This window comes from Callithrix jacchus, chromosome 11 (assembly GCF_049354715.1).
Source record: "Callithrix jacchus isolate 240 chromosome 11, calJac240_pri, whole genome shotgun sequence".
NCBI lineage: Eukaryota > Metazoa > Chordata > Mammalia > Primates > Cebidae > Callithrix > Callithrix jacchus.
Window position 1 is genome coordinate 6409623 of NC_133512.1, and position 132806 is coordinate 6542428.

The 132806-nt window shown below is 39.6% G+C and overlaps 3 protein-coding genes across 9 annotated transcripts; 2 read left to right on the forward strand and 1 right to left on the reverse strand.

The window, feature by feature from the left end:
* Positions 1-16100: 16100 nt before the first annotated feature.
* On the forward strand, positions 16101-68964 carry NME8 (NME/NM23 family member 8). 6 transcript variants are annotated; one of them, XM_054237002.2, is made up of 17 exons: positions 16101-16120; positions 17558-17597; positions 17675-17732; positions 17931-18037; positions 22976-23047; positions 27347-27463; positions 32386-32452; positions 33354-33427; positions 34562-34654; positions 37078-37274; positions 45308-45483; positions 52786-52930; positions 53474-53581; positions 53886-54037; positions 60731-60875; positions 63078-63330; positions 68802-68964. In XM_054237002.2, exons 2-16 carry the CDS (start codon positions 17565-17567, stop codon positions 63313-63315), a joined length of 1782 nt encoding a protein of 593 aa, XP_054092977.1. In that variant the 5' UTR covers positions 16101-16120; positions 17558-17564; the 3' UTR covers positions 63316-63330; positions 68802-68964. The 6 variants fall into 6 exon arrangements, with proteins under 6 accessions (XP_054092977.1, XP_035109081.2, XP_035109085.2 ...); XM_035253190.3 differs by lacking the exon at positions 16101-16120 and adding an exon at positions 16371-16498; XM_035253194.3 differs by lacking the exon at positions 16101-16120 and adding an exon at positions 16371-16498 and having other exon boundaries at positions 63078-63208.
* Positions 68965-77165: 8201 nt separating this feature from the next.
* On the reverse strand, positions 77166-87363 carry SFRP4 (secreted frizzled related protein 4). Its single transcript, XM_002751348.7, has 6 exons — positions 86639-87363; positions 85236-85316; positions 85077-85142; positions 82762-82960; positions 79954-80017; positions 77166-78018 (listed from the first exon to the last, which is right to left on the reverse strand). Exons 1-6 carry the CDS (start codon positions 87081-87083, stop codon positions 77833-77835), a joined length of 1041 nt encoding a protein of 346 aa, XP_002751394.3. The 5' UTR covers positions 87084-87363; the 3' UTR covers positions 77166-77832.
* Positions 87364-91705: 4342 nt separating this feature from the next.
* On the forward strand, positions 91706-121082 carry EPDR1 (ependymin related 1). Of its 2 annotated transcripts, XM_009002062.4 has the most exons (3): positions 91706-91994; positions 118025-118233; positions 119348-121082. In XM_009002062.4, the coding sequence occupies exons 1-3, from the start codon at positions 91726-91728 to the stop codon at positions 119542-119544; spliced, it is 675 nt and encodes a 224-aa protein (XP_009000310.1). In that variant the 5' UTR covers positions 91706-91725; the 3' UTR covers positions 119545-121082. The 2 variants fall into 2 exon arrangements, with proteins under 2 accessions (XP_009000310.1, XP_035109087.3); XM_035253196.3 differs by lacking the exons at positions 118025-118233; positions 119348-121082 and adding an exon at positions 101217-106391.
* The last annotated feature ends 11724 nt before the right edge of the window (positions 121083-132806 follow it).

The following is a 132806-nucleotide window of genomic DNA, read 5'->3' on the forward strand; positions in this document are numbered from 1 at the left end:
GTGGAGGCTCATGTAGACTCTTTACAATTTGCCTCAGGTGAGGAAGGGTTAATGTGGGTGCTCAAATGTGCGGGTGAGTAAAGGAAAGAGGAATATTTTCAGACTTCGCACCAAATGTGAAAGCCACTTGTTTCTTTTTTGCCTTTTAATCCTAAATCTGAGGAAAAGCAATGCTCCTCTTTAATTTTCAAATGTCTTCAACATTGAAGTCTGTTCATCAGGCTATTTTCTTATCAGCTCTGGATCCCAATTTCTACATCTGTAAGAAGAGAAGTTCCTTCCAGTTCTAAGAGTAGTGACTGTGGGAGGCTTCAGGAATGATAATTACACATTCCAAAATGCATCCTGGATTAATTTCTTAATTCATCTCTACCAGAGATATCAGTACCTGATGCTTAGATAAAGAACTGTGATTCCATGACTAACAAGAAGGGATTCGCAGAGCCCAAGGAGCGATCTAATCTAATTGCCTGTAAGTGTTCTTCAGTAGGGGTAACTTTGGCTATTTTAATGAAATGTGCATTTTTAGACATTATGGACAACAAAATGAATATGTGTTCAGCAATTCCTGTCTACAGGAGTTCACACTCTACTTAAGGAGGGCAAGGCACATGCAGTTGAAACAACTAGAGAAAAAAAATTCTAAATAAACTAGTGTTGTATACCAATACAATTAGGTGCTAAAGCGTGCAGTTTAATTAGATAATATAAGAATTAGAAAATAAGGTGAAAAAGTATTCCCCTAGACAAAATGGGCTCCCTGTGGCCAACTGAGGAACTCAAAACAGAACTAGGTGTCCATAGCTGAGTGACAGAATGATCACATGTTCTGTGCTCTCCGAAGGGTGTTAGAAAAGTACGGAAGGACCTCCTTTGTACAATCAAGCCGAACCAGCTCCTGTTCTGTTGTTGAGCTACAAGATAAACCGCTGCTAAAAGCACAGCACCTCTTCACACCCCCCAACGCTGCAAGCCCCAGGCCTCACTGGCCATTTGAAAGAAACATCTGATAGGAACTTCTGCTCTGGGGCTTGGAAAGCAGCAAGAGATCACCTGCCCCAGCCAATTAAGGCTCAGCTGTATAGACCAATCAGATCTCAGCTGTGTCAGTCAGTCAGAACCAAACAAGACTCAACCCTTTGTTTGCATAAATGGACCTGTTTGGGAACCTGGCGGTGGCAGGGGGGGGGCGGGGGGGGGGTGTCGACGACTTCTTCTATAAAACCCCAGGCATGCCATCCCTTCATTATCTGGAATGGACCTTCATTTTACACAGAAGCCTGCATGAATCCCTGATTTGCAAACAGTTCACTGGAATAAAGTCTTTTTGCTCCAGATTCTTTTTTAGAGAAGTTTTGTTCACAAAGGGGACAAAAAGATTAAGTTAAGATGAAAATCAGAAAAAAAATAGAATCACTATAATAATAAGGCTCACTATTTCCAAGATTCTTATGTGTCCTCGTCTAAGTATGTCTGTTCTTAAAGCATGGAAACTGAAAATAATGGGAGCTGGTATTATGGGTTTTGATCCTTTTAAAATACTAGTATTAATTACCAAGTTTTCTAGTGAAGTTAAATGGATGTCTGCATGTAATTCTTTTACAAAACCCCAGTTGAGAAAGCTGCAATGATTAAGAGTGATTTGAAAATATAGCAGAGTAAGAAAAAAAATTGCAACATTAGATGCTTAAAAAAAACCAAGCTCAGTAGGATATCATATTAAAGATTTATATATTAAAGATTAAGAATTTAGAAATTATTTCTGTGTATGGGACACTGCCTACTGCTTCTTATCATTTTTCACACTGTAGAATTGTCACCATTACTCTCTGTGAAGAACAGTGTGTTTAATATTCTCGGGAACATAGTATAAATATTCTTCTATGTCATATTAAATTCACAACAAATAGAATATTTCCTGAGTCACATGGGAAAAAAATTTACTAATTTTTTGTAAAATTGCTGAGCCTCCCCAGATAGATTCTGCCACCAGGACAGCTCGTTTTCCCAGATGCAGGTGCCTCCCTTCCTTGGCAGAATGTCTGGTGGACTCAGCAACTCCCTTCTCAGCCCTTATCACAGCTAAGGCTCCCTAGGGAGTAAGGTCCTCCTCTTCCACCCACTGTGGGCCTGGGTGCCACATTTACCCTATGGCTTCTCCTGGTAGCTTTGATGCTGCCTCTGCAGTGATCCTGGCATCATCCGGCCCCTGGATGTACTTGCTTGACACTGCCATCATCATCACCTGCACCTCTGCCCCAAGACAAGGGTAAGGATATTTTTCCCAGACCCATTTCCTCTGTTGGGGACGTTTATGCGAGGTCTAGGTGCCATTCTAGAATCAGGAATATAATCAAATCAGAGATCTTTACTTGAAGAGAGCTTAATGTTGATGGCCATGAACCAGCAATTTTTTCCTCCTTTCCCTCATCCTCCTACCCCTTTTAGGGCTGCACTGCTGGCCTCATTTCCCCATTCTGGATGGCAGATCCATCTCCTAGAAATAACGTTCAAGACGGAACCGTAATCCAGGTCTTTGGCTATAATCCAGGGCTTCTGGGGGTTCCATTTTGGGATCCAGACTTATATCAAATCCTACATTCGCTTGTGAGGAAAGCTAAAATTTTGATATACAAGAGAATTAAAAAAAGACACTATGCCATCGGACATAAAAATGCTATTGGAAAGTAATTCAGGAGAGAAGAAAAATTGATTACGCTAATGAAGATAACATCAAATTTGGCTGAAAATGCAAAAAAAAAAAAAAAAAAGTCTAAATCTTCAGGGGCCGTCGTAGAGAGAGGGGCAGAATTAATGAGGGAAGAGGTGGGGGGGCCCCTGCTTTGTGCAGACTCTAGTCTTGAGGGGCTATTCTTGCTGCTCATGGTTGATACGTGACCACACCTTCACACCCGCGTTGGAATCCTAGGAGTTTCTGGGAATCGCCCCCCACTTCTAAGACAGGGACTCTGTATGTAGGAGCTTTTGGGGTTCTGCTGAGAAAGGGAGAGGCCGAGTAGCAAGAACTGTCACGATTGATTGAATGTCACCAGACATTCTCACAAAAGGGAGAGGGTGGGGGGCGGCTCACGTGGCACGTATTTATCACCTTGCCCCATCACATGCTTTCTGGCTGTGTTGTCAGGCTGCTGGGAAGTCCCTTCCACTGGGAACTGCGACCTAAAGCTGGACACCTCGGCTGCAGGGCCACGTGGGCAGGTGTGAATTCCAGAGAATGGTCTAGGGCAGGGGCGCGTCAGAGCCTCGGCAGCGGGACGCGGCCGCGTAGACGCTTCTGTGGTTTTTCTGGTGCGCTGCTGCTCAGCCGCCACCACGAAAGGGCGCGCTGCCACCTTATGGACGTCTTGAGAAGTCACACGCAAACGTTATTAATTATATTACATAAAACTCAAATGCAGTAGACAAAGAATGTTACGGTTAGTTTTTATAAATATTCACAAGGAAAATTCGCAAGAGGACTTGAGACGATATATTCAAATGAAGAGTTGATTTCGATTTCACTGAAGAAATTTAAAAACAGGAGCAAGATACCATTTTCAGCTACGTTAGCAGTTTAGGATTTTTCTGCTACCGAGTTGTAGGAGTTCCTTATGTGTTTTGGCTTATCATAAATATGGTTGACAAATATTTTATCCGATTTTATAGGGTTTTTTTTCACGCTGCTGATTATTTCCTTTGTTGTATAGAAACATTTTAATTTTATGTAGTCTCACTTCTCTGTTTTTACTTTTGTTGCCTGTGCTTTTGGTATTGTATTCAAGAAATCACTGCCAAGATCATTGTCATGAAGCTTCCTCCCTACGATTTCTTCCAGAGGGTTTATAGTTGGGGTATCACATTTATTTATTATTTATTTTAAAACGAGGTATTATTCTGTCACTCAGCTGTAGTGCAATGGCACGATCAAGGCTCACTGCAGCCTCGACTTCCTGGGTTCAAGTGATCCTCCCATCTCAGCCTCCCAAGTAACTGCTACAAGTGTGCACTACCACACCAGCCTGGGCGACACAGTGAGACTCTGTCTCAAAAAAAAGAAAAAAAATGTGACATCTTTAGCAACGAGTCTTCTAATTTATGAATATGATACTTTTTTGATTTCTTTAATTTTTTCAGCAATATTTTGTTTTCAGTAAGATATATTTCTCTTTTTAAATTTATTAAATATTTTGTCTTATTGATGGTATTGTAAATCTTTAAGTTAATTTTGTTTTCCAAACCTTCAATGCTTGTTTATGATATACTATTTTTTTATATTTACCTTGTATTTTGCAACTTTGATTAATTATCTATTAGTTCTAGTAGGTTCATTTTTCCTTAAGTTTCCTTAGGATACAGAATTGTGCCTTTGCATATTTATATATGTGTGTATATATGTATATATGTATGAATATATGTATATATACTTTGTTCAATCTTTATGCCTATTATTTATATTCCCCTTGTATTGTACTAGCTAGCACTTCAATCTAACATTTAGTAGAAGTCGGGGAGGCAGACATTCTTGACTTGTTCATGGTCTTATGGGAAAGTGTTTAATAATTGACCATTACATATAATGTTAGCTGAAGATGTTTTAGAGATATCCTATATCAAATTGGAGAAGTTTGCTAAGAGATTGTGTGTGTGTTTATCATGAATGAATATCAAAATTATGACATTTTCTTCATTTATGTAGATCATGATATAGTTTTTCTCTTGTATTATGTTAATATGGTGGATAACTGCTTAATGTTCAAGCTTGCATTGATGGATAAACCTTATTTGGTCATGACACATGTTTTTTTTCATATATTATGAGAATTGATCTGTTAATATGTTATGTATATTTACATCTGTGTTCATGAGGTATATTGATTGACAATTTTTTTTGCAACACTGCTGTCAGATTTTAGAATCAGGGTTATGCTGGTCTGGAAGCAGACACATGTCAGGATATATTCCTCTTTCTCTATTTTATAAAGTGGTTTATACAGTATTAATTTTTTTTCTTATTTGGGTGTAAAATTTCCTTTACAAAACTATTTTAATTACAAACTCAATTTAAGTAACAGATACATGGTAATTCAGTTTCTTGTGTCCCTTTGCTAAATTGTATTTTTCAAGTAACTTTTATTTTCTAAGTTTTAACAGCTTATGGCATAGTTATAATATTCCATCATTGTAACTTCATTGCTATGAGGTCTTTAGTGACACACCCTCTTTCATTCACAATACTGGTAATTTGAATGTAACCTATTTTTTCTTATCTAGTCTAGCTTGGGGTTTGTCTTTTACTATCTTTACAAAAAAAAAAACTTGTATTTTCGTCAGCTTCCATTTTTTCTGTTTTCTATTTAATTAATTTTTGTTGTAACCTTCACTCATTTCTTCTCTCAATTTACTTTGAAAAATAAGTCATTTATTTCAGCTCATAAGTTGTAATTTAGGTACTTATTTTAAATCTGTTGTATCTTCTAATATAAGCATTTATAATTTCCCGCTAAGAACTGTATTAGCAACATCCAACGAACTTTGATATGGTGTGTTTTCATCATCATTCAATTTAAAATATTTTCTGGGCTGGGCTTGGTGGTTCATTGTAATTCTGGCACTTTGGGAGGCCAAGGTGAGTGGATCACTTTGAGCTCAGGAGTCTGAGACCAGCCTGGGCACCATGGCAAAATCCTGTCTCTACAAAACACAAAACAAAAGTTAGCTGGGTATAGTGGCTCACGCCTGTAATTCCAGCTACATGGTAAGCTGAGGCACAAGAATAGCTTGAGCCTGAGAGGCAGAGGTTGCCGTGAGCAGAGATCGCACCACTGATCTCCAGCCTAGGCAACAGAATGAGACCCTGTCTCAAAAATAAATAAATAAATAAATATATATATATAAATAAAATATGTTCTAATTTCCCTTTTGAGTTCTTAACTCGTGGACTATTTAGTAGTATATTGTTAACTTTCAGGTATTTCAGACTTTACCATTATTGTACTATTCTTAATTTCTAACATTTCTATTGTGATCAGAGACAATATAGTGAAAGTTGCAAATATTTGAAGTTTCATGTGATTTTATTCTCTGGCTTATGATTCATTAAAGTAAATAATGTGCATTTCAAAAGAAAGTATATTCTGCAGTTATTCAGTAAGTGCCAATTAGGTCAAGATGATTGACAGAGTTGTCCAGATCTTCAATAGTTTTATTGATTTTATATATTTGTATCAATTATTGAGATGTAATGAGTTATCTATTTTTTCACTTAATTCAGGAAATTTTTGTTTCACATTTAAAATACTTACTTCTCCCTAATGAACTCTTTCATCGTCAGGAAATGTTGATTATCTGTGGAAGCACTCCTTATCCTGAAGTCCACTTCGTCTAATATTAACATGATCCTGTCTGCATTCTTACTTTTTACATTATATTTTCCATTTTTGACTTTCAACTCATATATGTCTTTAATTGAAAAAGGATGTCCTTTTACCAGGTCCTATATATCATGGGTATTCTAATTTTGCATTTTGACTATAGAAAAGTATGTTAATTGCCTACTAGAATTATAAAATAGAAATATTTAAAAAAACACAACAGAACTCAAAATTGTTACAAGGCTGACTTTATTATCTACAATGTCCAGTTTTATTACTAAAATTTACTAGATATGTAAAGAGATGGAAAAGTATGACCTATGCTCAAAAAGGGGCAGTCAACAGAAATTGATGTTCCCCTCCATGTGTCCATGTGTTCTCATTGTTCAAAACCCACTTGGGAGTGAGAACATGCAGTGTTTGGTTTTCCGTTCTTGCGTCAGTTTGCTGAGAATGATGGTTTCCAGCTTCATCCATGTCCCTGAAAAAAACATGAACTCATCCTTTTTTATGGCTGCATTGTGTTCCATCGTGTATGTGTGCCACATTTTCTTTATCCAATCTATCATTGATGGGCATTTGGATTGGTTCCAAGTCCTTGCTATTGTGAACAGTGCCTCAATAGACATACTTGTGCATGTTTATAATAGAATGATTTATAATCCTTTGGGTATATACCCAGTAATGGAATTGCTGGGCCAAATGGTATTTCGATTCCTGGATGCTTGAGGAATTGCCACACTGTCTTCCACAATGGTTGAACTAACTTACCCTTCCACCAACATTGTAAAAGCATTCCTATTTCTCTGCATCCTCTCCAGCATCTGTTGTCGCCAGATGTTTTAGTGATTGTCATTCTAACCGGCATGAGATGGTATTCAATGTGGTTTTGATTTGCAGTTCTGTAATGTACAGTGATGATGGGCTTTTTTTCATATGTTTGTTAGCTGCATAAATGGCTTCTTTGAAAAGTGTCTCTTCACATTCTTTGCCCACTTTTTGTTGGGGTTGTTTGTTTTTCTCTTGTATATTTGTTTAGGTTCTTTGTAGATTCTGGATATTAGCACTTTATCAGATAGGTAGATTGCAAAAAATTTTCCCATTCTGTTGGTTGCCAGTTCACTCTAATAATAGTTTCTTTTGCTGTACAGAAGTTGTTAAGTTTAATTAGATCTCATTTGTCTATTTTGGCTTTTGTTGCCAATGCTTTTGGTGTTTTAGTCATGAAGTCCTTGCCAATGCCTGTGTCCTGAATGGTATTGCCTAGATTTTCTTCTAGAGTTTTTATGGCATTAGGTCTTATGTTTAAATCTTTAATCCATCTGGATTAAATCCATTTTGTTAAGGTGTAAGGAAGGGATCCAGTTTCAGCTTTCTGCATATGGCTAGCCAGTTTTCTCAACATCATGTATTAAATAGGAAATCCTTTCCCCATTGCTTGCTTTTGTCAGGTTTGTCGAAGATCAGATGGTTGTAGATGTGTGGCATTATTTCTGAGGCCTCTGTTCTGTTCCTTTGATCTATATCTCTGTTTTGATACCAGCACCATGCTGCTTTGATTACTATAGCCTTGTAGTATAGTTTGAAGTCAGGTAGTGTGATGCCTCCAGCTTTCCCCCCCCCCCTTAGGATTGTCTTGGCTATAGGGGCTCTTTTTAGGTTCCACATGAAGTTTAAGGTGGTTTTTTTCCAATTCTGTGAAGAAAGTCAATGGTAGCTTAATGCAGATAGCATTGAATCTATAAATTACTTTTGACAGTATGCCATTTTCTCAATATTGATTATTCCTAACCATAAGCATGGAATGTTTCTCCATCTGTTTGTGTCCTCTCTTATTTCGTTGAGCAGTGGTTTGTAGTTCTTCTTGAAGAGGTCCTTCACATCCCTTGTTAGTTGTATTCCTAGGTATTTTACTCTTTTTGTAGCAATTGTGAAAAGGAGTTCACTCATGATTTGGCTCTCTATCCATTATTGGTGTATAGGAATGCTTTTGATTTTTGCAAAATGTAAATTCTATATGTGGAAAGTACAATAACTGAAATAAAAAAGATTCACTAGATGAGCTCAACAAATAACAAAAAGTATAAACTTGAAAATAAATCAGCATATGTTATCTGCATCCAAAGAATGAATTAAAAGAATAAAACTGAACAGAGCTACAGAGACCTGTGAGGCAACATCACACACTCTCACATATATGTAACTGGAATACAAGGTTGAGAATAGAGAAAGAAGACAAGAAAATATTAGAAGAAATATGATCTAAAACTCTCGAAATTCGGTGGAAAATAGTAACTTAGGAATCTGAGAAACTCACAAAACACATGCAGAATAAATGCAAAGAATACCACTACTAGGCATATCATAGTTGTTTTGTTGAAAGCCACGTTAAGGAGAAAATCCTGATAGCAGGCAGAGAAAAATGACATATTGCATAATGATAATGTTAAAGACTAATGTCTCATCAGAAACTATGGAAGCCACCATACTTTAGAAAGATATATTCAAAGTGCTGAAGAGGGGAAATAAAAAACATGTCAAGCAAGAATTCTGCATCCATAGAACTTATTCAAAATTGAAGGCAAAATAAAAATACTTTTGAATAAACAGAACTAAGAGCATTTGTCACTAGAAGACTTGCATTACAAGTAATCCTGTAGTGTTCTCCAGGCTGAAGAGCGATGGCACGAGATGGCATTTCTGATGCACAGAAGAAGAGAACCAAAAATGATGGTAAATATGTGAGTTAGTAAATTAATATAAGAACTCTTTTCCCTCGCTCTCTCTCCCCTCACCACATATGCGTGTATATGTATTTTCTAAAAAACATGATATTTTAAAACAAAAATTACAGCACCTTGTTGATGAGTTTACAAGATGTACAAATATAATGTAAAGATGATAATAACATTAAGGATGGGGAAGAGATGAATAGAAATATACTGTTGCAAGTTTTTAATATTTTACCTTACAAAAATCAATATTAATTTGAAGTAGTTAGGGATAAGTTATAGGTGCATATTTTATATTCTAAAGCAATGAGTTTAAAATTATTTTGAAACATATAGTTAGAAAACAAAAAAGCATTAAAGTGGAATGCTTAAAAATATTCAATTAAAATAAGGCATCTAAGGAACAAATGACAAAAACAGTTAAGACAAATAGAAAAATGGAAGACCTCAGTGCAACCATTGTGCTGGGACATTGTGCTGGGAGTCATTACATTAAACATATATGGACCAGATACTCCAATAAAAAGGCAGTAGTCAAGATTTTTCAGACTATATAAAAAAGTAAGAACCAACAATATGCTGTCCACAAAATAATGCAATTTAAATATGAAAACACAGATAAATTAAAAGGATGGAAAACAGTAAACATTATAAAGTGGAATAACTATACTAATATCAGCCAGTGTGAAAATTAAGACAAGATTCTTACTAGAGACAGAACCACATTTGTAATGATAAAGAGACAATTCAAAAGCAGACATAACAACTGGAAACACATGAGCCTAATACATTAATTTCAAAATATATACAGTAAATTGACAGAACTAAAGGAGGTAATGCACTTTAGTAAACCACAGTCATGGTTGGAGAGTCTAGTAGACTCTTTAAGTAGTTGTTAGAACAACTACACACACACACACACACGCACACACACACGCACACGCCCACACACACGCACACACACACACGCACACGCACACACACACACACACGAAGTCCCTAAGAATCTGAACAACAGTCAGTTACTTTAACTCAGGTGAGATTTGTAGCACACTGCATCCAATGACTCTATAATAAATATTATTTTCAAGTGCATCTCTAAGGCTTACAAGGATAGACTATATGCAGAGCAATTAAAAAAATCTTAGTAGATTTCAAGACTGAAATCTTATAGAATATGTCCTCTGACCACAACAGAATTAAATTGGAAATTAGCAATAATAAAACACCTAGAAAAGTCCTAACTATCTGGAAATCAGACAACTCATATGTAAATAACCAACCCATGGGTAAAAGAAAAAAAAAAGCCACACAAAGTAAATTAGAAAACATTTATAAATGAATGGTGATTTTAAAAACACAATGTGTCAAAATTTATAGGATGCAGTTAATAAGGCAGTTCTTCGAACTTTATAGCTTAAACATTTTATATTAGTAAAGAAAAACTTTTATTTTGAAGATTATGTTAACTGATTTTCATGACTTTTTTCATAAGCTCCATGTTGTTTTTGTTGTTGTTGCTGTTATTAACTTTTTCATTCAAGTATCTATCTTCACTCATATAGTATCTGTCATATGCCTAATAACAAGGGGCCAGTTTTTCTTTGCTTTACTCACCTGCACGTAGCTGTTGATTGAATGCACTTTGAAAGCTAGATCTAATGAAATGGCAGACATCTGGTGCTGCTCTTCTTGTCAGAAGTCAGACTATCTCCTCTTCCCATTGTTTGCTTCTCTAATATTCTGAATGCACTCATCCTACATTTTTACTCCTGCTTTTCCTATCTCTGTCCCTGTGTAAGACATCATTTAAAATTATTATTGGCCGGGCGCAGTGGCTTACGCCTGTAATCCCAGCACTTTGGGAAGCCAAGGCAAGCGGATCATGAGGTTAGGAGTTCGAGACCATCCTGGCCAACATGACGAAACCACGAAACGCTGTCTCTACTAAAAATACAAAAATTAGCTGGTTGTGGTGTTGTGCACCTGTAATCACAGCTACTCAGGAGGCTGAGGCAGGAGAATTGCTTTAATGCAGGAGGTGGTGGTTGCAGTGAGCTGAGATCACGCCATTGCACTCCAGTCTGGGCAACACAGCAAGGCTCTGTTTCAAAAAAAATATAATTATCCAGTGGGATCTTGGAACCAGCTTATACTAATGAGAATGAATTACTAGGTTCCAGGAATTATGTGAGGTGATTGTTAATCACAGCTGTTATGAAAATTATATAAAGTAACAAATTATTTATATTTAAAATGTAAGTAATAAATTTCTCAAACTTATCTTTATCACATTTTACTATTTTCTATGCTCTTAAAATTACTTACATATATTGTATCTCTAGGTAAAAATACCAACCATATAATGAAGTACTAGTGCATATCTTTAGAGTCCCATGACATTGTGCTGGGACTTGAAACTGAACACGGTGGGAATATTTACAACATGGAAATCTGCAAATGCTACAAATTAACACTTTATTGATTTGTTGATTGTTATTGCAGATTAAAAGTATGTTGCTTCTGAAAAAAAAGGGAAAAAAGTATGTTGCTTCTGTAGTTGTTACATTCTAAATAGCATCCAATATTTGAGAAATAATCTTCCAGTATTTGCAAACTATTACCATGTTCAGCAAGAAGTCATTTATGTCACTGATGAATGGGTGAAATTCTAACTTACATCTTTATTGTTTCGCTTCGTCAAACTCATTAATGTATATTAAAATGTTGACCAACATTCTTACTGGAACTACACACATTCATTGATGACATGAGTAATTTCTTTGCTGAACCAGTTAGCAAACAAGCATTTATTCATCTTCTGAATAAATTGCAACCATAAATTGGCTATGGAAATAAGAGTTTGGCAAAAATTAAAGAAAACGTTTCTGTAAAAATCAGTTGACTATATGGAATTTGCAACAAAGAATACTGTATATTTCATAGTATATATTAAAAATATAAAACATTATTTTAATAATTAAATTTATGATACTTTCTCATATACATTTTTTTCAAGAGAGCTGGTTATTAACATTTACCAGCGTATCACTGATTATGACTCTTGGGATGCCACGAGTTAATTCTTCCATTTTCTCACACTTGCCTTTCTTATTTAGAAAGAATTGTGATCTTCCATAAATACAGCAAAAAAAAAAAAGATAGTAAAAGGTAGAAAATAGTACATAAATTGCATTACGAATCAGTGCCTGAACGGCAGAGGGATGGCTACTGCTTTGGTTGATTGCAACTCTCTGAGTCTCTCACACAGAAGGCAGACAGGGAGGTCCAAAGCCTCTTCCTGATTAGTTTCAGGCCAGCAGATTTGCTCAGATATAGAAACTGCACAAAATTTTATCTCAATCCATATCCATCAATCTTGCCGTTCCCAATAGGTTGCAGTAGTAACAGGTTAACTCATTGTGTTTTATTATTATGAGTTTTCATTATTCTCTGTGTCTTAATTTCATATACAATGGGAAAAGAGAATATCTACTTAAGTAGTAGTATGCAGGCGACTTTTAAAATTGGAATTCAGAATCTGCCATTTTGGTCTAGTGGAGATAGGATAAATTTTTTAAAAAGTTATATTAAATTCTCTTGGATAGATGACTAACTTACTTCTATCTCTAGCAGAAGTGATAAAGTAAGTCCCTCATACCATTTATTTTCTTTATAGTCTATTTAATTACCTGGACCATATTTCTTTTTCTAAGCATTCTGTCTTCATTTTATTAAACTTTTTTAAAAATTCAACTTTCATGTTAGAAATGAGGGGTACATTTGTAGATTTATTGCACAATGTTGAGGTTTGGGGTATAAATCCCATCACTCAGATAATGAGCATAGAACCTGATAAGTAGTTTTTCAACCCATGTCTCCCTCCTTGTCTCTCACTAATAGTAATCTGCAGTGTCTATTTGTCCAATATTGATATCCATGTGTGCTCAGTGTTTAGCTTCCACTTACAAGTGAGAACATGCAGTATGTGGTTTTCTGTTCCCACATTAATTCATTTAGGATTATAGCCTCTAATTGCATCCTTGTTGCTGCAAAGGACATGATTTCATTCTTTTTAATGGCTGTGCAGTATTCCACTGTGTTTATGTTTACATACACGTTTTCTTTATTCAGTCTATCATTGATAAGCACCTGGATTGAGTCCACGTCTTTGCTATTGTAAATAGCTCAGTGATGAACATATGACAGCATTGTCTTTTTGGCAGAATAATTTATTTTCCTTTGGGTGTATACCCAATAAGATTGCTGGCTCAAATTGTAGCTCTGTTTTTAGTTCTTTGAGAAACCACCAGACAGACTTCCTGGATTCAAAAATTCAGGAATTGTTTATGCTCATTAAAGAGTTCACAAATGTGTCAAGAATATCTCCTATTTCCAAATGCACTAGCTTGCTACCTAATTTTAAAGTGTTTATGTACAAATGGTGATGCTAGATGCCAGAGAGGATTTTAAGAGGAAGAGAGAAAAGTGAAAACAATTCTGCAATCCAATTCTTCTCTTCTGGGTCTTTATATATATTCAAAAGTCATGAGTTTTAAATATATATAAAACACAAATGAAATAATTAGGCACTAATAAACTTGCACCTCAAGGAAAGCAAACTGAGCACTATACATAGTGCTGTGTGAGGGTAAGAAAAGGCAGGGTGATGTCGGAGAGTACATTTAATGAATATTGAAAGATAAACTCAAATATACGCAAGGAGCAAAACAAACAAAGTCTCTTCAAGAATAACATCTCTTATAGGCTTTTTGGCATTTATAGCTTAAACTCTTCTATAATAAAATATAAATACATTCTCTTATAACCGACATGTTCAGAGCATTTGCCCTCAAAGTCAATTCTGGGCAGACCCAAGTCAAAGGCTCTTCAGGTTTATGCTTCAAAGCCTCAACATTCAAAGCTCTTGCAATAAGTAGTAATGATGTAAAAACAAACAAACAAACATAATTAAACCTTCCTTTCATGTACGGGCCACTGGGAAATGTTTGTTCTAATTTTAGAATACATTGAAACTTCTTGTATCAAAGTGTTATATAAAGAATTTGCCTGAAATGTGTGCATGAATATGTCTTCATGTGAACTATTGTTCACAAAGAAGAATCAAAAGTCAATTTACTAACAATCTGACTCTGGTGATATAGCAATTATAGGAAACACATAACACTTCTTTGAAAATAACAGATGGTTCTGATCCTTGAGGAATCACCACACTGTCTTCCACAATGGAGGCACAATTAATTTACACTCCCACTGACTGTGTAAAAGTGTTCCCATTTCTCCACAGCCTCTCCATCATCTGTTGTCTCCTGATTTTTTAATGATCGCCATTCTAACTGGCGTGAGATGGTATCTCAATGTGGTTTCAATTTTCATTTCTTTAATGACCAGTGGATGATGAGTTTTTTATTAGTATACTTTAAGTTCTGGGGTACATGTGCAGAACTTGCAGGTTTGTTACATAGGCATACACGTGCCATAATGGTTTGCTGTATCCATCACCCTGTCATCTACATTAGGATGAGCTTTCTTTTCATGTTTGTGGTCCTCGTAAATGTCTTCTTTGAGAAGCGTCTGTTCATACTCTTTGCCCACTTTCTGATGGGGTTGCTTATTTTTTTCTTGTAAATTTGTTTAAATTCCTTGTAGATTCTAGACATTAGCCCTTTGTCAGATGAATAGATTGCAAAAATGTTCTCCCATTCTGTAGGTTGCCTGTTCACTCTGATGATAGTTTCTTTTGCTGTGCAGAAGCTCTTTAGTTAAATTAGATCCCATTTGTCAATTTTGGTTTTTGTTACCATTTGACCCAGCAATCCCGTTACTGGGTATATGCCCAAAGGAATATAGATCATTCTACTATAAAGACACATGCACATGTGTGTTTATTGCAGCACTATGTACAACAGCAAAGCCTTGGAACCAACCCAAATGCCCAGGAATGATAGACTGGATAAAGAAAATGTGGCACATACACACCATGGAATACTATGCAGCCATAAAAAACGATGAGTTCATGTTCTTTGCAGGGACATGAATGACGCTGGAAACCATCGTTCCCAGCAAACTAACAGAGGAACAGAAACTGAAACACCGCATGTTCTCACTCATAAGTGGGTATCGAACAATGAGAACACATGGACACAGGGAGTGGGACATCACACATTGGGGCCTGTTGGGGGTTGGGGGTTAAGGAAGGGATAGCATTAAGAGAAATACCCAATGTAGATGATGGGTTAATGGGTGCAGCAAACCACCATGGCACGTGTATACCTATGTAACAATCCTGCATGTTCTGGACGTGTATCCCAGCACTTAAAGTATGAGAAAAAGGAGAAAATCGCAGATGGTGAAGTGGAGGCGTACTTCCTGTCCTGTCTTGACAGGATATGGTCCTGGTCAAAAATTCTTCTGTAGGTAATCCTGCCCGTTAATTTGGTCTACCCCAGAGATGAGGATCCCTACAAAGATTCATTGTGTCCCTTGACTCTACAATTGCTTTCTGCATCTCAGCCTGTGGATTAATCAGAAACCATTGTTAAAAATTATTTTCAGATGCTATACATGGGAGGGAGAAAGGAAAGTAAAGAGAAAGAAAGGGATGGACAAAGAAAGAGAAAGAAAGAAGGAGGAGGAGGAGGAGAGAGGAGGGGAAAGGAGGAGGAGTGGAGAGGAGGAGGAGTGAAGGGGGAAGGAGGAGGAGAAAAAGGAGGAGGAGGAGCAGGAAGAGGAAGGAGGAAGAGGAGGAGAGGGAGAGGAAGAGAAAGGGGGAGAAGGAGAAGGAGGAGGAAGAAGAAAAAGAGGAAGGAGGAGGAGGGGGAATGAACCAGGTAGACGAAGACAAAGTTGAAGAGAGAGAGAAGGCTGGGCTGGCAGAGAGCCTTCTGCCCCGGTGTGAGGAGTATGCATTGTGTGCTGTAAAGCGCGGCCAATCACGGGAGGATTCAAAGCCAAGGAGAGATACGATCAAATCTGCACTTGGGAAATCCCACCCTGGTGCGCACCTGGGGGACAGGCTGATGGGGGGATGGGAGGATGGAAGATGGGAGTTTGCGGATGAGGCAGCTGGAAAAGAGGGAGAGCCTTGTGACGGTGGAACCGGGACTTCCTTGTTCCTTCATTGTGGGGCAGAAGAGGTGGAGGATTTTAGGCGCCGCCTTGTCTGGTCCCCGCTGCCCGGTGTAGCTGCTGGCCGGGGCAGGGGCCTCGAGACGCCGCTCGAGCCTCGCGGGTGGATGAGTCGGACAAACCGTTGCTCCCTTCTTCTCCCCAGACAGGCAGGTAATCCCTCTTCTTCCTTTCGCTGAATCAGCTGGAGAAGAAAGCCCAGCAGGGGCTGGCCAGCCTCAGCCAGGGGACCTACCGAGGCCCCAGGTACTGGAATGGGACCTCACCGAGGTCGCCGCGCAAACGGCCACAGCGAAGAGCGGATTTACATCCTCCGGGCCTGTTCCTCACTGTTCTTTGAACGTCCCAGCCTAGCTTAGAGGAGGACCTGTTTTGTGCAAGGCTTGCCGGAGCAAGCAGCACGTTTTCTGGGATACAGTCTTGCTAGTGGCCTTCCCTTCGTTGAACGCTCGTATCCACTATCGCCCACACGCCGACGGACCCCTGCCCTACACCGCCCCCGATTCCACTGAATAGGGAGTCTGGGAAGTTCATATTGTGCCCCAGAAAACACTAGTGACCTTATTCTCAAAATTAAATACACTTAGAGCAGTCAGATCTGAAGAGGGACCTCAGAAAGATCCGTGGGCATGTTGATAGACAGTATGTTTGCAATTGATAACATAGGAAATACTTTCTAATATTTCAGGAAAACAAAACTTAAAAAAAAAAAAAAAGGAAAAAACCAGACGATGTGTAACTCCTAACATTCTTGCCTTGCTTCAGGACTGTTGGGAGAGTAAGACAGCCTGGTAGCTATAAGAATTTAACATAGGGCATAGCATACGTTAGTCCTTCCAAGACGTTAGCTCCTCCCTCCCCAACAAAGGTGAGGCTGCATAATCCAATATTTAGTGGGGAAAATTTTCACTGGTACATTAAGATGTTATTTGCAGTTAGAAAGAATGAATAAGACCTAATAGTTGCTAGCACAACAGGGTGACTCCAGTCAAAAAAACTCCTAAATTATAATATAACTAAAAGACTATAATTGGATTGTTTGTAACACAAAGCATAAATGCTTGAGGTGATGGACACCTCATTTACCCTGATGTGGTTACCGTGCATTGCATGCCCATTCAAAATATCTCCGAGATTTAAATACACAAACGTTTGAGCATATAAATACAGAGATACATAAGTATATACACCTACTATGTACCCACAAAAACTTAAAATTGTTTTAAAAGATGTTATTTGCATGCATAAAGAAGATATTATTTAAATTTCCTACTTAAAAAGTTTTCTTTCTTTTTCCTATGATAGTAGATAAATGGCAAGCAAAAAACGAGAAGCCCAGTTACAGGTGGGTCTGACATATCAACGATTCTTCACCGGCTGCACCGGTGCCTGATACCTTTTACAGCGCCTTCCTCTTCGCAGGCTGTCGTCGACAGTCAAAGCCTGTGGGATGAGATGCTGCAGAACAAAGGCTTAACAGGTATGAGGTTCCGGGTCGTCTGGCCACCTGGGGTTTGGCCTAGGGTACCTCCCAGCACCCTGTCCCTCTAGAGTGCCACTCCCCACTTTGACCAAGAAATCCTGCAGTGCCTTTGCCCTGGCCCTGGATCCAGATTGGGATAAGTTGCTATCCTAGATTGGTAGACTCAGTTATTTCATAAATATCATCATGTTCTAGTGATTGATGTTTACCAAGCCTGGTGTGGACCTTGCAAAGCAATGCAACCCTTATTCAGAAAATTGAAAAATGAACTGAACGAAGATGAAATTCTGCATTTTGCTATCGTAAGGATTTTGTTTTCATTAAACTGTTGTTTTCACGTCATATTGAGTGTTTAAGTATCCTCTAATACTTTAAGTATTGTCTGAATTTAAACAACCTGTCAGTTCTTCAAAATAGATAGTCTTTACCTGGTGGTTTTACTATATATTTAATTCTACTAGATCCGAGAATGAACATGATTTTTATCCTGTTCTTTATAATGTCAAGGCTGTTTACCGTGACCGTGAAAGTTAGAGAAGTGTAATAATGGACGCATCTATTGCTCTTTTTCCTTTCACCTAACCACGTGTTCAGTGTGTGTCCCTTAGAATAGGGTTGCAAAAGCTGTTTACTGGGTGCTGGGCAGTGCCCTGGCATTAACCAAGTTACCATATTTTCCAGTGGCAATGATTTTTTCCCTCATTTATTTGCTACCTAGTTGTGACAAAGGATTAAAACCTTATAGCTAAACACATTTTACTTAATTGTACTGTTTATTCAATCTAGTCACATGAAATGATCAACTAATTAGAATTTTGTTGTCCAACATGGTAGCTACTAGGCATAAGTGACTAAGGAGTTCTTGAAATGTAGCTAGTCCAACTCAGGAACTGAATTTTTTATTTTAATGAATTTAAAACTGAATTTTAAAACTGATACTCAATTGGGTTATTGTAAAACTTTTAAAATCTGTAACAAGTTGAGTATGTGAATCTGTGATTTAACTGTAAATTTTATTAAAGTTAATTAAAGATTAATTTCTGTTAACATTTTGCATACAATTAAGATGTACTCTTAAGTGTAAGAGACACCACATGTTAAATTTTAAAGATTTAATATGGAAAAAGAAAGTGAAATATGCCATTAATGATTTTATACATTGATTACATGTTGAAATGAGAATATTTTGGCTATATCGGGATAAGTAAAATTTATTAACACATTATTTTCACCTTCTTTTGTTTCTAAATGTGATTACTGGAGAATTTATATGTATGGCTTTCACAATGTATTTATACTATACAGAAAAACACCCAAACCCACTAGACTTAAGATACAGGAGCAGATAACAGATGAACATATCTTTACCCCTTATCCCTGACACACATAGTCCCTAAAGCAGACCTGCAGCCACGAGCCACTCATGCTCTCCCAGTCACTGGGCTTTCACGGCTCCTTTCAACCCAAACATTGGAATGAGTTTGCCTACTGACCTTGTATTTCACTATCCATCCCCTTCTTTAGACACATTTTCTGTCGGACTTATTTTCCTTAGTTCAAGATAATGAATAAGTAGTCTAAAGCCTACACACTCACCTCTTATGATTTTTCTATTCAAGAGGGTAAGCAGCTGTCTACAGCAGTTAAACCCCGTTGTCCTGAGTGAAGGAATTTACTTATATCTTCTGAAATAAGGACTTTATAGGGTTTTCATTCCTTTAACTTTTTTTTAAAGTCTTTACATAGATGTTATTTTTAGAGCACTTTTAGGTTTGAAGCCAAATTTAGCAGAAAGTACGAGTTCTTATATATCCCCTGTCCCCACACTTTCATAGCCGTTTCCACTACCAAAATCCCAAATCGGAGTGGTACGTTGTTACAACAGATGAGCATACACTGGCATATCATTATTTACCAAAATGCACAGTTTACATTAAGGTTCATTATCGGTCTTGTACATTTTGGAGACCTTAACAAATGTATAACGAGATGTAAGCATTACATTATGGCATCATATAGTATTGACTCACGCCTTGCAACATCCTCTGTAATCCGTTCATCTCTCCCTGCCCCACAACCCCCGGCAACCACTGATCTTTTGACTATCTCCATAGTTTTGCCTTTTCCAGAACGTCATAAAGTTAGAATCACATATTGCAAAGGCTTTTCAGATGGGCTTCTTTTACTTAGGGACATGCTTTATGTCTTGTAACGATTTGATAGCTCATTCTGTTTTAGTGTCAAATAATACTCCATTATCCGGATGTACCGTGGTTTACGTATGCATTCCCTCAGTGCATGAGAACATCTTGGTTGCTTCCAACATTTAGCAGTTAGGAACAAGGCTGCTATACACATCCATGCGTAGGTTTTTGTATGAACATACATTTTCAACTCATGTGGGTGAATACAAAGGAGCATGATTGCTGGATCATGTGGTAAGGATATGTCTTATTTTGTAAGAAACCAAGTCATCTTGTTCAGTGGCTGTACCGTCTTGCATTCTCACCAACAGGGAATGAGAGTTTCCACTGCTCCACATCCTCACCAGCATCAGTCGCCTGGATTTGGGTCATCCTTGTAGGCGTGCAGTGGCATCACATTGCAGTTTTAATTTGTGTTTCCTGAGATGATGTGACGTGGCCACCTTTGTTATCCTTATTTGCCATCTGTATCTTCTTTGAGGAGAACCTTCTGCTGAGTTTTTTGGCATTTTTTTAAACTGGGTTGTTTGTTTTTCTTATTGTTGAGTTTTAAGCATTCTGCGTATTTTGGATAGCAGTGCTTTACGAGGGATTGCTTTCGCAGACGCTTTATCCCAGGCTGTGTCTTGTTTTCTCTCATTATCCCGACATTGTAGTTTTTTCTTAAAAGACAAGATTCTGTAACAACCTGTTTCACTCTGAAGAGTCAGAACCACCAGAAAGGAACTAGGAGGTTATTCCAGACTTGAGTATTTGCCGGGAAGAAAAATCAAGTTTGAAGAGCAGAGAATAGGGCCTAAAGAAGATTGGCACATGCGGTTAAAAGTAAAAAGATAGTATCACAGGCGTCTAATGGCTGACAGACAGATCACAGGGAATTGAAGATCAGGAAATTCTTGTGAATCCTGGCAGTTGGCATTAGGAAAATCTGTTCAAAAGTGGAAGGTGGAGATGTTCACATAGACTCGGGGTTCTGGATTCTGGTTACCTGCCCATAAAGGGGAAGGAAAATTATTATCTCCAAACCTGCACTGTGAACAGTACTGGAGGAGTGCCCTCTGCTGGACACATTGTTTTCTGCTGTTAATCAAGACAGACACTCAGAACTTGAACGTGTAGGTCCAAAATTAAAAGATATGAGTTTGATTACCTATTAAAATTACCCTGAGCTGATGGTCAGTATAAAACTCTTTTTCTGCTATGTGCCTTTTAAAAAGATAAACATTAAATCACACACACACGTGTGTGTGTATATATAGGCATGATATATATACATATAAACATTTAGTAAATGGTATTTATTATAGTTACTATAATACTATTTCTGAATACAGTTGACCCTTGAACAATGCTGGAGGTAAGGACACTAACCACCTTATGCAGTAAAAAAATTATTTGTGACTTTTGACTCCAATTACTAATAACCTACTGTTGACTGGAAACCTTAAGGATACATAAATAGTCGATTAACATATTCTATATATTATGCATGTTATATTCTGTATTCTTGAAATAAAGTAAGCTAGAGAAAATAAAATAGTGTTAAGAAAATCATAAGGAAAACAAAATTTATTTACTATGCATGAAGTGGGAAGGGATGACTATAAAAGTCTTCATCCTCGTCATCTTAACATTGAGTAGGTTGAGGAGGAGAGGAAGAGGAGTCAGTCTTGACATCTCAGGGGCTGTAGAAGCAGAAAAGGTGGAGGAAGTGGAAGGGGAGGCAGAAAAAGCAAGCATAGTGGATGTAATTTTATGAAAATACATGGTAATTTCTGTCTGAATTTTTTGCTCTTTCATTTCTCTAAAAATGTTTCTGTATGGTGCCAATCCTTCTTCCACCATTTGCTTTAGTTTCAGTGCCCATATCACAGAAGGGTGCATGTCGTAAATGAAGCCAAAAGCAGTCTTGGATAACTGGAACCCTTCTGCCAGATGTTCTAATGTCAGTTTGTTTCCTGGCACTGCTCTTCTCCATCTGCTCCCTCACTGGCGGGCACTGGTTCCGATGCACGCATCTCTGTCGATTTGTCTTCTGTTAATTCCTCTGGTGTGGTGTCTGTCAGCTCTTAGATTTCTTCAACATCCATGTCTTGAAACCTTTCACACCCTACTTTTTTGCCATGTATAAAATCTCTTCTATGACTTCTTTAACTGGCTCTGTCGTAAATCCCATGAAGTCATGCACAACATCTGGACAGAGTTTTCTCCAGCAGGAATTGACTAATTTGTGCTTGATAGATTTTGCAGCTTTTTCTATAAGAAGGATGGCATCTTCCATCTTCGATGGTGTAATTCTTCCAGACTTTAATGTCCTTCTATCAGGGTTCTCTTCTATAGCACTGACATCCTTTCCATAGAGTACCATGTGTAATGAGCCTTCCAGGTCCTTATAACCCCCTGACCTAGAAGCTGAATTATAGATGTTTTTTTCTGGGGACAAGTAGATCCCTTTGACAGCATTGGTGTTGACCTCATAGGATTCTCAGTGGCCAGGGGCATTGTCCAGTATCAAAGAATTTTAAGGACAGTCTCTTACTGGCAAGGTACTTCTGACACCAGGGACAACGCATTGGTGGAACCAATCCAGAAAAAAAGGTTCTGACTGTCCAGGATTGCTACACACATGTGCCTGGAGTAGAATATTGAAAGGGACATAGGTGCCCTGGGAGATGGACAGCAACGTGTTGTGCTGAACCAGAGGTGATTTACAGCAAAAAGAAGTGAGACGGAGGTGGAGGAAGGATAGTTGAACTGGGACAATAAAGGAAGGGCAGGACCAGGCTCTGGGGGAGGAAAAGATGAGTAAATAAGTTTGGCAAAGGTTGGGTATTGTAAAGGGAAACAGTGGGGAGAGGTTGAGGCCAAATGATGTAGGACTCCAGTCGCCAGTATGTGCAGCTTGATCCCTAAACCACTGGCATACCCAGACAATGTAGCAGTAAACGTATTTCTGCATTGCTGCAACATGACATTGTATCAAATGACTTGAATATAGTTTTATTTATCATTATATGAAATGTTTACTTTTTCCAGGCAGAAGCTGACAACATTGTGACTTTGCAGCCCCTTAGAGATAAATGTGAACCCGTTTTTCTCTTTAGCGTTGTAAGTATAATATTTACTTTCTCAATTGTATTATCATATTCCAATTTGCAGTTAAGAACAAGTAACATTGTAAAATTACCATGGAATTGTTTGCCGATGACAGTAATTATACAATGTTTGCCTTATCTTTTCTTGGCTATCTATAGATTTTATAATTTGACCTCTAGGAGCTTATAATGGATTGAAGGGATTAGATCATCACACACTGGGTTGATTGTGGACAGAAAAAGTAAGATGGTGTTTACCTTTACTAAGGAAATGATCACAGATTTACACAATAAATTATTCACAGGAGTAAAAACTTGGAAATTTCTTAGATACCTAGCAAGAGAGAATTGGTCATAAACATTCCTGCTTACCCATATCAGGAAGCATCTGTATGATCAGTCTTTTGTAATACATATTATTCTTATCTCTGTATTTACAAATGCACAGAAATAAGACAGGAAGTGGATTCACCAAAATGTTACAGTAGTTTTCTATATGTGAGAAACAGATGACTGATTTACGTTTTATTGTTCATATTATTCTGTACTTTCCACAGGTTCTGTGATGAACACACAACTTTATTAATCAGACAGAGGCCAGGGACGGTGGCTCATGCCTGTAATCCCAGCACTTTGGGAGGCTGAGGTGGGAGGATTGCTTGAGGCCAGAAATTCAAGATAAACTTGGCCAACATAGTGAGAGACCACATCTCTGTTTTCAAAAAAGTAGTAATAAAATAAGTATAAAACATAAATGAATAATTGGAAAGACATAAAAAGTGCTATTTTCTAAAAGCAGAGTGCATAGTTAGTGCTAAATGAGGAGGCTCTAGCTGCAGGTGGCAGGTAGGAGCGTGGGACTGAGGAGAAAAGACTGGGCAAGTGGGTCACATTGTAGAATCTGGAGCTCTGGGATAGTTGATAATACAGTTTGAATATTTGTTTCCTCCAACTCTCATGCACACGTGTGACCTCCAATGTTGGAGGTGTGGCCTAGTGGAAGGTGTTTGGGTCGTTGGGTCATTCATCCCACATGAATGGCTTGGTGCCCTCCCTACAGTAATGAGTGAGTTCTCCCTCTATTAGTTCATGCAAGCTGGTTTTTTAAAGAGCTTGGCACTTCCGCGCCTTTCTCTCGCTCCCTCTCTCCATGTAACATGCCGTCTCCCTTTCCCTTCCTCCATGAGAACAAGCTTCTTGAGGCCTTGCCAGAAGCAGATGCTGGTGCCATGTTTGTAGAGTCTGCAAAATTTTGAGCCAAATAAACTTCTTTTTTTTTTAAATTGCATTTTAGGTTTTGGGGTACATGTGAAGAACATGCAAGATAGTTGCATAGGTACACACGTGGCAGTGTGATTTATAAACTTCTTTTCTTTATAAAGTTCCCAGCCTCATGTGCTCTTTGATAACAATACAAAAAAAAAAAAAAGACTAATAGAGCCATCACCTTGACGACTAGTCCAGTCAGACCAGTAGACCCATGCCCACTCTCCTTAAGTGGACCATGCAGTCCATGTTCTCTAATCCCTGGAATCAGTGCTCAGAGTTTAAGTCCACCCTTCCCCATAGCCATGATTCATCCATCCTTCTAATGCTTACTCCTGGTGAGACCCAGCTCTGCAATTCTCCTGCCTCCCAAACCTTTCCACTCCATGACATCTGGAATTAAAATGACTTCCCAAGATTTTTGACCATGGCTCTGAGCTTTTGCCTCACTTCCTTGACTTACCTTAATTTTAGCGTCTTCCTTTGGCCACTCTCTCCGCAGCCCAGAGGTGATAACTGTTTATTTCAGAATGTGGAATAGTGTTGGTGTTTTTTTTACTTCTCAGTTCTTCAATAACTTTCTTTTCTCTGCTCTAGAGGTCTGTTTCACATGGCTAAATTTCCTGTTCCTCCATTTCACTTGTGTCATTTGCTGACCTTCAAATCAGGCCTGTTGATAACTGAAAGCTTTGGCATGTGGTTCAAAGTCTTACTCTCAAATCTGAATCCTGCCATTGCCTTGAGGACTTTAGTATCTACATTGGCGACTCACCCAATATCCTGACCTTTCAATTATTGACCTCCTTGCTGCTAATAAACTTTTCTTGCAATAAATTTCATGCAATCACCCCTGTAATCATGCCTCAGACTTTACTGCCCATGGCTCCATATCCATAATCATTGATTTAAGAATAGAATTCTGTGATCACAAAACACCACCAAGCCCATTGCGCGTTCATTCAGATATCCCTCAATGTCTCTTTGTATGGGTCAGCATTTTTAGCTGACAGCACATTCGTTTGAGATAGTCTCAGCAGGAAGCCTTCCTCAAGCATTATTAGATAGCTCACGGAATTGTTGAAAGATACTTTTTTTTGTGGGAAATCGTGATTAGAGTTTCAGGTTTCATTTAAACATGACTCAACTGCATCCTTCTCATTGGCTTTTGAATATGATTGAGTCTTTTCAAATTAAAAAATACATAATACTTATTCTGATACCATATCTCTCTCTAGTCACCCATGTCTCATCTTCACCCCATAGCTAAATTGGTCAAAAGAGTTTCCATATTTAATTTTACTTCTTTTCTTTCCATCCCATTAGCTCCTCAGTCCATTCAATCTGATTTCTGTCTGATTATTCCACCACAATTGCTGTTGATAATGTATCCAAGTATCAGCTTGTGCTAAGTATACCAGACATTTTTTAGGTATTCATCATTGGTTCCTCTTAAATGGATTGAATATGGTAATCATGGCCTCCTTTTTAAGACATTTGCTTCTTTTGGCTTATGTGACTTGGTTTTCCTTTCACCTTCCTGGATGCCACTTCTCTCTGTCCTTTTTGCAAATTCACCCTTCTTTATTCAATGATTAAATATTGACTTTACCAGGCTATACACTCTCCTTAGAACATTTTCTCTACACACAGTTTCAGTCCTCACCACCTGTATATCAATAAATCACGTTTACATCTTCGACTGAATTCTACGCTTCCCGCTCGCATTTCCAGCTGGTGTCTTGGCACCTCCTCTTGGCTTTCTCAAAAGCATCTCACAGCAAACTCATTAACATCAGATCTTCCTCCCCACAAAACACAGTCCACTTCTATTGTCTCTGAATTTGGGGTATAACATAATAATTTATCCAGTTTTCAAGTGAGAAACAGCGTCGCCTCGGTGACATCTCTTTACATCACACTATTGAAATCATACCTTGGACATGTCAGTGTTACTGACCAAGTCTCTGTCACACTCATCTCCCTCTTTCCACCCTCCACCCTTTCCATCTCCACCACCACTGCCACAGACTGAGTGCCCATCATCTCTCCACCTCCACCTCTAGCGTAGCTCCTAACTTGTCCGGAAATATTTTATTTTGCTTCCCCTAGCCTTTTCTCCACAAGGTAAGTGAAATAATTTTGACAAATGATTTTAATCATGATCATAGCCTCTGTCTAAACCCTCTGACTGCACTTAGGATGAAGGCTGCATCCCTGGCCCATCAGGCTGTGCACAGTATGGCTTCCCCTGGGTGTTGGGTTTCAACTCACACCAGGCTCCTCCTCACTTTGTCACCTGGCCTCCTCCCTTGCCATCTTCGCTTCCAGCTTTAGAACTCTTCTGTTACTCCTTTTGCCTAGAATGCTCTTCCTTCTCCTTTTTGCCCAATTACCTCTGACCAATCCTTCATATTTTACACCAAGAGTCACCTCCTGACATTGAGAAGTACCTTCCCTGATCTCCTTGACCAAAACCCATTCTTGTAGGTGTTCCAAAGGCTTTGCACTGTTTTTGGTGGAACCTATTATGGTTGACGTGTCACGTGTTCATGTTTACGTAGGTCTTTTTTTTAATGTAAATAGATCAGGTCCCAGATCTATTATTTTATACCATCATGACCAGTACGGTACCAGTAAACAGATGCTTAGTTGACGGGTGTTGAAAGATGAGCAAAAGGGGCATGGTGTTAGAAATAGCTAGGGAGGATGTTGTTGGGAGGTCTATCCAGAATCTTTCGACTTAAAAACTGGGATGCCTCAGGAGAGATTGCGTCAGGTGACAGCTTCTGCAGGAAGGCGACTTTGTTTCAAGGAGCTGGAGGATATGCAAATTGGAGGTAGAACTCAGAGCTGAGCTCACCAAGTCAAGAAGAACTTTCATATTATTAATACTTCACTGTGAAATCATTAATTTCCATCACTAAAAGAGGATTGCTGAGCATGAGGGTAGGGTAGAAGGGAGGGATGACTTAGTCCAGTTTTAAGTGTTATTTCTTGACATATTCTGCAAATGAAAGTTCCCCTCCCGTTTTCATTTCCCTTATAGAATGGCAAAATTATCGCAAAGATTCAGGGTGCAAATGCACCGCTTGTTAGTAAAAAAGTTGTTAACTTGATTCATGAGGAGAGGAAAATTGCAGCAGGTGAAATGGCTCGACCTCAGGTAATACTTTGGATTAGCAACTATTTTAATTTTTAAAAAGTATGTTACCTTTAACATTTTTCTAAGTTACTTAACCTAATTTTATAACTATCTAGGTGTATAAATGGTGCAACCTTTCTGGGAAGCATTTTGGCAATGCGTGTGCATATATATTTATATACATAAAAATGAAACCTTTCGGATAGTTCCCAGAATCACAGAAGCATATTCATGGCTTCCCTGAAAATTAGGAACCTTTGTCCTTCTGGTATTTTGCTCTTTAATGGGATATTGATTATTGGTTTGAGAAAGATTTTTTTTTTAAGTTAACAAAATATCTTTTTGTTCCAAATTTACTGAGAGTACTGGTCAAGAATAGATCTTCACACTTATCAAATGTCCTTTTGATCATTAACATGATAAGTACATGTTTATGACTTTCTTATTTATAAATTTCTGCTTTGTTCATATTCTCTCATGCTTTTATTAAATTTTAAGGTTTGGCTGGGCATAGTAGCTCTCACCTGTAATCCCAGCACTTTGGGAGGTTGAGGCAGGACAACATGGTAAAATGCTGTCTCTACTAAAAATATAAAATTCAAGAAAGGGATGGAGGAAGACTTACCAAGCAAATGAAGAGCAAAAAAAAAAAAAAAAAAAAAAGCAGGAGTTGCAATTCTTGTCTCCGATAAAATAGACTTTAAAGCAATAAAGATCAAAAGAGACAAAGAAGGACATTACATAATGGTAAGAGGATCGATACAACAAGAAGAGCTAACGATCCGAAATATATATGGACCCAATACAGGAGCACCCAGATATATAAGGCAAGTTCTTAATGACTTACAAAGAGACTTAGACTCCCACACAATAATAGTGGGAGACTTTAACACTCCACTGTCAATAATAGACAGATCAACCAGACAGAAAATTAACAAGGATATCCAGGGCTTGAACTCAGACCTGGAACAAGCAAACCTGATAGACATCTACAGAACTCTCCACCCCAAATCCACAGAATATACGTTCTTCTCAGCACCACATCACACCTACTCCAAAATTGACCACATAATTGGAAGTAAAGCACTCCTCAGCAAATGCAAAGGAACAGAAATCATAACAAACAGCCTCTCAGACCACAGTGCAATCAAGTTAGAACTCAGAATTCAGAAACTAACTCAGAGCCGCACAGCTTCATGGAAACTGAACAACTGGCTTTTGAATGTTGATTGGATAAACAATGAAATGAAGGCAGAAATAAAGAAGTTCTTCGAAACCAACAAGAATGAAGACACAACATACCAGAATCTCTGGGACACATTTAAAGCAGTCTCTAGAGGAAAATATATAGCAATAAGTGCCCACATGAGAAGAGTGGAGAGATCCAAAATTGACACCCTATCATCAAAATTGAAAGAGCTAGAGGAGCAAGATCAAAAAACTCAAAACCTAGCAGAAGACAAGAAATAATGAAGATCAGAGCAGAACTGAAGGAGATAGAGACATGAAAAACCCTTCAAAAAATCAATAAATCCAAGAGCTGGTTTTTTGAAAAGATCAACAAAATAGACAGACCACTAGGCAGACTGATAAAAAAGAAAAGAGAGAACAACCAAATAGATGCAATAAAAAACAATAAAGGGGAAATCACCACAGATTCCACAGAAATTCGAACCATCATCAGAGAATACTACAAACAACTCTATGCACATAAACTAGTAAACCTGGAAGAAATGGATAAATTTCTGGACACCTGTGTCCTCCCAAGCCTAAACCAGGAGGAAGCCGAAACTATGAATAGACCAATAACAAGGTCTGAAGTCAAGGCAGCAATTAAGAGCCTACCACACACAAAGAAAAACCCAGGTCTAGATGGGTTCACAGCCGAATTCTACCAGACACCCAAAGAAGAGCTGGTACCATTTCTTCTGAAACTATTCCAAATAATCCAAAAACAGGGAATCCTTCCCAAATCATTTTATGAGACCAACATCATCCTGATACCAAAACCTGGCAGAAACTCAACAAGAAAAGAAAACTTCAGGCCAATATCCATGATGAACATAGATGCAAAAATCTTCAATAAAATATTGGCAAGCCAATTGCAACAGCAAATCAAAAAACTTATTCATCATGATCAAGTAGGATTCATCCCAGGGATGCAAGGCTGGTTCAACATACGCAAGTCTATCAACGTAATTCACCACATAAACAGAACCAAAAACAAAAACCACATGATTATCTCAATTGATGCAGAGAAGGAATTTGACAAAATTCAATAGCCCTTTATGCTAAAAACCCTCAATAAACTCGGTATTGATGGAAGGTATCTCAAAGTAATAAGAGCTATTTACGACAAACCAACAGCCAATATCATACTGAATGGGCAAAAACTGGAAGCATTCCCTTTGAAATCTGGCACTAGACAAGGATGTCCTCTCTCACCACTCCTATTCAATATAGTACTGGAAGTTCTAGCCAGAGCAATCAGGCAAAAAAAAGAAATAAAGAGTATTCAAATAGGAAAGGTGGAAGCCAAATTGTCTCTATTTGCAGACGACATGATAGTATACCTAGAAGACCCCATCATCTCAGCCCAAAATCTCCTGAAACTGATAAGCAACTTCAGCAAAGTCTCAGGATATAAAATCAATGTGCAAAAAACACAAGCATTCCTATACACCAATAACAGACTTAAAGAAAGCCAAATCAAGAGCGAACTGCCATTCACAATTGCTACAAAAGGAATAAAATACCTTGGAATACAACTCACAAGGAACGTAAGGGACCTCTTCAAGGAGAACTACAAACCACTGCTCAACGAAATAAGAGAGGACACAGACAGATGGAGAAACATTCCATGTTCATGGTTAGGAAGAATCAATATCATGAAAATGGCCATACTGCCCAAAGTAATTTACAGACTCAATGCTATCTCCATCAAGCTATCAATGACCTTCTTCACAGAACTGGAAAAAACCACCATGAACTTCATATGGAACCAAAAGAGAGCCTGCATAGCCAAGTCAATTCTAAGCAAAAAGAACACAGCGGGAGGCATCACACTACTGGACTTCAAACTATACTACAAGGCTACAGTAATCAAAACAGCCTGGTACTGGTACTAAAACAGAGATATAGACCAATGGAACAGAACAGAGGCATCAGAGGCAACACAGCGTATCTACAACCATACAATCTTTGATAAACCTGACAAAAACAAGCAATGGGGAAAGGATTCCCTGTTTAATAAATGGTGTTGGGAAAACTGGCTAGCCATGTGCAGAAAGCAGAAACTGGACCCCTTCCTGACACCTTACACCAAAATTAACTCCAGATGGATTAAAGATTTAAACATAAGACCTGGCACTATAAAAACCCTAGAAGAAAATCTAGGCAAAACCATCCAGGACATAGGAGTAGGCAAGGACTTCATGACCAAAACACCAAAAGCATTGGCAACAAAAGCCAAAATAGACAAATGGGACCTAATGAAACTCCACAGCTTCTGCACGGCAAAAGAAACAGTCACTAGAGTGAATTGGCAACCAACAGAATGGGAAAAAATTTTTGCAGTTTACCCATCTGACAAAGGGTTAATATCCAGAATTTACAAAGAACTCAAACAGATTTACAGGAAAAAAACAAGCCCATTCAAAAGTGGGCAAAGGATATGAACAGACACTTTACAAAAGAAGACATACATGAGGCCAACAAACATATGAACAAATGCTCATCATCACTGGTCATTAGAGAAATGCAAATCAAAACCACACTGAGATACCATCTCACACCAGTTAGAATGGCGATCATTAAAAAATCTGCAGACAACAGATGCTGGAGAGGATGTGGAGAAATAGGAACAGTTTTATACTGTTGGTGGGAGTGCAAATTAGTTCAACCATTGTGGAAGACAGTGTGGCGATTCCTCAGGGCCTTAGAAATAGAAATTCCATTTGACCCAGCAATCCCATTACAGGGTATATATCCAAAGGACTATAAATCAGTCTGCTATAAGGACACATGCACACGAATGTTCATTGCAGCACTGTTTACAATAGCAAAGACCTGGAACCAACCCAAATGCCCATCGATGATAGACTGGACTGGGAAAATGTGACACATATACACCATGGAATATTATTCAGCAATCAAAAATGATGAGTTCGTGTCCTTTGTAGGGACATGGATGAATCTGGAGAACATCATTCTCAGCAAACTGACACATGAACAGAAAATGAAATACCACGTATTCTCACTCATAGGCGGGCGAGGAAAAATGAGAACACATGGACATGGGGAAGGGAGGGAAGGGAGTACTACACACTGGGGTCTATTGGGGGAATAGGGGAGGGACAGTGGGGCGGGGAGGTAGAGAGGGATAGCCTGGGGAGAAATGCCAAATGTGGGTGAAGGGGAGGAAGGCAGCAAAACACACTGCCGTGTGTGTACCTATGCAACTATCTTGCACATTCTGCACATGTACCCCAAAACCTAAAATGCAATAAAAATAAATAAATAAATAAATAAATAAAAATTCGCTGGGCGTGGTGGCAAATGCCTGTAATCCCAGCTACTCAGGAGGCTGAGGCAGAAAAATCACTTGAACCTAGGAGCTGGAGATTGTAGTGAGCCAAGGTAGCACTACTGCACTCTAGCTGGACAAGAGAGCAAGACTACTACATGAAAAAAAGAATTAAAGTTTATTACCCTTTTTATACTGCACATATGCATTACTCCTGCCCCCTGCGTTTTAAAACATCCCTTATTTTATGTTAGTGGAAAGCTGGAGATAGTCCTGTCATGTTAGATAAGTTCAGGCTCTCTTTCACTTTCCTTTCTATTTCTTAGGTTATTTACTAAACATAAAATTTCTAAGACCCCACTCAGTATCATATTAAAACGTAATTCTGTTTGCCTTGCATTGCGTTTCCTTTTTATAGTATCCTGAAATTCCGCTGGTAGACTCAGATTCAGAAGCTGATGAGGAAGCACTGCATGAAAGTGATCGTAAGTAAATTCACTTCAAAGCAATCCAAGGGTTTTCTGTACATAGGTGATCCTCAGAGCATCATTTGTTACAGCAAAACACTGGTAACAAAATCCATGTTTATTAAGAAGGAGTTGTTCAGATAACTGATGATTTGTGCCTTGCAAGACTCAGCTATTAACAAGCACACTCTTTTCCTCACTTGTCTTACCTTTGGTTCTGGGCCTGGAGCCTTTCCGAGGTTACCCAGGACAATGGACTCCTGTCTCCTGTGACTAATCAGGACTGCAGCTTCCTATTTCATCCTTTATCATCTTCCAAAAATTGGTGAAGATAATATCTTCCTTGCTGACCCCATACTCTTTATTTACATTGCAGTTGACAATTTCACACCTTCACTAGATTACCTGTGTTGGGGTGGTGGGGTGTATGTGTTCATACTCTGGAGGGGGCGGAGGCAAACAGCCACACCCAAACGAGTTATCTTATACTAAAAGTTCGTTATAAGGATGCCGATACATTCATAGATGGCGAATCTGTTGGTAATGTTTACTCACATGACTCACTGCACGTAAACATTAAAACTGTACTCACTGGTGATACTGTCCTGGATGGACCCTGTGTGTGATTCTCATGCATGGCAATTGCATTCAAACCATCATGGCCTACCTACTCAATTTTTGTTGCCTCTTGATTAAAAACTCTTGTGAATGTTTCCCCTCCATTGCAAATATCGGAACTGCCATTTGATTGTAAGTAGAAACTCTTTGGTAGTTGAAATGCCGTAATAAGATGCACAGCTACCGATGGGCAGCAATGCACTGATCGTTAGGAATTTACATTGTTAATTGCCAGATCCTTCGTTATCCAGATTTTGTGCCAAGAAAATGAAATTCTGTCTTTTTCTAATTTTTTTTCTAGAGGAATCATATAGTATTGCTATAATCAAACCTGATGCTGTGATTAGTAGAAAAGGTGTAGAAATTAAAAGAAAAGTAAGTAATATTTTCCAACTGTGGTTAAATTAATTGCAAAATAACAATCTCTTAATCGTCAGTTTGAAGACAAGCTTATCATTTAGAGTGAAATAGAACAAAATATGCTGCTGATGCTAGGTAGCTCTAAAGCCTTTGAGTACCTCTAAAGGCTAGGTACTTCTAAAGGCTTTTACATCTTTACAAAGGCTCAATCTATTCATTCATTCTTATGAAAATAATCCTACTCTACCAGCATCTATGTAAATTTAAAAAAATTATAGTTCTTATACTACATTGTATATTAGTCTGTTTTTATGCTGCTGATAAAGACATACCTGACATTAGGCAATTTACAAAAGAAAGAGGTTTATTGGACTTACAGTTCCATGTGGCTGAGGAGGCCTCACAATCATGGTGGAAGGCAAGGAGTAACGAGTCACATCTTACGTGGATGGCAATGGCAAAGAGAACTTGCGCAAGAAATCTTCTGTTTTTAAAACCATCAGACCTCATGAGACTCATTCACTATCACAAGAACAGTGCAGGAAAGACCCGCCCCCATCATTCAATAACCCCCCCACCACCACCAGGTTCCTCCCATAACACATGGAAATTGTGGGAGTTAAGATTCAAGATGAGATTTGGGTGGGGACACAGACAAACCATATCATTCTGCTCCTGGCCCCTCTCAAATGTTATGTCCTCACATTTTGAAACAAATCATGCCTTCCTAATGGTCCCCCAAAATCTTAACCCATTTCAGCATTAACGCAAAAGTTCATAGTCCAGGTCTCATCTGAGATAAGGCAAATTCCCTCTGTCTGTAAGTCAGTTAAATCAAAAGCAAGTTAATTACTTCCTAGAAACAATAAAGGTAAAGGTATTGGGTAAATACAGCCATTCCAAATGGGAGAAATTGACCAAAATGAAGGAGTTACAGGCCCCATGCAAGTCTGAAATCCAACAGAGAAGTCAAATTTTAAAGTCTGTATATTTTTGAGCCACTTCAAACCTAGCACCCCATAGATTTTGCAGAGGTTCTTATTGAAAATGCATTGAAAGCTGGTGACTTGTTAAGCCCAGAAAACAAATTTTATTTGTTTTACATGTGATTCCATGACACCTGGATTTGACCTTACTCTCTAACTGAAGATTACCAAAGCAGGATTTTTCATAGAAGCAGAAGATAAGATAGTGCTCACTGAAGAACAAGTTGTCAACTTCTATAGCAGAATAGTGGACCAGGTATGAAAGTTAAAAATAAAAAAGCCACTGTGTGTTTAAAAACAGTGGCCTTCTAGAGTCTTTACATCTTTATTACAGAAAAGCAAATGAGTAAGTCTGACAAACTGAACGGCTCCTGGTGTCCCTGTTGGTGTCCATATCATGGAGATGCCAATGACAGTGGCTCTGAAGAAATCTTCAGTAGAAATGGTGGCTGCCAAGTAAAACTGGATGGTCTGACTGTGTTACGTTGGCATGAAGACCCCTTTATGTCATGTCCTCCAAGAGCCCCTGCCTCAGTCCTCTGGAAGTGAATATCCAGTTCCTTCCTATAGATTTCTACTCTGGGTTGAAGGCTCTGTCAGCAGCTTCACAAGAATGCTTTAATACTTTCTTTCTCTAAGGGCCTTTCTCTCAGGCTGCCCCCGCCCTACCTGCCCCAGCCCTGCCACCTCCCTGCCCTACCAACTCTCTTTTGTCTGGGGGAATGTAATAAAGGCAGTGCTGTGTATTAGAAAGTATACTGGCTTGGGAGTCAGGAGACTTCACTTCTAGAAATGCACTGTCCAATATGGTAGCTACTAGATACATGTGACCATTTGAATTGAAATTCATTAAGATTAAATTACATTGAAAATGTGAATTCTCAGTTGCATTAGCCACATTTTAAGTGTTCAATACCCACCTGTGGCTACCATGTTGGAAAGGGCAGAAGAGCACGTACATCATCACAGACTGTTCTACTGCACATCACTTTGTGGGACTGGCTGCACCACGCACACCATCTCTGTTGGCCCCAGCTTCCACATGTGTAGAAGGAAATGATCATGGCAACTGCATTCCCATATCTGTAAACTTTTGAGAAGATCCAATTCCTGAGCCCCATCCCAGACTTACTAAATCAGAAACTCTAGGATTGGGCTCCAGAAATATATGTTTTTTGTTTGTTTGTTTGTTTTTTGAGATGGAATTTCACTGTTGTTACCCAGGAGTGCAATGGCGCGATCTCAGCTCACTGCAATCTCTGCCTTCTGGGTTCAAGCAATTCTCCTGCCTCAGACTCCTGAGTAGCTGGGACTACAGGCACACACCACCATGCCCAGCTAATGTTTGTATTTTTAGTAGAGATGGGGTTTCACCTTATTGACCAGGATGGTCTCGATCTCTTGACCTCGTGATCCACCTGCCTTGGCCTCCAAAATGCTGGGATTATAAGTGTGAGCCACCGCACCCAGCCCCAGAAATATGTTTTAACAAGCCCTTTAGGTGACCTGGAAACATCCTAAAATTTGGGAATGTTGTTAGGTTATCATCAAGATCAATTCCTGCTAGCTTTGAACTTCTACCACTCAAAAATGTAGGAGACTAGAAACTCTAAAGGGATAGAGAGAGATTTGTTAAAGGTGTGAACCAAAAGTATCTGATACAGGTTGTAATCAATTTAGAAAGTTTATTTTGCCAAGGTTAAGGACACACCCATGACACAGCCTCAAGAGGTCCTGATGGCATGTGCCCAACGTGGTTGGGGCACAGCTTGGTTTTATACATTTTAGGGATATATGAGACATCAGTCAATGTGTGTAATATGTACACTGGTTTTTCCTGGAGAGGTGGGACAACTTGGAGCAGGGTTGGGGGGTGCGGTGCTTCCAGGTCATAGGTAAAAAAGAAACAAACAGTTGCATTCTTTTGAGCCTCTGATTAGCCTGTCACTGAATACACGATTTACATGTGAGATGCCATAGAGGAATAGTCACTTATGCCTTAGTCTGTCTTGGTGAATTTGTATCAATTATATAAATTTTATAAATTTGTATAAACACCTGGGCAGAAGAAACCATCAGGTTTGGATTTGTCTCAGGTGAGCAGAGGAATGACTTTTGGTTCTGTCTGTCCTCTGTCCCTCACCTGTGAAGATAAGCTATCAATGATCAATTTACATTGCCAAGATGACATCCAACCAAACTGTTTTAGGGTAAAGATCGGGAAGCCCACAAGGAATTTCCTTGTGGACAAGTTACATGGGAGGTATATAGCTTTTTAATCTTTGTGGCAATCCTGTTTAGGAATAAAATGAGAGGGAGGTTTGCCCCAATGGAGTTCCCAGCTTGACTTTTTCCTTTGTCTCAGTGATTCTGCCGTCCAAGAGATTTATTTTTCTAAGGATACAAAATTACCCTGCTCTGGTTATTATACATTTTCTTTATTGAGACATCACTATGTCCCCCCATGAATATATACAATTACTTTCCAATAAAAAAACATAAATAAACCCCTCCCCCCCAAAAAAATAAACATATTGTTAACAGGAGATTTTTTAAAGTGACATTCCCTGGCCCAGGGATCATGGAGGGGAAGATTTCATTTCACTTGGGTAGTGACCACCATTTTAGTCCAGCCGTTTCAGAAGCCTGAAGGAAACAGTTTATCATTTTATTTTGCAGCCTGACTTTGAAGAGTTTGTCTCTTTTATGACAAGTGGCCTGAGCTATGTTCTAGTTCTATCTCAAAGAAGTAAACACCATCCTCCCTCTGAAGAAACTGAACCACAGCCTGACACTGAACCTCACAAACCATCTGAGGATCAGCCTGAGGTCAAAGCCAAGGTCACAACTGGAGTGACGAAGAAGAAACGAGACAGGTATAGCTGAAGACCAGGAATTTTGTCACTTGCAATGTGCTATTGGATAATGAAGTGTAATATAGGTACCCCAATACCTAAGGCCAAATGTTTTTATGTTAAAGGCATAAATATTTCTTCCAGCTAACCTAACACACTGTAGATTCAGAAGAGCTGTGTGCTGGGTGAAGTGTCAGATACCTGGCATTGGAAACAGCAGTTAGCTCATGAGCTGTAGGGTAGTAAGAAGTGATACATGACAGTGTAGGTTTGAAAGGAAAGTTTTATTGGATAGCAAGAACACTGCAGAAGAATACAGAGGGGCTCCTCAGTAAGAGAGGACTGAGCTTGCCATGGTGGATTTTTCCTTAAGGATATTTATGGACCTTAAAGCTGGTGCTTAATGATAATTTGGACCTTCTTAGCCACATAGGTCATGATAAATAATTACATTTGTAGACATTTTGGTGTCTTGATGTCAGCAGGGATTGCGCAATAAGTGTGGACATGCATGCTTTCCAGAGATGTATAGAAATTTTAGTTACTTATAATGTTTTTTAAAGCCTGGTACCAGAAGTCAAGTTTAAATAATAGGGAAGTCTAGTTACTTGTATATTCCTCAGATGAGGAGTTTTGCCTCTGGATGGTTGGCTTGATGGCCCTCAGGTGATCTTTGCTCCCTTCACTGTGACTGCCCTGCAAGTTTATGTCAAGAGCACTAGAAGGGGAAGCCTTTTCCCCCTGTGTCTTCCTAAAGCTGGGGACACCAGAGTGGCCACATGGGCTGGGGCTTGAAGGGTGTATTGGAACCATGCACAATCCCTCCCAATTCAGTCTCCTCTCCTATCTCTCCACCTTCTCCTTCCACCTTCTCAGTGCCTTAAAAAAACAGGAAACACATACTAGTACTTTAGGCAGTTTGTAGTTATAAATTGCTGAGAACAAAATGGTTATATATTTTTATTGATGTATTTTAAAATATTCAAAAATGGGGCCGGGTCACACCTGTAATCCCAGCACTTTGAGAGGCCGAGGAGGGTAGATCATGAGGTCAAGAGATCGAGACCATCCTGGTCAACATGGTGAAACCCCGTCTCCACTAAAAATACAAAAAAAAAAATAACTGGGCATGGTGGCGCATGCCTGTAATCCCAGCTACTCGGGAGGCTGAGGCAGGAGAATTGCCTAAACCCAGGAGGCAGAGGTTGCGGTGAGCCGAGATCGCGCCATTGCACTCCAGCCTGGGTAACAACAGTGAAACTCCGTCTCAAAAACAAAACAAAACAAAAGAAATGTGTACACCTTGCTCTGACACAGTCTGCAGTACTATCTTTCTAAATGTAGAGTCCCCATTTATCTTTGCTTATCCCAAACTGGCCGGAGCAGACAGCATGGGACAATGTGGAGCATGCTTATTTGGTGTGTTGGGGCTCAGAAACTGATATCCAAAATACAGCACTTTGACATGCTGGACTGAAAAAGCCTCAAGATCTCTCTGACTTGCCCAGCACTCCCGGCCAGCTGTCTCTCTCAAAGCACACCATAAGGCTGAAGTTCTTTTATCTGTCTAATAGCCACAGATCCACCAAGGAGAACAACTGTTTTTCTTCCCCTCCCTATAAGACCAAGAATGTAACCACACCTGAAAAGAGATAGTGAACAAGGTCGTTTCTGTGACCTGGTCCATTCATTCTCTCAAGTCATCCTTTACTGCCCCTCAACAAAATTCTTTTCCTGGCTCTGTTACTTGTTTTGCCAGATGGTCTATAATGGGGTGTCCAATCTTTTGGCTTCCCTGGGCCACACTGAAAGAAGAAGAATTGTCTTGGGCCACACATAACGATAGATGATGAACTTAAAAAAAAAATCTCATGTTTTTGAAAGTTTACTAATTTGTGTTGGGCCACATTCAAAGACTTCCTGGGCCTCATGCAGCCAGCAGGCTGTGGTTTGGGCAAGCTTGGTCTATAAGCTTCTGAACCTCCTTGCGGGGGCGGGTACTAACTCTATGGTTCTCCCCGTGTACATGTTAATCAAATTAGTCTGCTTTTTCTCTAACGAATCTACTTTTTGTCTATTGATGTCTGTTGATTTTTCAGTGAAACTTGAGAGGGCAGAGGGGAAGCTCTCCCCTAGCTTCTATAGTGCTTGTTCTTGTTTTCACAGATCTAGCTCTGGAGGGAGGGCCTGAAAGGCCCTGTCACTTCCATCTGACGTCTTTCAAGTAGGTCCAGAATGTAAAGAAATAAGGACAGAAAAACTCACATGAGTAATTATTCAGTTGTTCACGTTCACTCTTTATTGCCCCCTCTCCCCTATCTCCCAGGCTGCTCCCCCAACTCTTTAAGTGGTGGGGATGAAGAGGGTGAGACAGGAGAGAAGTTAAAAGCAGAGAATTTGAACTAGGAGTGATTGGTGATCCCTTCCACGAACATGACCTCTCTGTGTACAGAGCAGCGGAGCCCCAGGGCTGTGTTGGGCTGGTTAATCCTGCAGAGGCAAACACTCCCAGCTTATGAAGCCACAGGGTGTGGGAAAACTTTCTCCATGCCACCCATGACCTCCTTGCTCCAGTGGCTGCAGAAGGAAGGGGAGTCAGGGAAACAAGGCAGAGGTACCATGTTTGTCATTCACATTCCAGTTTCCTTCACGATAGCGTTTTATCACTTGATTTACATGTCTGTCGTTTAATCAGCCTGTTTTAAGAAATCAAAGGATGGTGGCATTTAGCTTTGTTTTCCAGTCTTTCTACAGATCAGGAAGGTTTGGTTCCGTTAACTGCAATGCCCAGAGTCGCACAAATAGTAACTGGCAGTCTTCTCATTCTTTCACTTATTCTGTTGTGTGTTGATTCATTCATCTGATATTTATTAAAGTCCTACTATATGCCAAATCCTGGAGATACAAAGATGGGGAAGAATTAGATGACAACCTCTGAGGTCGCTTTCAGTTTTAAGTCTTTATGACAGAGTGAAGGTGACATTTCCAACCTCCTCTCCTATATTGTATTCCTCTGTCCATAGAAATATTTATTCTTTTTTCGGTTACCTCTCTATTTGTCTTTATAAATGCCATAGCTATAGGGGGCCTAATTTTTTCTTTTATGATATTCTCATTTAAATTAACCATAATAGATACAATTCCTAAAATAATCCTTAGAGGTATTTCTGAGGTCAGAGCAGTCTGAATTCTATACCCTGACTCTATTCCCATCTGCAAAGCTTTCTTACCTCTCTGGAGTCAAAGGGAAGCTGTACTGATAAGCAGCTGGCTATTGGTGAGGTCTGGAGCTCTGTTCAGGTCTACATGCAGGAGAAGGTGAAGGTGGTGTGGTGTTTTCTCCACTGAGAGTTTGGGGAGCTCCTGAGCTCCCTGGAAGGCAAGGACCTGGAGCCATTACAGACCTTGAGAACAACAGACTTGTGGACTTCACTGAGTTTTTCTGATTCCTAAAGGGCCAAGATGGAACTGAGTAGAATTATTGAATTCCTTGCCCTAGCTAGCTCTCTGGAGGCTTTTCCTGATTGCCCCTGCAGAAGAATAATGACCCACTATCTTGTACACTGCAAGCTTTTAACCTGGAGGTCATCTTGCCTTCAAACTACAGGGTTTCCAACACTTATATCAAAAACCAGAGCTAAGCCCCAGTGAGCCGACAAGGAAAAATGACTACCTGCCTAAGGGAGACTGGTGGACAGAGAAAGGAAGACCTATACAAAACTCACAGCACGAGTCTGGTGAAAAAGAACTGCGAGGAGACAGAAAAATCTTTAAATAAAATAACAATAAAAATAAGGCTTGAGATTCAAGTGCTACGTATGCATTTAAAAAGCCTTTCAAATTTGAATTATACAAATTTTGATTTGAATTATAAGTTCGGGGGAGAATTAGTGAGTACGATCATCCTTTGAGATTCAAATTAATGACATGGAAAGTCAGGTGCAAGAAATGGCTGAAAGTACACACACACGCAAATTAGACAGACATTGTGAGAGCCGAAGTCAGCAACTTGGATAATACTGATGGGACCCGTGTGCTTGCTAAAGAGAAGCTCCACAGAGGAGAAAGAACAGATGGACAAGCCATAATTCAACAAGTAATGGGGAAATTTTTTCCCAGAATAAACACATTTGTCTGCTAACTGCAAGGGCTTACAATGGCCCACCTTCAACTGATGCCACTTCACCCAACTCCACACACAAATATAGGAGCATCCCGGGAAGAAACACTGCACACTCTTTCCAGACAGACAGAATAAGCAGTTGTGTACCTAATGTGTTTGAACCCAGAGCAGGACATCTTCTTAACATCCTCTACCTCTGTATAACAAAATCATATTTAAGTGCTAATTACTGAATGAGGCAAACGATTATGCTAGAATAAACACATAGACAGTGAAAATAGTCTTTTATGAGCCAGATACTATGGCTCAAGCCTGTAATCCCAGCACGTTGGGAGGCTGGGCAGGGCGGATCACTTGAGGTCAGGAGTTTGAGAACAGCCTGGCCAACATGGTGAGACACTGTCCCTACTAAAAATATAAAAAGTAGCTATGTGTGGCAGCCCATGCCTGTAGTCGCAGCTACTTGGGAGACTGAGGCAGGGGAATCACTTGAATCTGGGAGGCAGAGGTTGCAGTGAGTCAAGACTGTGCCACTACTCCAGCCTGGATGACTAAGTGAGACTCTTGTCAAAAGAAAGGAGAGGGGGAGAGAGAGGAAGAAAAGAGAAAGAAAGAAAAACAAGAGTCTTTCATGGGCTTTTGAATATCTAAATATATGAGTATAAAATAAAAATAAATGTTACAGTGCCCCAAATGGAAAAAGTGATAGATGAATTGTTTGATTAGTATCTTATCAGTAAAACATATGTATGCCTGTACATATTAATCTATCACAGAAATGAAGTACAATTTTTGCTTTTTGAAAGCCTTCGTATTTGAACATTGTGTAAATTCCAATACTGCCAATAGCTTTGTTGTTTGGGGATTGACTCTACGTAGAGCACCATGAGCAGTACACTGCTTATGAAAGGATAAGTAATGAATATGTGCGAATTCCAAGTGTACGTAGGAGCGTTATCACTAATGTTTAGGAATGCTGCCACATGGTGCTGGTAAGAAACCACCAGCCTTTTACTTGTTTTTATTACTGGTTTAAAATTGTCCTTGCACTTTAGGTGGATCCCTTCCACCAACTGCGTACTTGGCAGCAATAGAAAATCAGTTACTTACAAGGGAAAGATACTTGACTGCCGTTGGGCTCATTTTAGGACTATTGGAAGAAAAAGACTGCAATTCCTGCCAAGAATTTACCTGATAAAGCAAATGAACATCTTCAAGGACATACTTAGCAAATATATCACCTGTATACTCCTTTTGTGTATATAGGTGGGAGGGAAAAATATGGATGAGAGGGGAAAAAAAAAACAGTTCTTATCAGTGAAAGTTTGTATCTCTGACCATGCACATGGACACATATGGTCCATATTTCTGGGTTTTATAATATAATAGCTGATGAAGAACTCTAGAAATAGAAGAAAATTCTTCTAGATTCTAAATTATCTCAAGAAAACCTAGACGTTTCTGGGTGTTTGTGGCAAAATGGTTCAATGATCAAGAAGGCAGTATTTGGACAGTTGGATTTTGAGGTTCCTATGTGAGTATGTAGAAAGGGGATACATGGAGTGTGAAAGTAGGGGGAGAGTGTGTCAGAATGCAAGAAATATTTGGGACATACGCATCTGACAGCAGCAGGAAAAAGACAGTCGACATTAGCGCAGCGGATAAGTATAGCAGAACTTCCACATTAACAAGGGAAAACATGGAGTGAATAGCAGCTTGCTCAGACCAGCAAAATAAGCGGGGAAAAGAAGAAACCTCAATTTAAAATAAGTAGTCTAGATAAAGTAAAATAAAAAAATAAAATCAAGACTATGGCTACTAGGCTAACTACGAAAACGTCAATTTTCCTATCACACATAGAGATTACTCGGTAAAGGTTAAAAAAATAAACTAAATTAAAAACCCTCATAGTAATCATGCACACAGGAATCATCAGTGGGTTTAAAACTATTGTGTGAAAAACATACACACAGTTTCATATAATGTCCTCGGAGATGACCTGTTAATTATAAAGGGAAAATTGTAGCTTCTCAGTAGAGAAAACTGGGGGATATCGCCTTAGCTACATTAATATCACCAATAATTGGAAAAAACTGACATCATGTACCTCCTATGTGTCAGAGCAAGTGATGGACCAAGAAGAGCACAGGCTCATGAAGGTAGTTTTCTTGCCAAAGATGCATAACCAGAATGTATTAGGAAATGACTGGGCCATCCAACAGTTTGAAGCCATTCAGAATGAAGGGAAGTCTACAAACAAATGGCCTGGGCTCTTCAACAAATCAATATCAAGAAAGACAAAAGAGGTCGAGTCGCTGTTGGAGATGAAAGCAACCTAAGGATACAGGACAACTCCATAATCCCGGATTAGGAAAGAATTGCTATAGAAAAGACGGTATTAGAAAATTGGTGAAAATTGAATATAGACTGTTTATGAGACGATAGTTTTGTATCAATGTCATATTCCCTGAAGTATTTAAAGGTGAATGGCTAAAATATCTGAAGCCTACTCTCAAATAGATCTGCCGAGACACACATACACACACCCACAGAGAGCCCCCAGGGCCCCCCACACACACTGGGGGATAAAAGCAGCAGCAGACAGAGAGAACAAGTATGGCACAACATTGGCAGTTGGTGAACCTAGTTGAAGGATATAAATGGGAGTTCATTGTCCTCGTCTTGCAACTTTTCTATTAATTTAATTTTTTTTCAAAATAAAAATTGTAAACGACTTTACTATATTCTGTTTTTGTTTTTTTTTTTAAAGACAAAATAAATGAAAATAAAGGGATGGCCAAAAAATAACCAGGAAAAATAAAGTTTTAACATTGATCATTAAAATTGCTAAACTGGATAAAGAAAAACATGATGTAGAAGGAAACGTTTATGCAACGCAGCAACCAAAACAAGAAAGAAATTGTGCCTCTACCAACATAGCATCTAAATACATAAGGAAAAAATCTTTGGAAAAATAAGGAGAACTGAAAAGAATATCTGCTAGCAGACAAGAACAAGTAAGGATGTAGAGGAATGGAAAATATGTATTCCATAAATAATATATAATAAATCATCTATAATATATGAAACATAAATATATATACAGCCTTACATATCACAAATAATTTCTTCTTTTTCACAAAAAATCCTTCAGCAAATTTTTAATAAAAATTTTACCACACAAATTTTCTGGTTATAATCCAACAAAATTGCAAATAAACAATAAAAAAGTAATCAAAAATGTTTATTTGAAAATATGAAATGCATGTTTAGATAACCCTTAGTTTAAAGACAAGATTCAAAGGAAAATTTAAAACTATCTGGAAAGTTCTACATAGGGAAAATAAAAATTTTTCCTTAAAAACACAAAATTTTGTTTTAGTCTTTGTTTATTCTCTCCTAAAGTCAAACATAGATGATATCATGTAAGTGATTTTTGGAGTGGGCTTAATGAAAAGTTAAATTAAGTATATTCTCGGAATATGGAGGTATAACTTATCTTTACATGAGATTTAATTTTTATTAAACTTCTAGTAATTTCTCAACATATTATCAGTTTTTTGTTTTGTTTTGTTTGAGACCGAGTTTTGCTCTCGTTACCCAGGCTGGAGTGCAATGGCACGATCTCGGCTCACCGCAACCTCCGCCTCCTGGGTTCAGGCAATTCTCCTGCCTCAGCCTCCTCAGTAGCTGGGATTACAGGCTTGCACCACCGTGCCCAGCTGATTTTTTAGTAGAGACGGGGTTTCACCATGTTGACCAGGATGGTCTCGATCTGTTGACCTCGTGATCCACCCGCCTCGGCCTCCCAAAGTGCTGGGATTACAGGCTTGAGCCACCGCGCCCGGCCCATATTATCAGTTTTAATGTGTTGGCATGGTTATCAACTTCAGTTTATAATAATCGTAAATTATGTTTTGGATTTTGACAGTTTACAAGAATATCTGGGAAGTCAGCATGAGTCTCAGCTTTGTGACATTGAAGAGGATGCAGCTAATGTGGCCAAGTTCCTTGATATCTTCTTTCCTGATTTTAAAAAAATTAAAAGAATGAAATTAGAAAAGATATTGGCATTACTTCGACCAAATCTCTTTCATGAAAGGAAAGGTAGGGAATCGAGCATAAATTGTTTAAATTGTTTAAGTATTTTATAGAGGGGATTTGAATAAACCCTAGTATAATTATATTTAAAAGCATTGTTTTAAATTTTAACATTGAAGAAAGAGCACCTAGAGTAAGAAATTTAGTATATTAACTTACTAATTTCTTAATAAAAATGAATAAAACATTTTTGTAGCTGAAGAGTTTACAAGGCATTTTCCAACCTGTGAATTTGTTAGAGTAGATTTTAACATTGCAGGAATTATTACATAATATAGAATATTTCTCAAACACCTCAATTCAAACATAACTGAGAGTGTGGGTCTACCATAATTGATAGTGTGACTTGAACAAGATATATTACCGAGTTTATTTCTTCACATGTAAAATTCAGAACATTAAAATGAGAAAACATAAATAAAGTGCTTGGCACATAAAGAGTTCTTTTTAATCTCACCCCATATTCTCATAGCAGAGTGAATGTGGCAGAACAAGAACACAAGTCATAAATTAACACTTCATTCTTTTTTATACCTAATGTATGAAACATAATTAACATTAATATTTATATATTGACCTTTTATTCTCTGACTTGTCGAACTCCCTAGGAGCTTCCTAGGAGCTTTGATATAGTTTCCTTGGCATTTCTGTGTAGACCAGGATTTCTCAACCTCAGGCCTGCTTACATGTTGGGCTAGATGATTCTTTGCCAAGGGTGGAGGATTGGCTGTTGCAGGTGCATCGTAAAATGTATAGCAGCATCCTTGGTCTCCACTCACTAAAAGCCAGTATCAATACCCCCTACTCTCAAGTTGTGACAACCAAAAATGTCTCTGGAGGTTGCCAAATGCCCCATGTAGGACAAAATCTCTCCAGCTGAGAATCATTGAGGTACACGGTAATATGGTTTGCAAAGTGAGATACTTGAACCTCTTCATTTCCATCTGTATGTCTTTTATTTCGTTTTCTTTCCTCGTTGAGCTAGCCAGAACTTCCTGTATGATGCTGAACTGGAGTGAGGAGAGGAGACATCCTTGCCTTGTACCTGATCTTTAGCAACAACATTTGGTCTTTTACCATTAAGTATGTTAACTGTGTATGTCCTTTATTACATTAAGAAAATTGCCACCTCTTCCTAGTTTGGAGAGAATTTTTATCATGAATGGATGTTGTATTTTTCTCAATGTTTTTTCCATATTTATTGGTGTGATTGTGTTTTTTTCCTTCATTTTGATAATATGGTGGATTGTTTTTATTTTTTATTTTTATTTTTATTTTTGAGACAGAGTCTTGCTCTGTCACCCAGGCTGGAGTGCAGTGGCACGATCTTGACTCACGGCAACCTCCGTCTAGCAGTTTCAAGCAATTCTCCTGCCTCAGCTTCCCAAGTAACACTACAGGTGCCCACCACCACACGCAGTTAATTTTTGTATTTTTAGTAGAGATGGGATTTCACCACGTTGGCTAGGATGGTCTGGATCTCCTGACCTCATGATCCAGCTGCCTTGGCCTCCCAAAGTGTTGGGATTACAGGCATGAGCCACGATGCCCAGCTGATTATTTTGATTTTTAGTGTTGAAACAGCCTTGCATTCTCCAGAAAAATCCCACTTGGCTGTCATGTATTGTCCTTTTTACACACTGCTGGATTTGATTTGCTAATATTTTGTTGAGAATTTTTGTGTCTATATTCAGGAAGTGTATGTGTTCATTTCTTGTAATGTTTTTATCTGGTTTTGGCATCAGAGTAATGCACGTTCATAAAGTGAGATGAGAAGCAGCCATTCCTATTTTATAGAAGAGATAGTGTAGAATTGGAGTTATATCTTAAATGTTTACTGGAATTTATGAGTAAAATTATTTAGACATGGCGTTCTCTTTTTGAAAGATTTTATTTTTGTCTTTTAGCCATGTTGAATGTCTTTTAATATTTAAGAGATAATATTTTCAAATACATGTAATTTTTAAATGAATAGACTTTATAGAACAGTTTCAGGTTTACAGAAAAATCAAGCCAAAAAAGTAAACAGTTGTAGATTTACAGAAAAATAGTACAGAGTTCCCATATACCTGCTCCCTCCTATGCCATTAATAAAAACAAACGTATATATACATTTGTTTGTTTGTTATTATTATTATTTTTTTTTTAGATGGAGTCTCACTCTATTGCTCAGGCTGGAGTGCAGTGGTATGATCTCGGCTCACTGCAACCTCTGCCTCCCAGGTTCAAGAGATTCTCCTGCCTCAGTCTCCAGAGTAGCTGGGATTGCAGGCGTGCCACCACGCTGGACTAATTTTTGTGTTTTTAGTAGAGACAGAGCTTCCCTATATTGGCCAGGGTAGTCTAGAACTCCTGACCTCAAGTGATCTACCTGCCTCCGCCTCCCAAAGTGCCGGGATTCCGGGCGTGAGCCACAGCACCCAGCCAGTAGATGGCCTTTTCAGGTTTACTTCTTTGAGTTAGCAATGTGCAGCTTAGTGTTCCTCCACGTCTTCCGGTGGCTTGATTGTTCATTTCCTTTTATCACTGAACAATATTCCACTGTGTGTGTGCAATTACGTTTATTTATGTAGTTACCTATTGAAGGACATCTTCCAGTTTTCAGCCATTATGAATAAAACCGCTGTAGTTGTTCATATGCAGGTTTTTGTGTGGATGTAACTTTTCAATTTAACTGGGTAACTATCTAGGAGCGTGAGTATAGAATCATGTTGTAAAGCTATGTATAGTTTGTAAGAAACTGCCAAAATGTCTTCCAAAGCAGCGGTATCATTTTCCATTTTTGCCAGAAAATGAATCAGAGTTTCTATTGCTCTACAACCTTGCCATAATTTGGTATTGTCAGTTTTTGGGAGTTTGGTTATACTAATAGGTGAATAATATTATCTTATTTTTATCTCTATTTGTAATTCCTTAATGACATATTATGCAGAGTTTCTTTTCATATGCTTACTAGTCATCTTTATATCTTCTTTGGTGCTGTGTTGTCTAGATTTTCACCCATTTCTTAGTTTAGTTGTTCATTTTCTCATTGTTGAGTTTAAAATTTTTTTGTGTATTTTGAACACAAGTCTTTATCATGTATGTGGTTTGCAAATATTTTCTTCAAGTTTTTGACTCTATGGTTTCTTAAAAGTGTCTTTTACAGAAAATTTTTAATTTTTAATATAGTCCAGCTTCTTCGTTGCTTCTTTTTAGATGTGGTTTTAGTGTTGTATGTAAAAACTCGTTGTCAACCACAAGGTCAGCTAGATTTTCTTCTGTGTTATTCTGTAGAAAGTTTATAGTTTTGTGTTTTACATGTAGGCCTGTCATCCATTTTGAGCTATTTTTATGAATAGTATAAGGTCTGTGTCTAGATTCATTTTTTTTTTGAGAGGGTGTTTCTCATTATTTCAGCACGATTTATTGACAAGACTGTCCTTCCTCCATTTTACTGCCTTAGCAATGTTATCACAAACCAATCGACGATATTTGTGTGGGTCTTTTTCTGGGCTCTCTGCTGTGTCCCATTAGTCCATGCGGCTAGGTGAGATGGTATCAGTTCTCTAGCTATGTTCTTCAATACTAAGTCACATCTTTGGCCTTTTCATATAAACTTGAGAATCAGTTTGTCAATATCCATGGCCACAAAAATAACTTGCTGAGCTTTTGATTGGGATTGTGTTTAATCGACAGATTACAGGGATTGAGAAAAACTGACATCTTAACATTGTCTTGTTATTTATGAATACGGAATATCTCTCCATTTATTTAGATCTTTCATTTCTTTCACCAGACTTTTGTAGTTTTCTTCATTTAGATTATTTACATATTTTGATATATTTTTACCCATGTATTTCCTTTTCTTGGTGCTGGTATAAATTGTTTTGTTTTAAATTTCAAGTTCCAGTTGTTCATTTCTGGTATATAGAAAAAAATTGACTTTCATATATTAATTATAACCTGAACCTTTGCTGTAATGTTCTCTTATCAGTTCCAGGAATTTTGTGTTACTGTCGGTGGTGATGATCATCATCATCATTTGGGATTTTCTACGTAGACAGTCATGCGTTCTGTGAACAACAGCTGCTACGTTTCCTCATTCCTCTTTTATTTCCTTTCCTTGTGTTATTTCTCTAGCTAAGATTTCTGGTATGAATTTGAAGAGGAGCAGTGACAGGGAGTAGCTTTGCTTTTCTTTCCTGACCTTACAGGCAAAGCGTCTAGCTGCTCTCCAGTAAGTTGAGAAAGTTTCCCTTTATTCCACCTCTGGCGAGAATTTGTATCATGAATTAGTGTTAAATTTGTCATATGATTTTTCTGCATCTACTAATATAATCATCTGACTTTTCTTCTTTAGCCTATTAGTGGAAATTATGTTAACTGATTTCCAAATGTTGAACCACCCTGGCATAGTTGGAATAAATCCTGCTTGGTCATGGTTTGTAACTTTTTTATATATTGTTAAATTTGAATGGTTAATATTTTGTTAAGAATTTTTGCTCCAATGTTCAGGAAAGCCATTGGTCTGTAGTTTTTCTTCTTGTAATATCTTTTTGAATATTATGGTAAGGCTGGCCTCATTGAATGAGATAGAAAGTGTTCCCTCTGCTTCTATTTTCTGGAAATAAAAAATTGTTTCCAGAGAACTGGTGTCATTTATTCCTTAAACATTTTGTAGAATTCACTAGTGAAATAATCTGGTCCTAGTACTTAATTTTTTGGAATGTTATTAAGGATTAATTCAATTTATGTAATAGCTGTAGAGCTAATCATATTACCTAGTTCTCATTGTGTGAGTTTTGGTATTTAATATTTAGTGTATTTCAAAAAATGGGTCAATTTATCTAAATTAGCAAATTTGTGAGCACAAAATTGTATTGCAGAGAAAAAGTCTGCTGTCAGCTTGGTTTTTGTTCTTTTGCAGAAAATTCAGTGTTTGTTGTTGGTGGTTGTGGCTTGTTTTATTTAGATACTTGCAAAATATTTTCCCTTTACGTTTGCTTGTTTTTCAAGACTGTGCAGATATCTAAGAATGAACTGATGTTTACATATTTATTTAACTACTAAGCACCTTGCTTAGAAATTTGCCTTTGATTGATGAGAAGTAAGATGTCAAGGTGTGGGCCAGGTGCTGTCGTTTGTGCCTGTAGTACCGCACCATTTGAGTCCAGGTGGCTGGATTACTTGAGCCCAGGAGATCAAGACTAGCCTGGGCAACATGGCAAAATCTCATCTCTACTAAAAATAGAAAAAGTAGCCAAATGTGGTGGCCCACACCTGTAGTCTCAGCTACTGGGGAGGCTGAGGCAGGAGAATCACTTGAACCTGGGAGGTGGAGGTTGCAGTGAGCTGAAGTGGTACCACTGCACTCTAGCCTGGGTGACAGAATGAGACCCTCTCAACAAAAAAAAAGAAAGAAAGAAAGAAAAAAGAAAGAAGGAAGGAAGGAAAGAAGGGAGGGAGGGAGGGAGGAAGAGAAGGAAGGAAAGAAAGAAAGAGAAAGGAAGGAAGGAAAGAAAGAAAGAGAAAGGAGGAAGGAAGGAAGGAAGGAAGGAAGGAAGGAAGGAAGGAAGGAAGGAAGGAAGGAAGGAAGGAAGGAAGGAAGGAAGGATAAGGTGCTTTGGGCTTTGAAGTGTGATTTTTTTATGCATCAGGTTATTCCATGAAATGTCTATGCAATTGCTACATACCTTTATCTAGAACCAGGAATTCGGTGTGTCTCCATACCTGTTACCAAATACAGCATCAGATAGTGTCACTCACTGGAATGCTTGAAAGGATGTTTGAAAATTCTCATGGACATAGTACAAACAAAATAAAATATGTATTATTATATTCATCATGGAATTTAGAGTGAAACAATCCTTTAGTGGTGAGTTCAAAGAAAATGCCATCTTGCAAATAAGGCACACTTGCCAATATTTTTTCAGTTTATCCATTGGACAGTGAGGACCCTCTCTATACCAGGTTTATAATTCGTTTGTCATCAGCTAACTGAGAGAGTGCAAATTAGGGAGGGCAACCTTCAGGATTCTCAAGGGTCATCAATCTACCTACTCTCCCATTAATTCTACTTTTTTTTTTTTAGCTTTATTCAGATTTACCTTCCCTCAATATTTTTCCTCAGCTTTTATCATGAGTCATTTCAAGAAGCCATTAATGAAGCTATGAATATTATATGGCAATTGCTTGGGGATTGGCTGTCACTTTTTAATCTGTGGTCATCAGGTATCCTCATTTGAGAAATCTTTTCACAAAATTAATAATTAAAAAGAACTTCAGTATCCTCTAAGAATTAATATGATTTCATCTTTTCAATTTCAAGAACTACACATCCTGTGTTTTCCTTTTTTTTCCCTGTGAGATAGTTCTGAAGCAATTATTGCTTAAACTGTATTCACATGCATGATACTTTGTTTTACTCTTTCCTTGCAATTGTAAAGACGGCTTAGTTCTAGTTTTTTCACTTTATTTCCCATGCAGCAGAGGAGAAGTAATGTATCAGTCAAGATGCTGGGTTTTTTGGTTTTTTTTTTTGGCCTTGATAAGGAGCTTAAGGCTGTTCAAGATCTCAGTCAATATTTGTGCTTTTAATTTATCCCTCTTTGTCACAAGATGACCTGCATAGCTCCAAACATCATGTCCCCCAAACATTCAAAAGCAGGAAGCAGAAGGTGAAGTAGGACAGGTTTTTCCTGGGTGCCCGTCTCAGATGAGTCCCCAGTGTGTTTCCTATAAATATCATTGACCACAGCTGGATCACATTGCCACACTATCTGTAAGGAAGGATGGAGGGGTGAGTATTGGATTTTCTAGGCTTCTGCAGTGGGAAGCAGGCAAGAGAGAAGATTGAGAAATACTTTCAGATATTTAATCAACTTGTTTCTTCCCAAATGGGACAAATAAAATTGTGGTTATTAAATATAGATTTATTTATAATGACTTTCATAATTGTATTGGTTGATTGATTAAGTTACTATCTACACACACACACACACACACACACACTCACATTCACATGCATATATCCAAGAAAAAGATTTAATGAGATACATGTGTGTGTGTGTGTGTGTGTGTGTGTGTTGTATATGTGTATGCGTGCGTGATGATTCCTACGTGATGAAAAATTGGAAATGGCATTGTAATGAGATGTTAAGAGATATTGTTCACCTTAAATTAAAATCGAAGAAGCTATTTTTGCAAACTTTTAAAATTTCCTGAGAATAAACTACATCGTATGCCTTCAGGATACTATATAATGTATTGTGTACACAACCAGTAACCTACCAGTTTAAAACTGATTATGTGACTGTTTTTATTTAGATGATGTTTTGCATATTATTAAAGATGAAGACTTCAAAATACTGGAGCAAAGACAGCTAGTATTATCAGAAGATGAAGCACAAGCACTGTGCAAGGAATATGAAAATGAAGATTATTTTAAGAAACTTATAGAAAACATGACCAGGTAGAAGTCAGATTTAGAAAACTCAGTCTGATTTATTTCTGAATCATGTAAACTTTCTTTTAAGTCTGCTTTCTATCAAGTTGCCAAGTCCCATTGAGTTGAACACCAGAACTCCAGGGTGTACAATACTATCAAGTTTAAGCAGAGAACTGACTGACTCTCAAGAGCTTTTGGAATCTCATAGTTAACTCGTTCTAGGAAACAATGAGTTGCTAGAAATCTGAAGGGTTTCTTTCTGGAAGAATAACTGAAATAGAAATTGAGGCAGAAATCCTACAAGGGCATATAAACCAGCAGGAGCCCAGGAACAATGAAACATCTACAAGAATCATGGCCCTTCTCTTCCCCTCCTTTCTCTGCTTCTGTTCTTTTATAGATATACTCCTGAAAACATATAAATGGAAACTAACTTTAGACCTTTGTTAAAAAGGTTATTTTATATGTTACGTGTTTTTAATCTATTTACCAACATGAAACATTGCCTGTATGTAATTAGCTACTGAGCCATACTTTTTATTCCCTCTTTGTTCTCTTTGCTAATAGTGGTCCATCTCTAGCCCTTGTTTTATTGAGGGATAATGGCTTGGAACACTGGAAACAGTTACTGGGACCAAGAACAGTTGAAGAAGCCATTGAATATTTTCCAGAGAGGTAGGATTCATATCATGGGTCCCTATCTGTTTTCATGCGCCCCATTTAAAATATCTTTTTAGATGTCGGGTATTGGAACCACAGCTCTGAACCCAGGGAGCTTCTCAGGAAAGCTTTCTAATGACCGCTGCCTCCTTGAAAAGAAGTCGCAGGCCCTAAGCCACTGTGTACTTAACTTACTTTTGCACAGGGTCAAGATCTGCAATGACTTGCTGTTATTCATAACGCTGGAACCACTTATATAAATTGTGTTGTATTATTCTGTTCTGTTCTAATGACTTTTAAACTTCACTTCTTTTCAAAGTTTATGTGCACGATTTGCGATGGACAGTTTGCCAGTCAACCAGTTATATAGCAGTGATTCGTTAGAAACTGCTGAAATGGAAATAAAGCATTTCTTTCCTCTTCAAAGCACCTTAGCCTTGATTAAACCTCATGCAACACGTGAACAAAGAGGTAAACATTTAAGAATAAAAGCCAATATATACATGTTCTCCAAATTTTGTGAACATTTAAAAAATTTACAAGCAGAAAATCAAAACAGGAAAGAAACAGAAAATTCAAAAAACAAAAGTTGCAATGAGTATGCATAGACTTCATTTAGATTCAACAATTAACTTTGTCCTATTTTCCCTCACTGTCTCCACTCCCTCCCTCACCCTTCTCCTTGTCTTTCACTGAATCAGAAAAGGTATTGAATTTTGCTGAAGTCCTTTATAGAATTTATAAAAGCGATGAGTTTTTTTTTATGGATATATTAGTATGAAATATTATGTTAATGATATTTCAAATATTGAACTATCCTTCCATTTCTATATAAGTGTTGCTTAGTTATGATGCATTTTGAGGTTTGATTTTGGATACTGTTTGTTTCTATTTTACTTGTTGTTGGTTTTTTTTTGTATTGAGACTTAAAAGTGAGATTGACCTCTACTTTCCGTTTTTTGGTTTGGTGTCTATCAGGTTTAGAAATCAATGGAATATTTCATAAGGAATGTGAACATCTTTTTCAAAGCTCCAAAAGAGTGTAAGCAGCACTGAGATTGATATTTGAGATTTGGTTAAATTTTCCTGTGAAAACATCTGGGCCTGCTGCTTTTTTATGGGATAATTATTTGATTGCTTTCTGTTTCTTTTATGAAAATTGCTTTATTTAAACTTTCTATCACCCTCTGAGCAAGTCTCATTAAATTATGTTTTCCTAGGAAGTTATCTCTTCATCTATGTGATTTGTAATTTCTTATCATTATTAAATTTCCTCTGTTTCAATGATTATTTCTAACTTACCCTTTATATTTTGTTCCCTTTCAAACAATAAAAATTTAATTCATTCATGAGTTCTACGTTTTTCTCCTAACTATTATTTTTGGTTTTATCTTCACAATTTTCTTCCTTCTGTTTTCTAGTAGTTTTCTTTTTATGTTCTTCTAGCTGAGTTGGATATTTATTTATTTTCAACTTTTAATTTTTAATGATATGAATTTTAAGGTTGTACATTTTTCTTTGATTACTGCTTTAATTATAGCTCACAGGTTCTAATGTGTAGTGTTTTCATTGTTATTGATTATTGATAATTAATTATTAAAATTGTGTAATTTTGGTTTGTGTTTTCCCTCGGGCCTTACAGTTATTCAATAAATACATTACTTTTTTTTTTTGAAACGGAGTTTCACTCTTGTTACCCAGGCTGGAGCGCAATGGCGCGATCTCGGCTCACCGCAACCTCCGCCTCCTGGGTTCAGGCAATTCTCCTGCCTCAGCCTCCTGAGTAGCTGGGATTACAGGCACGCGCCACCGTGCCCAGCTAATTTTTTGTATTTTTAGTAGAGACGGGGTTTCACCATGTTGACCAGGATGGTCTCGATCTCTTGACCTCGTGATCCACCCGCCTCGGCCTCCCAAAGTGTTGGGATTGCAGGCTTGGGCCACCGCGCCCGGCCAAATAAATTACTTTTTAAAGAGACTTTTAAAAATTCTGGTAGAAGAAAAAGCTTGCATTTTTTGAAATTATTATGGTTCTGTTGAAGTACCATATGGTGAACCTTTGTGAAGACTCTGTGTGTATGAGGAGAAGATATGATCACTAGTATCACAGCGAACATCGGAATAGAAGATAAGACCAGCCTTATGGTTTGATTCCTCTTGCTTTATGTGTTTCCCACCTTGATCTGTCTTGGATTTGGGGGATCTGTCAGAAACTAGAGATGTGAGTTACCTGTTTTCAGCATATTTCTGGCTGTATTTCCTGTATTTTCTGGTTTATAAAGGTGGTGGCCGTGTTATCTGATACATAGATATTTAAAACTATTCATGGTGAATTTAGTTTTTAGCTTTACACAAATTCTTATTTGTCTCGTTTAAGGCTTTAGGACCCAAATTCTGCATGTTTGTTACCAAGACCACACACCCTGCTTTCTTATTATTTGCATTTGCCTTGTACATTTTTGCCTATTTATTTTTAGCCTTTCTGAATCACTTATTTTAGACTTATCTCACACATAAAACCCATAAAGGCGGATTTGTATTTATGACTTTCTCTCAAACTGTTTGTTAAACAGCCAAATTCGCCATAATAAAACAGTGTGCAACTCACCTATTTTTAATTTTTTAATTGAAACAATTGTACATATTTATGGGGTACAGCATGATGTTTTGATACATGTACACATTATGTAATAATCAAATCAGGGCATGCAGCATATCCATTGACTCATAACTTTATCATTTCTTTGTGGTGAAAACATTCAAAATCTCCTCTTCTACCTGTTTTGAAATATACAATGCAATGTTATTAACTATAGTTACCCTGCTGTGCAGTAGAACACCAGAACTTGTACCCATCGACTTTCTCTCTCCCTATTTCTCCCTCCTCCATACCCTCCCCACCTCTTGAAACCAGCATTCTGCTCTCTGCTTCTAGGAGATCAACTTCTTTAGGTTCCACATATGAGTGAGGTTATGCGGCGCTTGTCTTTTCTGTGCCTGGCATATTTCACTTAAGAGCATGTCTTCTAGGCTCTTCTATGTTGCCACAAATGACAGGATTTAATTACTTTTTGTAGCTCAATAATATTCTATTACATATCTATACATATCAGACTTTCATTATCCATTTGTCCATCAGTGAACAATTAGGTCGATTCCTTATCTTGGCTATTGTGGATAAATCCGCAGTAAACATGTGAGTACAGATATTTCTTCAATGTACTGATCTTATTTCCTTTGGATATATACCCTTACTGAGATTGCTGGATCATATATGGTAGTGCTATTAATTTTATTGTTTTAAGAGATGTTCAGCCTTTTTTCATCTATCTGTTGGTCATGGTTCATCTTTTTTTGAGAAATGTCTATTCAAGTTTTTACCCATTTTTAAACCAGAATCCTTTTATGTGTTTTTATTTGTTTTCTATTGAGTTCCTTATATGTTCTGTATATTAACCCTTTGTCAGTTGCATAGCTTAAAAACATTTTCTTGAATTCTGTAGGTTGTCTCTTCACTCTTGTTGATTTTTTCTTCACTGTGTAGAATTTAGTCTGATACAATCCCATTTGTCTATTTTTGCTTTTGTTGCCTGTGTTTTTGAGGTCTTATCAAAAAAAATTACTGCCGAGACCAATGCTATGAAGCATTTCACCTGTATTTTCTTGTAATAGTTTTATTGTTTTAGGTCTTACAGGAAAAAAAAATAGTAGGTGAGATAAACTCACATAATATGTTTATTTTATGTTAATAATGTGTTTAATTTCAAATGTCTTATTTTAAGTTATGTTTACATGTTATTTTTCTTTTACTGTTGTTCTTTTTCTTTTACATTTTCTTTGTGTTAGAGAAATTTATTTGTTCTGGAAGTTATTTTTTTGGGATGTCTATCAGGGGTGCCCAAGGGAGAGAATATAGTCATGAGTTCTTACTTTCTGTTTCTGGTTGGGCCAGTAAAGCCCCTTCCTCATCCTTCTTTTCTGGTTATCACTAGAGACAAACTAAAAACCATGTCTTCAGGCTGCTAAAAGCCTCAAACAAAACACGACAAAAACAAAATAAGGTGAGCTGGACACGCTCCAAAGTTCTCTTCCCTTGAATGAGTGCCTACTACTTGTTTTCTCTGATTTAAATGGTACCCTATTACCTTCGTGACAGTTAGTGTGCTTAATCTACTTTCTCTTTTCTAGAGCTACGCTGTTTTTGGAAGTTGTGTGAAATATACTTTGCTAGAAAATATATTTACATGAATGCTGGATTAAAACATCCTAGGCTCACATTTTTTCTTGCAGTTTCTTGACAGTGTCTCTCTATTCTTGTTTCCTGTGTTTCTTTCAAGAAGCCCGGTGCCGTATTGGCTTTTGTTTCATTGTGAGTAACACAGTGTGTGGCCAAAATAAATGAGAACACATGGACACAGGGAGGGGAATTCCAAACACTGGGGTCTATTGGGGGGAAAAGGGGAGGGCCAGTGGGAGGGGAGGTGGGGAGGAATAACCTGGGGAAAAATGCCAAATGTGGGTGAAGGGGAGAAAGGAAGCAAAGCACACTGCCATGTGTGTACCTACACAACTGTCTTGCATGTTCTGCTCATGTACCCCAAAACCTAAAATGCAATAAAAAATTTAAAAAAAAAAGGTTGATTTTTGTTTGCTTCTCAAGTCTAGTAGTTTTACTAAAATACGTCTGAGATTTGATCACTCTTGGCTTATTTTTCCAGATACATGCTAGTCTTTTTCACTGTCTAGATTTTTCTCTTCTTTCAAGATTGTTTCCCTGCCTCACAGTTTTAAATAGTAGCTCTGTTCCACTGTTACTATTATTTTTTTATTATTGTACTTTAGGTTCTGGAGTACATGTGCAGATCATGCAGGATCGTTGCATAGGAATCCACGTGGCAATGTGGTTTGCTGCCTCCATCCCCCGTCACCTACATCTGGCATTTCTCCCCATGTTCTCCCTCCCTGAACTCCCCACCCCGCCACTGTCCCTCCCTTGCCCCGCCTCCCTGCAACAGACCCCAGTGTGTGATGCTCCCCTCCCCATTCTTTTTCGTTTTCCTTAGGGAATTCACTAACTGAACTAATGGGAAATTCTTTTGAAGTTTCTGAGTATTTAGATTGATTTTCTCAATTTGTAGTTTAAAAAAATCATTTTTTGATATGCTGAAGTCAAATTTCCAAAATAAATACAGTAATATATATTATATATAATATTTAACTATGTATATACACAGATATGTACACACACACACCTACCTATCTACATACATACATGTGTAGACATGCTTTTCTTTGCCTGACTTCTGTATCTATCACTTCCCCTATTGACTTCTCTTTCTTTAATTTGGCTATTTTTACTTCTGTTCTCTATGTCCTTCTCTATATTTTAAGTTAAATTAGACACCTAGTTTACTTCTGTTATTTTATCTTTGTCTTTCTTGAGTGCAGCTTTCATTTCACATCTACTCATTGCTTGGACGCTTCTCATTTTGAGTCTGAAGTTCCAATTTAAGATTTTTTATGTTCAAACTGCTTAATTCACATTAGAGTGCCGTGTTACAGTTTGGGGGCTATTTGTCATCCTTCTGCTGGCTTTCTTTCTTCCTATCTTCCTTCCTCCTTCTCTCTTATTTATTTATTTAGTGGGGAAGAAATTTTTAATTAGAATAGTAATTTTAATTTTATCTTTTATAATGGTTTCGTAAAGATTAATCAGGATTTGGGTTAGCTCATTCCATTTCTCAGCTCAGATGTTCTCTTGGTTTTGTATTAGTGTAATTAAGTAGTTTCTTAATAGGTAGGGCCTCTGCAGGGGGACATCTGTCTGTTTGCCTGTGGCACTCTGCCTTTATCTTGAATGTTAACCTGAGCCACCTGCTGCCTTTACCTTAGGACATCGAGGGACTTTTCTTTTCCAAGGTGCCTGCTTTTCCCAAGAAGTATTGCCTTCCAAAAACTGCATTAGTCTTCAAATACCTTGCTTGCAATGCCGCAATCACCCACTCCTACCCTAATTCACCTTCATGATGCAAAGAAAATTAACATTTTAGAGCACAGACCTGAACATGTTCTTTCTTAGAATGTCTCAAATGTTCCCTGTTGTTTTTAGAGTAAAGTCTAGATTTCTTCACAGGGCGTAGCTCTTGATAATCCTTCTCCTGCTCACTTGGCCAACTTCATCTCTAGTATATTTCCACCCAGTCAGTTCTCCCCTCCCTCTGCGTTTGGCATACATTGCTCACTCTGCCTGCAGTGTCCTTTCCCTACTTGTCCACTTGGTGATCACACCGTACTTTTCCCATGCTCCACACAAAGGTCTGTGTCTCTGAGAGGTCACCCCTCACGTCTCCAGAGAAAGTTAATGGTTTTCTCACCTGTGGTTCTGGGTACCTTATATATTACTCTATAATAATGATCACCTTCTCATTAGATCTTATAGGTCTGGCTCTCTGTTGAGACAATTAATACGTGAGGAAAGCTTTATTTTATTCCCGTTCATGTCTGCAGTGCCAGGTGAGGGCAGATCCTGGCCGTCTCCCTTCTAGCAGGAGAGGTCCAGCCTTCTCCAGGCTATCTGTTGGTTATAATCAGATTGCCATTAGCTCCCAGCCTACTCTATGTGCTCTTGATCTGGAGCAAGGAAGAGGCTATTTTACCAGAAAGATCCCAGTTTCTCAGGGGGTTCACCTTTGTCTCTAGAATGTAGCCCTCAAAACTTAGGCTGTTGGTGAGATTTTGAAAACATTTGCTTTATTTAATTTCCTCAATGGTACTCTGATTCTTCAGGGAGAAGAGTTCAGATTGGCATTATCCTTCAATCCATATGTAGCAAGAAATGCCTTGGCATTTGTAGCATAAAGGTGAAAACGTATCTTTATTCTTAGCATAAGAGCAGGTCCCTTTCCCTTCCACTCTTGTGGTCTACTAGGTGTTTCAGGTGGTTTCTGAAAAGGTGAACCTCAGAGCCTGAAAATCTGCATTAACATCCTAGAGCTTTGAATGTGAATTTGGCGCTTTTGAAGTTGAACTTCGTTTAGCAGAGTTTTGCCATGTGAAACCACAGGGTGCAAGTTAAACTCTCATTTTCCTTAGTTATTGTGGTTACATGAATGTGCAGGAAAAGTGAAGGAATCTGCAATATTATCAAATATCTGTTTTTCCTAGAGAAGATCCTGAAGATCATTAAGGAGGCTGGATTTGAACTGACACAGGTGAAGCAAATTCTCCTAACTCCTGATCAAGCAGAGAAAATCTATTCAAAAATAACAGGAAAAGACTTTTATAAAGATTTATTGGAAATGTTATCTGAGTAAGTCTCTGGTACACGATTCTTTGCATTATATAAGTGGCAAATGTTCATTATAGAAACTTTGAAAAATACAAAACCTAATTAAAACATTTTATCTAGTCTCATTCATGAAAAGACATTCTGGTAATATTTGAGGTTCGTATTCTTTTTATTGCTTCCCTCCTTTCTCTTCCTTTCTCTCCCTCCTTCTGTCTCCCCTCGCTCCCCTTCCTTTTTGCCTTTTTTCCTTCTTCCTTCCTTCCTACTTTCCTTCCTTCTTTCCTGTTTCTCTAGGTCATCACATTGTATATAGAGCCTGCCTCAGTTCAAACCCCTGCTTGGCCAACACTGCCTGAGTTTCTTTATCGGTAGAATGGGGATAATAGTAGTATCCACCTAATAGGCTTGTTGTGAGGACTATGTAATTGATGTGTTGGAAGTACTTGGAACAGTGCATGACAGATATCAAACATTTGACAAATGTTATATATATTCACATATTTTTGTACATGTATTGATACCTTGTCAAACTATGTATACACAATGACATAAATATTATGATAAAAAATACACTCTTTTAAAACTTCCTTCTACATGATGGCTCTGTTACTGACAACACAGACCTCTGCAACCACTCCACAGGAATTAAAGGTGGACATTTATGGTTTCCTTAGTTCCAGGCCTTGTAACGAACTGTAGACACTTTATTTCATTTGACTTTTCTAATAACAACTCTATGAAGCAGTTTTACTAGAATTTCCACTTTGATTTTGGGAGAACAGAGGCCCAGGGCTAGAAGTTGTCTAGTCACAAAATCAATGTTCGACTGGGTCCTGACCCCAGCCAAACTGCCTTCAACTTCTGCTTTCCAAAACTCTCTTTTACACAGAGTTCATAATGATCTGAACCTCCTTACAGATTTACTAGGAGTTAAATATGTTTTTTTCTATTATCTATATTAAATATCAAAAAATTACATATACAGTCATGCTTTGCGGCACAATATTTCAGTCAATAATGAATTACATGTATAGCAGTGGTCCTGTAAGATTACAAAGGGGCTGGAAAATTCCTATTGCCTTAGTGACATCATGATCATTGTGATGTCATAACTCAATGCATTACCATTTCTGTTCATTTATGTTTAGATACACAGATACTTATGACTGTGTTGCATTGCCTACAGTATTCCATATAATAGCATCCTATACAGGTTTATAGCCCAGGAGCCATAGGCTATACCAGATAGCCTTGCTGCGTAAGAGAGTATTCTATCTAGGGCTCTGTAAGTATACTCTATGATGTCTGCACAACAATGAAATAACCTAATGTCACCTTTCTCAGAATGTATCTCCATTGTTAAAAGATATGTGACTACACACACACACACACACACACACACACAGGTATAAGATACGTATAAGAAGCCTCTTTAAATGCACACTTTTTCTTTTTTCAATTCCTGACCGTTTGTCAATGAGTTTAGGATGGCAGAATTTATAAAGTTAACATTTAATAGAACATAAGTGCTATTTAGATATAAATAATAAGCTGAAGACTAGGACTGCACCATGACAGCTTAGAAAACTAACTTTCATAACTGTTGCAAGTTGCATTTTCTGGGGAGTGGGAAGAGTTCCTTGCTCGGGCTATCGATTAAGGATGCCAGGAGGAAGAGAGGGAAAAGAAACAGGATGGGGATGAAGGAGAGTCACGAGGCAGTGCAGGCCAGAAAACAGCCTGTGTTGACCACAGCTAGACTGGTCTATCAGCATTGTCCAGTATTGGCTGAGATGGCCAGGCTGTTGTAGCCTCACATCAGTCAGTCACCTGAAGGCAGGCCAACCTGGCACTGAGGGTGGCCTGAGCGACGTGGCTGTCTGAACTGGAGGCAATCCCTGAAGGGGTAAGCGGATGCAGGACAACCATAACGCAACAAGTCCTGGGTGTATGGCAATGTCTCTATTTACAGACCTCAAAGTAGCAAAATAGTCAGACTTCATGGACAAATATTCTCTAGACTTAAATTATAGCACTTACCTGGCATATAAACCTGTTAGAAGAGGGAGAAATGAAAAAAAAGAAAGTACCTGGTTGCACTGATCAGGACAAAGAATAAAGAGGAGCTCCCTGGCCCAGGCTGCAGTGTTCTGTCATGAGACTGGTTTGCAGTGTCAATAGTTTTCAGTAGGCCGGGTCTTCTGAATTCATCGTTCTTTGCAGGGGTCCATCTATGGTCATGGTTCTGACAAAGTGGAATGCTGTTGCAAAATGGAGACTATTAATAGGCCCAACGGACCCAGAAGAAGCAAAAGTACTTTCCCCTGACTCCATCCGAGCCCAGTTTGGAATAAGTAAGTTGAGAAATATTGTCCATGGAGCATCTACTGTCTATGAAGCAAAAGAGGTTATTAATAGACTCTTTGAAGACTTTTCTTCTGAGAATCCTGAAGAAAATTAAAGTACATACTAGGAAGTACGTACCTGTTTAATTATTATTTTATTTTATTTGCTCGTTGCAGTGGCTGAGGCTAGGACAAGCCTTTCCTAAAAGAAAGCGGAACTTTTCCTAAATTCCTGAATCTTTATTTCCTGCTGGACACACCATGCTGTTGCATAGTAGCCCCTCAGCCTCAAAGCTGGGCCTTGTAGATGCTGATGACCTTAGGGATTCAGGTTGCTTGTAACCAGGCTGAGGATGCTGCATCCAGGCTGCAGAGATGGAGGCAGCAGGGCAAGCAGCGCACACGTTGGTTTGCATGCCTTGGTCTTGAGCTGTGGTGTCATTTATGTGGTGACATAAAAAGTCTCATGTTGGGAGGCCGAGGCGGGTGGATCACGAGGTCAAGAGATCAAGACCATCCTGGTCAACATGGTGAAACCGAGTCTCCACTAAAAATACAAAAAATTAGCTGGGCATGGTGGCGCGTGCCTGTAATCCCAGCTACTCGGGAGGCTGAGGCGGGAGAATTGCCTGAACCCAGGAGGCGGAGGTTGCGGTGAGCCGAGATCGCGCCATTGCACTCCAGCCTGGGTAACAAGAGCGAAACTCCGTCTCAAAAAGAAAAAAGTCTCATGTAGTCCCTCTCCTCAACTCCTTTCCACTTCTCCAGTTTGAATCAAAGTTTCTTTTTTTCAATTGATTCTAAAACAATGGGTGGGGACACATGTGCAGAACATGCAGGTTCATCACATAGGTCTACGTGTACCGTGGTGGTCTGCTGCACCCATTGACCTGTCCTCTAAGTTCCCTCCCCTCAGCCCCCATCTCCCAACAGGCCCTGGTACATGCTGTTCCCGTCTCTGTGTCCAAGCGTTCTCAATGTTAAACTCCCATTTGTGAGTGAGAACATGTAGTGTTTGGTTTTCTGTTCTTGCGTTACTTTGCTAAGGATGGTTACTTCCAGCTTCATTCATGTCTCTGCAAAGAGCATGATCTGGTCTCTTTTTATGGCTGTGTAGTATCCCATGGTGTATGTGTACCGCCTTTTCTTTATCCAGTCTATCATTGATGGGCATTTGGGTTGGTTCCATGTTTTTGCTATTGTAAATATTGCTGCAATACACATACGTGTGCATGTGTCTTTATGGAAGAGTGATTTATATTCCTTTGGGTATATACACAGTAGTGAGATTGTTGGGTTATGTGGTATCTCTGGTTGTAGATTCTTAAGGAATCGCCACCCTGTCTTCCACAATGGCTGAGCTAATTTACATTCCCACCAACAGTGTAAAAGCATTCCTATTTCTCCGCAGCTTCACCAGCATCTATTGTTTCCTGAGTTTTTAACAATCACCTGAATGGCCAAAGTTTTATCCAGCAACCTGTATTCTGTTCTCTAATTATTTGGACATTTAGAACCTACTAACTACCTCTTCATGATATATGATAATGTAATAGAAGAGTAGAAATCATAAAGCAAAAGGATATTGTTTCCATGCCTTGGCAAATAAGTACTTATTGGATAGAGGTCTGCAGAATAAGTAAGTTCATTGAATCTCCTGTTTACTAAACAGTGCAGGAGATGAAGGGCAAGATGGGTCACTTTGCTCATCAAACTGGCTTTCTTTATTTTCAAAGAGCAGGCTCACCAATGTCCACCACGTGGCTCTGGCTGCTGACTTGAATATGACCGCACAGCCTGTTTGTGTGTGGAGTGGTGTCTCCTCTTGGATGAGCCAAACTGAGAGTCAATTTCTAGAGCGTAAGGAAAAAGCACTGTGAAACTGAGAAACCCCTGCATACCCAACAAGCTTCTTTAGGGAGAGAAGAGTGAATTACTTTCTTAGTATTGTCATTTAGGATATAATTTTCCTAGTGTGTTGACACATCAGGTGTATAAAATAAAAGTTACTTCTAGCATAACACAGTTTATTTCAAAAGTCTGACTCAATAGCAGACCAAGGCATGATTTCACAGCCCATGGAAATTTATGTTGGGAAAATATGTATCATATGTCTACTTGAACTGTGGGTTCTTGATTAATACAAAACTAGTTGATGAAGGTTGCTACCTTCAGGAAATGCAAATCTAATGGAGTGATGAAACTCACAGACACAGCATTTAATCATCACCACCACCAGGCATGTCGGTGAAGAGTGGCTGGCAGGGTGGGGCTGTCATTGAAGCTACACTCTGTTTATAGCTTCTGTTGCTTCTCCCGTCTCTCTCCTAACATCCACATATCCCTCCCTTTGGTGATGGGGGAAGCAATAGGACTGATATAGGGGATTTCCAATTAGTGGAATTCAGTGCTGAATTGGCAGGTATATGTTCCATCGTTAGGAGCTGGAGAAAGTAAGAAATGAAATAGACCTTGAAGAATGGGTAGCATTTTCAAAATCAGAGATGAGGAAACAAGAAAGAGAATTCACTTTTGAAAGTTTTTAAGCAACTGTAGATCTACATGTGTGTGTATATATATTTATGTACATATATACTGACACGCATAGACATTTTGCTGGTTCCTGTCTTACTATGTATACTACACCGTGTCAGATCACTCTGAGGGCTGGTATTGTGGGTCTGTTTCAGACATTCAGGAATCATTTGCTTAGCCCATTTCATATGCTGGAAACTGTTGCAGGGATGAATATATGCAGTCCTTGTTCCTGGCCTAAAGGAACTAATGACTCCAAGAGCAAGGGATAGAAAATGAACGTGTGTCTTAGGGTAACTAGAGGTAAGCATGAGTTCTTTGGGCAGATGCATACAGGAAGTGGAGAGAGGGGGAATGAAATGCAAAACTATCCAGGCAGGGGGCATTGCAATAATCAAAATGAACTATGATAAAGCCTGGGCTAATTTAGAAAAAAATAAGCTTTGTCATAAGTGGAATGATCAGATAAGTCTTAGAAGTCTGCATGGCATCCACAGTTCTGATTGACTAGCACTCTACCGAATAAGTGGGAAAAGAGAAAGCTTCTTAACTTGAGTACCTGAAAAAAGGATCTAACCATTCCTAGACAGGGGCCCAGAAGAGAGAAGCAAGTTAGAGGGAAATACTATGAGTTGTGTCTTGCTCATGTTAGGTAGAGAGCATTTTAATGGAGTGTAAGTCAAACTCGCAGAGCAGGGACATCAAGAATGATTCACTGAAGTGGTGTCAGCAACATGGTGAGGAAGACAGCTCTAAGCTCCTGTCCTTCTATAGGAATGTTGAATAAACAACCAGAGACTGTCAGAACCAAATTTGTCAGAACCTGGAAAATAATCAAGGGTTCACAGCAACCAAAAGAATGCTGGGGCCGGGCGCGGTGGCTCAAGCCTGTAATCCCAGCACTTTGGGAGGCCGAGGCGGGTGGATCACGAGGTCAAGAGATCGAGACCATCTTGGTCAACGTGGTGAAACCCCGTCTCTACTAAAAATACAAAAAATTGGCTGGGCATGGTGGCGCGTGCCTGTAATCCCAGCTACTCGGGAGGCTGAGGCAGGAGAATTGCCTGAACCCAGGAGGCAGAGGTTGTGGTGAGCCGAGATCACGCCATTGCACTCCAGCCTGGGTAACAAGAGCGAAACTCCGTCTCAAAAAAAAAAAAAAAAATGCTGGATCAACACAAAGGCAACTTAAGAATGTTATGAAAGCTGTGTGGCACTTTTGCTTGTCCCACAACTCCAGCTTGAAGACCGCAGTCTGTGTTCCCAGGCCGGGACCCTATCTCTGGTTCCAGAGAGAAGAGAGCAGATCTGATTCACAAATGATAGTGTTTGTGTGTTTTAACCTTTCTGCAGCCTGGGACAAGGTATTCATCTCTGTTTTACCTGACTGGGAAACCATTCAGGGTGGAAAAAGAGTGAGCATTGCTTGGAAACAGTGCACAGTGATAGAAAAACCCACAGTCAGTTTGGGCTGGTGGGAATGGAAAATGGTACATCTTCTGAGTACTTGTGTGGTACAGTTTCTTAAAATGTTAAACATAGAATCATTATTTGACTTATCAGTTCTACTCCTAGGTGTATTCCCAAGAGAACTGAAAACAGGGACTCAAACATACACTTGTACGCTAATGTTTATAGAAAAAGTATTCACAATAGCCAAAAGGCAGAAACCACCCAAGTGTCCATTAACAGAACAATGAACAAAGTGTGGTATAAACATACAACGAATATTTTTTGGCCATTAATAAATAAATATTATTTAGCCAAGGAATAAAGTATTGATACATACTGCAACATGGATGAATATCAAAAACATTTTGCTAAATGAAATGTCAGACACAGAAGAATGCATACTGTATGTTTCTGCTTGTATGAGGTACCTAGAATAGGCAACTATAGAAATAAAAAGTAAATTATAGACTTGGGGATGAAGAAAGGATGAAATTGTAAGTTATTGTTTAATGGATACAGAGTTTTTTTAAGTTAACAAAGTATTTTGGAAATAGTTTGTGGTAACATTTGCAAACCATGTAAATGTCACTAATACCATTGATTTGTACACTTAATGGTTGTGATGACAATTTTATACACACACACGCTGACATACTGCCAGGACAAAGAAAAGGAACAAAAATAGGGAAATAAGAATTATTTTTCAGACAAGCACAAAAGCTCTTGCAAGATAAGTCTTCAAAACCCCTTCTAAAATGATATAAAATTAGACTAGTTTTACATTTTAAAAGAAAATGCATGTAATCCTAACATCGAAACCCTTGATTAAAAGTAAGGCTTCATGGTGGGAGTATATATTAGTTCAACCATTGTGAGAGACAGTGTGCTGATTCCTCAGATACCTAGGACCAGAAATACCATTTGACCCAGCAATCCCATTACTGATATATACCCAAAGGAATATAAATCCTTCTATTACAAAGATACATGCACGTGTATGTATATTCATGGCAGAACTATTCACAATAGCAGAGACATAGACTCAGTCTAAATGCCCACCAGTGATAGACTGGATAAAGAAAATGTGGTACGTATATGGCATGGAATACTATGCAGCCGTAAAAGGGAATGAGATCATGTCCTTTGCAGGGACATGGTCACAGTTGGAAGCCATTATCCTCAGCAAACTAATACAGAAACAGAAAACCAAACACTGCATGTTCTCACTTATACGTGGGAGCTGAAAGACGAGAACACACGGACACATGGTGGGGAACAACCCACATTGGAGCCTGCCGGTGGGAGCTGGGAGAGGGAGAGCATCAGGAAGAATAGCTAATGGATGCTGGGCTTAACACCTAGGTGACGGGATGATCTGTGCCGCAAACCCCCATGACGCACCTTCACCTACGTAACAAAGCTGCACATCCTGTACACATACCCATGAACTTAAAATAAAGTTGAAGAAAAAGAAGTAAGCTTTTAATAAAGCTCTTAAAGAGATAGTACATAAAGGAAATTTTGTTTCAAACAAGATACAGCAATAGCAATAACAACGATCTCCCTAAACTCTTTCTTCATTCATCTTATTAAGTGCGTTCTGTCTTTTTCCTAGGAACTTGGAGAAGATAATACAAAGTTCACATCGACATATAGTCATTCGGCACAGCTTCCTGGGAGGAATAATAAGAAAAACATGCTTTGAAGGAAGACTCATCTCAAGATACAAAAATGCATGGCTATGCATAATAACAATAAAAACGTTATCCCCGAGCAAATCTTAATGTTTATTTTTCCCAGATCTTCCAGAAAAGATTTAAGGTATATAAATGCACACAATACGGCCGGGCGCGGTGGCTCACGCCTGTAATCCCAGCACTTTGGGAGGCCGAGGTGGGTGGATCACGAGGTCGAGAGATCGAGACCATCCTGGTCAACATGGTGAAACCCCGTCTCTACTAAAAATACAAAAAATTAGCTGGGCATGGTGGCGCGTGCCTGTAATCCCAGCTACTCAGGAGGCTGAGGCAGGAGAATTGCCTGAACCCAGGAGGCGGAGGTTGCAGTGAGCCGAGATCGCGCCATTGCACTCCAGCCTGGGTCACAAGAGCGAAACTCCGTCTCAAAAAAAATAAATAAATAAAATAAAAATAAATGCACACAATACACAACAGGATAATTGAGGGAAGAATGTGGAATGTAGGGAAGAAGAGAGTAGATGAGGTCAAATAAAGCCAAAAGTGGAGGTAAATACAAATGCATGCTGCCTAATGTATACTTAAAAAATTGGTCAAAATTTTTACTCTAAACTTTCTTGCAGAAAAGATGACATACAGACTCATATAATTTACAAGCTATAATACAGTGCAGGCAGTAAACCTAACTCTCTGATTGTAAGATAATACAAGAAGGTAATAGGCCAATTTTCTTTTTGTTTATTTTCCGCTCTCACGATGTACTCTGAATGATGTTTTCTGTAGTGATATGCTCTTAAGCCCATAGCCAGAGTAATATGTGGTTCCCGTCATGTTAGCTGTGACACCCTCCTTTTCATTCCACTCAGGGGAAATATTAGGTTGCAAATGAGTGAGAACAATGTTGTGAAATGGTTAAGTTTCCAGTCTAAGTTCTTAACTCTAATGTTAATAAAATTAAGACACTCACAAGCTTTGATCCTTCCACATGAGTAACAGATCACTCACTGCAATACTTTCACATTCCAACATAATGTTTGCGAAGCATGCCTGTGAACAGAGTTAAATTATGCAAAATCGAGTTATGCACATGGAAGTTATCCGCAAGGATACTTCTCAATCTTTCTCCAGAATGCATTACAAAAATAAGATAAATCAATTATTGGCTTGCTTTAGATTGTACAGAGAAATAAGTGCAGTAAATGTTTTCAGTTTCCCCACTTCTTCACGTTCCCTGCTCCCACATCTTGAATATTATTGTCTGCTGCTTTACATGGCCTAATAGTATTTGGATTTTCATAATACAATGTGCTAAGTGGCACACTCCTATTGCCTCAAGACTGGTCCAGACCACAGTGGTTGAACTAATTTACACTCCCACTAACAGTGTAAAAGCGTTCCTATTTCTCCACATCCCCTCCAGCATCTGTCTCCAGGTTTTTTAATGATCGCCATTCTGACTGGCATGAGATGGTATCTCAGTGTAGTTTTCATTTGTATTTCTCTAATGACCACTGATGATGAGCTTTTTTTTCATGTTTGTTGCTTGCATGAAAGTCCTCTTTTGAAAAATGTCTGTTCATATCCTTTGCCCACTTGATGGATGCAGCAAACCACAATGGCACGTATATACCTATGTAACAAACCTGCACAATCTGTCCGTGTAACCTGTAACTTAAAAAAATATATGTATATATAAAATGGTCCAGACCTTTGAATGCCTTGGGAAAGACTCTCTTAAAAGTGATACCGTATTTCACCAGAAGATGGCAAGGTACACTCAGTTGTGTGTCTATGTGACTAAAGCTGGATAGAGATTTCACACACAAGACATAGAGAAAGGCCATTTCTTTCGAGTGGAAGTAGCCAGAAATCTAATAATCAATGTGTAAAGAGAAATTAGAGCTCGTCTTGGTCTCGAGGTGATTGCATTTAGTGGGTGGAACACAGCAGCAAGGGGCAGGCATGTAAGGACTGGGGATAGCAGCACTTGGAAATATCTTCCTGCCCTGGGGGAGAAAAATTTGAAAAGGCTAGAAAGTCACCAGGTCTTCTGCTAAATGGTCTGGCCTTGAATTTCGGCTAAACTTTAGGTAGTAAAAGCATGGCCTGGGCCACTGTGGCTGAGGAAAGTAAGGCCTGAAAAATCAGTAGGAAAAATTGGAGCTCGGGGCTGAGAACTGTCAGCACATGAGATACTTATGAAGGTGGGGATGTGCGTCCCATTCCCTTCTGCACAGCTGTCTTCTGGGATGGGCTCAGTAAGTAGGCCATGGGACAGCTGTGCAGAAAGCACCTCTATTCCAACAGCAAACACATGAGGATAACTTTGCTGGGAAGAGGTCAGTGTCTACATGAATTTCCCCGGACAGAACAGTCCCCATTCTTTTTTTTTTTTTTTTTTTTTTTTTTGAGACGGAGTTTTGCTCTTGTTACCCAGGCTGGAGTGCAATGGTGCCATCTCGGCTCACCACAATCTCCACCTCCTGGGTTCAGGCAATTCTCCTGTCGCAGCCTGCCGAGCAGCTGGGATTACAGGCATGTGCCACCATGCCCAGCTAATTTTTTGTATCTTTAGTAGAGACGGGGTTTCACCATGTTGACCAGGATGGTCTCGATCTCTTGACATCGTGATCCACCCGCCTCAGCCTCCCAAAGTGCTGGGATTACAGGCTTGAGCCACCGCGCCCGGCCCAGTCCCCATTCTTTAGTACTGACTCAGTCGTGCACCTTGACCCTAAAGCCAGAGTCTCTTTGATGGCTGCACTCAGTCCAGTTCTGTGACAGGACACTCAAAGCATTCTTGATTAGAGCCTAATGCTCTCCAGCACTTTCTTTGGATGGCTTATGGAAAATGAATAGATTTTGTAAAATATGCCATCCTCTATTTGTAGCCCGCTAGCTGGACAGTCTTGGTGCCCTTTCTGGATACTGAAAGGGATTCCTGACACTGATGCCTATCTGAACTGTGTCTGAACCTGCTCATCCATTGGAAGCTACTTTGGATGACCTCCAAAGCCAGACGTCTTATGCTTTCCAAAAAGGGAGAAACATGACTCGGCAATTGTCTACTGATTTTCAGCTGCTGAAATACTTCAGTGCTATAATAAATGCTTTGAACTATTAGAATTAACATTAAAATGTTAATGAATTTTTAAAGTCCATCAGTTTGAATCCACAGTTTTATTTTAGATTTATTTTGGTACCATGGCAAAATTTTATTCATGATACCATTTTTTGGCTTAACTTCAGTTCTTTGCACCTTGTTGTATTATTCAAGTTCTTATAATTTTATGAGATTTAGGAATACTCCTTGATTATAAGCTCTCCCTGTGAGCTGAATTTAATTGTTTATAAACAATTTAATTGTTTTCCCTTTTCATAACATGTCATTAAAATGAGCCATACTAGCCATTATAAAGTTGTTCTTATTGAGATACTGCAGCTGCATGTTTTAGTTCTAAAATTGTTCTCGTACAAATTTCACAACTAAACATATTAGAATTATGATGTAAAGGCAAAATTACCTACTATGACTTTGCTCTTGCCATGAATTACCTCTTTAAAAATATTTTCTTACATTTCAGTGAAAGAGATTTCTCTCAGGTAGCAGAGCAAATAAATACCGTAAGATCTGTAGTGGTGATCAACATACTCTTTGTTCAATAAGTTTGAAAAGAAAAAGACATGAAAAAGCATGGAGATAAAAGTCCAAGGCTGAGGGATTAGTGTATGGCTTCCGGTTACAGAAATTGACAGAGACATTCTGTTTCTTGACACTCCCTTATAGATTGTGCTGGAAAAATGAGGTGGCCAAATTTTAATATTTTCATGATTGTCAAGTGTGATGACCATAAGAATATAAATCGCAACCTCCAATTGTAGGGGCCATATTGACAAGGATTCTAGCTCTGCACCCTGAAGTTTATTGCCACCTTTGCAGCAAGACCACACTACCTATGGGTCGCTCCCACTCAGAGACAGAGCACAACAGAATACTTAGAGCTGTCCCTGGGAGAAGAGGGACCCCTTTGACAGATGACCCCCTTGACCCCTCAAGACGCCCAAGTAGCCTTGACACACCTTCCTGAGACGTTGCAGCAGTCCGGAATGCTTCTACTCAACCTTTCTTCTCTCTTTCCTCTCCCCATCACTCAGGGTGGGCGACCATTGTGTTCTGGCAGCTCTCCCAGCCCTACTCAGATCCCTCACCATTCTCTCCCACAGGCACTTTGCACATTTAATTCTGTTTTGGCAATTGCTTCTCTGAGGAACCAGAGGAAAACATATATAAGCAAGGGAATAGTTTTCAAATTAGCATGTCTAAATGTTTTTAAACCAAGCTACATTCTAAATATATCCATGTCTGATAATATTTTTGAAGTGTCTGATAATTATAAAAGTAACACATGTTCATTAGACAAAATACAGAAAACATTTATGCCTTGCACTCTTTCGCACTCTTTTATTACAACATTTTTTATGGTCTTGAGTATTGAATAATGAAGGAAAGTATTTGTGTCCCAAACTCCTATCCTACCCTGGCATGACATGAGAACCACATTTAAAAGTCCGTTTTCACTGTGCATAAGCTCCTTAGTTTAACTAGATCCCATTTGTCTATTTTGGCTTTTGTTGTCCGTGCTTTTGGTGTTTTAGTCATAAAGTCTTTGCCCATGCCTATGTCCTGAATGGTATTGCCTAGGTTTTCTTCTAGGGTTTTTATGGTGTTAGGTCTTATGTTTAAGTCTTTAATACATCTGGAGTTAATTTTTGTATAAGGTGTAAGGAAGGGATCCAGTTTCAGCTTTCTGCATATGGTTAGTCAGTTTTCCCAACACCATTTATTAAATAGGGAATCCTTTCCCCACTGCTTTTTTTGTCAGGTTTGTCAAAGATCAGATGGTTGTAGATGTGAGGCATTACTTCTAAGGCCTCTGTTCAGTTCCATTGTTCTATATGTCTGTCTTGGAACTAGTACCATGCTGTTTTGATTACTGTAGCCTTATAGTATAGTTTGAAGTCAGGCAGCATGATGCCACCAACTTTTTTTTTTTTTGCAATCTACCCATCTGACAAAGTGCTAATATCCAGAATCAAAAAGAATTTAAACAAATTTACAAGAAAAAAACAAAGAACCGATCAAAAAGTGGGCAAAGGATATGAACAGACACTTCTCAAAAGAAGACATTTATGCAGCCAACAAACATATGAAAAGAAGCTCATCATCACTGTCATTAGAGAAAGGCAAATCAAAACCAGGTTGAGATAACTGTGATCATTAAAAAATCAGGAGACAACAGATGCTGGAGAGAATGTGGAGAAACAGGAACACTTTTACACTGTTGGGAGTGTAAATTAGTTCAACCATTGTGGAAGACAGTGTGGCGATTCCTCAAGGATCTAGAAACAGAAATACCATTTGACCCAGCAATCCCATTACTGGGTATATACCCACAGGATTATTAATCATTCTATTATAAAGACACATGCACATATATGTTTATTGTGGCATGGTTCACAATAGCAAGGACTTGGAACCAACCCAAATGCCTATCAATGATAGACTGGAAAAAGAAAATGTGGCACATATACACTATGGAATACTATGCAGCCATAAAAAAAGATGAGTTCATGTTCTTTGCAGGGACATGGATGAAGCTGGAATGCATCATTCTCAGCAAACCGACCTAAGAACAGAAAACCAAACATGGCATGTTTTCACTCATAAGTGGGTGTTGAGCAATGACAACACATGGACACAGAGAAGGGAACATTACACACTGGGGCCTGTCAGGGGGTGAGTGGCTAAGGGAGGGACAGCATTAGGAGAAATACCTAATGTAGATGATGGGGTGATGGATGCAGCAAACCACCATGGCACATGTATGCCTATGTAACAAACCTGCATGTTCTGCACACATACCCTGGAACTTAAAGTATAATTTAAAAAGTCATTTTTCACAAATTATTGGTTAAATAAACTCTGATACATCCAAATTATGCAACTGTGCAATATAAACCTACTGTTGCATTCTTCACATGCAGCAACTTTCATACTACCTTATCAAGTTCCTACACAAAACACAAAGAAAGCCCAGAGGAATTCACACCCATATGCTAATTTTGACGTTTTGAGTAGCTACTTTGACATTTTGTGTGTTTTTGTTTTATCTTATTTTTTGCTTATCTCTGTTGTCTGAACAATAAGGGGGGATATTCCATTGATATCCTAGAGTTCAGCCTCTTCTTTGGGGTACTTTAAATTAAAGTAGATCTATCTCGGGTAATTCATTTATCTGGAGAACATGGCATGCTTCCTTGTCAGTTAAATCACACAATTGACAATTAACTGATATTATGGTTAATAATCTTTCTATGGTGATAAATGAGTAGTCCCTCTAGCAGCCCAGATTTATGTTACCAAAAAATCAGTGCACTTTGGACCAGTAAATTAAAATTCAGGAAATTTGAGGGCCCAGATCTGTCTCTAACTTTGTGCAAGAAATCAGACAAACTTACACAGCCATTCTCCAACAAGCGAGATGATGACTTCTGAGGTCTCATTCAGCCTTTTAATTCCATGATTCCAAATAACCATTTTTGCTTTTTGAATTGGTGATAGTAGCAGGTAGAAACTTGCAGTTAAAAATGTGCCCTTCTTTTTTATTCAGGGACTGGTTCCCCCCGGCCAGAAACACCCTTAAGCTAGTAAGGGTTTTTTTTTTTGTAAAAATGCAATAGACAATCTTATAGGTATACAAGGAGAGAAACCAAAAGTGGGGTCAGACTGCATTGGTTTAGAACTGGGAAGTAAGAACTAAGGCTATTTATGTAATTTCTCATATATCTTAAAAGGAGGCTAGGCAGGGAGCATCTATTGGCAGCTCTGCTATACTCTAAGTCTTCAGTTCCTGTAGTTAACCAGTTATGTTATTAAGTTTGATTCACTAAAAATGGAGGTTATATAGGCTTTTCCGGCAGTTAAGAAATCTGTCTATCTATCTATCTACCTATCTATCTATCCATCCATCCATCCATATATCTATCCTCTGTCTAACCATTCATCCATTTATCTATATACTTTGAGGTGCTCAAATCACTGTGTCCCAGCTGCCAGGAGTGTAGGAAGTGCTAAGAATATTGTCAGCTGATGGCTCACAGATGAAGGGAGGAGGTTTGCCCAAAGTGGCCACCAGTTCCAACTTTAAATTTATAACAAATATGTGGAAGGAGAAACAATCTTAGTGAGGGGTTGGAAAGTCAGCATTTCCATATACCGATGGTCAAAGGATTCTGGGGCATAATTGACAACATAATCAAGAATTTTCCTTGCTGAGCATACTCCTTGGCCCAACAATGCTTTTTAAACAAATGTATCCCAAGGTACTGATGAAGGATGTGCACAGATGTTTGGCTATTGAGATGTTTACTCAGTATGATCGGTTAGTAAACATCCTGAGTACCCAATAGCTCATGGGTTTGTTGAGCAATGCATGCTATGGAATATACCACAGCTCTCAGAAATGAGGTGGTATCCACTTTCTTGACATGAAAACTTATCTCAATAAGGTACCAAGCAAAGGAGGCAGGTTATAAAACACGTGTATAGTGGGTTCCTAGTTTTATTTGTTCAAATCATTTTATAAGTGCGTAAGAAACACCTGGAGAATCATATGCCAAAATACTAATAGTGATTACCTCTGTGTAGTAGAGAGTAGGATTAGATAGGATTTTATTTCCTTTTGACATTTTGCATTTATCGAATGCCTTATAAAGAACACGTGCTTACTGTGTTACCAAAAGGCCAATAAAATTGTTTTTTAAATAAATGCCTCCAATTATCCACAAGCATGACATTTGTTGATAAAATACTACCAGATAAGTTCTTTTTTTCTGATTAAAGTATCCCAACCGTCAAATAATTCTCATTTCAGAGACGAAACCTCAACTTTCCTCTCTGTATATTTACATTTAACTCCTCTCACACGTATTTAGGCAAAGAAAATGTTTAAGTGAGGAAAACAAATTTTTGGCACTCACATGAAGGTCATTTTTACACTTGTCAAATTATTCTCAGTGTGGATGTCCTGGGAAGTGAAATGAGTGACATACCTCTCTTGTGGGTATAAAATACTCGAGTGTTAGCCAACTAATTCGTGCCTAACTCCTAACAGTACAGGCAAACTGACTCTTTCTAGTGCTACTTAAGAGTGTGTTTACCGGAAGCATCATGATCGTGAAATCAGGTAACCAGAAAACAGAAATTGGACATTGTCTGCCTCTTTTTTAAAATTTATTTTTCTTTATTAGTATTTTAGTTTTTAGAGTTTCTAGCTAAAAACAGAGCAGAAGTCATTGTAAAAAAGACATGTCATAATTTTCCATATGCTACTTCTCTAGATTTTTAAAAACTCCCCTTTCATCACAAAAGTCCTCTGCAGACCATAAACACATAAAGATCTTTTAGACAGTCATTCTACTACCTTTCCTTCTTAGAAGCACTATATTTTTGATTACATTTTAAAACATCACTAACATTGTAACAAGAGAAGTCAAAGAGAAATAAAACACATTGTAAAAATAATACATGTTTTGTTTGAAATATGGCATTTATTTTACAATGCACATATTAGGTCAAATTGTAAAAAGCATTGTTTTCCCCACACAGACTAGAGTATGCACACAGGTTACTCTGAATGCAATAAGCCTTTTCCTCCAGCTTTCACTCACCTTCTATACCAAAGGGCAAACCTACCACTATGGCTTGTGATGGCTTACAAAGAAAAACTGAAGCATAGCATTAAGAAAAATGCTACAAGATGTGTCTATGAAGAGCACTGCAGTGAGTTGTTAGGGCAAGGGGTGCATGGCCTTACATAGGCTGTCCCAAGCAATGCCCAGCCTCATCCTGTCAGGAAGTCGGAAGTCTCGTTTTGGAAACTAGTTAGCTCACACTCTTTTCGGGTTTGTTTTCTTCTGGGCATTCCTAGTTTTAATGTTCTTCTTGGGGCTGGCTGGTTTGGGAGCAGGAGGCTTTCCCTTTGGTTTCGGGGGATTACTACGACTGGTGCGCCCTGCTGTTTTCTTCTTGTCCTGAATTGTTCTCCGCTGTTCCCGCAGCCTCTCTTCCCACTGCTGGAAGGCAATTTGTAAACGTGACTATCAGATCATCTCACCCCTTTATGCTGTTCAGCCAATATTAGAATTAAGGCAAATTTTTCACTGTAATATACTAATGATGGCAAGTCTACCTCAAGCACTTATCATACCAGGTGACTTAGAAAGTGCTCAGTGTATGATGACGTTTTCACACACATCCATTTCATTGAAACACCAGTCCTTCTAAATAGGCATCATTGGCAAGGGCAGGAAACAAGCACAAAGAGGTTATTTGCAGGCCACAGAGCTGGCAAATGTCAGAGCCAGGATTCGTATTTACCCACTCTGACTCTGACTCCAGAGCCTGAGGCCTTCACCCATGCACTTTTGATCACTAGAGCCATAATGCAACATTCCTACAGTGCAAAGCCTTCAAAGGAGCTCCTATTTCATGGTTACTAGCATTAGTTTACCCCATGTCACTGGGAAGCCAGGGGTTTGTCCACTTCATTCTTCCACATCCAAAGGAAGACAGAGGCCCCTTCTACACCTAGTCATCCGTGAACGTGCTAGCTATCCAGAACCACTGGGAAACAAGTCATTCTGAAAAATCAAGTTTCTCTGATAGCAAAAAAGTTATTCTTTAAATAGCTCAGGTAAGGAACAATAAAAAGTGAGTCCACTTGAATTGACACTGCTTTATAACATAGATGTCCTTGCTTGGTTAGAGTATATTTCATTCATCTAAAAGATAGAGCACAGTCATTAGCCGGGAATTATTCTAGGCACTAGGAAGCAATGAAAAGAAAAACATTGTCCCCACTGTGCTACGACACAATTTTAGTCTATTCTAAAATAATAAACTCATTACTATATGTTGCTGTCATGTGGTGATATTTTCAAATTCTTACTGAAGTATATCGGAAAATGTGCTGCAAAAGTAAATGGTCCCCACAGCTGTAATTATTGAAAGCTTTCCTCTCGGCAAGCCCAGGTTCTCAAGGTCTGCTTGCCTTCTGTATTGATGCTTCTAATCTACAATAGTCCCGGAAACCAGATAACCAATCCTGCTAGAATTTTCTGTCTAATAGAACTGAGCATCTCCTGAGAAGCTCATGAGTTTTTAGCTCTGATTTAGCCAATAGTGTTTGGTTCTCTTATTCAGAAGTACATTGACTAGGGGAGGCTGTGTTCTAACTGCGTTCTCCATAACTCAGTTATTAATACGTACTTTTCTCTTGCCTGGGACTTTTTATTGGTGCAAACTAAGAGAGCATAGGCAATAGCAATATGTTTTTGTGAATCTGTAAACACAAATTCTTCTGAATATATATGAAAATATTTTGCAGAGAAGGGATGCTTAAAAAATTTCACACCAATTACCTGATATCTTTAGATTGGTATAATTTCACATCTCTGGGCAAAAAGTTATTCTAACTCCTCTAATTGAATTACCAATATTTCTATGATGTTACCACATAAATCATAGATTTGACAGCAAAACTATTACTTTTTGCAAATGATTTTTGACAAAAGACTTAAATTATTGTAAACACAGGAAAAGATTCTGCTATGTATCGTGCTAGGGTAAGTTTTAGAACTAGGTATTCCCACACCTTCAAATATATGTCAGTTTTCATCTCAATAGATGTTGTTTGCTTAAGTATTTCATGGTTCACTAAAACAATTAAATGTAATTAAAAAACAAAAAGCTCATTTAATTTGGAAATAACCAGCACATTAGTATTGAACACAACTAAATCACCTTTGGAGTAGAATGATAGTTTCCCAGTAAAAAGTCTGAGTGAGAATAACTACACTCTTGACTGCTTATTCAAAAGACAAATCCTGTTGCTATTGCTGGCACTTATGAGAGCTTGGAGATGAGAGAATGGGAAGAATTCCCAAATTCTAAAAAAATCCTTGACATGCATTTACATCCTTCTTCACAGTGTTGCTCGTGATACTTACTATGGATCTTTTACTAAGCTGATCTCTCCATTTTTCAACTAAGCAATTTTCAAGAAGCATCATCCTGAAAAAAAGTTATCTTAATAAGCAGCTTTTTAATACAAAAGTAAAAAGCTAAAAATACAGAGATTGTAAAAAATTATCCACCATTTATATTTTATCGTTGTTTTCTCTCATTCCTCCTTGTAACAATATCTATTTGTAGATTACGTTATGTATTTAGATCATCTGAAAATTTCCTTTTGTCATTATATTATATACACTTTCTGATGTAGTTAGAATAATTCAAACATATAATGATAATATGAATATGGACAGCCATAATATATCTAGCCATGTCTTTACTGCTAAACTCCTTTTGTGCTTAGCTAGGATTACCAGTGTTGCATTGAATAACCCTATATACAGTGGTGTGCACTGGTTTATTATTTCCTTAAGACAGATTTTTAAAACTGAATCAAAGGGCCTCTTTTTTTTTTTTTTTTTTTTTTTTGAGACCGGGTTTCGCTCTTGTTACCAGGATGGAGTGCAATGGCTCGATCTCGGCTCACCAAAACCTCCGCCTCCTGGGTTCAGGCGATTCTCCTGCCTCAGCCTCCCGAGTAGCTGGGATTACAGGCACGCGCCACCATGCCCAGCTAATTTTTGTATTTTTAGTAGAGACGGGGTTTCGCCATGTTGACCGGGATGGTCTCGATCTCTTGACCTCGTGATCCACCCGCCTCGGCCTCCCAAAGTGCTGGGATTACACTGGGTGAGCCACCGCGCCCGGCCAGGGCCTCTATTTTTCAAAAAGATTTTAAATGAATAGTGCCAAGTTGTTTTCAAAATGGTTGTGCTTTCATCCAGTTCACTAACATTAAGAATTAGGTGAAAATGAAATCTTGTTTTTATTTGGATTTTGAATTAAGGGGATAATTTTTTAAATGTTTACCTACTATTTGTATTCTGGAACTTCTCTATATAAATTTATATACATATATTTCTATATCATGGTCTCAATGTTTAAATATTAATTTTACAAACTCTATAGAGTATGATTATTATTTTTTCATATCTGTTGCAAGTATTCTCAATTTTTATTTGCCTTTCTATCATTATTTGTGATTTTTATGTGTACAATAGTATGTGGTCAAATATGTGTATTGATATGTTTCTTTGTAATTTCTTACATTACTTTTATGTTTACAAATTACTTTGCTTTTCAGATATAACATGCTCACCTAATTTTATCCTTTTTAAAAGTTCTTAGAATATTTATCTATTTAATCCATTTGAAATTTATTTTATAGCACTATAAAGTTAAAAAAATTATTTTTACAAATAAAATAATTTCAACATTTATCAAATAATACATTCATTTTCTATTGATTTGCCATATTTCCTTCATAATAAAAAACTATATTTTATGTATTAAAATCTGTTTCAAGAGTTTTTCCTGTTTCATTTATCTTTATATCTACTATTAACATCACATGATTTTAACAAGTGTAGCTTTATACCAGTTTTGCAGTTCTCATGAGGCAGATTTCCTCTCTTATTTTCACAATCATCTTTTTATATCCTTACCAATTTATTAGGATCATTTGTGAGGTCATAAATACCAATCATCCAAAAATATTTTTACTGGGATGGGTTATAGTTCATGCATCTCTCCAGATAGAATGTAATGTGTGTACCTATGCAACTATCTTGCATGTTCTGCACAAGTACCCCAAAACCTAAAATGCAATAAAAATAAAAAAGAATGTAATGACTAGCAACCTGATATCCCCAGTTTCCATCTCTAGCACTGCGGCAGATGCAAACACCTTGGTAGAGATGAGTTCAGAATTACTGATTGCTTCTTGAGGGAGACAAGACATAAGCATAGTCTGGCTTTAAAGCCAAGAACACAAGGTGATACACTTGGTGTAGGGAGGGGACTCGAGTCCTGATAGAATACAGAAAAGTGAGGTTAGTTCCCAAAGGTGTTTGTGGTTTCTTTTTGGAGGAATAGAGTCTTGGGCTATATCTAGGAGAAACAGATGATCGTGAACAACAGAGAATGAGGGCTGCCTTGTTATGTAAAAATGAGTGATTTTGCTGGAGAAGTAGACTGCATCAACTTATGGGACCCAACATGGAGGCTGGGCTCAAGAGTTTGACTTTATAGTACAAAGAATGTACCACTACCCAAAAAAATGAGAAGGAAAGAGAGGCCAGGGAGACAAACACACCCTTCTAGAATGTGTGTGTATGTATATGAGTGTGTGTGAATCATATATTTATTTGCCTTATGATTCTAATTAAGAATCACATATTCAATTCAGAAATCACCTTAAAGTTTGTGTGTACGTGTGTGTTTGTGCAATACTTAATCAAACAAATATTATGATGTGTTTATATGGAAAACATGGGGACCGATACTCTCAAATGCCTGTTTACTTGATCTGTATGCTATTAAAGAGGCCTTAAAAATTCAGTATTTGCCACTCTAAAACTGTCTGAAAGATTTGAAAAGAATTGTTCTTCCTTAAAATAATTGACTTGCCTATAAAATTTGAAATCACTTAATGAATTTTAAAATTGATTTTGAAAGACTCTATTTAAATATGCATAGTTTGATTTTTCCTTCATTCTATGAGGAATTAATTGATATTTAGAATACATGCTATTTAAGCAGAGGCATCTGGTAAACTATTTTAAAAAAGAGAGAGAGCCACTGGCATATTTTTGCTATGTATTTAAACCATGACTGCTAACTGAGATTGATTGAGGTTTTTCTAAGCAGCATGCAGACAGTACCTTCTGCCTCTCTGTGCCTACCTTGAGCGCCACTCATAACACATGATGAGCACATCTTGATGGGGCAGGATATGTGGACACTGACAAGAAGAATTCGTAATGAGTGGGACTTGGGTTCGAGGGATGGGTGATGAGGACTTGAAGATCTCTTTCACATCCACCACCGTAGTGACTTCATTGCAGCCACTCCTCTGCACGGCTTTTATTTTGGCATGAATAACTGCAATTTAAAAATAGATAAAAGTGTTATTGAAGGTTGCGGGGAAAAACTAGGGATGGTGTATTCACGCCAACTTCTGAGCCTCTCTTAAAGAATCACTCCTGTAATTATGGTTATGTCCAAGTGGCCTGAGTGTAGGCAAAAAGCCCACAGTCGTATGGTAAATGGATGGCGTCCTATATTGTCAACATTGTCTTAAATGTACTGGAGTATACTGCGAGATGGGAAAGCAAACTGAAAAGCAGGTTTTAGTCTCTGGCTCTGCCTTCAGGTCAGTAAAAACTTCACAGAAACATATATTTGTTTGTATTCTTCCTTGTGGTGATTTGAAGTGAGGATTGTATATTTTCAGATTCAGAAGTCATCTTACAGTTTGCATCTCTTTAATCATCCATTTGATGTTTGAGCTTCTTCTGTTTTATAAAGATAGTTATTAGTCATAACATTTTTGAACTGGAGGGAGTCTCTCGGGACTACCGTTCTCAATCTTTTAATTTCACAGACTGACAAAGTAGACCCACTACGAGCAGAGACGGAACTGTTATAGGTGCCTCTGTCTCTGACCAAGTTTTAAATGCGGGTTTCGGTGGTCTCTTGCAATTACTGACTCCCAGAGAGTTGTAAATCAGCCTAACATGGGTCCGTCATGAATTCCATTTCAGGAAACCAGTTTATGAATACACCAGAGGACTTGAATGCAAAATGATTTCATCATCAAGGTTGTTCCAAGACCATAACACTGCAGAGAGCGACGTGACGTGAAACTCAGATTAGTATTTAAACCCGGACCTTGGCAGATGAGGGACTAAGTAAATCAGATTAGGATGGTATCTGCATAGATCAGTCTTTAAGAAAAAAAGCTACTGGAAAAGATAAACTACTTTTTGTAGCTGAACATTGGCTACATATGATTCTTAAATCTGATAGCTTTGTAAGAGCTTATTTTTTTCAGATATTTATATTGCTGTGATCCTCCTACTTTCATGTCTGATATATGTCCAGAGTTTCTTCCTGATATGAAATTTCAATCTGCAATATGAAAGCTAAGTCAGCAAACAAAATAAGCAATTTCCCCAAAACCACTTTATGCTATTTCAGCAGAAATAACTTAAGAGATGCAATGAAATATAAACCAGCCCAAACGGATGTTTAAGAAAAACAAATTTAAAAAGAACATACTTTATTCAATTTACTTTCAGATGACAATAGTGAAATTAAAATTACTTAAAACATTTCAGGCATGGTGGTTCATGCCTGTAATCCCAGCACTTTGGGAGGCCAAGGCGGGCAGATCACCAGAGGTCAGGAGTTCAAGACCATCCTGGCCAACATGGTGAAACCCCATCTCTACCAAGAATACAAAAATTAGCTGGATGTGGTGGCGATGCCTCTAATCCCAGCTACTCAGGAGGTCGAGGCAGGAGAATGGCTTGAGCCTGGGAGGCAGAGGTTGCAGTCAGCCGAGATCACACCACTGCATGCAGCAGAGCAAGACTCTGCCTCAAAAAAAAAAAAAAATCATGATTAATTGACATATTCTTGGAAGACAAAGTCGAATGGTTCTTTCAAGTAGAGAGAGGAGGGCATTTAAACTATTTCCATAGTTTACCCATAGGATTTTGTGATTAACATTTTTTCTCCAACTTTCTTTAAGATGTTAAATATTTGTAGCTGTTCACAAGTAAAAGGATATGCAGGCAAATCTTAATTCTCTGGGCCTATGGGCCTTAATTCCTTCACCCTCAGATGAGACCCATGGATCATTCTCCCATTCTTCCCGCAGGAAGAGGGCAGGTGGGATGTGCCATCTGGGCTAAGCAGCACTTTTTGCCAAGGCAACAAGGATCAAGATGTCAAACTTTTAATCTGATGCATATAATTATTATCACCTGGGTCATTTCCTTTGTTTTTTTCGCTTGATTTGTCCAGAAAAGCAAGATATTTTGTAGTTGTTATTGTGCCATGTGTTCCTAGAATCCCCATAATTAGCTAGAAAAATCATCGACTTTGTGTTTTCTTTACTCTATGAGTAGCTTTCGTGAGAACAACCTTACTGAGATTCCAGCTTTGTAATGAACCGAGACTCAAAAGTCAATGGCTTTAACAGATGACTTACCATAGCTGTAGTTTTTACTGAGATACGTTGCCAAAGTTGGCTTCACCTTTTTACACTTGCACCGATCTAAAAAAGGCAAAAGAGAGGCAGAAAGTTGGAAAGAGTACAGACATCACTCTAGGGAGAAGTAGAGGGAGCCTCCGTGAAGACAGAACTCACCGGGGCTTAGGCGTTTACAGTCAACGTCAAGAGGCCTTTCCTGTACCATCATGTCTGGCGTGATGTCTATCCACTTAACATCTGAAACACAAACAGGGCCACATGGGCGTGGCTGGTGATTTGGTCTGTTCACCCACTGGAATAAGGAGCCCTCTGAAAATATCAACTAACAGTATCACAAAAGAATAGTACTTAATAGTAAAAATGGCATGTGATTGATGACTTCTGCTTCCATAATGAATCCAGGGCTTAGGAAAGAATCCTTTGGGCGAATATTTGCTTATCCAAGCACAACCTGATGTGAATGCACATCCACTTAACCTCACTGGTATATACAGCCAGACTGGATAAATCACATCACTCTCTCCCAAAGCCACATTAAAATGTTGATTTTCAAAGTTGACAGTTTACATTAATCAAAATAACCGGTGGATTTCCAAATGCTCACCTCATACCTTACAGTGCAGAAACCGTTCAGAGGTATATAACCAAAACCAAGCATAACCCTCTATTAGTTATAAAAGTTAAACAACAAGTATGTTCTTTTCTAAAACTCTGCATTAGAGAGGAGTTTCAATTTACCCCATTTACTCAACTGCTCCACCTCCATGTTTAAGGCCATGCTCTCAGGTATAACTTCATAGATTCTAGCACAAAAATACCATAGTCTCTTAAAATGTAGGGTAAGCTGGGTCAGAAGATGCCTGGATAAAAGAATGCAAAAATATTCCTAAGTTTCATTTTAAGAAGTGAATTTAAACCTCTTCTTCCTAGAAAAGCAGTCAAATGACCAAAGAGAAAGGAAGGAAGTGGAAGCAGAGATCGGGTTAACTAAAAGGCCACAGTAGTTGGCTCCAGGTCAATGACCATGAAGCAGACCTCACAATTTTCCAGGACAACTGCAATTACAAATCTCACTCCTGGTAGGAAGCAATGACTATTGCAGCTTTTTCAGAAAAAAAAAATAATAATAATAACAACAAAAACCTTTTAAGAAGTAGCACTAAATGGACCAAGTATTGGCACCTGCCTGGTGAGATTACTTTGGGCATTAAATGAGCAAATAACGTGTAATGTGTTTAACACTTTCTCAGACACATAGCAACAGCTGTTCACTACTATGATCATTTCTGTTATTGCTATAAATGCAAACATTGTCGAAGGCTCCCTTTGTAAGCAAGGGAGCTTTTTTTTTCTTTATGGGGTGCAGTGCTCTTCGCTAGCTCCTAAAAGTCCTATGGGGAAACAAGACTTTTTCTGAAGGAAATGTTTCCCCCACTCCTTCCCACCTCCTACAAGCCTCAGAAGCCCCTGACAGCCTTAGGCGTGGCCATCCAGTCCTCAAGTGGCAGCCCCGGCCCCAGGAGCCTCCTTGCCTCCCTCCATCCTTCCTCAGTCCTCACCCTCCGGGAGGTCCGTGACGATGGCTTCAGGCGAGATGCACACGCCACGGTCATAGACAGGCAGCTCATCGCAGGCCAGGCTCTCGGGCCAGCTGTGGTTGTACATCTTCATGAGGGGCTCGCAGTCGTCGCGCGCGCGTTGGCACACCGACTTGCACGGCTTGATGGGGTCGTGCAGGAACTCCAGGGTGCAGATGGGCGCGTACATGGCACAGAGGAAGAAGCGCAGCACGGCGCTGCAGTTCACATCCACCAGCTCCTCGTACTGCTCGATGGCCAGGATGGCGTTCTCCTGCGTGCTGTGGTGCAGGTGGTTGGGCATCCGCGTGATGTTCCAGGGCATGTGCCGGCACATGGGGATGCGCACCGCCTCGCATGGAGCGCCGCGCACGCCCAGCGGCAGGCGCAGCCACAGGCACAGCGCCACCAGGATGGAGAGGAACATGGCACTGCCCTCCCGCGCTACGACCCCGGCCGACAGAAAGCGCCCTTCTCTTCCTGCCACCCTCGTCTCTCTCTGTCCCTTCCCCGAGGAGGAAGTTCTCCGGGGCGCAAGAGAGTTTCTTTTCCCAAACTCTCGTGGGTAGCAAAGCGGGGCCGCGGGGTCCGGCTGCAGATCTCCGCCGTCCGGCACACACGGCACGAGCAGCGCCAGCTCTCAGCCTTCGGGGCGCTAACCCGCCCGGGCAGCTACAGTCCCGGACTCCGCAGCTCGGAGCGCAGCCAGCCACGGCCATTGCGGGACCCTATTTATCCCGACACTTCCCCTGACGTGGGCTCAGAACGCTCCCTTGGCAGCTGCAGGCGCGGCGCGGGCTCCCCCTCTGCCGCCCCACCCCTAGGCCCCTCGATGCATAAGCGGTGACATCATCCCCTCCGGGCTGCAGCCCAGGGCTGGAAGCCTGCTTTCCCCCGAAAGTCCCTCCTTTTTCGTCTGGCCAGTCTTTTTTCTTCGGACCAAGAAAAAGAACCTCTGGCAGTTGTTTTCGACACCGGATAAGAGACGGTGCGGGAGAGAATTTCAAGAGAGAGAATGACAGTCTTTGGAATGAAAACTGAACTTTGCTCCCTCTGCCTTAGAGTTTTCCCAAGTATACAGTTGGGGGGAAACGGGAACTTCTGCGGCCCTCTAATTCTGAAACATATTTGCTTTCTCCAGTAGGTGGCACGAGGAGCGCTGAGGACAATTGGGACACTGTCCTGCGGGGCAGGGAGATGCAGTGAATATCGGAACAGGAGGGACACATTGTATAAGTCACCCCCACTCCGCCCTTCGTTGTGTGGAGTGTGGTTTGTTGTAGTAGACACTTTGGGCTGACATTTTTCCAGTATGGCACTTGGTTTGTTTCTGCTCCAGAAACTTAACAGAGCTGGGGTAAGGTGTGCTAGCATCTTCCAGCTTGAGAAATGTCTTCCGACATTCCCTCTTCCTTCTAACTCCCTGTTTCCTTCTCCGGCATTAGTGGAACCCAGGAGAAAACACGTGCAGTCTGAAAGGTCTCCCCTGCTCTAACCCTTCATACCAAAGGACTTCCACCTCAGCAGCCTAAAATCTTGGTTTTTGATGTGCTCAGGGACTGTTGCTTGAGTTGAATAAGAAGCTGTGTACTATGGAACGCAAGTATGTATGCTTTGCTTTCTCTTTTATCTTATTTGCGTTAAGAAGAGGTAGTAATTCCAATTTCTGGCTCAGCTATCCACAGAAAAGGGAGGTTTTATTGTTTTAAGTGTATATCAATCTTCAGGTGGTAAGACTTCTGCTATATGCTAATTTCTAGGGCATCAGCAATATGGAAACATGTTCTCTGAATGTTAATCTTTAAAAATACAGTTTAACTTGAATTTAACATGCACAGTTTTTCTCTCCAAAGCTTAAACCTACGAATTAGTTTAGTTTGGACTAAGGATTAAAACTAAAGACTATGGATTAAAACAGCCAAGGAAGCAACAAGCACAACTGACATCTATTGGGAGATTACAGTGGTCAAGGCATGGAGCGAAGAACTTCAAATGCGTTATCTTATTTTTTAAGGAATATGAATTAAACCTAGTCAGTTAAAAGGATAAATGGGACCAATACATTTCAGGGTTCATCAAAAGAGTCTGGTTCTTATTTAGGGGAAGCCCGGGGTGTTCTTACACTGCCAAGCCCCTCTAGAAAGGTAGTCTACATTCCTACAGAACAGGTCTCAACCTCCAAAGATGCCAAGCCAGGCTAGTGAAATATCACACGACAGGATAGCCGGATGACATCTCAAGCTATTTCTAGTAGTAAACTCCAATGAGTCTAATACTTCTGCTGAGCGAAAAAGACTATTAGTCAGAGTTTCTATCAGAGGAGCAAGAGAATGAGCTGAACTACCCTTATCCTCTTATCCTTTTCCTATGAGTCCAAGGACGGCAAACTTGGAGAGAGTTCAAATTTCTGCAGCCAACTTGAACCTGCTGCATGTGTTTAACTATGCAAGTGCCAAGTAACAGAGTCTCATGGGCTTCTCTAATGTTTTCTGAGGCATTCCCTTTAAGAAAAGGTAAGAGGACACTGGGCACGGTGGCTCGTGCCTGTAATCCCAGCACTGTGGGAGGCCGAAGTGGGTGGATCACGAGGTCAGGAGATTGAGACTATCCTGGTCAACATAGTGAAACCCCAACTCTACTAAAAGTACAAAAATTAGCTGGGTGTGGTGGCAACAATTGTAATCCCAGCTACTTGGGAGACTGAGGCAGGAGAATCGCTTGAACCTGGGATGTGGAGGTTGCACTGAGCCGAGATCATACCACTGCACTCCAGCCTGGTGACAGAGTGAGACTCCATCTCAAAAAAAAAAAAAAGAAAAGAAAAAAAAAGGTAATAGGAAATGAAGAGCCCTTCTTCTGAATGCTCTGTGCCTGCCCCATTTGGCCCAATGGTAGGGTCTCTAGTGCTTCTACAGAGAGCGTGCAGCAGGGAAGGATGCATCAGGAGAACTTGTCAACCATTCCTCCTCTTCATGCCCTGCAGAGAGGTTGTGATTCTAGAAAACCCTACTTCAGCATTCAGTCTATTCTCTCTGTGCCTTACATTTATTTAATAAGGCTTGGAAAGTTGTCTTGTTTGGTGGCTTCTCTCTGGTGACTCCTTTTGGTCTCCTCAAATGCCTGTTCTCTGCCCATCCTTTATATAAAGGATGGAGCTCTCTAGGGCTCCATCCTAATCCGTCTTCTCATACTCACCACTCCCCTGAACTCCAGGATTTCTCAACCCCAGCACTTTTGACATTTGGGGCCAGATAATTCTTCATTTGGACGGGGAAAGGTGGCTGTACTGTGCTTTAGAGGAAGTTTACTAGCACCCTTGGCCTCCACCTACAAAATGCCAGCGGTAGCCTCCTCCCTATCTGATTGTGACCATCAAAAATGTCTCCAGATATTGCCAGACGTTTCTTTGCTGGGTGGAGGTGGGAGTGAGGAATTGCTCCAGAAATCACGGTTCTGCTCTTTGGCTTCAGTTACCGCCTATGTATCCGTGGCTTCCTAATCCAAAACTCTGCCGGTTTCTGGAAGTATTTATCCAGCTGTCTTTTGAATATTTCCAGCTGAATATTCCACCGTCAGCTCAAAATCAACCAATCCTAAAATGAACTGATCGTCTCTCCTCACTCAGGACTGGACTCCCAGTGGTCCAAACCAGAAACCTCTCCCTCTGAGTTGCAATGCCCTCTACAGCTCCCACTGCCTTCCACCCTCTCCATGCCCCCTCCCACTGCCTTAGCTCAGTCAGGATCATCTCTTTCCAGGATTATAACAGTAGCTTCTTCTTCTCCCTGCCTTCCCTTTGACCTTATCCCTTCTGTTGCCCAAGTGGGCTTTCCAAGGCGCATGCCCAATGATGCTCCTCCCCAGCTTTACATTAATTGACTGTTCCCAAGGTCCTCAGTATTAACGACAAAATCGTTAAAATGAGTTCTATGGCTTCAGAGTACTCCTCTGCCTCGTCGGTGAACCCCAGCGTTATTCCCATTTTGTGTTGTCTTCCTGCCCTTCATTCAGAAATGTTATCTCCCACTTCCGTCTGGCTCAATCTTAATCATCCTTGAAATGCAGTTTAAATGGAAAGACACCATTCATTTCTTTAGTTGCTTTCTTTTTTCTCGATTTCGTATTTTATTATTATATTTTTGGAGACAGGGTCTCACTGTGTCACCCAGGCTGAATGGAGTGTAGTGGCATAATCATAGCTCACTGGAACCCGTAACTAGGAAGCCCATCCTCCCACTTCAGCCTCCTGAGCAGCTGGGAATACAGATGTGTGAGCCCCACTCATTCCATATTATAAGTCCTAACATTACATAAACGTAAGCCCAATTAACCTCGTTCTTGAAGAAGCTGAGACCCCCAGACACCCAAACCACCCGACTGGTGGTATTGCCAGGCGATGGGAGGAGCAGTCTCACTGCAATGTGACCTCGAGGCAACGCCCATGAGTCCTAGGCCCAATGCAAGGGGCTGTCCACTAGTCTCCTAGGCTCTTCACTGGGAATGGGGTGTGAGAAGCAGCCATCATGAGTAGCTAGTATCATTTCTTCAGGAAAAGACCCATCTTTCCACTTTTACTTTAGCGGAAGAAGTTAGGGGCCATGTATGTGGGGGCACAGTCAACGCGGCAGCTCTGCTTTTCCGATCTTGACTTTGAAATGGCCCCTCAGTGTGTGATGACCGGTTGAACACTGAACTTAGTGGAGAAACACACTTCTTAGCACAGTCTGTCTCCCCCATCCCCCTCTTCAAACATCCCTCCTGGGATGCCAGTGGCGCCATTGCCACTGCGTTTCCTGTTGGCAGCAGTGAGCAGTGAAAACCCAAGCGGCAGCAGGCAGCGGCCCAGGCAGAAATAGCTCCCGCGCGATTCACTGGAGCCTTCCCAGGGCCCTGGTCCCGGCTCCCGGGACTCCAGCGTCCTGATCTCAACAGCGGCAGAGCGGAAGCACTTGGGTCCAGACCGCACTCCCGGCACAGTGCGGAGGGAGCTGGCGGGAGCCACTCTGCGCCCGGACGCCTCAGCGCCCCCTTGGGCTCGGGCTCGCTCTCGGGGGGGAAGGTCGACCGCGATGGCCGGGCGCGCTTCCCTCCGCACCGTTCGGGGCGCCCTGGGCGCCTGGCTGCTGGGCGGCCTCTGGGCCTGGACCCTGAGCGGCCTGGGGGCGGTGGGCACCCCCGGAGCCCCGCGCCCTTGCCAGGCGCCGCAGCAGTGGGAGGGGCGCCAGGTTGTGTACCAGCAAAGCAGCGGGCGCAACAGCCGCGCCCTGCTCTCCTACGACGGGCTCAACCAGCGCGTGCGAGTGCTGGACGAGAGGAAGGCGCTGATCCCCTGCAAGAGGTACTGAGCACCGGCCCGCAAGGGCGGGGGTGGGGGGCCGCGCGGGACCGGGAAGGGCGAAGGCGCGGGGGCCTGCGTCCTGGAACTCTCTTTCCGGCCCCTTGCGGCTCCTCCCTTCTCCCGGAGGGATCCTTCGCAAGGAGGGTCGCTTGGGGACTGTATGGTCGGGGGCTGGGAGGGGCGCTGCGCCTACCGACGGTGGCCCGCAGGGAAAGAAGGGACCCATTCGGGGCGGAATCGAGCTGCAGGGCGCCCCGTGCCCAGGTTCGCCCCTTTTCACACGCTGCTGAGTCAGGCTCTGGGCTCTTGGAGCCCCCTGCAGTCTAGGGCGTGTCTGCTGCACTATCTCATTTCTTTCTGGAGCCATCTGCGAGAGAGGCACGCAGAATATCTATTTTCTAAGAAATATTTTTTTACATCTTAAAAGAATATGGCAAGACTACAAACGGTGTGGGAAATTGATAAAAGAAAATTTCACCCACAAACTTATCCACGTGTTACAGCTATTAAAAGTTTGGTCGACTCCTTTTAGATTTTTTGTTTATTTTAAAGCAAATTTTACATACTATGATCAAAAGCCTTATATTATCTAAATATTTTTAAACTTAACATCGTCTCTTGCATGCTCTTGTTTGCCATTTTATTAGCTGGTCTCCTATTTTTAATGGCTGCACAGTATTCCTTACAGGGGAAAGCTGTAAGTTTCTTTTAAGCACTAGTCTGACTAGTCACCTTCTCACATCTGTTGTGACAAAGGACACCCTTCTTTTGAGACCTCATCTTGCTTGTGGTCCCTTTAAGACCTGATTTCTAATTTGAGATCACCACCTGTCTCCCTTCCAGAGCCCTGCCATTCCTCCTAAGCGTGTTCCTCTCACTGGCCTCTCTTTATGGTATTTGCATCATTAGGAGTTGCAAAACGAATTTCCCTGGTTTACAGCTCCAGTGGACTGTAAGGTCTATAGCAAAAAGGCACCATTAGTTTATAGGACAAAACTAAACTTGATAATATCATTTCATCTAAAAGCATTTGTTAAAGTATTAGTTGACCTGAAGAAAGTATTGAAAAGGCAGACCCTTTCAAACGATATAGTCAAGGGTGCAAAAGAATACATTATGAAATGTAGCATGGAGCAGCACAGTCATCATGGTGGGCTGGGAATTCATGCAAAGTCTTTCAAGAATGTGACTGTTTTCAATTGGGTCTTGAAGGGCACAGCAATAATAACAACCAACAGTTGAACGCTTATTATATATGAGGCATGACGCCTAGGATTTCACATATATTATGTGATTTCGTTTAAAGCTTGCAATAACTTGAAAGTATACATTTTATGATCTCCATTTTACAGACAGTAACTCTGAGGACTAGGGAGATGAAGCAACTTTCTTAAGATCTCACAGCTGATATGTGAGAAAGCTGGTGCCTGTGGTATACCGGGTTCACATTCATTCATTTGCTTAACAAGTATTTGTTCATGTTAGGCACTGTGTACAAATAAAGTGGGTCCTGGCTTTCGGGTAGGTCAGAGTCTGAAGGGGAAGTCACATAAATAATTTTTAAAAAGTCCCATACAGTGGTATGAGGGGTGAGATGGGGGTGTGATGAGAAGACCTCAGTTGGACACCTAACCCAGGATTCTTGGAGGAGCTAAAATGAGAGTGAGTTCTAAAACGCCTGTATAGGCTGCCCAGGGAGATGTGGAGAGAATGCTGGTCTAGGGGGATGCAGGCGTATCTGTGCTGGGAGTGCGTGTGCCATCCTAGAGTGTATAGAGCTGAGTAAATCCCAAAAACCGCAGACCACTCACTAAGAGGGCTGAAGCACAGGATATCGCGAGGGGTCATACTGAAGGAGTTTTAAACTGTGGAATTCATGATGAGATTATACAAAGATCCCTGAACGTGTCCTTAAGGATGCATTCCCAAGATGTGGACACAAAATGGAGCAACGTGGAACAAGAGTAGAAGCATAAACACAACCTTGGAGATTTTCGTAGTGGTCCAGCTGAGAGATGAGTAGCAGCAACGGGAACGGTGAGCAGGGGGCAAGTGAATGCATCAGGGAAGTCTTGAAGAGAATTCAATTGAGGAACATGTAAATGCTTAGACGGGTTGTGGCAGGCATGGTGAGGGAGAGGAAAAAGTTAAAGAGGCCCCTGTTTTTGGCTCCTGAAGCTAAAGGTACTGATGGCGTAGGGTAGATTGGTGTTGCTGTTGCAACAGGGCTTGACTTTGTGCGCTTCTGATTAACGGTGCAGTGGTACCCTGTGTAACCTTATGTGAAGACATGTACAGTAGTGGTGCATTGATGAATAGTCATATTGAAGGTGGACTGGGATGGCCCAGAGCACACTGCTGAAGTGGAGGAGTGTGGCAAAGAGAAAGATAAGGGTTCATCTCTCCAAAGGTAGTATTTTTTTACAATTAAAAAGTTTAGGCTTTAGAGTCAGATAAACCTGGATCTGAATCCAGACTCTGAATATGGGTCTTTGGGTAAGTTACTAAAGCTTTCTGAGTCTCAGTATCCTCATTTACAAAATGGGAATGCTTATAATGCCTAATTTATTGGACTATTGTGGGGATTAAGTGAGTTCAAGTATATAAAGCGTATAGTATGATGTCTGATAGTACACACAGGATGCTCTACTCATGGCCAAGGTTGGCACCATCACTACTATCATCATCATCCTGGTAAAGTTATCATAGCCCAGAGACCTGCTGCAAGCCCTTTGGGCTCAGAAACTTGCTCAAGCAGTACACACAAGGTCCCTTTCTTTGGGAGCAACCTGAGAGTAAGGAAACTCAAATGCTTAACTGTCTGTTTCAATGAGTTTTATCGCTGGCGTGAGGACCAGAATTCTCAAATCCACAAGACTAGGTCATACTCTCCCTGTAGCCAGAACTATGTGGGGAGCCAAATTATCATCAGGAAGTTGTGAGCAAAGAGTTGGAGCAAATTCATTGAGCTAACATCTAATGATTGCCTGCCCTAAGTTGGGATGTATCCTCAATGGGGAGTTTTCCATCATGAATAAGGCAGACCAGCCCAGGGTAAGGTTTAATGGTAATTAGTCAAAGGCAAAGTGAAGCACTCATTTTCACAGTAGAAATGACTTGGTGGTGGTTCTGTGCTACCCCAACTGTGCTGCTCCTGACCCCTTCCACTCAGAATGGAGCCTTGATGAGTACCACTCAACTCTGTGTGAATAACCCTTCCTCCATGACTCCAGGAATGATTAATATCGCCTTTAGATGTGTGTTTCATACCTTTAGTGGGGTCACATCCAAATCTTCCTGGCCTAGCAAATTTTTGTCCCTTTGTGGTGATTTCTCATTCCTATGCCCTAATCCAATAGGTGCTGGTTTCACAGTTTACCTTCTAAAAGACAACTTTATTCCCTTTCTTTCTGAGTTCTTGGCAAGGTTCTTTCTCACAGTCACATCGCTGGCCCTAAGTCAGATGGGGAAAAGAATGTTTAACGCATAAACACATTTTTAAGCTCTTTAAGTGTAGATTTGTTGGAACAAACTCAGAAACTCTTTCAGGTATTAACAGTCCGGCCAAGCAACCAGATGTTATTTGAAGAAAATATGGATGAGTTGTCTCTTCATATTTATGATTAAGTTGAGAAGTAAGTTTTAGAATTGGATCAACTTCTTAAGATTTTCATTTTGCATCCAGATAGTTACGGAAAATCCCACTGGTAGTTACTGTGGAATGATTAGGACTTTCCAGGCTCGCTTTTCCCTGAGATGATGGAAAAGATTAAACAACTCTACAAGCTTCAGATAAGACAAGCCTGATCAGAGAATGGGAAATATTAGTAATTGATACCGTTGTGTTTTCTGATTCCAACTGTCTTTTCCGACTCCTTGATTAAATTCACAAGTTTTTATCTGGAAGACTGAAGGAAATCAAGAAGATTGTTTTCATATTTCAGGCAACGCGTTAAACTTTGTGGGGGAAGCAATGCTGATGCAGAATGAACCCTCTCAGGCCACCAGTAACTTATGGCTCTTGCTTGCAAAATGGTGGCTTGGGTGTTGGAATCAATGAAGGTCTTAACGCAGAGTGAACAGAGAGGCAGTAAAACAATATGCATAGGGATGGTATCTTGGAAGACTATTTTATTACCAACCCTCCATGTTCTATTAAGGATTTGCATTTGTAAAAGATGAAAAATATTTCACAGATGGAACAGCAAGTGGATTCTTATTCAAATTCTGATTAATTCATGTCTGCCTCTCTCAATTTTCACAGAGCATATTATTTTTTGGAGAAGAGCATAGCATATACCTTCTCTCTCTCTCTCTCTCTTTTTTTTTTTTTTTACAGAGAATCAGCCTCCAGTGGTGGAGAGAGCAGGCATTCATGTTAGACCGTGATGGGGTGCCAACCATGGCTTCTAATCCTGCCTTCACCCCAATAAGGTCCTCAACTTTGCAGAAACTCTGTTTCTTCCATCTTTTAATTTAATTTGAATGATGCCTACAATGTTGACACCGAATCATTTTTGGGATTTCTTTTCTTGAATGCTAGGTACAGATAGGATTAAATGATATCCTGAAGGTACTTTTATTTTATCAGGCCGATTCACTGTTTCTACCATAATGCAACGAACTTGACACAGGTTTTAAAATTTTTCTCAACCTGTCCCATTGTACAGATACATTAATTTGAAGTTCTTTTTCTTCCTTCTCTTTTTCACCTAAACCTGTGCTTATGAGTAGAGACCAAGAAGAGGCAACTTTGAAATGCCTCCGGCCCAAACTCAGAAGGCTCCGTACTCAACCAAGCCTCCCTTACTACTAAGAACGGAATAGCGTTGCTTACAGGAGTGTTGGTCCAAGTATCCACTGTGGATGATCAATTCCCAGGGCTGTTATCACCTGAGGTAACTCCAGTAATCATATGTGTTTGGAAAAGAGGATGAGGATTATTTTTCAAATACATAATTTTGTTTTATTCTGAAACAACCTCACACCTACAGAAAAGTTGCAATTATAATACAAAGAGCTTTCCCCCACCTGTACTGTTCGATAGTAAGTTGCTGATCTGATATACCTTTGATCCCCAGATACTTCAGTGTATTTCCTCCCAGTAAGGACATTCTCCTGCATAAGCACAATACAACCATAAAAATCAGGAGATTAACACCACTTCATTTCGACCATCTGAAATTCAGATGTCATTCCTGTTTTGCCAGTTGTCCTTTGTATGTTCTTCATAGCCAAAAAAAAAAAAAAAAAAAGATTTAAATGCAAGCATTACATTTAGGTGTGGTGCCTCTGTGGTCTCTTTCTGTCTGGAACAGTTCCTGGGTCTTCCTCTTACTTTAGTACTTTTAAAGATTGCAGGCCAGTTATTTTGTAGAATGTTCCTTGATTTGGGTTTGTCTGATGTTTCTTCATAATGAGATTCAAGTTACTTACCTTTGGCAGGAATATCAGAGATAATACTCTGTCCTAATTGCATCCTGATGTTCATTGTGATCACTTGATTGACTGTTGTCTGCCAGGTTTCCTCACTGTGAAATGATACATTTTTCCTTTGTAATTAATATGATCTGGTTGGGAAGTATTTTAAAAGCCATGTACCTATCCGATTCTTGGTGAGTCTTCTGATTTATACATTTATTTGTATCAGGATGAATTCAGGCCTTCTCATTCTGTTCTGTTTGCTCTCATTGTTTGCTTCGCTGTTCATATTGTCCTAGATTTGGCCAGTGGAAGCCTCCTCAAATTGGTTTCTATGTTCTCTTGACATCTTCGAGTACTTCCTTGCTTTCCGGCCCAGCAAGATATTCCAAGATCATCTATACTTTTCCTGCCCCAGTCCTAGAATAAACCATTTTTTCAAGAAGTCCTGGTTACTTTCCCTGGAGAATAATATGTGGAAGTTTTTTCAAGAAGGCCTGGTTACTTTCCCTGGAGAATAATATGTGTAAGTTAGGATCTGTGCTCTAGTCATGCTCAGTGTGCCGTCAGGAGGTGCTGCTCCCAGGTCCTCTCAATGGACAAAGCGAGGGGTGTTGAGTTTGAACACACCTCCCCACACTCATACATAGATACACATTTGCATCTGTATTTATATCTGAACCTCCAGTGCTAATCCATAGAGGTGTTTAGACTGATGCCTTCAATTCTAATCCAACACTACATGGTTCATTCAGGTTTTTCCCCCTCACATTTTTGCTGCTCCCCTCTCAGACAGTGAGAAAACTGCCTCCTAATACTCAATTGTAGTAGATAACCAGTCATGTGTCACTGTGCTGTCCCCTTTGCACATGGGCTCTGCACCTCAGGCCAGCCCACGTAGAAGCCCACATTCCCTTGGTCCTACCTAACGGCTTTAGTCTAAGTTGTTCAAGAGAAAGGAGAAGGTCAGACTATGTTTTGACATCTGTTCGTATTGCTTCAGGTTCCTCAGCTCATCCTCATCACAGACCTTCAGAGGGTGTCTCTGTGTGGCGGGGGAGGGGGGGCGGGGCAGGCTAATACAAAGTGCTCAGTAAATTTATTTGATGATGAATCCTGTTTTACTGGATTTTCATTTTAAGAAATCATAACCTTGTATGAGGAGAATGACTTCTCCTTTAACCTTTCTCCATCCTTTTGGTCTCAGATGGCTGGAGCTAGCATTTTCTTTTATGAGCTCTAGAAGTCTTGACTGCTTGTGGCCTCTTTTTTTTTTTTGAGACGGAGTTTCGCTCTTGTTACCCAGGCTGGAGTGCAATGGCGCCATCTCCACTCACTGCGACCTCCGCGTCCTGGGTTCAGGCAATTCTCCTGCCTCAGCCTCCAGAGTAGCTGGGATTACAGGCACGCGCCACCGTGCCCAGCTAATGTTTTGTATTTTTAGTAGAGACGGGGTTTCACCATGTTGACCAGGATGGTCTCGATCTCCTGACCTTGTGATCCACCCGCCTCAGCCTCCCAAAGTGCTGGGATTACAGGCGTGAGCCATCGCGCCCGGCCGTGCTTGTGGCCTCTTGATCCATGGCAAGAATAAACCATGCTGATTTGCAATACTTGAGATTTGCAATATTTGAGTTTTTCTTCAAGAAACAGATTTTATTGGAAGCACACAAAGTTTGATTTACGGAACTTAATTCAGTAAGTCTGTAGACCCTGGATTTCAGAGGATTCATGCTCTGAAGGGAGGGAGAAGCAGGCACTGGGGAGAAAAAGATGCCAATGAAGACAAGCCCAGGAGAGGAAGGAGGCTGATGGAATGTAAGACTCATTGACAAATGGAAGCCAGAGGTGGTCACCATACTGCTTTGAAAACATCTTTACTTTCTCCAGTAACCTTGAGCTGTTTCTTCCTGATTCTGACCTTAAGGATGGTGGTCAGGGGCAGAGTGCCCAAAGATCTGAAAATATTCCACCAATTAGTGGTTTGTTTTTCCTGGAATAAATATGATAGTCTTAGATTTCACCAATTCCAGTAAAAATTTTCTATTTTCCCCCTTTACAATTCCTTTTATTTTACCCATCTTTAAAGAAAAAAAAATCTTCTCTTGATCTTAGCAGCTGAAACTCACTCTCCTATTTAAAGCCAGTCTCACGCTAACTACAAGTTTTGTACTCCTGCGCTCTCTTGAGTGCCCTTCGGTCACTTTTATTGCCACTCTATTGAAAATACTCTGGTCACAAGCAAGAAGCTCGACATTACTAATCAGCTAATCCTTGCTCAGTTCTCAGCTTATTGCAGATTAATTCCCCAATCTGACGAGTTTCTTCACTTGGCCTTTAACATGCTTGTCTTCTGTTTTTTTTTTTTTTTTTTTTTTATCTTATTTTATTTTTTTCCCCCCGCATCATATCCTCTCCTTCTTAGGCTCTGTGACTCTTCCTGCTCTTCCCTGGACTGCTAACACTGGATTGCCCAGGGCTCAGGCTCTCGTCTCTTCATGCTCCTGCCTATACTCTGATTTTGATATATACTGAATCTGACCATACCTCTATGGTTACTCTGGTTCAAACCTTTATTATGTCTTGGCTGGATGTTTATCACAGCCTCCTAACAGGTCTTTCTGCTTCTGACCTTGTCCCCTTTGGTCTGTTCTCCACATAGTAACCCCAGGGGTTCTCTTAAAAATATGCCTTATCACTCTTTTTTTTTTGAGACGGAGTTTCACTCTTGTCACCCAGGCTGGAGTGCAATGGCGCGATCTCAGCTCACCGCAACCTCCGCCTCCTGGGTTCAGGCAATTATCCTGCTTCAGCCTCCTGAGTAGCTGGGACTACAGGCATGCGCCACCGTGCCCAGCTAATTTTCTGTATTTTTAGTAGAGACGGGGTTTCACTGTGTTGACCAGGATGGTCTCCATCTCTTGACCTTGTGATCCACCCACCTCGGCCTCCCAAAGTGCTGGGATTACAGGCTTGAGCCACCGCACCTGGCCTATGCCTTATCACTCTTTGTCTCAAGACTCTCTAGTGCCTCTCCAGCTCTCTCAGGGTCGATGCCCTAACTCGGAGAGGAAACATCCTTACCAGGTCCTGAAGACCTTGTGGAATCTGCTCCCCAGCCTCTTCCCTACCTTATCTCTGTCACCAGCTTGCTCCTTGCAGCCCTGACCTCAGCACTCTGACCCTCTGCCTAGAAATCCTTTTTCCTAAGAAGCTGTGTGGCCTACTCCCAGATTAAACTGTTTCTCCACTCAACATTCTCAGTGCCACCTTACTGCTTGTATTAATATATCTAAGGCACTTATGAGCATCTGGCAGAGTGTTTCATAAGAAAGTTTGTTCCTTCATCTCCCCACCTTCCCTCATGCACACACAGTAAGGCTCCATAAGGTCAGGGGTTGGTGTGGCTGTTGCTGTATCTCTGAGCTCCTCAGAATACTTTATAATCTTTTCAACATACTATGTGGGACCTAACTGAATACATGTCCTGTACAAAAAGACTGTTTTCTGATGTCGGAGAAAGTGATTCCCAAGCTCCATTTTCCAGCTAAGGGCAGGGCCTGATATTTTCTGAATCTGAGAATGAGAGAAACAGATAATATATATTCATTGTACAAGGGTATCTAAATAATAAAGATACATTTTCTTTTCTTTTTTCCTTATAATTAAGTTTCTCAGATGATAAAATTATAGATTTATGTAATGGCTTCATGTTTTATTATTCATTTATATGTTATGTTATACCTCTTCTATGTTAAGAATGATTTTTGACATTGAATTACACTGCTGTGTTTTGAAAAGTTTTCCAGCAGGGTTGAAGTGGAACTTCCCTAGGAGGGCACACCGCCACCTCCAGAGAGCAGATGCCCAAACTCCTTTCATCCATGAGCCACTCCTCAACTGCCCTCTCATCAAATGCTGTCTTCAGTGTCTCTCTTGTGCCTCAATTTCAACTTTGAAAAATTTCACCCCATGTGGGCATTGGAGGTGTCTTTCTGAGGCACTCACCATTTCTCAGAAGCAGTGCCTCTCTGAGTTGGAAGGCCATCTGAAGAGGAATCAGACCCTTAGTAGGGTGCCTAAGTTATTCTCAGGCTCCCCCAAGGAAAGGAGAAACTCTTGGGACGATGGCTCCCCTAAAGAAGGCAACTTCTCCAGGATGAAACGTGTACGATGCCTTGAATGACTCCTGCCCCCTCACAGAAGGCTGCTTTTGCTGTGGCTTAAAGTTAGATCTTCTGGTAGAGTTCCAGAATGTGAGCCCTGCCAATAGTGAGGCCAAAAGCTCACCTCAGAAGAAGCACCAGAGTCACCTCCCCAGCTCTCCGAGGGAAGACACTGCTCCAGAGCATCTCAGAAGATGCCAGGGGAGACGCTGGCAGATGGGAAGCCGGTGGTATGGGCCAAGGGCACAGCAGTTGCTCTGCCTGACACAGCATTGTCAGCAAAGGTGACATATAACTTATGAGGAGTATCTGTGGTACCGTGAATCCCCAGGCTCATTACCATGACATCTGGGAGCAGGCATGGTGGACGCAAAGCCCTTCAAGTTTGCTTGAAAGTACTTGCAGGGGAGACTGGTGAGCCAGGCCATCCATGTCCACCCCAAGTCTTCTAAAATATTTTCCTCAGGGTCTTAATGAGACATCTCTTAGATCTTCCAGAATGTAAGGCTACTGCCAAGATGCTGATGGTCAGGATGTCCAGGCTGATGAAGACAGAAGAGGCCTGTGCCACCCCAGAGCCTCTGAGCTGCCTGAAGTCAAGGACAGCAGCATCTGCTTCTCCAGGGCAACTCTTGGCAGAGGGACCCTACTTGAAATGGGAGGCAGAGGCAGAGAATGTATGGAAATCATGAGAGGATGGAAGCTCCCATTTCAGAAGAAGCAGGGCTGTGGACCAGTGGAAGATTCTACCAGCCAGCACTCTTGGGAGTGAGGATGGAGGAAGAGAATCTGCCCCAGACTTCATATCCACTGGAAATGCCACATCAGGTGCTGTGTCTTGCTATGGATTGTGTTTCCCGTGGGCGTGGGAGTTCTTCGTCTCACAGTCTCCACCTGTCCCTTGTCACATACTCCGTCCTTCTGAACAGAGATTCTCATTCTAGCCCAGATTCAGGTATGGCCTGGCTTACCCCTGGACCCCAGAGATCTCACTCTTCGGGGATCTCAACTCTCCTTAAGAAGTCAGGAAATGAAGCTCGGGAATCCCACTTCTTGGATATCAGAACACTGTTCCTTTCGCACAAGACAAGTATTTATTTAGGTTCCTCTTAGTGTATTGAAAAGAATTTGAAGTGTTTTAGTATTTTGTATCCTCTTTCATCATGCTGAATCAAGCCTCAGAAAGGTCAATTTCTGTACTTGTTAAAACACAGGAATTTTTATAGTGTGTGTGTTTGTACATGTTTCTAAGGAGCTTTGTCACAAGGTCTTCTGTTTAAAAAAAAAAAAGCCATTTTACTCCTTTTATTGTTCACTGCAATTTGTTTTATACCAATTTTCTTATTTACCGGAGTCCTTTATTTCGATTCATGTTTCAGTCAGCTAGGGAACTTATTCAACTATTATTTTTTTTTGAGAAGATGCTAAGGTATACTTTCAGAGATTTTCAACGTCTGAGAACATCTAGTTATTGCCATTTAAATAACGATATTTTGGTGTATACGATTTGGGTGAAAATAGTCTTTCTGCTTAAATAGGTGTATGGCATTTACAGCTCTCAAAGAGAAGTCTGATATTTTTTATTCTGTTGTAATAATTTGTTTTCTGCCCACATTTTTGTAGGTTGCTTCTCTTTTCCTTGAATTTTATTAACATCTTCAGGCAAGGTGTAGTGCTAGGGAAGCTTTCGTCTAATATTTCTGGAGTTTTAGTGCTCTGTCTTTTCTCTTGGGTCCTTACAGAATCTCTTTCTGCGTATCTGTTCTGGTTCTCTCACATCTGCTTCCAGACGTCTTCCTTGCTTTTTATCATGCCATATATTTTCCCCCTTGAGTACTACATTAATACCTTCCAAGCCACTGCCTGTGGGCTTTGGGTTTGTTTGTTTTTTGCAACAATCTATCTGCTTTACACAGCCATGACTGAATTTTTAATCTAAAGAAAAAATTATTTACTTATTTAGAGATGAATCTCACTATGCTGCCCAGGCTGGCCTCAAACTCCTGGGCTCACGTGGTCGGCTTACCTCAGCCTCCCAAGCGTCTGGGACTACAGGATGTTGCCACTGCACCCCGCTTGACTTTTTTTATTTTGATGATGATGTTTTTCATCAGAAAGCTATCCTTGTGGTCGCACATTATTCCTTTTCAATTGTAAACACAGTCTATCCCCAATCCCAGTGAAAATAAGAATAGGATTTGTATTTCTGAGTTTCATTAAACATTAGCTGGAAGGGCATGCATGAGTTTATATTTCAGCATGGTGGGACTTGATCTATTTCTGCTAAATGGCCTCCTGCTGACTCTGCTCTGTCCTCTCCATCCTCCTCAGAGTACCCTCTGCTATGTTGTTCTAGAAGCCACTGAGCACCATGGCAACCTGCGTATCTCAGTACTGATTATGCTGTTTTCTTTTTGTAGTGGTGAAACAAAAATCAGCCTGCCCTTCTGTCTCATGAGAAATTTTTTATTATCTTTCATCAGATGAAAGAGTCCTTGCCTATGCATTGCCAATATTCACCCACATGTATTTTGAAAAGAAAGAGCTCTTCAATTTCTTAAGCACTTTTTTCATCTTTTGAACTAGAATCCAAGTCATGGAAGCCCATCACCTTACAGCTTCTTAAATGGCAAACATAATTATTCTTTGATTTAGCTTTTCCTTGGGCCGCATTCTTAAGTAATTTAATTTTCCTTTTGTTATAAGTGATTGGCAATGATGTGCACAATGAATTTGTGTCTAACACAACTTTGAAATAGTGTTTTTCTTTTTTGTGTCTCATAATCATTGTAGGGTGTAACTCAAACTTAGTATACGCCAGCATGGCAAGTGGCCGCAGCTCAATTCTTCCTTCTGAGAGTCAGATGGCCGGCATGCATTACTAATCTACTATAGTGCGTATTAAACAAATCCAAAGTTTGCTCAACTTTTTCCATAAAAGCCAAAGTCCTTTTGTAATCACAATATAATATTTGTCTACTCCCTTTTCTGTAATTTAATACATCTTGGATGGCCAATCAGTTCTACATGGATGGGAAGAATCATTCCTTCCCGCTGTTGAGAGTGAGAAGGAATAAGGTGTTTAAGACTTAGAATGAGTCTGGTTGACCCCATACTTGACTACAAAGTTATGCTCTGAGCCTCATTTTCTAATCTGTTAAAAAAAATAAAAATGCTAATAACATGATCAACCAGTTGAATTTGCCAATCTGTAACCTCTGCTTTGGATGTGTTCTTTTTTTTTTTTTTTTCCCCGACTATTCCAAATTGTGACAGAAAAACACTTCTCTTGACTGTTAAGGAAGCAGCTGGTCAGGTTCACCTACACCCAGGCCAGCCTCTGGTATTTCAGGTTCTAGGATTAGTCAAATTGTTAGGCCCTGCTCATTCTGAGAGAGGAGGCTCTCAAAGAGTTGTTGTAAGGAATTGAGTAGATGTTATTTGTAAAGGAGTGATTTTTATTCATTTCATTAAGGATATTTAGAGCTATAAGTGTCAGAAAATCTGACTAGCAAATGCTAAAATATAGGAATGTTTGTTGTTTACTCCAGAATTCTTGGGATACATGTTGCTAGGTCTGATTCAACAGTTTCATTGAGGTCCCAGGCTTATCTGCATCCACTTTCTCTGCCATTCTTAGCACTAGGGCTCAGAGTTGCCAGATTGTGTGTGGACTTGTTGCCTCATGGTTTCAAGAAGGCTGCCTCTGCTCCAAGCATTATGTCCTCTCCCAACTTCAATCAAAGACAGGAAGTGAGCGGACCAGCTTCCCTCGAACAGGGACACTCCTCTTTTTTTTTTTTCTTTTTCCTTTGAGAGAGGAGAAGTCTCCAGAGGATTCTCTCTCATTACTGAATTTTCTTTAGATCTTCAAAACCAGAACCAGATACTTTAGCTCTATGGGAGACTAAGGGAGCGAGTACAGTCAGCCCTCCATATCCATGGATTCCACCAACTGCAGATGGAAGATATTCTTTTAAAAAGTTAAAAATGGCCAGGTATGGTGACTCATGCCTATACTACCAACACTTTGTGGAGCTGATGTGAGAGGATTGCTTGAGGCCAGGAGTTTAAGACCAGCCTGGGCAATATGACAAAACTCCATCTCTACAAAAAATACAACAAATGGCCAGGTGTGGTGGCATGTGCCTGTGGTCCCAGCTACTTGGAAGACCGAAGCAGAACAATCGCTTGAAACTGAGAGGCAGAGGTTGCAGGGAGCCAAGATCTTGCCATTGCACTCCAGCCTGGGTGACAGAGTGAGGATCTGTCTTTTTTTAAAAAAAAAGTTAAATATGACAATAAAAAATAATACAAATAAAAAACAGTATAATCACTATTAATATAGCATTTACATTACATAAATAGTCTAGAAATAATTTACAGTATACAGGAGAATATGCATATGTTATGTGCAAATATGAAGCCATTTTATCTAAGGAACTTGAGCACCGTAGATTTTGGTATGGCACAGGTTATATGCAAATACTAAACCATTTTATCTAAAGGACTTGAACATTGTAGACTTTGGAGGTCCAGTCCTCCATGGAGGTTGAGGGACTACTCAATATAGTTTTCTCAACATCCATATTGAGAGACACACAAAGGAGAAGGGATGCAAATGCCTGCTGGATCTCTCAGGAAGGGTCCACCATAGTACTCAGAATGTTCTGTCCTTCATCTCTATCCCGCCTGGATGAATTAGCCCTTCTTTGTTACATAGTGTAGCAATTCATATGTGTACATGTGAAATTATTTGTTTCCCTGTTAAATGTTAACTGATGACAATAAACACAAATATGAGACTTTCTGTCATGTTTATGATGCCTTGCATTTCTATAACAATTTTATATCTATTAGCTCAAATTATCTTCATAAGAATGTCATAAGTTCCCAATTTTTGTCTACCTTTCCATATGAGAACGAAAGAGATGGCATCTGTGATCACACAGCTCATCAACGGTAAACTGGGAATCTTGATTCTTTGGCCTAAACTTTTTAACCTTTTACATTATCTGTAAACCTGATGCTGAAATAGGAAAACCAGAAAGGTTTTTTCCTGCTCCTGGTAGGGTCAACTTTTAGTATCTTTTCTAATGCAGAGAAATTACTGAAGCTCCACATCTAGCTAAAAATTCCAGTGTTCTTATTGGGCGGACGTAGGGAAGTGGAACAGTTAGTAGTATCTCATAAAATACGAAATGAAAATTTCCTTTGATCCAGTGATCCCATTCTATAACTTGTTCATGGGGATATAAACACAGAAAGGCAAAAGGTTTTATCTTCAATTCATGTTCAGCATCATTAATATTAACAAAACTGTAGAAATAATCTAAGTGGACATGAGCTGGGAACTAGCAAATCATGCCATATACACAAGGAAAATGTGAATCCGTTAAAGCTATTGTAAGGCAATCTCACTTGTGAATATTGATATAATAAGTGATGAAAAATTCCTTAATAGCAGACTATGTCCAACAGCACATTTAAAAAAGTAATACATTGTAATCAAAGGAAGTTTATTCCAGGAATGCAAAGATGGGTCCATTTTAGAAAATCCATAAACATCTACAAAAATAATCATGTGATTATAGCCTTAGTCTGGCAGAAAAGCAGTTGATAAAATTCAACAAACATTCCTGATACAATGGATTCAGTAGGAACTGACGGATGCTTCTTTAACATGGTATAATCTGTGCAGTTCTTAATTTACTTGAAACCTTAGCCCTTTTTCCACTAAACTCAGGAAGAAGGTAAGGATGCTCATTACCTCCATTATATTTAGTATTGTGTTGAATTTACCAACCAGTATGATCAGGGAAGACAATGTAATTAGTGGTAAGAAAAAGAAGAAATTGAAAATCATCTTTATCAATGCTATGGATATAGTATACCTGGAAGACACAGAAGACCTGAACATGAAACTCATTCAGACAATAAAAGTAAGGTGGCTATATATAAATTTAACATGAAAAATGAATAGCCTTCACATATACAAACAATAACCTTGCTGGAATGATAGTGTAAGAGTAAGTGCCGTTTAAAGCGGCAACAGTGACAACAAAAGATCAACTACTTAGAAACGAATTTCAAGGAAATGTTCAAAACTTGCATAGGAAAAAAATTAAACACTTCTGTTTTGGAATAATAGGATGACTCAACATCATAAAGATATCAATTGCCATGTTAATACTCAGATTTAACGCAATTACAACATATGCAAAAAAGCGGGAGTTTTTTTTTTAGCTAAGTTGATTCTAAATTTCATATGGAAAAATTAAAAAGCCCGAACATTGGAAAAGAAGGACACAATGGTAAGACCAGTAAATCTGACCAAATGATGAAACACACTAGTAAGCCTCTATATTTAAAAAGTGTGACAACAGTGTGTAAATAGACAATTCAGTGGAATAAAAGAGAGTCTTGAAATAGATCCACATGCATCTGGAAATGAGGTGTACGGTAAGGGTGGCATCTCAAATCACTGGGGAAAAGATGGGCTTATTAATCAATGGTGTTGAAACCACTGAGAAAAGATAAAATGAATCCATATCTCACACCATACATAAAAATAAACTGCAAACAGAATAAAAAATAGAAAACAGGATACACTCCTTTATAACCTGAGAGTAGGAAACTTTCTAAATACAACAAATCCAGAAACTATACAAGGAATTTGCCCTTTAAAAATGAAAAATCCTTTTCATTGTAGAAAAAAATTAAATAAAACCAACAAATGGCCGGGGAAAAGAGAGGGAATTTATATCAAGTACAAAAGGCTAATTAATTAATGATCTATAGAAAATAGAGAAGAGAAAAATTAAAAACTGATGTGCAGAGAAATGAACAGTTTATGGAAAAATAAAATCATATGATGTTTAACATATGAACACTCCACCAACTATAATGAAAGGCAGTGAATTAAAATTACACTGCTCTTTTATCAGAGGGGGGCACATCAGAGGATTCTGAGGTGCCTTATCTTTGATCTGGGCTGGAGATATCCAGATTGTTAATTTAAAAAGTTTATCAAGCTCCACACCTTAAATCCATGCAATCTATTGTACAAGGGGACTTTCACAAGTTCATAGGAAAATAGAATTTAAAGATAAAAAATATAAATTTATTTCTTGACATAAGCTCCTTTTCAATACACATTTGTAAGTGACAATACCAGCCATTTAGTCCATCCTTAACAAAGTGAGGTCCTAGAAATTTAACCAAGTCAATACAGTCTTTTTTACACTATTAACTGAAGAAAAATGGGTGCCCTTTAAATATTTTTAAAGATCAGGGAAAAAAAAGAAGTCAGAAGGAGCTAAATCAGGACTATCAAATGGATGATTAATGATTTCCCATCAAAAAGTCTCATGGAATTGCCCTTGGTGGATGAGGGGAATGAACAGAAACATTGATACAGTGGAGAAAGATCTCTGGTGAAGCTTTCCTGAGCATTTTTCTGCTAAAGCTCTGGCTAACTTTCTCAAAATAATCTCATAATAAGAACATGTTATCATTCTTTGGCTTTTCAGAAAGTCGACTTGCAAAATGCCTTGAGCACCCAAAAGAACTTACCATAACTCTTACTCTTGTCCAGTCTGCTTTTGCTGTGACTGGACCACTTCTACCTCTTGGTTGCCATTGCTTTGGTTGTGCTTTGTCTTCAGAATTGTACCAGTAAAACCATGTGTCAGCACATTTTACAATCCATAGAAGAAATGCTTCAGGGTCTTGACCACTATAAAATTTCCATTGAAGGGTCTGCTCTTGTCTGCAGCTGACTGGGCCACACAGTTTTAGCACCCTTGGGACTGAAAAGCTTGCTCAGCTTTAAGTTTTCATTCAGACTTGTATAAGGGGAACTAACTGAGATGTCTGTCTATGGTGCTGGCTATTGTTTCTGCTGTTAATTATCAGTCCTGTACAATTAGGGCATGACCCAGTTTGTTTTTCCTCACAAATTGATGTGGATGAACTGCCACTGTGGGCTTAATCTTGAATATTGACTCCTGCATTTTTAAAATGAGTTATTTATTTGTAACTGTTGACTTCTTTGGAGCATTGTCCCATAAACTTTTTGTAAAACATCAGTGATTTCACCGTTCTGCCACTTGAGCCTCATGATAAATTTAGTATTTGTTCTTGCTTCAATTTTAGCAGAATCCACGTTGCTCTCATAGGAGCTCTTTTCAAACTGATGTCTAATTCTTCTTAGTGCCTCAAACTAGATCCTGTTTAGGTATGTTATAACAAGTTTTATGAGTTTGTTTTGGTGAAAAAAAGTTGGAATCCATGCATAGATTTTTCATAATACACATTTTCCATAAACTTTTTAAAGACCTCTCATATGGATGTTATACTTACTAAAAATATTCTTAACAAAAACCTAATAGTCAGATACCATTTCTTACTCCTCAGATTAGCACAAATTTATGGTTGACAACTTGCTCTGTTGGCAACAGTATAAAGAAAAAAGACACTGTCATATAATGCTGATAGGCGTACAAAATAGTACAACCCTGTGGAGAGAAATCTGGTAATATTTAACAAAACCACAAATGCTTTTACCTTTTGACTTGGTAATTCCACATCTATTAATTTACCCTAAACATACGACTTCAAAACAGCACAACACAGGTCATTATTTTTGTTAATATCAAAGGAATATAAACAACTCAATGTTTATTGGTAGGAGACTGGCTAAATAAATGATGATATTTGTACTTAGTAAATTTATATGGCCATAAAAAATAAGCATAGTCTCTAGGCATTAGCGGGGAATGAAGAAAGCAAGATGCAGAAAGGTCTATATAGCATGCTACGTTTTCTGTAATGAAGAGTAGGAAATAAGAATTCACATATGAATTTGCTTATAGTTCGACAGATGTGCAGGAGAAATAAAATGGAAGCAGTTCAAAAGTATTATCTATAAAAAGCATGAGGAATGGGGAAGAGGAGACAGGGATGGAAGGGGAACTTGCCTCAGTATACCTTTTTATGTCATTTGAGTTTTGAAATATTAAAATTTTTACATATTTAAATAATAAAATTAAATCAAAGAGGAAAAGTGTAAATTCCCTGCATTGAGAACAAACTAAAACAAATAAATCTAATGGTATATCAATTTGGAAACATAACCACACAGAGAATAGGCTTGTTCTAAATAAATTTTTGACACAATGCTGACTCTCGTTCCTAGGGAATTATATTCTAAGGATAAGAAGAACTACCATGAAATCTTAAACTTCACTTGGCAATTTTATTATTTATAATTGTTTTGAAGTTATTTCAAAATTATAGAATAAGCAAATAAATAAATGTTTTTGTTAATGTTTTTAGGAAGCATGGTTTTCATTTTAAGAGAAAAGATATATACAAAAAAAGGAAAAAGAAACCTATAATGTAAATTTAAATGAAAAATATCCATATGAATTCGTGAGTTTTTTTTTAATTGGAAACTCTGACCACTGAAAAGCATTCAAAACATGACATCTCAATGGCAATGAGCACATCTAGTGCCCTGATGTCAGTTTCTAAATTGTTTCCCCACTAAGGTAACTGGAGTTTTTTAGAGAAAGGCCTGATTTCAGATCCGGGGCAGAGAAAGTCCAAGGTTAGCCTGTGCTACCTTGTGTCATAGAAAGTCAGGAAGCATGCAGAAGAGACATACACCAACTTGAAGGAGCTCCCTCTGACCAAATTGGGCAAATTTTAGCATCAAAAGGAATTCTGACTTAATTGTTTGTCATACATTGAACAAAAAATAAAACCATGAGTCCAGAGTGGTACTCAATAGATTGAGATAGATGGATGTCATTTTACTGTACCATTGGTTCTATGATATCAACTGCCAGAGAAATAATTGATTTAGGAAATTGTTTTACCTAAAACCATTAGGTGACAGTTATCGGGTAACAGGATATTTACTAACTATCACTCATTGATTACTTGCCAATTGCAAAAGGAAACCACTTTATACCCGATATCTGCAGTCACCATATAACTTGGTGATGAAAGTGAGCAGAATTAGTAATGGGAAGGTACATCACCTGTCTTCAGATATGTTAAGTCCAAAGTCTACAGACTCACCAATGATGTGTTGTTTACAAGTATCTTGGAACTCAAATGGAAAAAACCCTTTAGACTCCATATCCAGTTCATGAGAATGACAAAAGCTAGGGCAGCAATTTAAATGACGCCATGAGGAAACTGCCAAAGAAATCCACAATGTGGAATATCTGCAAACCCGAACTCTTCAAAGACTCACTGGCATGCTGGAAAATTAAAAGGTAGGAGTCCTCCTCCGGATTTTTAATAGAGACATAACCAAATATCATGCTTGAACATTAATTAGGCTCTGATTTGAGAAACCAGCTTTAACATGTGTTTGGGGGTCTAGTTGATTATGTAGCAGATATCAGGGGAAGAATTTTTATTTCTAAGATATAATGCTATTGTAACCATATGGCAAAAGCTCTTGTTTCGAGGAAATGCTTAGAAAAATAGAAAAAAGTACAGTAAAATATAGTGAATTGTTGAGCCTAGAAGGCAGACCTAACAGTGGTTTTTGTACTAGTTCTTCAACTGTTCTGCTTACTTATAATAAAAATTAGGAAAAATTATTTCATAGATCTATCTTTTTACTTAGAAGATTATCAAGGACAAATTGTTGAATTCAAAATGCATGGTTGGAAAATAAATACATGATATGCACTCATTTGCATAAAATGTGTACAGTAAATATTGAAAAATCAATGCAATATTTATACACCTATATTTTTAGCAGCATTTTCCACAATAGCCAAAATTTAGGAAACACACAGAAATCCATCAATGGATGGGCGGATAACTGAAATATGGTAAATACACACAGTAGATGTTATTCAACCTTAAAATGGAAGGAAAAGCTAACACATGCTATAGACAGATAAATTTAAAGATATTATATTAACTGAAAAGAACAAATATTTATGTAGAGTAGCTAAACTCATAGAGGCTGACGGTAGAACGACGGTTGCCAGAGGCTGGGGAGAGGGAGGAATGCGCTATTTTTGTTTAATAAGTATAGAGTTTCGATTTTGCAAGACTTCTGGAGACTGATGTACCACAATGTGAATATATTTAACATGACTGAACTGTGCATTTAAAAATGGCTAAGAAGTACGTTTTTGGGCCGGGCGCGGTGGCTCAAGCCTGTAATCCCAGCACTTTGGGAGGCCGAGGCGGGTGGATCACGAGGTCAACAGATCGAGACCATCCTGGTCAACATGGTGAAACCCCGTCTCTACTAAAAATTACAAAAAATTAGCTGGGCACGGTGGTGCGTGCCTGTAATCCCAGCTATTCAGGAGGCTGAGGCAGGAGAATTGCCTGAACCCAGGGGGCGGAGGTTGCGGTGAGCCGAGATTGCGCCATTGCACTCCAGCCTGGGTAACAAGAGCGAAACTCCGTCTCAAAAAAAAAAAAAGAAGTACGTTTTTGCCATGTGTATCTTGCCACAATTAAAAAATAAAAAACTTAAATATAAAAATTAATATGTACATAAAGATATATTTAGAAGAATATACATCCAGATACATTTACAGAGCTATTATTTCTGTAAGTTAGAGTTTCTGGGCAATTTTTGCTTCTTTTTCCATTTCTAGATTGTTTTAATTTTTTTAGACTGATCATGAATTCGTTTTACTAAAAAAAAAAAAAAAAACTATTTTCAGAAGAAAAACTTCCCTAGATTTTCGTTGGTTTAGAAAATATGGTGATTAGAGAGAGAGCCTACTTTTTAGGGAAATGGATTTGGAGGAAACAATGGAAATTGTCAATGTAGCCTGAGAATTTTAGTAAAAGCAACAAAAATCCTTTGTCCCCTATGGTGAGAAGCAAAACAGGTCGCTGGCCGGTCCTGTGTGTTGTGGTTGCCTTGGAGAGCTTGGCCTTCTGACCCCTTGGCGGGGCCTAGCCAACCTGACCTTGCTCACAGCTGAGGCTCAGAGGCAGCAGAGTCTTTGTGGGAACTCGCCAGCCCCTCCCAGGGAACTGTGCTTTGCTTGGTGCCTGGCCAGCAAGAAGGCGAAGTTTGCCTGCTGTTGTTGACCTGGACTGGTCGGCCTCCCTGTCCCGCACACCAATTCCAGCATTTCACCTTGCTTTACCGTGCCCCAGGGGGCCATTGGTGCCTCATCTCACATTGCCTCCATGGCAGAGCCAGGCTTTGATCTCGCCTCCTGGAATCCAGTTCCTCTCAGAGTCTATTAATCCCTTGGGTTCTCGGGTTATTCCCGTACAGCATCCCCACTCTGATTACTCATCTCAATCGTGGCTGGTCTCTGTATTTTGACCTTTGGTCCCTGTCAGGCTGCAGGCCCTGAATTCTATTTGTGATGGAAAGACTTAATGTCCTAAATGGTAATATGTTAAGAGAAACAGACACGCCACCACAGTATCATTAAAATCTTCTTTTCTAAAATGTGTCATAGAGCAGTACTAGCATTTTTATCCACATGGGATTTTGAAAACAAATGAATTGCATGGTTCTATTTTGTGTTTCATTCAATTATTATTTTCAGTTTTACCTAAGGTACAGTCAGCATAACCTCAATATCAGATGAAACCTACTTCTTTAAAAAGTAAATATTTTGAAAACGTAGAAAAGTGCAGAGAATACCAAAACAAACACCTGTGTCCAGACCACCCAGATTGAACAAATGTTAACATTTTGTAGTGATTGTTCTGGGTCTAGAATTCTCATTTTAACATTAAATTTTACTTCTGCATGTGGGCAGATCTGGCCTCAGGGAAACAGTGAAGCTGTGAGAGTTCCCTCCCTGCTGTCCTCTGCCCTTCTGTTGCATGTGACTGAACAGGCATCTGTGGCCTTTGGTCCCGGCACAGCTGTGCTGGCAGCCGCTCCCCCGGGCTGGAGTCCTCAATTCTGTCGTTTCTGATAGAGTTCTCAGTATCAGAAATGATAGAATTGAGTGGCATAAAAAGCTGCAAGCCAAAAGGTAAGGTTTATTAGAGCAAAGGAAGCTTATTGTAACTCTGTAAGTGAGGAGTGCTCCAAGCATCTCAGGAAAAAGTGCATCCAGGAAATGAACAGCTGTTGGAATCCCAGTTTGCTAGTGCTTTTCTCTGCTTCATTCTTTAATCCTGTTTGCATGTTGGAAAATAGCCTCCTTCAGCTTCTAAATCTACATATATTATGTCCAGCCCACGTAAGAGGCTGACTATTAGACCTTGGTTGCAATGGCTAAGGTCCAGAGAAAAGAATCTCATTGTCTCATCTCTGGTCTAGCAAGCTCTGGTGGGGGAAGCAAATATGAGGCTAGGATGACCATATTAGTCTGTTCTTATGCTGCTAATAAAGACACACTTGAGACTGGCTAATTTATAGAGGAAAGAGGTTTAATGGAATCACAGTTCAGCATGGCTGAGGAGGCCTCACAATCATGGCAGAAGATGAAGGAAGAGCAAAGGGACTTCTTACATTGTGACAGGCAAGAGAGAGGTCATGCAGGGGAATTGCCATTTATAAAACCATCAGATCTTACGAGACTTCGTTACTACCAGGAGAAAAGCATGGGAAAGACCTGCCCCATGATTCAATTACCTCTGACCAGGTCCCTCCCATGACACATGGGAATTATGGGAGCTACAATTTAAGATGAGGTTTGGGTGGGGACACAGTCAAACTATATCAATGACACTTCTGTGATCCTGTGGATTTCGGGGATGAGGGCAGTAGTCTCCAGAAGGAAACCCCCTCTCCTGCACATGGCTGCATATTCTCCAGGGAACAATCATTGCAGTCTGGCAACTGGGATATCAGCAAAAGTTAGGATTGCCTTTGTAGGCCAGACGCCTAGCACTAGGGTAGGCACAAGATGTTGCTAGTGGTGAGGAGAACAAAGAAGGCAACTTGTTTTTTGGGTTGGCCCACTTGTCATTAAAAATATCACAGAACAGGATTTGTGTTGGACCACAATTCCCATATTTACAAATGAACAATGCTCTAAAGTTGGGTAAATATTCCTGTTCCTTCAGTCAGCGCTTAGGCTCTGTTGTGCCAGTGATTTTGAGAAAACAGCGACAATCCAACCCCAAACTTTTTCAAAGGGCTAACAGTTCTACGTTGGCCCTGCATGCATATTATAAAAAACTAGCTCTATTTTTGAGCAATATCTCATAAAATGCACACTTACATTTCTTCCTATATTCACTCTCACTTCTAAAGGTATATGCCTGGGTTATTTTTTAACTCTTGTAAGCCATTTCAAATCTTTTCTGAAATAAGCAAGATACACATAAATGTGTAAAATGAGGTCATGTTTATATTCCCATACTGTCTCATAGAATCCTGAAGGACACGACTGTTAATAGTACGATGACGTGCTTCATAATGAGGCTTCGGTCAGTGAAGGATCACATGTACAAGGGCGGTCCCATGAGATTACAATGGAGCTGAAAGCTTTCTATTACCTAGTGACCTCATAGCCGTAGCATGTGGAAGCACAACGCATTTCTCACACGTTGGGAGTGAGGGTGAGGTACACAAACCTACCGCACTGCCGGCTGTATACAATTCTAGCATATAAGTAATAACTGTATTATACTTTTTTTCTTCAAATTTTAAGTCAGAGGTACATGTGCAAATTTGTTACACAGGCGAACGTGTGCCATAGTGTTTTGCTGCACACATCATACCACCACCTAGGTATTAAGCCCAGCATCCATTAGCTATTCTTCCTGATGCTCTCCCTCCCCCCAAGCTCCACCGACAGGCCCCAGTGTGTTGTTCCCCCTATATGTCCATTTGTTCTTATCATTCAGCTCCCACTTATAAGAAAGAACATGCAGTTTTTGCTTTTCTGTTTCTGCATTAGTTTGCTGATAATAGTGGCTTCCAGCTCTATCCATGTCCCTGCAAAGGACGTGATCTTGTTCCTTTTTATGGCTGCATAGCATTCCATGGTGTATATGTACCACATTTTCTTTATCCACATTTCAGTCTATATTTGGTAGACATTTAGGTTAATTCCATGTCTTTGCTATTGTGAAAAGTGCTGCAATGAACATAGGCATGAATGTTTATTTAGAATAGAATGATTTATAGTCCTTGGGATATATATATATATACACAGTAATGGGATTGCTGGGTCAATGGTATTTCTGGTTCTAGGTCTTTGAGGAATTGCCACACTGTCTTCTGCAATGGTTGAACTAATTTACACACCCATCAACAGTGTAAAAGTGTTCCTTTTTCTTCACAATCTTGCCAGCATCTGTTGTTTTTTGACCTTTTAATAATAGCCATTCTGACTGGGATGAGATGGTATCTCTGTGATTTTGATGAGCATTTCGCTAATGATCAGTGATGTTGAGCTTTCTTTCATATGTTTATTGGCCACATGTATGTAAATACTGTAATTTTATCATTATTTTAGAGTGTGCTCCCACTTATATAAAAGGTAACTGTGAAACTGCCTCAGGGAGATCCTGCAGGAGGTATCCGGAAGAAAACATTGTCATAGACGATGACAGCTCTGTGCATGTGACTGGCCATGAAGGCCAATGGGACAAGATGTGGAAGTGAGGGAGGCTGACACTGATGATCCTAACCCTGTGTAGTCCTAGCTTATCTGTGCTTGTGTCTTAGTTTTTAACATAAATTTGTTAAAAAATAAAATAAATTCTAAAATAGAAAAAAAGCTCATTGAATAAGGACATAAAGCAAGAAAATCTTTTGTATGGCTGTGCAATGTGCGTTTTAAGCTGTGTTACTACGAAGTGTCAAAAAGTTAAAAAAGTTGAAATGTATATAAAGTGAAAAAGTTACAGGAGCCAAAATTAGTGTATTATTGAAGAAAGAAAAATATTTTAATGAATCTAGCGCAGCCTAAGCACAGGGTCTGGCATTTACTAGGTCTTCAGTCAAAATCTGTCCAGTGAATGTACACTTTTGACTTCTTTTGCTTTCTTTTTTTGTGGGGGACAGGGTATCATCCAGGCTGTATGTAGCACAGTGGCATGATCATGGCTTAGTGCTTTCACCTCCCAGGCTCAAGTGAATTCTTTTACCTCAGCCTCCCAAGTAGCTGGGACTACAGTTGTGCACTGCCATGTCCGGCTAATTCTTAAATTTTTTTTCTAGAGACTGGAGTCTCACTATTTTGCCCAGACTGGTCTCAAACTTCTGGGCTCAAATCCTACTCCCTCCTCGGCCTCCCAAAGGGCTGGGATTACAGACATGAGCCGTCTAGCTCTGCCTGGCCTCTGAATTTTAACTATTTCATATTCAGTTTGTCTTATGTGTCTGGTGTTCATAAATGTTAAGTAGTAATTTATTTCTACTTTAAAAGTAATATCTATCAGCGTCTTTGTGCTGTTAAAAGGCACGATGATTGCAACATGAAGCCCTAAAGTATTTTCTTTCAATCTGTGTTTCAGATTATTTGAATATATTTTGCTGTATAAGGATGGAGTGATGTTTCAGATTGAACAAGCCACCAAGCAGTGCTCGAAGATGACTCTGACAGGGCCCTGGGATCCTCTTGACATTCCTCAGAACTCCACCTTTGAAGACCAGTACTCCATCGGGGGACCCCAGGAGCAGATCACAGTCCAGGAGTGGTCGGACAGAAAGGCAGCGAGATCCTGTAAGGGCTCAAAGGATCTAAGCAATGTATTCAGGATGCATGATGGGTGAAAAGGTTTAAGTCCTTTAAGGAAGGTAGTTTTTAGGGAAATATCAGCTCCATCAAAAATCTTTTAAAGCCCCCAGTTAGGTCTGCACGTTAATTTGTTCATTATGTCGCAATGGGATCTAAGCTTCATATTTGAAACGCCTCAGCCTTCTAGTGCCACCTGCACCTCTCCGCCACTTTGGCTCCTGTGGACTTAGCCTTGATTTTGACATTTTATGGTCACCCCGAGGTCTGTGACATGGAAGGCATTTGTCTAAGGCACACATTTGAATCAAGCGCCTCCTTTTCTTTCCCCTACTTCCTGAAGTGGCAGAGGTCAAATCTACTCCCATCACGCTGAGAGGGCAAACCAGCCTGCTTTTATATGAAACCATTCTCTGTCCTGCTGCTGATATATGCCTATCCCAAGACAGTTAACCACACAGGCATGCATGCTGTGGAACACAGTACAGTGGTTTCTCAAAAAATTAAACTAAAACTGCCATATGACCCAGCAACTCCACTTCTGTATATATGCCCCAAAGAATTGAAAGCAGGGGCTCAAACAGGATATCTGTACACCCATGTCTACAGCAGCATTATTCACAACCCAGATGTTCATCAGCAGATAAATGGATAGACAAAATGTGGTATATTCAAACAATGGAATATTATTCAGCCTTAAAAAGGAAGGAAACGCCAGTGCATGCTACAACCTGACTAAACCTTGAGGACATTATGTTAAGAGAAACAATGCAGGCAGAAAACAATACATGCTGTATGATTCCACTGATATAAGTTATATAGAGTCTTCAGATTCATACAGACGGAAACTCGAATGGTGGTTTCCAGGAGCTGGGAGAGGAGGAATGGGAAGTTAGCGTTTAATGGAGACAGAGTTTCAGTTTGGGAAGATGAAAAAAATTCTGGAGATTGTTGTTCAACAAGTCTAAATGTGCTCAAGGCCACCAAACACTTAGAAATGGTAAAATAGTAAAGTTTATGTTACGTACATTTACCACCGTAAGAAAAAATGAACTTTTTGCCTGTTTTCTTTATTAAAAAGTCAACTATTTTCCTCTCATAGATGAAACCTGGATTGGCATCTATACAGTCAAGGATTGCTACCCTGTCCAGGAAACCTTTACCAAAAACTACAGTGTGATATTGTCCACACGGTTTTTTGACATCCAGCTGGGAATTAAAGACCCCTCAGTGTTTACCCCTCCAAGCACATGCCAGATGGCCCAACTGGAGAAGATGAGTGAAGACTGCTCCTGGTGAGCCTGCGCCTAAGGAAGGGGCAGGGTCGGATGTCAGCCACCTGTGGCCCCAGCTGGAGATGGATATGAGACTAGTCAAGATGAGAATCCTAACTGTAGAGAAATGTGATTTTAGGAAGATGCACACTGATGTGAGGTTTTTGATATGTCTGATTTTGACTACTTAAGCTATGTTTACAGAAGAAAATTGAATGGCGAGGCCCTTGTCTGAATGAGCTGACCAGATGGCTAATATAGACACTAGGTATTTCTAATGCCTGTTTGGGGCTGGTTTTCAGCGTGTACAGGTATACACACGTGGAGGGGTCAGTAAGAGCAGTTTGCCTTAGCAGAGAGTATTTATTATTGACATTGTTCAGATGTGGTGGTGATAATAAAAAGCAGAGTTATTTTGGTCAATTTTATTATTTAATTCTCAAATTCCCTGCAGAGAATGCCCCTTTGCTGCTGCACCCGGGTGGGCACTGCTCCCACTGACCCCCACCCCATCCTGCCCCTGCACTCCCTTGGCTGCCAAGAAAATGATACCTTAAATCCCTTCCAGACTTAAGAACCTTATGGCATGACCTAAATGATATAAACATTTGGAAGGAAATGGCAGGCTGAAATAGGAGGTAAGCATTCCTTTAAAGAAACGTTTTGAGCAAGACGGTTTAGAGAATCCTAATGTCTACACTGGTAAAACGTGAGCTGTATGTATGCTTCTTTTTTTTCTATGTGAGAGTATTGATGTACGTGCTGAATCTTCACAGACTTGTCAGTACACAGGCAGTAATTCTAAAACAGCACTGAACTGGGCACCAGGAGACTATTGTCTCCTAAACCCAGGACTAGAATTCCTTTGTGCTCTCACTCCTTCGGTCACTAAATGCACTGGGCTTGCCCTCACTTTGGCCTTTCTAGGACACTGCTTCACAACTTCTGTGTGTATCTGACCTCGGCATCTCCTTCCAGGTCAGCTCATTCCCAAGAGCGGCTCCCAAGCCTGGATGAGTTGCACCCTGCATCTTGAGCATGCATTTCTCACAATAATTATTAAGCTGTGTGATCATTTCTGCTTCCAGGACACTGTCACTCATTATCTTGGCTGTGAGCTCCTTGGGTATGAGTACCTTGTACTGTTTACTTTTGTGTCCCTAGCACCAAGCAAGTGCCTGGCACCTGGTCAGTGCCCTAAGTATTTGTAGAGTAAACAATGTCAGCCTCTCTGGTCCCTAGTTTCCTTACATGTTAAATGAGGTTGGGTTTCTTGATCACTAGGGAGAGACTTTCAGTAATAAAAATTACTATTCTAGATTCTCCTACTGTTATGTTTTATCTCCCCATTTATCTTTTATAGTTATCAGGAGAAATGTGTGACACCTATATTACAACAAAAACAATCTTACTACTCACAGTTTATCTATATTAAACAAATTTAATTGCATTTTAAAGCATTTTTTTGATATTGTTGCTTTTGTAATAAATATGGATAATCTTGGTTATAAGGGAGTTAAAACCATGCTCTAATAAATAAATAAAGTGCTTCATGTGACAAAACCAAATGTGTTATCCTCTCTCAAAAGCCTGCTCTCTCCCTTTCCTTCCCAAAACTCCGGTTTCCAGTTGCCAAGCCCGGAAGCTTCCAAGTCATTCTTGACCCATTCCTCACTGGCAGTCAGTATCTCAAGTCCCATCAAAACAGCTCTTAAAGCTCCTGTCTCTTCTCCACCCCCTCAGGCACCACCCAGCTCTGGGCTCTTAACACTGTTGGCTGTTGCAGGATCTTCACACCGTCTGTCCTTGCCCTGATCTTTTTTTTCTCTGGAAGCCATCCTGTGTTCATTCATTCACTCATTCACTCATTCACTCGGTCAGCCAATGACAAGCCAGTGCTTAGTACTAAGCACCTGCTCCCTCCAGTACCCATGCAGGTTCCTGGAGTCCCAGAGGATTGTGAAGCCCAGCCATGCAGGTGTCTGGTCTGCACAGACAGGGAAGAGTTTCACAGCTGCATTCCAGGTGGCCTAGCCTGGTAACTAACGCCTTTGTGACTGTGTTTGCCCCACTTCCTGTTTCTCCAACCAGAGAATGATCCTCTCCTCTCCTCTCCAAGCTGCACATCCCACACTTAGCCCTGGAACTGTCTTTGCCCATTGCAGGCCAAAACCCTACTCAGAGAGAGAAGGAAACTCCTTTTATTTTATGCAAGCCCATGCAAAGTGGGTACCCTTTTGTTTTTCAGTTGGCCTCTTCGAGTTGTTAAGCCTCTTCACAGAAAGGAGTAAAAAGTCCGGAAGGATTTGATATCTGGTGAGGACCGCTATATGGATGTGATGGTGTCCTGCCTCTGTGGTTCTTTACTCCTCATAAGTAAACTGGAGACCCCATGGCATGGCGGACAGATCCCTTTTCATCAGGCTCCTGACTTTCCTGCCTCACTCCTTGGCACAGTTTCTTCTTTCCCTAAATGCCCAAAGGGCTTGAGAAGTAATGACTGGATCACCTCTCAGTGCTCACTCTGCAGTCTTAGGTTAAAAACTTCCTAGTAGCCACCAGCGTCACAACGAAGAAGGTTATTAAACAGGGTATGGACTTGCACGTATTAATGAAGTGCAGCATCCCAGTGCCTCACTTGTCTGCAGAGGTGGTAGCACTGATGGCGGACTGAGCCAGGGCTGAGTACCCCTTTCTGGATATCCTGTCTCATGTATCTCTGAGCCTTTATGCTGCATTGGAACAATTTATTTCCACCTCTCCCAAGGCAGCTTTGCCACTTCCAAATTGCCAGGATCCAGATAAGTCTTAGGGTGTGCTCGACACACACCTGCCTTCAACTCTGCCAGCCCGAAGGCCCAACCCTATGATAGAGCCATCACTGTCTCTCTCTCACGGGCCACACAGAGTCAAGGAGGCACGACCTTTCTGGCCCCAACGAGATTCCTAAAATTGGGACACACTTGAAAATTCTTTAAATATTTAATGAAGGCCAAGACATTTCGGTCTTTGGGAATTTTTTCAATTAACGACTCATTATTTCCCACTGAGTTAAATTTGACATCATTTGAAAATGAAACACTCACCTCTTGCTGGGTTTCCTTTACTAACTCCATGTTCTCTATAGTCCCAGATACTCAGGAGGCTGAGCTGGGAGAAGCGTCTGACCCCAGGAGGTGGAGATTGCAGTGAGCTAAGATCTCACCACTACACTCCAGCCTGGGCAACAGAGTGAGACCATGTCTCACACAAAGAAATAACAACCTTCACTTTTTTATTTGTTTGTTTGTTTAGTCACTGTGCCAATATAGCCACCTGCAGTACACGGGTTGTTTTTATTTGTGTGTTTGTTTAGTCACTGTGCCTATATAGCCACCTGCAGTACACGGGTTGTTTTTATGAGTTTGTTTGTTTCAGTCACTGTGCCTATATAGCCACCTGCAGTACACGGGTTGTTTTTATTTGTGTGTTTGTTTGTTTAGTCACTGTGCCAATATAGCCACCTGCAGTACACGGGTTGTTTTTATTTGTGTGTGTGTTTCAGTCACTGTGCCAATATAGCCACCTGCAGTACACGGGTTGTTTTTATTTGTGTGTTTGTTTAGTCACTGTGCCTATATAGCCACCTGCAGTACACGGGTTGTTTTTATTTGTGTGTTTGTTTAGTCACTGTGCCTATATAGCCACCTGCAGTACACGGGTTGTTTTTATGAGTTTGTTTGTTTCAGTCACTGTGCCTATATAGCCACCTGCAGTACACGGGTTGTTTTTATTTGTGTGTTTGTTTAGTCACTGTGCCTATATAGCCACCTGCAGTACACGGGTTGTTTTTATTTGTGTGTGTGTTTCAGTCACTGTGCCAATATAGCCACCTGCAGTACACGGGTTGTTTTTATTTGTGTGTTTGTTTAGTCACTGTGCCTATATAGCCACCTGCAGTACACGGGTTGTTTTTATTTGTGTGTTTGTTTAGTCACTGTGCCTATATAGCCACCTGCAGTACACGGGTTGTTTTTATGAGTTTGTTTGTTTCAGTCACTGTGCCTATATAGCCACCTGCAGTACACGGGTTGTTTTTATTTGTGTGTGTGTTTCAGTCACTGTGCCAATATAGCCACCTGCAGTACACGGGTTGTTTTTATTTGTGTGTTTGTTTAGTCACTGTGCCTATATAGCCACCTGCAGTACACGGGTTGTTTTTATTTGTGTGTTTGTTTGTTTAGTCACTGTGCCAATATAGCCACCTGCAGTACACGGGTTGTTTTTATTTGTGTGTGTGTTTGTTTAGTCACTGTGTCTATATAGCCACCTGCAGTACACGGGTTGTTTTTATTTGTGTGTTTGTTTGTTTCAGTCACTGTGTCTATATAGCCACCTGCAGTACACGGGTTGTTTTTATTTGTGTGTTTGTTTGTTTAGTCACTGTGCCAATATAGCCACCTGCAGTACACGGGTTGTTTTTATTTGTGTGTTTGTTTGTTTAGTCACTGTGCCTATATAGCCACCTGCAGTACACGGGTTGTTTTTATTTGTGTGTTTGTTTAGTCACTGTGCCTATATAGCCACCTGCAGTACACGGGTTGTTTTTATTTGTGTGTTTGTTTGTTTAGTCACTGTGCCAATATAGCCACCTGCAGTACACGGGTTGTTTTTATTTGTGTGTGTGTTTGTTTAGTCACTGTGTCTATATAGCCACCTGCAGTACACGGGTTGTTTTTATTTGTGTGTTTGTTTGTTTCAGTCACTGTGTCTATATAGCCACCTGCAGTACACGGGTTGTTTTTATTTGTGTGTTTGTTTGTTTAGTCACTGTGCCAATATAGCCACCTGCAGTACACGGGTTGTTTTTATTTGTGTGTTTGTTTGTTTAGTCACTGTGCCTATATAGCCACCTGCAGTACACGGGTTGTTTTTATTTGTGTGTTTGTTTAGTCACTGTGCCTATATAGCCACCTGCAGTACACGGGTTGTTTTTATGAGTTTGTTTGTTTAAGTCACTGTGCCTATATAGCCACCTGCAGTACATGGGTTGTTTTTATTTGTGTGTTTGTTTGTTTAGTCACTGTGTCTATATAGCCACCTGCAGTACACGGGTTGTTTTTATTTGTGTGTGTGTTTGTTTAGTCACTGTGCCTATATAGCCACCTGCAGTACACGGGTTGTTTTTATGAGTTTGTTTGTTTAGTCACTGTGCCTATATAGCCACCTGCAGTACATGGGTTGTTTTTATTTGTGTGTTTGTTTAGTCACTGTGTCTATATAGCCACCTGCAGTACATGGGTTGTTTTTATTTGTGTGTTTGTTTAGTCACTGTGCCTATATAGCCACCTGCAGTACACGGGTTGTTTTTATTTGTGTGTTTGTTTAGTCACTGTGCCTATATAGCCACCTGCAGTACACGGGTTGTTTTTATGAGTTTGTTTGTTTAAGTCACTGTGCCTATATAGCCACCTGCAGTACATGGGTTGTTTTTATTTGTGTGTTTGTTTGTTTAGTCACTGTGCCTATATAGCCACCTGCAGTACACGGGTTGTTTTTATGAGTTTGTTTGTTTAGTCACTGTGCCTATATAGCCACCTGCAGTACATGGGTTGTTTTTATTTGTGTGTTTGTTTAGTCACTGTGTCTATATAGCCACCTGCAGTACATGGGTTGTTTTTATTTGTGTGTTTGTTTGTTTAGTCACTGTGCCTTTATAGCCACCTGCAGTACACGGGTTGTTTTTATTTGTGTGTTTGTTTGTTTAGTCACTGTGCCTATATAGCCACCTGCAGTACACGGGTTGTTTTTATTTGTGTGTTTGTTTGTTTAGTCACTGTGCCTTTATAGCCACCTGCAGTACACGGGTTTTTTTTATTTGTGTGTTTGTTTGTTTAGTCACTGTGCCTATATAGCCACCTGCAGTACACGGGTTGTTTTTATTTGTGTGTGTGTTTAAGTCACTGTGCCTATATAGCCACCTGCAGTACATGGGTTGTTTTTATTTGTGTGTTTGTTTAGTCACTGTGCCTATATAGCCACCTGCAGTACACGGGTTGTTTTTATTTGTGTGTTTGTTTGTTTAGTCACTGTGCCTATATAGCCACCTGCAGTACATGGGTTGTTTTTATTTGTGTGTTTGTTTAGTCACTGTGCCTATATAGCCACCTGCAGTACACGGGTTGTTTTTATTTGTGTGTTTGTTTCAGTCACTGTGCCTATATAGCCACCTGCAGTACACGGGTTGTTTTTATTTGTGTGTTTGTTTAGTCACTGTGCCTATATAGCCACCTGCAGTACACGGGTTGTTTTTATTTGTGTGTGTGTTTCAGTCACTGTGCCTATATAGCCACCTGCAGTACACGGGTTGTTTTTATTTGTGTGTTTGTTTGTTTAGTCACTGTGCCTATATAGCCACCTGCAGTACACGGGTTGTTTTTATTTGTGTGTTTGTTTAGTCACTGTGCCTATATAGCCACCTGCAGTACACGGGTTGTTTTTATTTGTGTGTGTGTTTCAGTCACTGTGCCTATATAGCCACCTGCAGTACACGGGTTGTTTTTATTTGTGTGTTTGTTTGTTTAGTCACTGTGCCTATATAGCCACCTGCAGTACACGGGTTGTTTTTATGAGTTTGTTTGTTTCAGTCACTGTGCCTATATAGCCACCTGCAGTACACGGGTTGTTTTTATTTGTGTGTTTGTTTGTTTAGTCACTGTGCCTATATAGCCACCTGCAGTACACGGGTTGTTTTTATTTGTGTGTTTGTTTGTTTAGTCACTGTGCCTATATAGCCACCTGCAGTACACGGGTTGTTTTTATTTGTGTGTTTGTTTAGTCACTGTGCCTATATAGCCACCTGCAGTACACGGGTTGTTTTTATTTGTGTGTTTGTTTGTTTAGTCACTGTGCCTATATAGCCACCTGCAGTACACGGGTTGTTTTTATTTGTGTGTTTGTTTGTTTAGTCACTGTGCCTATATAGCCACCTGCAGTACACGGGTTGTTTTTATTTGTGTGTGTGTTTCAGTCACTGTGCCTATATAGCCACCTGCAGTACACGGGTTGTTTTTATTTGTGTGTGTGTTTAGTCACTGTGCCTATATAGCCACCTGCAGTACACGGGTTGTTTTTATTTGTGTGTGTGTTTCAGTCACTGTGCCTATATAGCCACCTGCAGTACACGGGTTGTTTTTATTTGTGTGTTTGTTTGTTTAGTCACTGTGCCTATATAGCCACCTGCAGTACACGGGTTGTTTTTATTTGTGTGTGTGTTTCAGTCACTGTGCCTATATAGCCACCTGCAGTACACGGGTTGTTTTTATTTGTGTGTGTGTTTAGTCACTGTGCCTATATAGCCACCTGCAGTACACGGGTTGTTTTTATTTGTGTGTTTGTTTAGTCACTGTGCCTATATAGCCACCTGCAGTACACGGGTTGTTTTTATTTGTGTGTTTGTTTAGTCACTGTGCCTATATAGCCACCTGCAGTACACGGGTTGTTTTTATTTGTGTGTTTGTTTAGTCACTGTGCCTATATAGCCACCTGCAGTACACGGGTTGTTTTTATTTGTGTGTTTGTTTAGTCACTGTGCCTATATAGCCACCTGCAGTACACGGGTTGTTTTTATTTGTGTGTTTGTTTAGTCACTGTGCCTATATAGCCACCTGCAGTACACGGGTTGTTTTTATTTGTGTGTTTGTTTAGTCACTGTGCCTATATAGCCACCTGCAGTACACGGGTTGTTTTTGCGTTTTTCCATGTAGGTAGATCTTGTCTTCTCCATCCACAGAAAGCGCCTCAAATGCAGAACGCCATCCTTGTCATTCTTGTCCAGTCAAAATAATTAAATTGAATGACAGAATGAGTCTCCTCAGCCAGAGACTTGCGAATAATTGATGATATTTGAAGGGTTTGTAGGTGAACATCTCTTCAAGAGACCAATTTTATATATGGATATTCTGATATCAACAATCACCCCTTTTAGGAAAGATACAGGGATAATAAAGGAATAGAATATACTTTATTTGTTTTAAACCAGAATGATTAGCCCAAATATACATGTAGAAAAAATATTGGGCCTATGATTTGTCATATAGTTTATTCAGGGAAAGTGATGCTTATCTTTATGATATCCTAATTTTAAAATTTGTATTGTTTTCATTAGAGCAAAAATTAACACATATTTTTAATATTCATTTTATACTTAAAGTTGAAAAAGTAATGTAGCCCCAGCATTCAAGGAGTGGGCTACAGCTCTCCTGCAATTTAGAAATAATGTGCAGTGGATGCAGCACACGCAGGATTTAAGTAATCTGAGTACCTGTGTGTGCTGTGCTGCGGCTGCAGCTGTATTATCTCCAATGGGATACTGCATATCCATTTTAATATACAATTGTTTAAATCACGTACCTAAGTGTGCTTTTCCTCCATCAAGATAACTGATGGCAAAATAGGTACTCTTGCTCCTTAAACATGACTAGCATTATTACAATTTTTACTCGATCTCTATGGTTTTAACAAAGAAAATTATGAAAAAATAAGAAATCAAGACATTATCGGTTATTATGAGAAATGGTTTTTCAAGCCTAAAATATGTTACTTAATAAACTCCCAGCCCTAGTTGATTAGTTTCTCAGTCTGCCTGGGAAAACAGCTTTTGGGAAATCACTGGTATTAGTTTCCCAACCAGGAGGCACCAGCCTAACTGTTGAAAAGTCCCCAGTTAACCATATACACTAACCTGTTTAAGTAAAAGTGTAGTTTTGGGGATAGACATGTGGGCATTGATAAACATATTAAAGAAATTTAGGGTCTCTTGGTTTTCTTTCACTCCTGATGCCAGAAACGATATCTTTCTTGTGGGATTATGATATATCTGTCCTATCTTATTACATAAGTACGTCTTAGCAAAACGTAGTTGGGGATAATAAAGTGAAATGTAGACTGCTCTGTCTTGAATGATCTTAGGACATTTTAATAACCTTCAAGAGGACATTAGAATAATGGGAGTAGGCAAAATGACATCTCAAACCCAATACAAGTAAAGGCTTTTATGATGCTTCTTATAACTTAAACCTCCCTGTACTTAACACCTCTCAAAATTTCCTCCCAGTAAACACATGTTTCTATCACCATAACTCTTATCACGTAAAATGTACCTAATAGCACTGCAAAGACGTTTGGATGGATTTTAAGACTTCGACGATCTTGGCATTGAAGACATTACTTAGATCCACGTATGTCCTGTCCTTAATACCAACAAATATGATGATGATAACAATCTTATAATCGTATCTAGGTCAAACTAACTATATCCCAAGCAGCAAAAAGAGGTGAAGAAGGAGGAGAAGGAGAAAAAGAAGAAGAAGAAGAGAAGGAGGAAGAGGAGAAAAGAGAAAGAAGAAAAGAAGAAAGAGAAGGAGGAGGAACGGAAGAAGAAAAAAAGAAGAATGTAGAGGAAGAGGAGAAAACATTTATCACCATAAATTCTCAGTCCAAAGGACTGTTGATGCATATTGATAAATAAACCTGAGAACAGCACAAGCCACACTGGGGCAACACTTTAGAGATTTTCAGTTCAGATCCACCCCCCCCCCACCTTTAAGCTCCTCTCAATTACAGCATTTCCAGACTAAACGTTCTTTCCTGACCCATGAACCACTGGCTCATCCTATCAGAAGTTTAGAATTATTTCCATGTCCATTCACCTCATAGTAGATGTTGCCTTTCAGTGAGGAAGGAAAGTAGACTTAAATAGGAAGCCTCCTGGTTCAGGGAATAATTTCTCTGCTTTTTTGGTTCAATACATTTAAAATGAGTTTTATTTTGTCTGCTCGTAACAACTAAAACTCAGTATTATGATGTATTTAAGTGTGTAGATATTGAACCTCAAAGGACTTTTTCAATTTAACTTTATTATTATGTAGGTATATTATTATGTAGGTAATATTAGGTATATTATTATGTAGTATATTATTATGTAGGTAGCCCTTGGATAATAATGGGTTATCAAGTGATTTAGAAAACTCCCAAGTCCATCTTATTCTTTCTAAACCTCTTACTTTCCCTATTCAGTCATGAGTCTGTATTTCCTGAGTCAAGAAAGAGGAAACAGCTTTATTGGGATAATTCAAATAGCTCAGACAATACAAGAATGAGAGGCTATTATGGAATTTGCAGTAGGTGTTTCTGGAATAGAGATAGGTAAAAATTTTCCCTAGACTCCTGCCATATGTAATCATTTAGTACAACCAGTCTGCTCAAGAATAAGTTTGTTAATAAATTTTCCATTTAGATGTACTCATGTGTCTGTAGAAGAGTGATCATTGGTAAATCAATTTAACCAAGTCAGACATAAATAGGCTAGATTTAGGTTCCTCAAACTTGGAAATAAGATTAAATATTATTAAATCTAATAAATGGGTACTTAGCTATTTAGAGATATATACCACAGAAAGAGAAGGTCTTCAACTTTGGGGCTAAAAAAACTGCAGAAATCATGAAGTCCAATGAAAACAAAGTTGCCATTGAAATGCAGTCTCATCAAAGTTTAATCAGAATCGGGCTGATGTAAAAGAACACTGGAATGTTGTCATTTTTTCTGAAGATAAAGTGTTTTCTCAGAAAGTAGTTGGTTTACATGGAGCTCAGTTAGGGAATCTAAAACAAAGGATTTGTCAGTGTTTATCTAAGTGTGTCCAGGAGAGAAAAATATGGAATCTGGCAGTCATATACAGAATGTTGGGGACAGTTGTGAGATTAAAGTCATGTGTTGTTATTTTGCCTGAGATTTAGGAATGTTTCACTTCGCTCTCCCTGTTAGGGATCCACAACGAAGCGAGGTCAGGAGACCAAGCCAAGCAAATCATCACCATTACTTAGCTGGAGCTCTGGCCCCTCTGTGGACCTCTGGTCAATCAGCCTAGACCAACTGGAGGAGGTGGAGGCCAGAGTAGCCGCAGGCCAGAGCAGGCCAAATTACTAGTTCTGTCCATTCTACTGCGAGACCCAACACAAGCAGATCTTCCCACTCCCAGTTCAGCCAAAGGGCACACAGAGTAGACCCACGGGCAACAGAGGAAAAGGAGCAAGAACGGGGAAGGAAGTGTGTGCTTTGGTGACCAGTGCTGCCTTCCAGAGCTTGGCTGGTCAGAGCAGTAGCCAACCTGCATGAGAGGAACACCTGAAAAGGAGAGATTTGGCCAGGCCTATCGGTCAAGCAGAATCCAGTAAACTCAGAATGATCCCTCTGGAGTACGTAACTTTTCTTCTGATTAGAAATTTTACTTCTCAAGTAATTTGTTAAATCATAACTGAATATCCAAAATTGCAGATTTAAGTATTTCACTCACTGGAAATGTTCAAAGCATCATTGAGAAATAATGCATTGTTTTTCTGGTTTATTTCCCAGTCTCCTGAGTTAAATTGCTTAGTGCATGTCAGCCTTTCAGGGAGGCTGGGAAGTATAATAGAAAGGATGAGGGTTTGAAAACATACTCACCTGAGTTCAAGTGCTGATTCAGTTCCTTATTAACACTGTGTTACCTTGGACAAGTCATTTGAACAGTCTATGAGCCTAAGCTTCCTCCACTTCTTACAAACAAATGAATAAACAAAAAAAGTGGTGCGTGGGAATTGTTAGGGTTAAATGAAATGGCATTTAGAGCATGTGTAACACACAGCTTTGCAAGCAATATGCACTAAAATATTAGATGTCTTCTACCTCTGGCTTCTTTCCCTGAGATCCTGACCAACCCTCCATAGACCAACAAAATCAAACCTGTATGACTATATGAATCTGCTATAGATTAGAGCGGGGTCCTGGAGGCCTACAAAGATAGTGGCCCTTAATGGGCTCTGCTGGACCCATCAGCTGAACGATTCCCTAAGGTATCTCTGTCTGATACTCATTGCTCAGATTCATGTGCCGAAGCACGCACCCACCTCTAGCCATGCTCAGGCAATGTCAAGTATAATATACTCATAGTTTTAAAAAAAAAACAGCAACTTATCTTTAATAAATATATCTCTTATGAGACCTGACATTTTGCATGTGACATTTTAAAGATAGAGAAAATAAAAGTAGTCTCAAACTCAATTTACATCGATCAGCACTTGTTTTGTGTCAGATTCTCTCCAGCATTTTATACTGATGATTTTATTCAACCTCAACAGAATTAGATACTATTATTATTTAGATACTAATTATTATTGCAATTCTGTTGAATTGGATTCTATTATTATTATGCCCATCTCTTAGATTAGAAGACAGAACTCCATATCAAATGCCCTTGACTTGGGACGATAATGGATCACAATTTTTAACTATGATTTTATTTACTGGGTGCATGCCATTTGTGCATTACTTACAGAATTCATGTTGACTGAGTGAAGAAAAGACTGGGGAATACATTAAAACACATTTTTCTAACGCTGATTTTGAATGATATCAGCTGAAAATAAAACTATTTCAGTATCCCCTTTGCTGGATTGAGAGCAATGCCTGTGGGCTTTTACTCTGTGATAAACCTTCACTTTCCTCAAACTTCATGGCCACACTTCCATTTAAGCACAAAAAAGGGTATCAAGTCACCATCTACAATGCTCTTTTTTGGCACTGAAAACAAGAAGTATCCATCAGCCGTCTACCAACCTATGCAAGAATTATCACTAACTGGCCACCAAGGGTCGTGTCTCAGCAAGGTCATGACCATTCCATTTCCAGGCTTTGAAAAGTGCCATGGCAAGCAGGAGTAAGGTCTGGAAATGTTTCCACCCATTGTTACCACTTCTTCCAAAGTCTTGCCCATCGATCAGAAAGCCAGCAGTCATTTCTTTAACTGAGAGTTATACTGGAGACTGCTGAAGCCACCCCTTTATCCTCAATTTTCATCTCACTCCTCTTCAACAGCACCTCGTTTCCTGAATCAATGTCAGAGAGTATAAATTCTAGCAGCGACAAAGAGTGAAATAGGACCGGCAATGCAGCCAATGGTGAAGAATTAATTAAATCCCCAAAAGAGAGAAAAATATCTGAGGATTGTAGTTTTTAGGCTAAAGAAGTATGGCTTGCTCGAAATGACCAGAAATCCATTCATCCATTGAGCATCACTGAGGCCCTCATACACGCAAGACTCTCTTCTACACACTGGGGATACAGTCAAGGACAAGGTCCTGCCCTCAGGGAGCCTGCATTCTGCTCAGAAGAAGAGAGACAACACACGGAGAATTTAAAAAGCCAGAGAGTGATGATAACTACCCAGAGAAGGGAAAGAGGGTGGAGGAATAGAGTGAATAAATAGCTTC

Excerpts from the sequence above, each read along its gene's own strand:
- NME8 (XM_054237002.2), top strand. The coding sequence starts at position 17,565 with ATGGCAAGCAAAAAACGAGAAGCCCAGTTACAG. Across the intron at positions 18,038-22,975 it reads AAATTCTGCATTTTGCTATC|GCAGAAGCTGACAACATTGT; the intron begins GTAAGGATTTTG and ends TACTTTTTCCAG. Across the intron at positions 45,484-52,785 it reads TCTCTTTCATGAAAGGAAAG|ATGATGTTTTGCATATTATT; the intron begins GTAGGGAATCGA and ends GTTTTTATTTAG.
- SFRP4 (XM_002751348.7), bottom strand. The coding sequence starts at position 87,083 with ATGTTCCTCTCCATCCTGGTGGCGCTGTGCCTGTGGCTGCGCCTGCCG. Across the intron at positions 80,018-82,761 it reads TGTTATGAGTGGCGCTCAAG|GATGATGCTTCTTGAAAATT; the intron begins GTAGGCACAGAG and ends ACTTTTTTTCAG. Across the intron at positions 78,019-79,953 it reads AGCTTAGTAAAAGATCCATA|CAGTGGGAAGAGAGGCTGCG; the intron begins GTAAGTATCACG and ends ATTGCCTTCCAG.
- EPDR1 (XM_009002062.4), top strand. The coding sequence starts at position 91,726 with ATGGCCGGGCGCGCTTCCCTCCGCACCGTTCGGGGCGCCCTGGGCGCC. Across the intron at positions 91,995-118,024 it reads GCGCTGATCCCCTGCAAGAG|ATTATTTGAATATATTTTGC; the intron begins GTACTGAGCACC and ends TCTGTGTTTCAG. Across the intron at positions 118,234-119,347 it reads CAGAAAGGCAGCGAGATCCT|ATGAAACCTGGATTGGCATC; the intron begins GTAAGGGCTCAA and ends TTCCTCTCATAG.